Source organism: Dreissena polymorpha, chromosome 9 (genome assembly GCF_020536995.1).
Source record: "Dreissena polymorpha isolate Duluth1 chromosome 9, UMN_Dpol_1.0, whole genome shotgun sequence".
NCBI lineage: Eukaryota > Metazoa > Mollusca > Bivalvia > Myida > Dreissenidae > Dreissena > Dreissena polymorpha.
The window spans coordinates 96,190,307-96,314,135 of record NC_068363.1 but is presented as its reverse complement, the minus strand read 5'-3'; the positions used below and the strand labels follow the sequence as shown (position 1 = coordinate 96,314,135).

The 123,829-nt window shown below is 37.0% G+C and overlaps 3 protein-coding genes across 17 annotated transcripts; 2 read left to right on the top strand and 1 right to left on the bottom strand.

The window, feature by feature from the left end:
• The first annotated feature begins 28,748 nt into the window (after positions 1-28,748).
• Positions 28,749-49,926, top strand: LOC127844863 (LIM/homeobox protein Lhx3-like). The gene is made up of 6 exons (XM_052375394.1): positions 28,749-28,794; positions 37,128-37,302; positions 43,300-43,508; positions 47,288-47,474; positions 47,836-47,975; positions 48,185-49,926. Exons 1-6 carry the CDS (start codon positions 28,767-28,769, stop codon positions 48,523-48,525), a joined length of 1,080 nt encoding a protein of 359 aa, XP_052231354.1. The 5' UTR covers positions 28,749-28,766; the 3' UTR covers positions 48,526-49,926.
• A 2,515-nt stretch (positions 49,927-52,441) lies between these two features.
• On the bottom strand, positions 52,442-114,152 carry LOC127844105 (histidine-rich glycoprotein-like). 15 transcript variants are annotated; one of them, XM_052374110.1, is made up of 7 exons: positions 113,959-114,152; positions 106,352-106,976; positions 105,974-106,074; positions 105,315-105,489; positions 94,170-94,225; positions 91,008-93,850; positions 52,442-54,251 (listed from the first exon to the last, which is right to left on the bottom strand). In XM_052374110.1, the coding sequence occupies exons 3-6, from the start codon at positions 106,059-106,061 to the stop codon at positions 93,480-93,482; spliced, it is 690 nt and encodes a 229-aa protein (XP_052230070.1). In that variant the 5' UTR covers positions 106,062-106,074; positions 106,352-106,976; positions 113,959-114,152; the 3' UTR covers positions 52,442-54,251; positions 91,008-93,479. The 15 variants fall into 15 exon arrangements, with proteins under 15 accessions (XP_052230070.1, XP_052230072.1, XP_052230071.1 ...); XM_052374112.1 differs by lacking the exon at positions 52,442-54,251 and adding an exon at positions 72,508-72,914; XM_052374111.1 differs by lacking the exon at positions 52,442-54,251 and adding an exon at positions 72,963-74,683.
• Positions 114,153-120,180: 6,028 nt separating this feature from the next.
• Positions 120,181-122,101, top strand: LOC127846289 (uncharacterized). Its single transcript, XM_052377457.1, has 3 exons — positions 120,181-120,223; positions 120,553-121,234; positions 121,561-122,101. The coding sequence occupies exons 1-3, from the start codon at positions 120,181-120,183 to the stop codon at positions 122,099-122,101; spliced, it is 1,266 nt and encodes a 421-aa protein (XP_052233417.1).
• Positions 122,102-123,829: the final 1,728 nt, after the last annotated feature.

The following is a 123,829-nucleotide window of genomic DNA, read 5'->3' as shown; positions in this document are numbered from 1 at the left end:
GAGTTTATATACAGGTCCATATGTGCTGATCGGAGTTCGCGGTCAGTAACATATTAGTTATATAAAAAGACGCTAAAGCGTGAACTAGGTGAACTGGAATTTTCTTTACCAGAAAGATGGTCAATGAAGATATCCAGCGATATTATTTTATAGCATGTCAATAATAGATTCTTAATGTGTTTTCAACAATAACATGATAAATATCATTTTTAATTAATTAACAAGAATTATTCCATCATATTTACTAATGTATTATTGCATCATATGACTGATGTATTAAGTGTGAGCGCGATGATTCTCGATACTGTTAAAAATCGAATCAAATACACGTAGCAATGCCCGATAAAACCACTCAAACAGGTTTGTTCGAAGAACGCGCGTATACATATTTAAAATATGTACGGAGACTTCGCGTGTGGCCGTTTGACTTTGGTTTTCTGTTTTGTATCTATAGGTTTATGACCAGCAATATGTAATAATGTAAAATAAGCCGTTTGATGCAGCTAAAAACTGCACATAAAAAGATATTAGCTATTCTTGATCTCATTCATTTAAATCTTTACCTTCCATAAACTCCAACCACAATCAACGCCGTATATCTTTTTAAAGATATTTCTTGTTTCTGATTATCTTGTCATTATTCAGTTTGGAAAATTAAACTTATACTGTTTTTGCTACTTGCCTTTTGCGCTTTGCCTATTGTCGGGGACCTATATACATTGTTGTAGGAAACTGCTTTTGTAAATGGCGAATTGCGTTTCGTGATGTGCGATTTGGCAAATAGTGTTTTACACGTTTATTTGGTGTGTGTGTGTTACAGTGTGTATAGTGTCTAGAACAACGAAGTCCCATCTAAACTGAAATCCCCATTTATTATGAAAGAGCGATTTGCAGTTCACACAACGGAAATCAACAAAAAGCATTTCTCATGTCATGACGCAACGACTTGCAATGTGTTGTTTTCATATCGAATGCAGCTACAAGATCGATAATTGAGCAAGCATGTATATTTTGTCTCATTGTTTAACTTACTCATACATAACGAACAAACATTAATGCCGCGTGTGAACTTCCATATAATCTGGTTTATGGGATGTTGCTTTAACATCTAAATAGCATCGTCCCCGTTTAATGACTCTTCTGGTGCAGTGCATGCCTATATCCGCCATTATATGTATCAGCTCCGTCAACTTCTCATTTGATATAACTACTTCGTCTATTCAAAGACCTATAGGTCTTTGGTCTATTTTGACGATACAATTTAAATGTTTAACACATTATATTTAATACACATATGTTATTACTTGAACATCTGATGAAACACATCTACAATAAGTGTCTATATCACATACAATTTCACAGACAATTACTTTGATAAATGTTATCAAGTTAATGGTTATTGCAAAAACTTACCTGACCCATAGAAACCAAGTTCCCTTAAATTGCTTTTGCTTGTAAACTGCAATAATACAGGTATCGATCAATTGTACTTTGACAATCATACAATTATGAATTTTTAGTTAACAAAATAACACATTTCCATCATAGTCACGTTATTGAAGTGGCTTTGTTCGTTAACATATACCGTTACATTTTTATTAAAAACAAAGTATTTGAACAATTCCCTAAGATAGCATATTAAGTTACATCATTTGTGGAACGTCTAACACCATTCACTTGCGGTCCCCTCTATTTAAGTATTATCTGGTCGCCTATTTCACATGTATACCGGTAAGTTGTATTATATAGCATTTAACATATTTAATGTACCGGTATATTTGCTTTGATAACAGTCTGTGATTTGCGATTTAAGAACGCCTGTTTTGTCGAAATGCCTTACTCAGGGTGCAGGATCACGAGACTTTGCGGGGTTCTCTATTTAACGTTAATGGATGTAAAAATACCGGTAGTTGGTGCTTTTTCGAATATCTTTTTTAAACAATCTTTCTTAAGAATTTCAATTAGTGCATAAAAGACAGATTTTTATGCTGCTTGTGGCAATGTGAAATACATCACAATTACTTTATTTAATAAGCATGTGTTCTTGTTAAAAAATTATATGTGTTCTACATTCATTTATACGGCTATGCTTCACGCAACGTGAACTTTCGTCACCGATTTCAGACGTATTCAAGAATGTATTCTTATATCTTTAGATATCGGCACAAACTGCAAGAAAAAACTGTCTTTTATGCAAATTAATTTCAATAACTTGAAATATTTGCAAAAATAAAGTTCTTAACGGTGTGTTTACATTCTGTCCAGCCCGAGTGTAAACCCCTGAAAACCCCGTTGATTCTGCACCATGTTACTGCAGATATACACTGCGTCCGACACTAATTTTTTTTATAATTTTGTGCCAAGCATACTACAAGCATACTACATACTACAACTACTAACCGCCGAAATGACACTTCATGTTTAGGTATGAAGTCTGATAAACAACGGATAACGGTAAATTTGACAGAATGAACGGATAAAGGTAAATAAAAGCGAACAACTCGTGCGCGGAACTGTTTTGAAAACATGTCGATCGATATATCGTATTAATTAGTAACAGATGGGTAATCACTTAACAGTCATATTAAAGTTCGCTTTATATCTCGATTTTACTCCCCGCAAATTTGCTTAGTATAGCTGTAATAAGGTCATCCCCTTAAGAAAATTGGCAGCGAGTTAAGTCGAGATATAGAGCAAACATTTATACGAAGTAAACGCTACTAACTTCCTTCCTGGTATGACTGGAAAGTAAGCGGCTTTAAAAAACAAGTAATAAAAGGTATGAAACGGCGAAAAATAAGTATGTTGGCATGGACGTAGCCATTTTGAATGTCACGTGATATATATATATATATATATATATATATATATATATATATATATATATATATATATATATATATATATATATATATATATATATATATAATCTCTTTATTTTCCGAAGGTAACTCATTAAGACAACACATTGATACAAAGTCATGCAAACAGTTTAACAATGGCAATCTTATTTTCAATGAGGCCTTCAAACAACTGTGGTATGTATAATGCATTTCTACATTTTAATGCAAACATGTAGACTTTGACGGACATGTACAGAGTACTGTAACAGTGTAATAGAAGTGTCATAAAAAGCAAGTATATTATATGACTTCTCTTATGTTATTAATTTCTCTTCAAATATTGAAATGGTCTCAAGGAACAAATATTTATTAACAGAAAGTATTTAAAAATATAAATGTATTGTTGATTACATTTTCCCATATGCATACACTCTAACGCACGCACGCACACACGCGCGCACGCACACACCTAAACACACACACACTTATACAATTACCATATCTTAATTTACACGACCAATAACAATAACAAAAAGTTAACAAAAACAGCCGCGTACATTATTGTACAAAGTCAGAGTTTAAAAACGTGGAATACATTATTCTTGAAATAGTTTACGATTGATAGAAGTGGCTGATATACACAAATATTATAATTACAGAAAACAATATTCATGACCAGTGTTGTTCACAATAGGATATGAAATTACAAAACTGTTATGAAGAATAGCCTGCACCTCCTTGCTATATAAATAGTTTGAAAAAAGCAATATGTATATTTGTTTGCAGAAATTAAATCTACAGTAATCATTACGACACTTATGGAGGAGTATTTGACTTTTGAATAAGACGAAAACAGAAAAATGTTACTACGCGTGAGACTCATTTTGCGCCTCAAAGAGGAAATATTTCTTAAGCCTATGTTTGAAAGTGGTGAGAGTGAGAGATTGGCGAATACTAACCGGTATGTGGTTCCATATTTCCATACCAGAGTAACTAAACGACTTTTTTAAAAGGTTTGAGTGAGGTGTTTTATGCGTCAAATCATTGTTTGATATCGATCTTAAATTGTAATTATTGTTTTTCACCAGTTTTATCAAGTCGTCAATATATGTGGGCGTTAAATTATGAAGAGATTTGTAAATAATTATACCTGTGAAATATTTACATCTGTTTTCAAAAGAAAGCCATTGTATTTTTTGTGATAAATCATAATCATTTATATTTAAGTCATTACGTAATATTACTCTTAAAAACCTTCTTTGCAGTTTTGATATTCTGTTTATGTCTCTAGTATTTGCATTTTGCCATGTGACACATCCATAATCAATAATTGGTGTTACATACGCATTATAGAGCATAATTTTCATCTCAGGTGTTAGAAAATATTGTATACGCCTGAACAGTGATAATTTCGAAACAAGTTTTGAACAAGTTATATCAACATGGGCTTTCCAATTTAAATGTTTATCAATATGGATACCTAGAAGTTTTTGGGTTGCAACATGTTTTATTTTTGAATTATTTACAAACAAATTTAGATCTTCATCTTTTGATTAAGTATTTCGAAATTTTGTTAGCCTTATCTCCCATATATAATTAAGAAGCATACCGGGTAGCCTATTTGAGTGAATATAGGTTCCGACGATCAAAACACAACTACACATTAACACTTCTTTGACACATGGGCATATGATGTACACGTATACATTAAACGTTGTATACAGATAAAAGAGCAAAATAATGGTAATGCACATTCTAAAGTAAGCAGGATTTTTTAAACAGTAGGTGCTTCCATTATAGGTATGATTATTTGTTGCAATGACATACGCCAGTCGTTTTGGCGTATGTAAAAAGTAGGGGCGTCGATGTGTTGCAATATTCTTTGGAATTTGGAAATCAATTGTTATGTTGTTTTCAATGTGTAGATGCATAAATTTATGTAAACACATTTATTTAATTGAACATTTAATTATGATTTAATATTTTTTTATACAAGTACTCATCGTTATACAACATCGATCTGTCTATCTTGAATTTTCTTGGTAGACTCGCGCAACATGTATGCATGGTCGCGCTACGAAACATAACACTATGCATTTATTATTGTATATACAATTTGATTTGTCTCCCTTACAATGCATATCGAACGGCATCACAGGCAATAGATGCTTTAGCTTGGCTTAAATATATGTTTTGGTCGATCGTGTATTGAGGTGGCATGCTCAACCAGAAATTGTGCCAGTGCTAGAGTGTCTGTGGTGAACTTTGGTGTATATTAAGAAAAAACAACAGCATGTTTCAGAACATTTATAATTACAATTTACTATACTAATTGTACATATTATATAAATTATTGTACAGTAGATAAACATATTTTAAAATCATAGCATGATTGAATTAACAATCAAATACATGTCATACATACAAAACTATCATATTCCATGACAAAACTAATGAATCTTTAACAACTGTTTTCATTTAGCATTTTGTTAACGCTATTTTATTCACTTCTTTACATTAAAAATTGTTTTTAACCAAGTACGCATTCATAATAAAAATATCAAGCAACACCAAATTTCAACTAAGTATGCTTATAATTGCATTGTCAGGCTTCGTAAGGTGTATTCGTAAGAGCAAAAATCAAAAACGGCATTGTCAATACGGTAACATGCAAGGGCCTGTGAGACATCGACAAGGACTCTCCCATCCTTCTAAATTGGATCAATTTATTTCCAAAATTAGGGATGTCTAGTATATTTATGTCTATATTTTGAATATTTCTTACAGAAATTCCTTTAAGCAAACAGCGCAGACCCTGATGAGACGCCGTATTATGCGTCTGGGTCTATGCTGTTTGCCAAGGCCTTTTTCTAGACGCTCTAGGCATAAATGGGTTAATTATCAGACCAGAGTATTTTGTGAACTTGGAAGTTACTGAATGTATATTGGGGATTTAAACATTTTGTGTTTAATAGAAGAATACATTCTCAATGAACACTTCGTCGGACTTGTTATTACACCGAATTGCGCATCACGGCTAAACATTAGTGTGCTTAAGTTCATACATTTTCAATATCCCTTAAACATTGACATTCTTATTCTAACTCTTTAACTCTTATGTGTATGCAGGGACCTATACAAACAAGTTTGTATAGGTCCCTGGTGTATGGAATATCGCGGAAAAAGATAGCGTATATTGAGTCAGCAACGTATCCTCTCATAAGTAATTTATTTATGAAACAGAGAATTTTGCGCACAGAACCAATCTTTTAACTAACAACAAACCCATGATCCGAGTTTCATTTCGCAAAGACAATGTGAACGAACTTTTCCAACTTAGTGGAATGGCCAATTAAATCCTCATATGGTTGAGCTTTAACTGTCAAACCATGTTCTCTGATCTATACCTGAAAATTACCCGTATTTGATTGTACAGCAGTTTCGGATTTTGAAAAATAACTTTCTAATTAAAGAACGCAGCCTACACGGCCTGTATGAAGCTATGCCTCTTGTAGAGGCGCTCGCTTGGTCAGTGTCGGTTCAGAGTACTTAAAATTAACGCGATTACTGTTCAGTATACTACATCGGGGTGCAGAAAATACTATACTAGACGTAGCCGGAGTATAACTGGGCGCATTTAAGCGTATTTTTCGTACCCGGGGTACATTGTAGTATACTTTAGAGTACCTGGGTTATTTTTAAGCAGTACCCGAGCCGACAACGAGATATTGACCGATAGTGACACATAAATTCGAAATGAAAAGTGACATCCGGGACAAGGGATCGTCCCGAAATAAGTATAAATGCGTTTGATCTCTGCCTGGGATTTCAATTTTCTGACCTTTTTGCTTATTTCTTGTTTGTTTTTTTAAGTAAAAAAATAGATAACTTTTTATATAATCCTTTATGTATTTTGTGAATATGTGAAAGGGCATTTCTATATCATGTTATATAATACAGTTTGTAATAAAATGTTTGCATTTGTTTGACAATTTTCACACGCGACACCATTATATTAGCAATTATTTGCACAAGATCAGCATAGTATTTCAATAATAGCTCTACTTGTACATGACACACATATGTATATGATATATTCGGCAAACATCAGCCCCGTTATTTGTTTATGACACGTTCAAGTGTACTTCCCAAGATGCAAATCCTCACGTGGATGGCCGAACCTTCCACACAACATTAACCCATTTATGCCTAGTGGACTCTCCCATCCTTCTAAATTGGATCAATTTATTTCCAAAATTAGGAATGTCTAGTATATTTATTTCTATATTTAGAATATTTCTTACAGAAATTCCTTTAAGCAAACAGCGCAGACCCTCGTCGCATCATGCGGCGTCTCATCAGGGTCTACGCTGTTTACCAAGGCCTTTTTCTAGACGCTAGGCATAAATGGGTTTATTACACTGAACGCATACACGATTTAATATCATCTGATGATATCATGCGATCTGTATATATTTTTTTTTCCTAACAGTTAATCCAACGCAGATCCATGAAAGTAAAGAACTGTTTCTTTAAACCAATCTTGAATGCTTTATGGCACATATAAACATTTAAAGGCGCCCATAAATAAATTTCAATGTACTTAAGACTGTTATCACTGAACTGAGACGCATTATATGCACACACAATTCACACAATGCAGGCACTAGACAAATATCAAGGGTGTTTACAGTGTTGCTTAGATTAGTTCGTATGTATGCTTTAATTCATTATGACATAATGGTTCCAAGTTAAAGACACGTACCGACTTATATTCTTAAGTTTCAAATATTTTTCGACCTAAAAACTTGTAATTCATTGTGACAGACGATACGGGTGACGTTCGAGTGATTTGCTTCGAATAATTGTGGCATCCGTTTATGCGATAGGGGGTGATCTTAATCCTTTGCATCCTGGGAAATTTGTCGTCTGCTAAAATATCGTCTGCTGAATTTATAAAATTAGCATTTTCTTCGAATTTTTTTTCAAAAAATACTATCAGAATAGCAAACAGTTTGGATCCAGATGTTACGCCACGTTCTGTGGCGTCTCATCTGGATCCAAACTGTTTGCAAAGGCCTTCAAAATTCGGTTCCAGCACTGAAAGAGTTAATTGCCAATAATTGGTTGAGGAGGTACTAACATTGGTAGTTAAGTTGATACTAATCGAGATTAAAGTAAAGTTTTGATATATGGGATGCAAAGGTGGAGAAGTTGGAGTCCTATTGGTTGAGGATTGAGTACAGTAGAGGCCGGAGTATGCTAGAGATTTGATATTTATTGAGGAAGAATTTATATTAAGTTGATATTGTTTATGAACGGAGAGGAAAGAGGTTGGGGTGATACTGGTTGAGGAGAACATGCAGTAAAGGTTACATTTTTTCATAAGGGCATTGTAGTCGGGGTGATTGATGATAATAAGAATGCATGTAATTGTTGGTATAGCATGTTTAAATAGAATTGAAAACTGCATTAAAGCTATAAAACACAACTCGTAGTTAACTGTGTCTTGTAAACCAGACATTTTAATTTTAATCAAGAAAAATACTACCAGAATGTGTGGGTGCTCCGATGCGTTAAGATTTTCACATTCGGTTCAATATGGCGTACAAACATGGTCCCATTATGGGTCATTAAGGGACACGGCTACGGTACTTTATTTCAATTAATCATGCTGAATCTCACTCGTAATGACTCCACGTTTTATCATGATTTATAGGGCGGCTTGATAAACACGCGTTTTATGAGTATTTGATGAGTTCCGGCGCATCCTTGTTTGGGAATGGATTGTTCGGGGAGGAACTATTGAATCGCAATGTTTTTTTTTCTGGAATAACGGCCTCTCAACATTCTTTTCATGTGTTTTGATGAAACCTTTGTAGTGAAGGGATTTTGTCCTGAAATGTTCAAGAATAACACACAGCTTCTTTGTATTTTTTCGTTTCATTTTCCGTTCATCTTATGTTCCTAATCTTAGTACATAATATATTATACTAAATAATAGTTTTTTGACCAAAACACTGCGTAGTGTGTGTACATAATCGTATGGATAAAAACACTACGTAATATGCAATCCCTTTAAATACACATGTAAATATAAATAAGCACCCAGTGTAAGTCGTTGAATGTTTTATACTTCCGACAAAGTAGCTATACCGTGATCCTGTGAAAATTACTAATGTTTATTGTTTTATAATTATTTCCAATGAGACTCATTTGCATAAAAATATTCTCTGCTTCAACTCACAGCGTTCATCAAATGGGAAAAAAGTCATCCGCGGTTGCATAAAATACCACCGGTTCATTTGCGACGCAAATAAACACCTCATATCTTGTCCTGGAAAGCGCTGATGGAATCACAATCAATACCATAACGCCGTGCTGGCAGGTAAAAAAGGACCGTAAAACAGTTCCAAATGGATCATAAATATCCATCGCGCCTGGGCCGGCGGCGGTCACTGTGACACATAATGACGAAAACACGTGCAAGTTTATTCTTTGAAGCCCCGCTTGCATCAGATAAAGAACGGGATCCGGATGACGCGGCAAGTGCAATTGTTCCAGCATTTCACCATGGGAACGGACCGGCGAGCCCAGAAACAGACGTTAACACGAAAAGAAAACACCATGGCATGCCAGTAAATTATCTTAAAACAGTTTAAATGCTATCTATCCTTTCCATTCTCTTTTAAACATTTAAGTTAAAAAAATTACATAGTGATCGGATTTTGAAGTACTAGTAGGTTGCCATACAGCTTGAATCAGTTTGTTTAACTTAATATATTGATAACTTGCATACATTGTCTAAACACACATCCCTAATTAGGTTGTACATGTAAATAGCAAACACAACGCGCTATTGTTGTGTCATGTTTTGTCATTCTTCACTTGTCACTTACTTTAAATAGGACATGCGTTAACTGACCGACTTGCAACATGTCGATTGAGCCGTTTCGCTCCTGAATATTCATTCGAGCCATATTGTTTTTCTTTAATTAATGTTATGTTTTTCTTGTGTAAAAACTTACCTAGAATTATGTAATTGAAATTAAATTGGAATAACAGGTATATCGCCTTTTACTACACTTGGTGATTTTTCTAACGTTACACTTTTAAAACTTACATATCTCAGAAATTAGTTAATATTTTTATTTAAAATTGCACATGTGATCATTTGACTACAATATGTGCAAGCTAACGATAAAAGCATTCATCCGTGACGATCGGACGCTTTAGCAAGTGGGAAAGGTAGCCTGTAAAATGCAAAGTGCGCGATTGCGCTCCCGAATATTCATACGAGCTATATTGTTTTATAAATTAATTGATGTTTTCCTTGTGTAAGAACCCACCTAAAATAATTAAATTGAAATAAAACTAGAATTTAATCGCGTTTCACCATTTCCACGGGCAAAAATATGGAACCACACCTACCCCACGTGCTAAAGCGTCCAATCGTCACGGATGAATGATTTTATCGTGAGCTTGCATAGAACGTAGTCAAATGATCGTATGTAAAATTTTAAATCAATATCTTTACTCATAATTGAGATATTCAAGTTTGAAAATTGATGCTTTAGAAAAGTCCCCAAGTGTATATGCATTATTTGATGTTAATTTAATAATTAAGATTTGCCATTCGACAAAATGTTAAGATTTGATTAGACTTCACACAAGCCAGTATAATGTACGATGTATTACATTATTTGCCCAGACTTAAACGGCAGCCAACCAAGCAACCTCAACAAATGCCACAGTCCGTTACCGAAACGTTTTCCTCCAGTTGCTAACTAAAAGAATAAATCAGCCTGGAAAGCTTTGATGAATTAAATCGTCTTCCTCTGGGACCACTTGTCAAATACCCCCGGCGTATTATGACAGAACGAATATCATATCCTAGCAGATTAAAAGAAGCCAGCCATCTCTACTAGCACGACTGCCGCTACAGTCGAGCTCAGGCAAATCGATAACCGAACGTAACGTGCAGTCTATGTTTTTGCGGCATTAAGGGTAATCGTAAAGTAGTGATACTACTTTTTTAAGAATAAATATTATACGACTAAATTTTCATACTTTAAACAAAGCACACACGTTTTTTTTTAATTAGAAAGAATCTTATGGACTTCATAAAATGCATAAAGTTGCAATAAATCCATCTTTTTCAAATAATTAATATTAAAAATGACTTTATGGTATTTACAGTTTGTAAAAATAATATATTTTCAGATTTTTGTCATGAACATTTATGCGTTTTGAAATAAACTGTTCCAGATGTACTATATTTCTTATATTGAAAGAAATTCAAACGTTGATTATTTAATGATTTTTAGTAAAAATAAATTACTATTGAAATATTGTTTTCATATTAACTGATATACGAGAATGCCTCATCTTAAATAATTTGTCTAAATTTTAACATTCCTTTTTATGGTTTACATTGCCATTTCCCACTATTTCTTATAAGGACTGGAATGATTCTTGACAGTAGTAGTTCGTAGCTTTAGTTGTAAATTTTCCACTCACTTGTTATGTAAGTTACCTGAACTTGAAAAGCATAACCATTCTACTATATATTTTAATTGGAATTTTAAAAATATTTTGGTTTCATGCAATTGTTTAACAAGTGACCTATGTGTTTAAATATCAAATATGTTAAATCAAAATGTTAAAATACATAATTTATTTAAAGCTACAATAGTTTGGCCTTTATCCGTCGATCTCTGAGAAAAAACTGGACTTTTTTCCTCTTAAAAGTTCGATTTATCCATTTACAGAATTTGGGCTCACAAAATGAACATTCGCCAATTATTTTAATGTATTGAAACCACACATAAACCAGATGTAAACCAGATTATGGTCGAAGCATAAGTGCGTTCATACATTATTGCAAATCGTTAATGATGTGTGCCTTGATTGCATCACATATATTTACTTAAAAAAAAAATTCTTAAACTTTCTCAAGTTTGCTCATTATATTTATCCCAAACCTTAACAGGTGCTTTTCGTTTAAAACAACGCGTTATGATTACAAAATATCATTTTATAACGACCGATATTTTCAGTTAAAAAAGTACCTTGAACATATAAGTTTTGGACTATAAATACCTGTACTGCAAATTTCGCCCGTCATATTTTGTCTGCAGTTTGGTTGATCCAAACATCTATCTACAGATCCTTGGTTTATCTGTTTCAAGTTTGGTTTATCATACGTACATGTGATGAGCATATCACTGTCAAGACTATCGAGTGGTAGTGCTCTGTTAATGGCACACACTAGTTAAAACACCGCTTTCTTGCCATTAGCTTACTTATAAAAAATGTCATTAAATATTGTAACGTGTATACCGCCTCACTCTGTCAGGATAACTCGCGTTGGTAGTAAACCGTTCGTACGTATCAGTAATAGCCGTTCGCCATAGCCTCTTTCGAGAAAAGTATATACACGGAAGCCATTCCTGTCGTCATAGTATCGTACTGAGGTTTCCTTGATTATAGTTGACCCCGATCCAGAGTTTTTTTCCTTCGAGTTCATCAACAACGAAGTCAAATAAAAGTTTCAACAATTTAATACTGTGTTTGTTATACATGTATATATATAGATAGTATAATATGCCAAGCGGGTGTCCCTGAATATAAGTGGACACAATGGACGAGGGAGGACCGAGGCTATGTACCGGGATCTTCTTAACTGTAGTTATTACATAATAATGACATTTACTGTACCGAAGTGTTAATATTTTATGTATTGTCCTCGGTGGTAATGAAAAGGTCATAGACCGGACGGACTCGTATGACTTGAAGGAAAGAACAAACACAATATTGTTGATTGAAAACGGGCATTTATTATAAAATGCCATAAAAAAGATAAAAATAGAACAGATTCTTTCCAGAAAGGCATAATGGGTGGTAAAAACACGCCACACACGTATAAACACATACAAAAACATTAATTTGAATGTGATGACGGCGGGAAAAAACGCCCAAAATAAGTATAAAAGAAAAATATTTGATGCGTATAACAGTAAAATTAGAAACAAATGTGTTTTACACACAGGTAAAAACATACATAGTAAGGGAGTTAAAACCTTGTAAGGGAGTCAAAACCTTATGGCGGAGAAGGGGTGGAGGTGGGTTGTTAATTTCGACCATATTGGATGCCACGTTAGTCTAGGAGGATCCAAAAGGCCACACTGAATTTGATTGGTCAAAAGAGCCCATGTGACTCCACACTGAGGTTATACACAAGTAATTAAATATAAGGCTTGAACCAATATAATGTTCAACAATTAAAAAATCGTACAATGACATAAAATCTTTTATGTGTGCATAAAATATTATTTATGTATTGTCCTCGGTGGTAATGAAAAGGTCATAGACCGGACGGACTCGTATGACTTGAAGGAAAGAACAAACACAATATTGTTGATTGAAAACGGGCATTTATTATAAAATGCCATAAAAAAGATAAAAATAGAACAGATTCTTTCCAGAAAGGCATAATGGGTGGTAAAAACACGCCACAAAGGGGACCGGAACGGGAACCCCGCCGCCCAGTATAATATGCCAAGCGGGTGTCCCTGAATATAAGTGGACACAATGGACGAGGGAGGACCGAGGCTATGTACCGGGATCTTCTTAACTGTACTTATTACATAATAATGACATTTACTGTACCGAAGTGTTAATATTAAATAGTAAACGGAGGAACTCTCATTTGTCTGAACATTCAATTGCCCATCTTATGTAATAAGTGTATGTAAATAATATACCGTAGTTATTGCAGTGTCTCAAGGAGGTGTGAACTCCAGAAAGAAGATGTCGAGACTGAATTCTGAGTCCGTACATATAGATTCCGACTCAGTTACCACGTGACAAAATGAACCAATGAAATCCTCGGCTTTTAACAACAAAGTGTGCTCAGGTCCATTCCTTAAATAATATAGCAATCTAAACTCAACACATCATATACAGCTCTTTGGTAAAATGAACAGCTTTAACGATAAGCAGTATTTACAAATAATCAGCTGAACATAAATATTTGTAACATACAATCGCCGAACTTAACAAATGGTAAGGCGTATGAATAGGTGAGCCAGTAAAAACTCCGCCCCCTGAGAAATAACAACTGTTCATATAAATATTAACATTTCTATAATGCAACAAATGACTAGGCTGTATCTCGGCGAAACATCCAAATACTCTCAAAGGATTACTGTTAACTTATGAAAACAATAATGTTAATACTGATCAGACGCCGAGACATAGCTTACAGACGAAAAATAGTTCGCGCCTGAACTTTACATGGCGGTCACTTTCAAAGACGCTGACTAACAATATCTTTTACTGATTAAAAAGTAAACATTTAAAGTTATGACCCATAAAGGGGATGAATATAATTACATTCACAATATTAACTTCTGCAACTATTTAAAGATTAAGTGTGTAGTATAACCTACGCGACATGAAATTGATAATCAAACGAACGGAGTTTAGTGTTTGACAAAACACAGTGACAGACTAACAAATAGCAATATTTGCTAAATAAAGGATATACGATGGTGATTTCTAGTGGATGTAGCTGGCTTCCTCCGTAGACTATCCAGGTATTTTCTGTCGATGTGTTATGAATGTTTATAATGTTTACATTTTCACAATGTCACCTGTTTCCGGGAGTGATACAAATGTCAAGTAAGGAAACTTTCCTTACAATATAATTGTTTTATATGCATACAGAGGGTCCATCAATGCGGTGATCTTTTTGCCAGAGCACGCTGTAGCGAGTCTAACAAAGCGAGAGTCAGAAAAGGCAATAGTTGTAGGAAGCTACTGATCGAGATTAATTGTTACAAATATCGCCGCTAATAGTCGGCGACTTGATACCCAACATTTCTATCTCAAAGGACGTGCGAGCGACTCGAATTAATCGAACGAATTTATTAACAAGCTCAGGGGCCAATTTCATGCAAGTAAAATATTTGAAATTAAATAAACTTGGTCGAACTTGTTTTCTCTAATTCAGCCACCAACCCAGACGTACTTATTCTCTAATTAATTAAAACCTGATTAATTAGACCAGGTCTCTCCCTAATATCTTCCAAATTATTTCGCGAGAGCTAGATCTAGTCTCTGTTGCCTCATTCGTACCAGTGTCAGCGTGGTGTTGGTGTTTGCGTGGTTTTGTGGATTCGTTTGGGAATATGTTTGCTATTTAAACTATAGACGCGCTTAAATGACTGGCATTTTGAAGGCTTTAGAATGTGTATGTATTCTTTTTACGGACGGGTGTTTGGAATTTTATGCTTTATGATTTCGAAAATGTGCTGTATACCAAACGTCTATTATGTTGAGGCCTACTAATATTTCACATAAAATTGCATATGAGGATTCCAACCGGTAAACGCCATGTTTAAAAGATGTGTAAAAAGCATGAATTTGTTGGAAAATCTAAATGGCGGACTTTCTGTTTGTCAATAGCAACCCTGTAGTGATGACTAGACCGCGTCGAAGCAGTCTGGTACGGCCACTACAATTGAGTGCAAGACATCTCGAAACCGTCCGCTCCCGACCGCGTCCGTAGCATTCGTGCGTTGCCACTATAAGTGAGTTCAAGACGACTCGAAAACATTCCCATCATTCCCCGTCAGAAGCAAACAGGCATTGCTCATATCAGTGAGTGCAAGACGGCTTGAACCAAGACCAAACACAAAACCCCAGAAAACCGCGACCGAAGCAGTCAGGCGTCGCCACTGTCAAAAAGTGCTAGACGGTTCGAAACAGAACTTTACCAGAGAGCGTCGAAAGCAGGCAAGCGTTTCCACCATTAGTAAGTGCAAGAAAGGCCGAAGAAAACCCCGTCAGACCGCGTCAGAAGCAGAAGCATTTAGATAGTGACGCATAAAAACGAAGAGTTTTGGAGAGTGAAGCTAAACAATGGTAAGTACACACATACTGCCTCACTGGGTATTTTAGTGTTAGAGGAGCACTGAAACATTGACGGTTGCTTTGGTCCATATGATAAAACAATTCGTGTCAATTGACTGTTGCTATAACCCATATGATATAATATTTAGTGCCAGAGAAGTAATATTTTTAAGCGCTAAAACGTAACAAATTAACGTTTTCACTAACGCAAGCGTGAATATTAATATATGAAATTTAACATGACATATTGAAAATGATGCCATGTGATTGGTTTGCCAATAATTTCTATACCCCTTTATTATTCCTGGATCCGTATGACGATCCAGATTATAATCGAAATGTTATATTTTTATCACTGCTTACTAAGAGACTAACCAACATCGCCCAAAACATAAGCTACTTTAGCAGAGGTTAACATGATAAACTCCAGAATTTCAAGCATGATCTGTCATGTTCTTGTCTGTAAAGTATGCTGACATGGTGGTATCCCACTTAAACAAACAGAGACAGAAGGCAAAAAATAGTGTTCCCGCTTGATCTCCGGAACTTTAACACATACTATTCTCCGGCGCCTTTGTCAACTATCATCCGGGAACAATATATCACAAGTTCCCGTCGGGCCCGCGGTTTGCACACTCGCGCTCTGTATCGTCTTCTGTGAGGGCGTTACAACTGCGCGTCTGTGTCACCCTTCGCGGCGAATTATTGGGTTAAATAGTGCCCCCGGTTAACTAGCACCCGGTCTATTGGCAACTTTACTCAGAATAATGGACAGCTTCCAGCGGGGTTTATTATGCGAGGTGCCAAAGGTCCTCTACACCGTGAAAATACTCGGTGTGATCAAAAGACTCATCCTAGTTACAATTTGGTGAGGGGACAATATGGACACGAATTAGAGTGTTAATGACAGGATTTGTTATCTATGCAGTATTGATGGATGAAACAATGCATTGAAATAGCAAACCGACCCATTTATATAAAAGCTTTGTAAAATAAATGTAGGAATATGTTGATATTAAAACCATACGGTGGAAACATCAGAAAGGTTTTAATTGGTGCAATTAAGAATAAACCAAAAATTATATCAGTTATTCAAGTGTCTGATTGAACGCTTATATTATATTATCATTAGTTTAAACATATTTATTTCTTTTGTCAAGTACAATATATAAAAAAAAATATTGTCATTGAATATATTACGTCATTTTTCCCACGATGTCTCTGCATATATTTTCAAGAGTTCTCAGCTCTTACATGCATGATACACACCCGGATACACAATTCATTTGGGTTAGAATGAATTTGTAATGCATTGGGCACATTAGCATTACTTAAGATAAACAGGCAATGTTAGGAATAAACGAAATAAACTTTCTAGGTGAACCAATACTTTATCCCCTAAATACAACAGTCTTAAATAATATGTTTTCACATAAGCATAAAATAAAAGTATAATACATGTACACTAGGAGACTTTTGTAACGCAACATTTTTTTAAACTTGAATATCTCAGTAATGAGTTAAGATTTTGATTTTGCACATATAATTATTTGACTATATTCTGTACAAGATACCGATAAAATCATTCATCGTAGATAATCGGGCGCGTTTGCACATTGGGTAGGTGTGGTTTCATATTTTTGCACGTGGAAATGGTGAAACGCGATATGATTATAATTTTATTTCAATTTCTTCATTAAAGGTTGGTTGATACACTAGGAAAACATAAAATTAATTTAAAAATCAAAATGTCTCGTATACAAATTCAGGAGCGCAACCGCGCAATCGTCATGTTGCAGGCTACTTTCCCAACTTGCTAAAGCATCCGATCGTCACGGATGAATGCTTTTATCGTTTATTTGCACATACTGTAGTCTAGTGATCAGATACACACTTTGAAATCAAAATATTTCCTCATAACTGAGATATTTAAGTTTGTAAAATGTTGCGTTAGAAAAGTCATCAAGTTTAGTACAACGCTATATAATGCCAACTTAATTTCAATTTCATCATTCTAGGTGAGTTTCTACCCCAAGGAAACATTACATTAATTAAAAAAAATATGGCTCGTATGAATATTCAGGAGCACAATGTTGCAATTCAGTCGGTCATTAAGACTTGTATGTAAATGAGTTTTACTTTTCACATTATTAGTTTACGTTGTACGATTTTGAGAATTTTACTTTTGCAGTGATTTTTTTTATTTGATATGTTTGATATTTTTATATTGATCAATTTCAATTAGATTTACATGAAGTTTTATATATGTGTTGAATTAGTCTGAGTCGAAATTTCAACAAAATCAGTTCTAAAATAAGGGAGCTATATTGATTTGATTACATGTTGCGTTAGAAAGTGTCCAAGTGTATATACATTGATCACTTCTTTTGAAATCATATCATTTATTGCATTTGCACAAATCTTAATATGCACTACAAGTTCACTTTTTGAGATTATGGTATATTCACAAACAACAGAACTTGTTTAAAAGTAGTTCTTCCAAAACGTTTCATATCAATCTTACATACATATATCAGTATCGTTGTGACAAAACGTTTAAAATGCCATTGCATTCAATAAACAGTTAATAATGCCCCCTCCCCCCCATAACCATATTGAAAGCTGTCCATAGACATTCAACAATGGAGTGGCTAACGTCAGATTCTACTGACCATATAATGATCCGCTTTTTAGCCCAGAATAGTATTTTCCTCCTCCTCCTCATCCGCGTCCGCCTCCTCCTCTTCCTTCTCCTCTTCCCTCTCCTCCTCCTTTTCCTGCTCTTCCCCCTCTCCTCCTCCTCCTTTTCCTCCTCCTCCTCCTCCTCCTCATCATCATCATCATCAACAGCAGCAACAGCATGATCATCATCCTTGTTATTCTTACCCAGTTTCTATTCATATGAATAATTAAACAAAGACAAATGAGGAATGGGTGTTTGTGTTTGACATGGTTTTCTGCACATCAGTGCAAAACAATGTTTCTGCTATTCTGTACCACGCTGATCAAACTCCATGGCAACGCTTAGTTGAAAATCTTCAAGGCGTCCGTAAACGTTGTGCCATCCTCCTCCAGCAATTGAACCGAATCGGATTAGGGCCTCTTCAGACATGAACTAGTAACTGAACTAAAATAAACTAAACGACCTTTATTGAAATTATTGCTTCAGTTCGTGTGGTCGATTATTTTGACAAACAAACTTATGAATTGGCGGGAAGGCAGGTTAATTAAACTTTCTGACTACTCATATCTGATCCCCGTCAGATACACATCTCGAATGGCGAATCAATCGATTTCCAATACAAATACATGACAACAAAAAACGAGAGACCCGCGCGCATTTTATCCTTACCCATTACCACATATACTGTATCTAAAGGTTAAAGGTTAAAGGTGCGGTTTATAGTCTGCTTCGATATACATCTTCAGCCGACTTCACAATCAACCCCCCGATCACTGGGATTTAAGTTGTCCGTTAACATATGGCGCACCAGGCAGCCACGGCACATTGGCTTATTTCCCTCACAGGTACCCATTTATACACCTGGGTGGAGAGGAGCAACCGTGGGATTAATTTTTTGCTCAGAAAAATCCAGTGCCTGGGCGGGATTCGAACCAGGAACCTTTCGATCCCTAGCCCAGCATCTTACCACTAGACCACTGTCCCCACAAACAAACTATATAATCTACTATATAACATGCACAATACCAACACCAACAACGTATTTTTTTTCAAAAAGAGAATACTTTCAATTTCTTTTAATGTCTCTTACACTGAATGTAGCTTGTTGAAAACTCTGAGCGCGACTTGCATTTCTGGGATCAGCAACAATGGACAGTATTACATGCAGATAACTTTTGAAGGTTATTAAACGGTTTTTATGTTTACCATTAAAATGCCAAAATGCAAAATGTAAATATGCGTTTAATACATATCAATTTATCTCGCGGCGTTCAAAAAGCTCATTAATTAAAGGGATTTATTCATACATTGGAGAAATGACAAGTGTTCTACTTCTTGCTACGGATTCACAAAATAAAAGAACACTGAAAATCAAGGAGCGAAATGACATAGGTTCATACGGAAAATATCTTTTCGTTAATAAGTAATCGTCGTGAGAGATTGATAAAATTATAAAGCGTTACATACTTTTCTTTTTTTCTTTTTTAAATTGCACCTTTATTTTATACTGGAGCTCGTTGGACAATACGTTTAAATTTATCATTTTAAAGCACGTACTGACAAACATCACATTTATAAATCTTTGAAGAAGTCCCTTTAAATTCCACGCGAATGGCATAAATTAAAATGCTCTACAAAGAAAAAATTCTACGAAATATTAAGAAGCAGTGAAAGACAGTGTTACGCCATGTTAACAACAATCTACTGCACACTATTGAATCAGAACAACAGTCGCTTTTAAGTAAAATAAGCATATAACTGTTTTGACATTTGTTAACTAGACTTCCCACTTGTTTATACTGAATGATTTTGTTTGCCATGGGCAGCATGGGTTATGATTTAAAATATCTGTTTTATGTTTGTTTACATGTAATTTAGTTTTTGTTTCTTTAAATTTTGTTAAGTATATAGATCTGCTTAAAGCTCATTTTTATAGAAATCAATATGTTTGCATGCGCAATCGCAGTGTAATTACGACATCCGAGAAGCCAGGTAACCAGTCAACGGTGTCCTCCTTAATGAGGCCAAACAATCCCAATACTGATAAAACTGTCCGTGTAATATACCGTTCACTTCAAATATAATTTAAATTGTTGAAATTACTCAGGACTATAAGCGTAACATTTTAGTGATATGCGCCGAAGATTGGTAAAGACAAGTGTGCAATCGTTTTCCGCATTCGTTGCAAGAGTTTACGATGCATTTTTATGTTTCTGCTTGTTCTCATGTGTAATTGTGATTTATATAAATAAGTTGTCAATAGTTACTTATCAACCGATTCGAATGTGTTTTGTAGCTCAGTACTTATGTTTTTATTAAAGAGTGGTCGAGCTAAATTATTATGAAATTACCATGTATTGAATGGACTAGTAAAATAGTTATTGGCCAAAAAAAATTTTTAGTTGTACAATCTTGGAATAGATCTAACACTGGCGCTATATTATGACATACTAAAAAATTTATGAAATACGTTCATATGTGTACTTGTTTTGAAAAACACAGAGCGGTATTTGTCATCTCTAATAGCCAATGGATTATTTATAGCCCACTATTATTTAGAGGCGTGAACATTGCATACCCTGGCATATTACCACGGGCTTCATTTCTAAAGCCTTTTATCTTAGTATACGCCGAAAGACGTCAATACATTATTTATGCGAGTTCACGTTTCCTGACTTATCAAAGAGGTTTGACTCTTTTTCCGATATTGACCAAACCGTCTGCGGCTAAATTAGCGAGTAACCAGTTCTATTGACGAAATGATTATCGCTCCTCTGCAATATGGCGGTGCATTTAGCGGGCGAGAGAGGTTAAACGCGAGCATGTCAGGATCCTTGAAGCGACTGACCTGGCCGCTGACCCCTAACCCGACATCATCTGGCCCGCTACTGGCCGTTACCGGGCCGCCGCTCTGGAAGAACATTGGTACCATGTTTCGGGGAGACTCGATACCAACTCCAGTAATGTTGCAGAAGTGTGCTGGCCACATTGACATGCGATGTATTAAATGTAAATCTTAAAAACAAGATAAATCTGTCTGCATGTCTTGTCCATGCCCATGTGAACTCTTGAACAGGTTTATGCAATAATCGCGAACAGTCATAAATAAGTTGTTACAATAATGTTGAGACTTGGTGTCGTAGGGCTCGAAAGCAATTCAACTACCCTGTTAACATCCGCACGGTTAAACAATTCAGATGGCATCAGTAGTAACGAGTATTGGTAATAAAGATGAAGCTTGCAAGTTGAAATAGCCCCGCCCGGTAATTCATGTCTGTAGATACTCGGACTCGAGAGGTTGGATCAAGGGCATGTTTTATAAGGAATATCTCTTGAAATTAATTGTATTGTCCACTCGATGTATTTGACCCAAAAGATTAACTAGACTCAGGGACAAGGGTCCTCGTGTACTCGCCAATTGCTCTGCAGAGCCGCGCTTACTGAGATCGGGTAAATATTTTGTGTATTAGAAGTATTAGAAGTTCTTTCGACGTTTTCAAAGGCAGTTTTTTTAAAAGGTTATTACATTTTATTTTTTTACAAATGCATGTTAATATATTGGACAGAAGCAAGGTTATGTTAAAAATTACCATAAAAAAATGAATATTATGTATATAACTAAGAGTGATTTTTTAGCATTCACTACCTTCATTTCGGACTGACGCTATGGTATTAATAAATGTATGTTTTTTTTTAATTTTGCTATAAAATGATTTGCTGCTGTAAAAATGCATCGAAGTTAATTCATCACAGCTTGTTAAACATGCGCAAATCGATAGCGAACTATCCGACCATGCTATCCAATAACACCAACAGATTGTCACCCATCGTACGTTTCATCACATTCGAGATTTTACGACCTCCTGTACACCTGTTTCAAAATTTCCGAAGCAGTTTCAGTGAATAAGACGCCATAATCTTGTATTCATGGAAACTGAAATTCCTGCCCGAACAATAGCCGATGAATTATACATCAAGTGGCGCCTCTTCACCCTTACGACATTAAAACACATTCAAATACGACATTGTCATTCATGACAGACGATCAGTTTACGGCACATTACCCCACCCTTTTGGTGAAGTGTTTGAGGAATTGTACGGAGCAGTCTTAATACGGTAAATGACGTTATCCGTCTGTTGTCGCAACTGAACCACGCCAGGACTCGCAGTCGCACACCAACTCCAACCCTCAACAATTCTCCCCGTGTGCATATAGATGCAGCGCTTCAACAAATATTGAGAATAGCTCAATTGATACGAATATGAATACAACCAATCCCATAATTCAACGCCTTTGAGTGCAGTCTCGTTTTTATAAAATATCAGAGCGCTGGAAAATTGAAGGAGCCTTTGGGGACAGGAAAACAAAACGATTAAAAAGTCAACGTGGTGAAAACTGGACATATTAATGCAGAAAACTCATTAGATATTCATTTGTGCTGAACAGAGACTGCTCATTAACAGTGGGTGAAGAGTTTTGTTGGGTGTCCGTCTTTCAAATGTAATAAAATAGCAGTCGATGCATGCTATGCAGATATATAAAAAAACACCTTAAATAGAACATTAACTAAGAGTTATTTGTTGTTAACAGAGCTTTACGCCAAATGTCAGTGGTTTAGTTACGTACTCATGGAGTCAATGAGTCGTTTCTTGTATTCAAAATAAAAGTTAAATGCATGCAGTTTTTCAGAAAAGAATAGACCATTCTATACTGACTTTCGGCGAATAGCTACGACTCGCTCCGAGGTTTCAGATTTAAATATATCAAAACTATTTATCTGATGCAAACAATCGCTGACTGAGGCCGCTGATAGCTCAAACGTGCTGTGTATTGTAGTTTCCACGCTTTCATTCTTTAAAAAAAGCCAAATAACTTTCAGCAAAGTGAATGGCTGTCAAGTATAAGGAACAAGAGATATTATTAAATTGTTAGATTTCAAACGTTCATGTTTTCTTTCACATGAAATTTCTGCAAATTACATTCGGAGATAGTTTACAAACAAATTGAGCTGTACCTAACCGCCTTGATATCGGGTGCATTGTCCGTCCTGTCATGAGTCGTTTCTAGCGGACAGCAGGGGCCATATGCGGTGTCCGCACATCAAAGGCACGTCATTTGGTTGCAGAAGACTACTCATGATCGATATGATGTATTCGATCTCATTCCCATATGATTGATTGGTTTTATATGGTATTGTGTTGCCTGTGGACAACAGCGTTTCAATTCCGTGCGTAAGAATAATAAAAATAGATCGTTAAATATACACATTTATGTCCACATACAATGTATACAACATGACAGCCATGTATTAAACATGCAGTGAAACTTAGCAGTACATGTTGTTTCTAATGGCATGTCATTCAATATTATACGTCAAGAATACCACAAAGGCATTTCCGTTAGGCCGACGTACGGGACGTTATATTACATGCATAAATTATATACACGGATACATATAGCTATATGCTTGTACGTTTAAATTATGTATAATTAGATCAGTTTTCCAAACAATATCCGTTAAACTGTTAACACGTTGCCTTGGCTGACTCGTGTCTTTTCTATGATCGTCCGACAAAATTAAGTTACGACTTAATTTTCAATTCACAACAAATATATATTTATGAATTATATGTTGCTAAAAGAAAGCGCATGAGAAAGGTTGAAAGGTCATTTATAAAAAAAACTTCATAAAATGCCTCGTTATTTAAAGTTGTTGTACGTTGTTTAATAAGACAGGTTCTTGGATGTGTTCACAGTGTGCTGTCACTTTCTCTGAACGGCCGGAGGTACCGAGAAGGTAAAGACAAATTACGCGCGTTTTCTTTGTTAAAAGACACATTTTCAAGCTGGACGTTTTTCTAATGTCCGATGTTGGCCGTTTTATTCAGTGTCGATTTTGGCGACAAATCTTGTATTTAAAGCCACACAAATACTAAAACTCAACAAATATTTCGTAAAATAAAGTTAACCCATAATAAATCCGTGTTCCTCGTAGCTATAGCAAAAATTTCAACGCAAGATGTGGTATGGTAGCATTGATTTAACGAGATACAAAATGCTCGTGTTTATTTTTGGTGTCCCACTATATTCCATGTGAATTTCCAGCGACGATATCCGAACATTTACAAGCAAACGCGAGATGAGCTTCGGGCAGCGTCGGAAGCACAACGTAACGGGTAGTTCTCATGAGCTGCCCGAAGCCAATCTCGCATTCGCTCGTAAATGTTCGGAAATCGTCGCGGGATATTCTCATGGAATACATGGTCACACGAAAAATAAAATCAAGCATTTTGTGTCTCGTTAAATCTATTTGCCAGACCTCATCTAGCGTTGAAATTTTGCCTATTGCTAAAAGGAACACTGATTTTTTATGGGTAAACTATATTTACGGATTATTTTACGAAATATTCGTTGATTTTGAGTATTTATGTGGCTTTAAAAACTGATACCTGTCTGTGTTCGTTTTTTCTCGAACGATAGTAGTAAACTTGGATTGTGAACTTGGGTTTGATGGTATTGTATGGCAAAATGATAGAAAGAGCCTAATTTGTTATGTATTGCTTTACATATGTCCCTGTTACAAATGAACATATTCGAACGTGACCAGCCCCGTAGGCCTTTTAAACAAGAATCACTATATGGTTTCATACCCGTACAGTGTATAATGAACTTACACACGCGTATCCCCCCCCCCTCTGGACGCTTAAATGTGTTTTTCACAGATAAGTTTGACGTCCTGCACAAACGTAATTGCCCACGACTGTTATTACAAGAAAATGCCATTTGTTTCCTGAGTGATATTGACTCCATGCTACTTGTTTTCAAATGTGAATATGAAGTAACATACATGTATATTTTAACTTCATGTGTTGAGTTTTACACTGCGAAGATACCCTTGTAAACATCGCATCGTATCGTTCATGTGGACAAGGTGTGACGTAGGACTTGAATTAACAGATAATTAGCATGCAATAACAGTAATATTCAAAGATAACAAACGACGAGGTGCTAGTTCGCTCCTCTCCCATTCTCACCTGCGGCTAGCCTACTAGCACGGGGTCGAACGAATGCGGTGTGAAACCAGAAAGAGGTGGCAAACTATTGGGTACCAGAGCTGGTTGCGCGCTGGCGGTATAAAACTCGCCACTGGCAATTATCAATATACCGGCTGAGCAACTGTGACGAATACTGGAAAGTTAGATGTGCAATCAGTCCTCAAAATGTTTGTTGAGTTAACAGAGCTAACCAAAAGTGGCTGATAAATCATGACTTAATATGATCAATTTTATTGTTTGATAGAAATATGTAATTCCATAATGGTGACCAATTTCAATATAAGTTAATTCTTTTTGAAAAGCTGTTTTGTTTAAACATAGATTTAATAAAACTAAGCACTAAGAAACATAACCGTTTAACCAAAAAGTACTTTCATTGTCAAATACCCCTTCGATTTTATTATTTATAAAAGGCAATACATACACTGCACTGGAACGAATGATAAATACTTGAATTATATATCATAACAAAGTATTACTGAACAGTTGTTATCGCGCTTATTAAAACCTTCATGGAAAAAAATGAGTATTGCTCTTAATGTACAAGCTGTTTTATTTACATACATAGTTTACAGTATATAACTACAAATGATAATATTTGACTACATGACACAGTTTTGTTAGTATCTAAGATGATTTATCGGCACATCGCTACTGCAAGTATTAACATGTTATTTGTACATGTATATGACTAAGCGTCATTCGTGATGAGTTGTGTCTTATTTTGTTTCATGTCACTTTTATTTCGGCAACTGTTTATCATTTTTACTATGACGTTCAGCAAGCCTGCAAAGGACCTATGTGTTATTGTCCACCTATAATATATATATATATACAACTGACTTGTTAATGAACTGTTCAAAACGTTTGCGCTAAAATGTCTTACAAAAGTACCTTATTCTTCACGAAGTGTTACGCTGGAATAGCGTCTACAGCGAAATCCTCTGTTGTGGTTTTGTGCGTCCGATCCTGAGTACTTTGTGTTTGTCCGACTCACCGAGGCCACGTCTGGGATGAAAACGCTGTATGAAGAACTAACGCGCGTTGTACAGTTTCAATGGCACTGGGGTCCATTTCTAAAAGGCCTAAGTGTTGCGGACGTATAGCACTTACTTATCAACACAACCCCGATCATCTCCCGTTTTGACCGTCGATTAATATTTCGATGGCATGTCTTTACTTTTGAAAATTGGCCGTCTGAAATTTCGGGTCTCTGATTTTGGAAGTTTTATGCGTATTTGGAAGTTGTGCTTGTATAGTTGGAAGTTTTCCTCTTATAATTGAAAATTTGCTCGTATAATTGAAAGTTTTGCTCGTGCAATAGAAAGTTTTGACAGTGGGATTTTTTACAGTGCTCGAAACATATTCGGGTATTTCAGAATTGAAATGTTACTATTATTTCTAAGGTTCATTTAAGGTCTGTCGTAACATCAATAAGTGTTTATCTGCATATTAATTTGTAAATGCGTGTATAAATTTAAAGAATTATAATCAAGTTTTTTCTTTAATTTGTTCCAACCTAACACAATGCATGACTGTAATTTTGGAAGTCCCGGAACTGGGGGTAAGTTCCAAACCGGGTTCTATTTGACATTTAATATGCGGGACAATAGGTATTCGTATCGTGTCCTTTTATTCTGATTATAATAATAATAATACATATCTATTGCACTTTGTGTATAGATATTACATATGCAGTGTGTTAATAATTGTGCCACTACTTTAATGATGCAGCCACGCTTGTGTTTTGGACCTTGAACCTTGCATTAAGAAACTGTTAGTATTTAAATAATAATGTTATTTAAACACACACACACACACACACACACACACACACACACACACACACACACACACACACACACACACACACACACACACACACACACACACACACACACACACACACACACACACACACACACACACACACACACACACACACACACACACACACACACACACACACACACACACACACACACACACACACACACACACACACACACACAACAACAACAACAACACGAAACGTTTTTTAAATGTTGAGCAAGCGTTTGTATAGGGTTGACACCTATATATGATTCAATGTTTTCAATCTTTGTTAACTATGTAGACAAGAGATAATAATAACCGTACACATGTACTCGTGTTAAATATGCAACGCGAGAAACAAACAGGTACGAAACTACCGGAAAGGCATTGCAATACCATTCACAGGTAAGCTATATTGTGAAACCTTACTGAACAATATCTATATATTTTGTATATGTACATTGTTCTAGAGCATACATAAAATAAGCATTGAATTCCTGACTTTTTGCACATCTTACTAACTATGTTCATCGTTTGTATATCTCGACCAAAATGCTTTATATGTGAACGGAAATATACATGTTTTAAAGCAATTGTAATTTTAAGAAAAAAAACGGCATTTTAGGCTAACTTCTTTTAAAGCAGAGTTCAGTTCTAGTTCAAGTTCTATATAATCAAGTTCATCCACGGATGTTGCTTGTTTAAAATAGAAAAGACCTAATCGCTCGTCGCTTTTGCATTTTTTTCTACTTCGCCATGTTATTGAACAAAACTAGTTAGTTTTGTGTAGTTCGTATTGTTCTACATTATTAAGCCTGAACTATACCAGCATCAAGTTCTTGAGCGCTGATCACTGATTGGCTGGAATAGTCACCGCCCTTGTATGGCTAGCTACCAAAGGAAGGCATAGCATTGGCTTTTAGACTTCAGCAAATTTTGTCGCTTGGAAACAGAACTGAGGTAAATATCGGGAAATTGACAACGCCCTTTCATCCAAAACGGATGAGGCATTCGATATTGGCTCATGAATATTTATCAGACCACGTGGTAAAGAATGGAGAAAAAACCATCGTCTGCAGAAAATGCTATGGGAGACATCGGTCTATTGAATCCTGTCACAATTTATTAAGAATTAAACTGTGTACGAAATCATCGAGGCACCGTACATTTAATTAGATATCTAGATATTCGTAATTGGAATTTAATTGCTCGATGTAATTAGATCGAAATCAGTAGACCTTTTGCGAAAAAAAAAACAAGAAAAAAATACTACAGTGTAAAATTATAAATATTTCAAAGTGTATACATTACTCGCGGGACATTAGGTGGAATAAGAGCCGAAAGTGCATAAACCCTCGGCGGCTATGAGCGTGAGTCTTGAAGCCGGACGTAACGGATATCGTCCAACGTCGTCTGGAAGTCCCGAAAGCCCACCGTCGTCGCTCGCCGACATGATAAGTCGGAATAAAATGCTTGAAGGTAAGAAATCTGCTAAGAGTGGTCCCTTTCGGGCCTCGTCACTAGGGCGACACACCTGGATTCTGCAAAGGGAACGAGCTACTTATTACAAACTATTCGCATACCAAATTACTTCAGGCACTTAGTTAAAAGAAATATAAATTTATTGAAAATTTTAGCAATGACTTTCATTAATAAATTAATACAAATTCTAGACTTGTAATACCTGTTCATTCTAAGTTGTTGAACAAGGTTACATTCATTTAAGATATATTAATACAGTTTTTTAATTTGAAGGTTTCATTGATTATATATATAATACATGTATAATATATACGTGTCGCTTGTGACACCACAGTGTTACAAGCGACATATATATATGATACAATGCAGAGCTTCTACGCTAGATATCCGGGTATTCTTGTCGAAATTGAGTCTAAAATGAAATCAAATCCCCAACACACTATCACCGTCTGTTAAACCGTGGTCGCGATCATTTTAATCTGAAAAATCAAGTTAGGGGATATTTCGAAGCGACGAAGGGGAAAATATTATGGTATCGAGTTAATTGAATCATTAACCCGTAAATTATGGCTGCACGCGGCCCATTAAAGGCGATCGGTCGGAGTAATGCGCTCGTGCAACGCTCTTCGGCTGTACACGTTTATGTGTTAGGAAGCATTTTTCATTTTGTTATAATGTAAAACAACAGCCTGACTCTAAATCCTTAGAAAACATCACCGTTCAAAAACCAAATTACTGGTATTATTAAATATATTATAAAATGACTTTACTTGGCGGTAACTCGCCATAAACATTCATTAAAAATAAGTTCTTATAACAATAAACAATAACAATTAAGATGTATAAAGTGCATCTTTAACTCATTAAATGTATACGTTTAATATCATCGGTTAATAGACCAATCATATCTCTTTGTGTTGATTAAAAATGTCTGAATGAAACAAGGAATATCTGTAAAAAAAGATATACGGCGTTTATTTAATTGGTTATTGTTGGTTTAAAACAATCATCAATACAATCAATAAGATCAAAGACTTATGGCTTATGTCGGAGAACGTTTTTCTTTTCTAAACAAATCTTAGCCGCATTGTTTCTTTATACATTTGAGGTTTTATAAATGTAATGCGACATTTAGAGTTTCTGTTCTTTAGTCGCATAGTTTCTATCACAATGGTACTCTGCAGCCAAAATCAAAGTTGAGAACAATTTACCGCATAATTGAGGATTCTCGGACATTCCAAGTTGTCAACCCTAAATCTTTTCCACCATTATGTGTGTACCAATTAAATTCTTGTAAACCAAACTATTGTTAAAGGAAGATTTTATAGTTTTATACCTTAATGTCGTGTGTTTGCATTCATGGTAAAATTGAGGTGGAAACAGTGGAATACTGAAAACATAAGCACACAAGTGATAAAATCTCCACTCAGAAAATCAGAAAAATAGAAATATCAAGTCGTAAGTCATTTAAAAAACGGCATAATTAAAATGCCGAATAAAAACACAACTAAAACGCATGGGCAAGTAGGTTCATCGCCTTTTGTCAATAAAGTATGATATCGCCGAGGATCAAACCTATCTTTGAGAAAAAGTCAAATGGATGTAATGCAAGAATGACTTAGTTGACCATTCCAAAATATATTTATTTAAAATGTAAATTTTGTATTACGTAACACGGCATGTATCTTTTTTATTGCTTTTCATCAATCCTTATGTAGATTCTACCAAGTTGTATAAATGCAAACATTTCTTATTTTCTTATTTATATTGATTCATATGGTATAAAATGTTCGCTATGTTTATAAAATAATTATGCATGCTTCTAATAAGGTTACACATCATCATCATCATCATCCTCCTCCTCATCATCATCATCATCATCATTATCACATCATCATTCTTCTTCTTCTTTTTCTTCTTCTTCTTCTTCTTCTTCTTCTTATTCCTCTGCCAGTGCTTCTGCTTCTGTTTCTTTTTATTCTTCTGCTTCTTTTTATTATTTTTGTTTTGATCTGTTTCAAAATTATCAACATCTTCTTCTTCTTCATCTTTTTCTTCTTCTTGGTAATCTCCTTTTCCTTCTTCTTCTTCTTCTTCTTCTTCTTCTTCTTTTTCTTCTTCTTCTTTTTCTTCTACTTCTTCTTCTTTGTCTTTTTTTTGTTTTCTTCTTTGTATTTTTCTTATTATTATTATAATTCAAAAAACTAAAAAAAATGCCACCTTAAAATACATAATGTTTGAACATCTATCAAACTGTAAAAGCAAAATTTAAGTATGCCTTTTACCTCTCATCTTTTACCTCTGAAAAAGCAACATGTATACAGCAATAAATGAAACATGGCTTGTTTCAAAAGTATCACATAAAAAGACATTTGCAAACTCGACCTTAAAGTCACTGCGATACTTTCGAGTTTAAATAGTGTGCGTCAAAGTCATTAACTCAAACTTTTTGTGCAATTAGCTATTACACCAAATTTCATAACGGATGTGCATTTCAGTCGTTCATATTACAGTTCACAACTCATATGAGCACCGGTATAATAATAATAATAATAATAATAATAATAATAATAATAATAATAATAATAATAATAATAGTGATGATGATGATGATGAGGAGGAGGAGGAGGAGGAGGATAATAATTATTTTATTTCATGAAGATCGCTCCTTAAAAAACGATATTGATATTTTTACAATGTGGTGTTGAAAAAAAAACATTAATCAGGCATACTTAAACTATATACGCCATTTAACAATTATTACTATTAACTTATTATAGCATATGATGGGATTTGACGACAGTGGGAATTAGAAATGATAATGCGAATGTTCTATTATCATTTTTAATCGTAATCCAGCAAAGTAATTATTTTTGTTTCAGAAATAATATGCGTTTTGTTTCACTTGGACCTACACTATCGTGATTAAATCTTAGTGTTGTTCCGTGAATTAATCCGCCATAGTTCTATCCACCTAATCTGTGTTTCGAATCTACCTGCAAAACCTCGCGTGCACGGCTCGGGCTTTAACACCATATCGACAGCATCTATCGCGCTGCCATGGCAACCCGTCGCAATCCTCTTATGGCATCAGACTTAAACCCGCGGCTGACGGCAGGCCTGATTGACAGTTCTGACCCAGAGCGCTGCACTATATTGTCTGCTTACTAGGGATGACGTCGCGAATACAGGTGAGACAAGGAACTACAAGAACATGCTGGAGATCACGGTGTGTCACGGGGCCGAGCGCTGCCTAATGGTAACATCAAAGCGACCTGTACACGCGAACATCTGCAGGTACAATAACAGCCACCGGCAACGGAGAAATGCCAGGGCAGATTGCAGTTAATACTTTGCGAAATAGATTCTTAAATTTGACTCCCAAAGTCAAATAAAGATAGAAGAATAATATATATTATCTAATATAGAATATTCCGTTAAAATTACATTAACGCACAACTACAGCAATCGCAATCGAAACAATTGTCAGTCAGATTTAATGAATATATTAAAAATATATTTGTGTTTATATCTCACTCACGTAGATGTAAACATTGAATTCGTCTCAGTCATCATTCAAATAAACAAACGGAGCGAAAGAAAAAAAGATTTGTCATAGTAATGAGTTCAAAGTTTTCGCACTGCTTTCTTTCTATTCTTGTATTCATTGACCGCCAGTTTCCGTGGCTTCACGTCATCTGGAAGCCAAAGAAGTTGATAACGAGCACTTGAAGGACTTCCGTTTGACAAACACGCGTTCCTATAACTTCCGTTGATATCACGTGCTGAAGGCCTTCACGTAACGCACTGGTGGCGGACACTGTGCGTTTCTCTGCTGCGGGTAAACAAGAATCAGCGGGCTAGATTGAACACTGCCATGTAACGACCGATATTCACGTTCCCGCATATACATGATCAAACGCCTGTATGCATTTTCGGCTTTATGCGGCTATACAATGAGAATATACAGAATGACAAGCATAGCCGTACGGTACAGGATGACGAACGCAGAGATAGGCAGTTTTCCAAGTCTATAACTTCCATAAATGAACACAATATTTCGGAAATATCATAACAATTCATCATCCTATTGACTTCGTTTATTGCGTTCAAATGTGTATTTTTGTCGAAAATACGTGGTAGCCGTATATGTGTTCTTATTCTCTGTATAGACGCGCTAGCTCACGTTTATGCTTGACATGCATTACGCCGTTTTCTCGCTACTTTTGGCATCCAGGACAAGGGCGTCACAATCTTTGAAATATGAATGTTTAGTGGGATGCTGATGCCTGTGCGAAACTAGCAGCACGTGTTTCGTCCAGCACGTATGTATAGAAACATTCAGCGCGAAATCGAAAAACGTTAAATATAAAACGAGCATATAACTAGGACCTGACTTTTACAAAATATAAGTCGTATTAATGTTAACTTCTATCGCAGAATACCGCTGATTTTGATCGTCAGAAGACGTTTTTATGGCAACATTTCGAATGTTCCGGAACAATAAAAAATAGCTATCGGACTTCCAGACTGTACGGGGACATAAACATGATTCTAAAGGCAGCTTTTTACTTTCAGTGCAAACATAATGTCACATTTGTTTCGGATGAAGCTATCGATTTTCGCGGACTACTTTCCTCATCGGACTGATTTAATTCCCATCCACACAACATAGATTAATGTTGTCCACAAATCACTATGCTGGAATCTGATTATTCACTTCAGTTGACATTAATATGTATTGATAACGTTGGAATAACATAGCTGTTGGAGATTGTTGAGGTTTCATGTTTATTTTTAAGTATGTAATAGATAGACATGAAGGATTGTACAAAAATGAACTTAAATTGCTCTACTTCATTGAGTTATATTTAATTGAACTGGTACGCGTATAAGACCGAGATCTTTTAACGCTGTCGAAGGGATCTGACCGCACACAATGTGTTGCAAAGATACATGAAGAAGGGAAATGTGCGGCTTTTTGGTGAACTTTCACATTCCGTAATCGCTGATTTTCTAGCTTAATCATTGGCAAGCATCTTTCCATAGTTCGGTTAAAAGTCACGTGCAATGCACGTGCGATAAGTTGGGTATTGGCGGAAGTGAAGATTTTGCGCAAGATCATCAGAGGTCCCTCTCACTCGCGCTATATCAATACAACAAGGCAGGAAAATAGGTTCACAATCCCTGCCACGTGTGTCGCACGCGCCGATCCCGTCCTCACATCTGCTGCGAAACTGTCTTGGAATTCGAAACCGCGCTTGCAGATTTTATTAGCAGTATGATTATAGACTTGTCACTTATTCAACCTCTACCAGGTACCTCCATTATGCGCTTTCAGTAACGCCGCTATGGCTTTATTTTCTTGTGTTAGTTTGTCGCCTAAAATGAGTAGGTGATGGATTTCTCACACGGATTTCGCAACATAGATATAATTTAATTATCGAGCCGCAACTTGAGCGTGGACAGCGGAAGTCTTTACCTTCGACTTGCCGGTATACACTCGTCATAACCGTCACGTCTAACCAAGCATTGTATGGTGTAAACACTCTTGTACCAATTCTTATATCATCATCAATAATATAAAGAAGAAGAACTATAACTATTATAATTATTTTTCCCGAAATGAAATAACACTTATATGACCTTGCAGTGAACACTCTATGTACACACATGGTGTATCACTGTAGAATACAGTTCATGGATACCTTTTCAGTAAATGAGGTATACTAAAAGTCGCAATATAAATAGTATGATATTTATGCGATAAACACAATTTGAATCATTTACCATCGATGTATACATGGCGCAATTTATAAGTGACAATGTTTAGGTCCTGAGACAAACGCCCGCGCAGTTCCAGTTATGTTTTTCCGATATCGATAAATAAAGATGAAACGAACAAAATCATAAAATAATTGTTCGTTTGATCACGGTCGACATGAAATCAACGGACCGTACATGGCGGACAGATGTGAAGTGTGATAGAAAGCTATTTTCACGATGAGGAATATTTATTTGCCTTCATAGCTCAATATTCCATGCGCACGTCGCACTTTTTCAGATATCGTTATAAGTTGTAGAAAGATTCTGCTCCTATCGAGGCGTTGCAGTACATGTGTACATTATGCACGTGCATTTTACTGCAATATTTTCTTTATTTATTTGGAACTATTTTCGAAACATAAAGCTCCGCCCATAATTATTGCAGAATAACCCACACTTGATTTCCTTCTGTGTCTATAGAAAACAGGTCGCGTGTAGTGTTATAATTAAATCTCTTTAACACTAATAACACCATGCTCTACATGAAGAAAATAGCCAAAAGGCAATAACTCTATGAATATTAAATAAAGAATTATCGTCTTTGCACACTGCACTTCCTTCTTAAGCCCTCAACAATTTCCGAGGTATTTGCCCCACAAGAAGATTGAGAGACACACAGACGGACGGACGGACGATGCGATCATATATGCGCCTGAAAATCCTCTTGGACAATAATTCATGTTAGTGATATTCATTTATTCATATCATCCAATAAACGCGTAGTCCAGGATGTTTGTATTTTTTAATGCGTTGCATGCAAAGTAAAGAGTGACTTGACATAAGGCCTCGGCGTTTATTTAATGGATCCAAACCAAACTTGTGGACTGAAATGACATAAGCTAAAATCTCAAGACAATAAAATAAAGACATGGAGCACTTACAAGAAAACGGATAGAAATGCCTTAAAATGATAGACGTTAATAAAATAACATTCTATTGTGATAATTGGAGGCGATAAAATGTATACACGCATATTATATGTCTATTGAAATTACCAGTAATAAAAATGTCAGAAATTAAATGCCGACAAGAATACATTGACGATGTGTCGTTTAATTGATTAGTCAGGTGAGACACGAGAGTGAGGAGATGAACCTTTTATATGTTTACGTCTTAATTGAAACCTGAATCACATATAATCGAAATAATAACAATGGTTAAATGATTTTCATTACATCTTTAACAGTTTTGCGGCATTGCTAATCACGATATATGAGATGTATTAGCATTCTACAGAAGTGGCGATAACAATATTTTCATCCTATTCTTTTCACGCTGAAATAAGGCGAATGCGTATTGAAATTATTTGACCCATAGACTTGTTTTAGTTATCTTCGATGTATATTTGTCTTCTTTTTTACATTCACAATGTGTTGCGTAGATGCGTTTATTCAACTTACCATGATCAGTGTGCAAGGGAGTTTATACACGGGCTGGACAGAATCTTAAGGTATAAGAATAAATCATTGAATACGTCTGAAATCGGTGACAAAATTTCACGTTGCGTTAAGCATAACCATGCAGTACACATGTTGCTTCTTTAAATAAGAACCCAGGCTTAAAGTAATTCTGATGTATTTCAAATTGCCATAAGCAGCATACAAAAGCTGTCCTTTATGCACTGGTTGAAATTCTTAAGAAAAATTGTGTTCAAAAGTTACTTTAAAAAAAGCAAGTGTGTTTACATCCATTTACGTTAAATTGGGAACCCCACAAAGTCACGTGATCCTGCACCCTGATGATCACGGGTATTACAAGTTAAAGTATTGCGGACTTTTATTGCTAATTTGATTACTCTTTTTCGTTCAAAATGTGTGTTGCTGTAGCCAATGCTTCCTCATTGTACGGAAATAACAGATATAATTGAATCAGCACAAAAATACAGACGCGTATTTATTGAATTAAAGTAAACATAACTTATTTTTTGTCGTCTGTTGGAGAAAGGTTCCATAGTAATAGCGTGAGATGAACGCATATTACCTCTGCCATTTTGTTTACGAGCCTCGTTTTGAATGTTATGGTCCCATAGCGTGAGCACGTGGTATCGATAGTGATTGCATCAGATTGTACAGTAAATAAATAGTCTTAATTTTTTAGTTATATAATTTTATTTTAAAACGGAATTTACGCAACAAAAATAAACACACTTATAAGTACCTTAGCGAAAGAAAGACGCGTGGAATCAATAGCACAAACAAACACAAAGTTTTTATTTCTAAAAAAAGTGACGTAAAAGTCATTGAAGGCATTTGTCGGGGTATAACGATTCAATTGTGCTAAATAATTTGTAAATATGTATCTAAGTAAAAATTGTTGGTGATAATAATAATTTAATGTATATTCTTTTCAGTTTTGGGTAGATCACATATTATAATTTTCCATCCCCACAGTTCAGTGGCCTTTGTAAACCATTCCGTGACTAGTATGGGGGCATGATCAGTAAGTACATAATTACATCAGAGACTGCTATGCAAGGTTTCGTACTCCAGCCCATTTCATTTCAGCCGCCATACCGAAGTGCGCAGGATGCGGTGAGCCCATACTGGACCGGTTCATCCTCAAGGTGCTCGACCGCTGCTGGCACGCGCGCTGCCTCAAGTGCGCCGACTGTCACGTGCAGCTCACAGACAAGTGCTTTTCCAAGGGTGACCACGTGTACTGCAAGGACGACTTCTTCCGGTGAGCGATCCTTTTTCATAAAATATTAATAATATGTGAAGGAGTTTTCAGGTTCAAGAATAGAAAAATACGGAAACGGCCTATCACAGCGGAACACGCCGTTCGGTAATCTTCGAAAGAAACGTCAGGGACTTATGTATAGGTCTTGAAAACGCAAAGGGCCCAATCTTTCCGCGGAAAGGGATTTCATTGTAAAAGAAGGATCGTATGCACGTATATTGTTAACATATGTATACAGCCGTTATAGCACTGTGTATGGCACTATCATATGTCGATAGGTCGATTTAACAACCACGTGCTCATAGGTCCATGGCATAATAACATGTCGATTGGTCCATGGTACTAACACGTGTTGATAGGGTCATGGTACTACCGCGTAGTCCGTGGAACTATAGTGTGTCGATAGGTCCATGGTACTACAGTAGGTCCATGGCACTAAAACGCGTCGATAGGTATATGGTACTACCACGTGTCGATAGGTCTATGGTACTACCGCGTGTCGATATGTTCATGGCACTACCGTTTGTCGATAGGTCCATTGTACTACCGTGTGTCGATATGCCCATGGTACTACCGTGTGTCGATAGGTCCAAGGTATTACCGTGAGTCGAAAGGTCCTTGGTACTACCACGCGTCGATAGGTCCATGGTACTACCGTGTGTCGAAAGGTCCATGGTACTACCGTGTGTCGATAGGTCAATTATACTACCGTGTGTCGATAGGTTCATGGTACTACCGTGTGTCGATAGGTCCAAGGTATTACCGTGAGTCGAAAGGTCCTTGGTACTACCACGCGTCGATAGGTCCATGGTACTACCGTGTGTCGAAAGGTCCATGGTACTACCGTGTGTCGATAGGTCAATTATACTACCGTGTGTCGATAGGTTCATGGTACTACCGTGTGTCGATAGGTCCATTATACTACCGCGTGTCGATATGACCTTGGTACTACCACGTGTCGATAGGTCCATGGTACTACCGTTTGTCGATAGGTCAATAGTACTTCGTGTGTCGATAGGTCCATGGTACTACCGTGTGTCGAAAGGTCAAAGGTACTACCGTGTGTCGATAGGTCCATGGTACTACCACGTGTCGATAGGTCCGTAGCACTACAACGTGTCGATAGGTCCATGATACTTTCACGTGTCAATAGTTCCATGATACTACCACTGTCGATAGGTCTATTGTACTACCACGTGTCGATAGGTCCACGGTACTACAGTGTGTCGATAAGGTCCATGATACAACCACGTGTCGATAGGTCCATGGTACTACCAGATGTCGATATTTCCATGTTACTACCACGTGTCGATAGGTCCATGGTACTATCGTTTTTCGATAGATCCATTGTACTACCGTGTGTCAATAGGTCCATGGTACTACCACGTGTCGAGGTCAATGATACTACCACGTGTCGAAATGTCCATGGTACTACCACGTGTCGATAGGTCCATTGTACTACCGTGTGTCGAAAGGTTCATGGTGCTACCACTTGTCAATAGGTACATGGTACTACCGTGTGTCGATAGGTCCATGATACTACCGTGTGTCGATAGTTTCATGGTACTACCGTGTGTCGGTAGGTCCATGGTTCTACAGTGTGTCGATAGGTCCATGGTACTACCGTGTGTCGATAGTTCCATGGTACTACCGTGTGTCGGTAGGTCCATGGTACTACCGTGTGTCGGTAGGTCCATGGTACTACAGTGTGACGATAGGTCAGTGATACTACCACGTGTCGATTTGTCCATGGTACAACGAAAAAACTGACAGATGTCTTTTAAAATAGATCTACACATTACATTATTTATTAACGTGTTTAATGCGTCTTAGTAGAACTCCGGACGGTTTCACATTTCAGCAATGTGAGACGACGTACTGTACTAGTTTTTAATCCAAATTAATTACATTGTTTGTATGATAAAATCGATAAAAATATAATAAATTTTATATTAATAATAAACAGTGCATATTAGCGGTAATATTTTTGTTAAATATAATATGGTAATATACAAGAAAAAAATCATTGGCTTGTTAATGATTTGTGTGGGAAGTAAATATTTGACGATGTGCTCTAATAAGCCTTTGCAATATTATTGTTAAATATTGATTTAACAGTGATTTTATTTTAATTTGGAGGGGGGGGGGGGGCATATGATACATGGATACAAATCTATGGGCACTCGTTACGAATAAACATGTGGACAAAATTATTCAGCCTTGTGTCAAAATCTTTAGTGTTAATCTTTTAAAATGAATTGTGCCTTAAATGAATTCGTTTATTTATTCAACTATTACCATTGTTTATACTTTGTTTTGTTATCTAAATAACAATATTTACTTATTAAAATAGCGATAATTTTAATTTAAAAGCGCTATAACGTTGCTATCAGTGGTTTCTAATTACAGCACATAGCAGCCAGTCAGATACAATATGATCGTTTACTAGTATCTATTCTATTGTCATACCACTCGGTATTTTTCTTTGAGCGGCACGTAATTTGCTCACCATTTTAAAATGAGGCCGATAATAGACTTTAGTTGCGAATTTTCTAGACAAAACATAATAATGTGTAGATGTTGATGACACTGCATGCAGCTAAAATAACTCCCGTGGACGTATCTATAACAACTATATGTACGAATTATAAGCCTAGAATTCTTCACGTCTGTTGTTTGTTGTTGTTGTCGTGTTATCAGTTGATCAGTGTAACAGAAAACATGTTGCCAATAAACACCAGATGAGAAACGACCGTATTGCGTGACTGGCGCCTGAAAAAGAGTGAGTAGTGCGCATATGGCCGTCATGAATCAAGCGTTTGTTGTTGCCACAATACAGCGTAACTCAATAACGGCCGTTTGAATTCTAAATATTGTAATTTAAATAATAACAATTTTCCTCGACCTTTAAAAAAAGATATAATGATGTATATTACCAAACATATTGAGTAAAATATCTGTTTATATAAAAATGGAATAAGAAACACACTATTCTTAGTTTTTAATCCATAAATAGTTTTCTATACACACGGAAACACAAGTACATCGTTATGCAATCGTGATACAGCGGCTATCTCATTCTATACATAGATGGTGACGTCACTACGTTATTGTCACCTCTATACTTAGACGCATCACGCACCTCCATTTGGAGGCATTTATGACTACGACACAAAGAAGTCCGCGGATGAATGAAGAATTTGCTTTATAAGTAAACATTCATGTTATGATTTAAAAGTTAAGTATTATTTTGTTCAGTCTTACGGTCTTATGTTAGTATCACTTATAATTTTCGTTAGTTTTCAACGATTTCGCTCTTTATTCATTTTTTTAAAACAGTACTTTCACTTTCGTTTGTATAACAACATGTATCCTTTATTGACGAAAGTTTGCAATGAAATAGCGTTTTCAAAACCGCTTAAAAAAGTTTTAGAAGATGTGTCTGATGCATGTTTTGAAAAGACACAACGTCATACCTATATTGCCGACTAGTATGGGAACAATTTGATATTTCAAGTGGCTCCATTTGCATGCAAGAGAAGTTCAAATTGACTTGTTCAGTTTGTTAAATTTTGACACCCTTATTATATATTTTTTTATAAGTGCCTGATAGATTTCTTGCTTTAAATAATTGAAATCATTGAAAAATTTAGTAAAAGCACCGCATTGATGTTCTATGATGGTTATTTTTAGTGGAATAGTATGTTACAATAAAACAATTATAACTATTGTATTAATGAATTTCGATTAGGTGTCATTTTTAAATGGGTTAGTAATTCATTATATGAGATTGGCACATTATATAGTTGAAAAATAAATAACACTTTAATGATTTACGATAGTGAAATAAAGTAGCATAGAATATGTTGCAGGTCATAAAATGTAAAACTGGAGTTCAAACTCAGAAGAAGCTTTACAAATATTTTACACTGACAACACTGTTGATTTTCCCAAAAAAAAATCCTTCCTGCCCTAGTTTTTTTGGGAAAATTTAAATATTATAAATATCATTGAGTTAAATTATTAAAATATCAATATGTTTTGATTACATTAGCTTATAATAGTATTATTTTATTAATAATGAAATACTTTGCAAGGAAAGTCCAATTCTGTTTTAATTAGTATTAAAGACCGGTGTGACACAATGGCGGCTATCTCGGATTCCTCCGTAAGATAGGCCTCGTGGCTAACGCAATCGTGATACATCGGCTATCTCGGATTCCTCCGTAAGATATTATGAAATAAATCGTCTGCTGATCCAGAGTGATCGTTGACTCCACAAATGGGTTTGGTTACACAACACTAACAAACAACGAAAAGGTCGACAGAAGGTACGCCTTGATTCAGTTGAAGTGGTGATTTCCTCAGTTTGGACTTAATACTGTTATTACCCATTTAATCTGATTACATTATAAATAATTGAAAAATCATACATATTATCCTATGGTATTTTATCGAATGGAAAAAACACACACAATCTAAAGATGGTAATCTTGTTCTATCTATTGTAATCGTATTTGGTGCATGTTAGTTAAATACCTCTAAAATATGTATTGTGTTGGTTACTAGTTGTGTTTATGATGTGTTGTCCCCACTGCTGTCCCGCAAAGCGCCTTGTCAGTCACATTTCCGTGACATTTCATTGTCGAAAAGAGATACACATTACTGACAGTAAAGCGTGAAAATCGAGCCCCGGTGACCAATGATGTTATGAATATTTCACCATGCCATTGTGGTATGAACCATTAGTGAGGAATCCCCAGAGACGGGAGGAGCCGCGCTATGGCACAGAAAAATGAGTGCATTCCCAGCAGAAATGTCACTGAACATAGGCGGCCTGCTGTCTCTATTTTCGCACGAACTGTTAATTTAGGGTGTAAAAAGAAAAGAACAAATGACAATAAGGTTTTGACAACTTGGTATATGCCAACTGATACTCTGATTGTCGCTAAATATATATAATAACTATATATGAACATTCGAATTATTGTGGTTTTTGTAGTTCGTAGCGCTTACAATTTTGCTTGTAAAGCCGCGTATGCCTGTCTCGATAGGCCTATTTTCGTCAACAAACGCATGTTCCGGTGCACCGCATAAAGCAATCGTTTCGTACGCGACAAAACTAAGCATTCTTAACACATGAACTTACCCTAATGATTTTGTTGTTATTGTTGTTTGATGATGATGATGATGATGATGATGATGATGATGATGATGATGATGATGATGATGATGATGATGATGATGACAATGTGACAAAGGAACAGGGGGTGGAGGAGTGTTTGCTTTTGATACTGATTCTGCTGCCGCTATTTCTGCGACCGACACTCACAATTTAGTTTAATATTGATCAATCACGACGTAAGGTCTTTTATTTACGGATAGTGTATATCCAAAGTGAACGTCTCGGGCGTAAGGTAACAACTCACAGTGAACGCTTTTATTGTCTTATTTGGCTGTTCATTTAATTTGTTTTGATTTATTGTTTAGAAAATAAAAGAAGAAACATGTGCCTGTATAGACAATACCGACAGACAAACGGCCAGAGATACGGTCGAACACCGAGACAGATTATTAGCTATACATTCCTATTATGAATGTAATATGTTGTTGTAATAATATTCAATCGTTGTTATACTTAACATCGTTTATGTGTTACATTTGTCAGTGCCGCATAAACATGATTCCCTGTATGAGTTGAAAAACACCACAAGGGCACGTTATCTCACCATGCCGCACCGTAGATGCGTTTGACAAAAGCTTAGCTTTTTTATTTGTTCATGCTGAACTATGAAAATATTTATGCGCTTTTAGCAGTTAGTTCTTTTAAGTGTTAAGTGTTTTGGCAAGATAGCACAACAGTTGCGCCCAATTTGTCTGTACAAACATTGCTGAACGATAGCGCTGTCGTTAATACTCACAAACAATCGAGCGATTTCAAATAAAAAGATGGGATCGGCGAAAAAATGTATATATTTTTTCATTTGCTCGTTTCAGTCACTTTGGTACAAAGTGTGCGGGGTGCGACAAGGGCATCCCGCCCACAGAAGTGGTGCGGCGCGCGCAGGATCATGTGTATCACCTGGAGTGTTTCGCGTGCCTCATGTGCAGCCGGCAGCTCAACACCGGCGACGAGTTCTACTTGATGGAGGACCGGAAGTTAGTCTGCAAGACCGACTACGAGGCCGCCAAGGCGCGAGGTGAGGGTGAGTCTATTTATAGAACTATTTAGAACACGGAGCAAATATGCAACTACAACGTGCTAGGTTACGTTTTGCAAAGTGACAACACTGATCCGACTGCCTTTCAAAATAAGCGTTCCTGTATAGACCAGCTGATTATTATTGTTTACAATAGGGATTTTAAGCTCATTCGCACTGACTGGTTGGCAACAGCACTGATTACAGTGACCTGAAATATATGCATACAGGCGTACGTTTAGTCAATAAATTGATGTTAAGAAATAAACAACATAACCCCTTAATAAGATTTCATTACCAATAGTGTATATAAGTAAATTCAATTTCATTCTTCGTTCAATTGAGTCATATGAAGGTTGTGTCCGGGTGCGCTTGCGGACTCTGATCAGGTTTTTTTCGTAAATCTCAGCGATGTCTCTTATCGACAGTGTTTCCGCCTAGACATGCATAACAACACATACCCCTTACACAGCAGATATTTTCAATGTCAAGTCAAGTCAAGTAAATTTTATTTACAAAGACGGATACACAAACAGGTAACATAAGCTCTAATGAGCTTTTTTAAACCGACTTTCGGGTACATGTAAATTCATACACATAAAGCATGTTAAGATCACTGATAAGATAATGTTAAGACAAACAAACTAAAAAATGCATGTATTATCACATACACTTTTATATATATATGTTAGTATAATGCTATTGTAGTACATCAAAGAGGTAAGGTACTAGGTAGGATATAGATACATTAAACATATAAAACCTGACATACAAACACTATACAAGTATTACAGAGTTAAAACTTGTGATGTAGCTGCTGATCTTGACTAAATGTCTAAAACCGCCATAAAAGAAAGAGAGTAAAAACACTGAAAGACGAATTGGACACAACAGTGCGACAAGTAAAAAATTAAGTAAGAGATCGACTATCGTCACAAATTAGATTTGTGAGGAACTAAGCAGCAGGTACCTCACATGACAGAGTATACATATAATTAAATTAATGCACTTTAAGCAAGGATAGCACATTGTTAAAACCGGACATTCAAAATAGACACAGACTAGTACAAGTATGACTTAGCGCATACGATAGACTAGTATTTAGCACATATAATCAAGCACATGTAAAGCATTTAAAGCATTGCAGACTAATAAAGCTATTATGAGCATGCAACTAATCGTTCTAGACTTTGCTAAGCTATCTATGAACTATAAACTAGAGCAGCAGAGAACAATATAACATAGGAAAGCTGGCAACATAACATGGCTAAATAACGAAATGACAGAAATCCAGGTATATCGCTGCCAAGGCTATTGAAAATACAATTATGTGACATCGCACGAGGAACAAGAGCAGTTTTGTCCATGCCAAGTATTTACTAGAGATCGGAAATGGTTAAAAGAGGATGCTTTCCTGAAGTTTTCCGGAAGGTCATTCCATAGTTTGGCAGCAGCATACCTAAAAGATTTCTTACCATTTGTTTCTGTCCTTGGTAGCGGTATCTCAACAGTATTAGAGTGCCTAAAATTATAATTAACATTTTTTAGATGCAGTAAATCATGTAGATACTTTGGGGACATATTATTAAGAATTTTGTATGTTTCTAAGGCAATAGATTTTAACCTTCTAACTTTCAGTGAGGTAAGACCAGATTTTTCAAGTAATTCATCATAGCTGCTACAGAAATCATCATATATGAATCTCAGAGCTCTTTCCTGTGTTTTCTCTATCTTTCTAGTATTAGATTCGTTGGTAAAGTGCCAAGTCAGAGGACAATAGTTAAAGTTTGACATAACAAAAGAGTAATATATAGTGAGTCTGCTTAATCTATTCAGATGTCTACCAAACTGTTTCAATACATTTAACTGTCTAGAAGCTTTCTTACAAATACTTGATACATGAGAATTGAAAATTAACATAAAATCTAGATTAACACCAAGTAATTTCACTTCATCATCACATGTTATTTCTATATTATTAAATTTAAAGTTAATTTTCTGCTAGTGGGTTTTCTTCCCAAGAGCTATTGCCTGAAATTTCTCTGGGTTTGCCTGCATATGATTTTTTGAGAACCAGTCTATACGAAAGAGTATTGTCATCTGCATAGTTGTATAATTGGCTTTTGTTAATAAAATAAAATATGTCATTAATGAATATGTTGAAAAGAATAGGTCCAAGTATGGAACCTTGTGGAACACCTTTTATGATACCTTGATAGTTACTACATATATTTCCTATCTTAACACATTGTTTCCTATTAGGTAAATAACTTTCAATAAGATTCAAAGACTGATCAGAAATACCATAGAGTTTCATTTTTAATAACAATAAATCATGAGGCAAACAGTCAAAGGCTGTGACAATGTTATTTTTTATGAAATAGTTAAGAAAAAATATGTTCAATGCCGAACAATATAGTTTTGGTTCACGACCCGTGTTCGATAGTGCGCATGCGTTGCCTCATGTACGTTCCATTCATAACGATTTTGATTTAAAAGATCTTAATTTTAAAAATGGAATACTGCAAATATTAACATCCTATATGCCCCTTTCAATGTGCATGTACAGAATTATCTTTTTTAAACTTTGATGTTGAATATATTAGTATGCTGTTTAGAAAAAAGTAAACACCAGAATATTGAGTCTTTATTTCTCCAAAAACTAAGATTTTTTTCATAGACATTATCATCATCAGCAGCAGTTCTACGCAACAGCAGCAACAGCAACAGTAATAATATCAACAGAAGCCGCAGCAAATCCACCACTATTTCATTATAACCATTATTATTATTATCACCTACACCAATATACAATACAACAAGTCACATACAGTATATTCCAAACTCGACGAGACACTGTCCCCCGATATCTGGCTAATTGAAAACAATCCATTCTGTGAGGAGTGGAATCTGTATATCCATGCCACCTGGGTCAGATTGAAATCGCCCATAATGATGCAAAACAGCTTGATTAAAACTCATAAAGTTGAGTAATAAATGTCATACTTAAGCTATCGACTCCACCTTATGGCGGCCATTTGATATATGGGATTTTTACACGGCGCCGCTATTCGCGGACACCAGACCTTCTCTTTGTTGATTAGATGTTATTAACAACGCATTTGTACTTCGCCAGCGTAAGTTAATAGGAATAACTTTAAATGCAGCAATTTCAATGACCTTAACCAATAGATTTATAAAACACACACACTAATTCCTGATTTCTATAATTGATGATTACTAATCTCTCGCAAATGCAATTTTCTTCCAATGAGCCCGTATTGTCAACCACATATGCGTGCTCTTTTGTTTTCTAAAGTTTCGTGCTTTCTATGAAATGTTTCAATTTGGGGGACTTTGATGTTTCAAATTACAGTAAATAATGAATTTAATAATAATAATAATAAACATAATAATAAACACTTATAATAAAATACTACTACTACTACTACTACTACTACTACTACTACTACTACTACTACTACTACTACTACTACTACTACTTCTACTACTACCTACCTACTACTACTACTACTACTACTATGAAATAATAAAATACAAAAAAATAAGACTAATGATAATAATGATACAAATAATAATAATAATAATAATAATAATAAGACTAACATTAAGTCTAAAAGAAATAATAATAATAATAATAATAAAACAATAAAAAATATAGAAATAATAATAATAATAATAATAATAATAATAATAATAATAATAAAATCATACTAATCATAATAATCATAATAATAATAATCATACCGATGGCCGGCTTTCAGAGGGTTTCGGCGACTACAGCCTGGACGACGCGAGCAAGCGTCCACGCACCACGATCACCGCTAAGCAGCTGGAGGCCCTCAAGCGCGCCTACAACGAGAGCCCTAAGCCGGCGCGCCACGTCCGCGAGCAGCTCAGCTCCGAGACGGGCCTTGACATGCGCGTCGTACAGGTCTGGTTCCAAAACAGGTGCGTACTGGCCGTCATTACATATTACATTTATATGTATTTAGTTCAAGTTATTGTAATGTGGTAACATGGCGTTATATAAGCAGCCTCTAATGGACAGACATATACAATTCACTAAGTTTCACTGTTCTGTTTCATGATAAATTATTTGTTAGAAAATATGCGATAATTGAATATTCCGACTCCTTCTATGCTAGTGCACACCACTTTTGCATTTTAAACATTTTCAATGACTATTTGTTTGCTCATTTATTGCATCATGATATACTAATATTTCGTACTTTGTGTAATACATAGCTATATGCAATCTAACGGTGCATTTCACGTCTTTCTCATGTCCGCACCTTGTTCCCGGTTGCAGGCGTGCCAAGGAGAAGCGGCTGAAGAAGGACGCCGGGCGACAGCGCTGGAGCCCCTACCTGCGGCAGCTCAAGAAGAACGGCGACCTCGACAGCTCCCTCAGTGACGACCGCTCAGAAGACGGAATGACTGATTACCATGGTAACAAACAGTGGCCTTAGGAGGTCTTTTTGCTACTTTCTTGAACGAAGTGTTCAATTTTATAAATCATTGTATTAATGGCAGTGCATTTCTAAAAATATAATTCCCATGTTAAAGAATGTTAAACATCTTATGATGACGAAGTCACTAAACACAAGTTGTTTTCGTACTCCTGCTTTATTAAACTGACCTGGATGAATGTACTTCAGTTGACATGGAAGAGATGGATCCCGGCTCGGTGCACAGCGGCCGCCTCTCCAGCGACCTCTTCTCCGGCTCCCTGGAGCACGACTCGGGTCTCGCCGGCCATCACGGCCCGCCCGGCACCCCACCCATGGAGGCCTGGGGGCCGTACGGGGGAATGATAGGAGCCACGGGCTTCCTGGGCCGCAGATCACCAAATATGAACGGACAATTAATGCAACTGGAAGGCATGGCACAGATGATGGGAGGCCCAATTGGGGGCCGCATGCTCCCATCGGAAATAGGTGACAACGGTCGAGGTTATCCAGACTTCGGACAAAATTCAAGTCATGTTGAAGTGTTTTGACTTTTAGCGAACCGCTAATTCTAAAGCAAGAACGACATACATTTTAAAATGTAAAACAGCTTTACAATAAAAGGGGTTACTACTGCAAACGGTACGACAGCCAATGTTTTGTTAACCGGAAATACCGGATGTTTTGATTTAATACGAAACGAGGTAGATGACAAAACGCGTGACTTAAACAAAGAACAGGAAACATTATTTGCTGCTCCAACCTACTGCATTATATCGATGAATATACTAGCATGTAAAGTATGGGTTCCTGTAGCAATTAGTTGTGTTATAAACCATCTGTAAGAAGGGTGTGTTGATGTGTGTGCGTGCGTGTGTCGTACACACGCGGGGCTATTGTGTGTGCTGTTTGACCCAATAGTTGTTGTGGCTCAAAACGAACAACTATCTAGTCATTTGGTTTACACTATTAAATCATTTTTCATTCTGTTTTAATATATAAATTTATTAAACATATAAAAATCTGAGAGCAGCTGCTCATGCTCATATAATTGTTTGTGAAAGTAACGTCGGATATGGGTTGTTTTGTGACATAAGCATCGGTATGGAGCATCACCCCGCTGACATTATGGCTCCCGACCCTACACCATGCCCACATCCGGGCTCCGGACCCTACACCTTGCCCACATCCGGGCTCCGGACAATCCATCCACCTTACATTCGGGCCCCGGACCTTCATTCCGTTGTGCCCTATGTGCAATAAATATCCATCCTGTAGGCAGCGACTGCGACGTTGAAGATTGACATTGAACATAATCGACTACACCAACAATATTACTTACATTATTATCGTATAAAATAGTCAAGCATACCCAGTGCTCCAGCTAGGATTTGAAAAGGGTAGAGGGGGGGGGGTGTGTGGCTATTTTGTCAAAAGGGCACTTTCGACGCGCAGTATTTTGTCAAAAGGGCACTTTCGAGCGCGCGGGCGTATCTGGCATGCTTCCTCTTGCATATTAATTTATATGTTATTGATAATTGTAAGAATATATTTTTCCCATTATATACTGCCATAAATTGATAACAATGTAATAAGAGATTTATAAACTATCATGTCAGAAACAAACATTTTTTAAAGGGCATGGCGGGGCTTCAGAAGGGCCGGGCGGGGCCTCGGATGGGCAGGGCAGGGCCTTCCAAGTAGGCCTAGCTGGAGCACTGATACCGCACTACTACTACAAGTCTTAACTTACATGTATTTATCTAAAACGTATTAACCATTAACACATTAAGTCGGCGACATTTTAACTATTGTTCATGTTTTCTTTTTCTCTCGCTGTATATAATTCGTCATTGACATCTGCTTTTGCTCGCATAATATCACTTCTTCTTATTATACATAAAATACTGTTTAGAGTATTGTTTTGTTTAACATGTAGTGTTGTTCTATGATTAATTGGATTATATATATATATATATATATATATATACATATATATTATTAATGTAATTTTGTTTCTATATAAATAGCATTAATTGCGTGAGTATATGTTACATAAACAATGCTATACATACAATATCGTTTTGAAATATTGTGCAAATAAATTGTTGACTCTAAAGCGACCCCATGTAGTTCTGGTTCTTAACCGCATGAGAAGTAAACTTTCATAAGACAGACAGACATAATTCGCAGACACCAGACTTGCCCCCCCCCCCCCCCCCCCCCCCCTTCTCGTACAGCCATAGATCACCAAGCACATTCGTACATACACACTATGGCAAATACTCATGGTCTTTGTTAATTTACATGATTGGAAACCAGGCGCTACTTTAGAGTCAAGCTATCTGAGCGATAGGATGAATGCTGTATTCCCCGACCCTGAGCGTCTTGCAGTAAACAATGTGTGTGCTTTCTTGAGTCTTATCAATTCTCTAGACCATGACCAGCTTCAATATCAGTTTCTTGAGAATGCGTTTTGTGAAACCGATCGCATCGATTTGCCTTCAGGGATGACAAGAAAATCAATACATTAGCGTTTTACTGGTTTGCTTGCTTTACTGGTGCTATTACAATAATTGGCTTGTTTCCGTTGCGGAAAGAACGCCACGTGAGTTCAACACAAAAGACTTTTATTCCGGAGTCAGTTTCTGCCACTAAACTGTCGGTATCATTCAAGCGCTTGATATAACGTATCCGGTTAGGAATAAAACCTTTCCAGGAATCATTTCCGATATCATCATGTCGTTTCCTTCCCGCGGACGCAACGCTGTCATCAAGTCACAATCATACATCCATCTAGATGCCATTAAGTAATCCGTTACCATTATGACCCTCGGGATAGAAAATTAAATCGTTTTCAGTTTGATGTGCTATGAAAGAAAGGTGACTTAGGCGGTGAGACTAATTAAAACTTTGCGTGCAACATGGCGATATCTGCATACGACACCGACCAATGTGCGTTTTATGTGCCGCCAATCGATGCAGGAGTGTTTTACTTGGAGATGTAATAGATATTATCTTCCTTACATCTCTGTAGCAGTATGCCTAAGGCTGGTGTATTAAATTTCACATTGGAAACTGAAAGTATTCATGAAATTAGAAAGCCTCGACCTCATCGTTGATGGCAAAGTACCTAAGGCTGACTATACTATTATAGGGATGATATACATTGGATCACCCTCTATGGCTAACGTTGACTATACGAGTCGCGTTCTGAGAAAACTGGGCATAATGCATGTGCGTAAAGTGTCATCCCAGATTAGCCTTTGCAGTCCGTACAGGCTAATCAGGGACGACACTTTCCGCATAAACTTGATTTTCGGTAAGGAGGGACTTCCTTGAAACTAAAAATACCATTAAAGCGCAAAGTGTCGTCCCTGATTAGCCTGTGCGGGTTGCACAGGCTAATCTGGGACAATAATCTGGGAAGACACTTTACGCACATGCATTATGCACAGTTTTTTTCAGAACACGACTCGTACTATTATAGGGATGATATAAATTGGATCACCCTCTATGGCATGTTATAAAATATAGGTCCTACATGTATATTACATATATTTTAGACGTTTATTATATTACATGTATATGAACTGTATTTTATATGATATCATAATATATGTTATTTGGTATTTATAATATTATTTATGGTATGACGAAAATACATACATGTTATATGATAAAAGGTGCTTCCTAATTTACGGGCAAAAGCTTAGATATTTTATTACCATGTATCGTTATACATATATGGAAATTATTGTGTACAAAACATTACAAGACTTTCAATAAAAAAGTAATGCATCCAAATAATTAAATTATATTTTTTTCTTAATGATAGAAGTGTTTTATATCAGCCAAGCTTAATTAAGATCTTATATCTTATAATTGCGTGCTTTTCTAGCATATGTAATTCAAAGCTGGTTCAGTGGCTTCACGCCAATGGATATGGTGTCCGCTTAGCGACTGTGGGATATTGGTATTGATCTGATCCCTTAACTTAAGTGTGAGTGTTCTTTAGATGACCCTTAAGATGCCAAGTACTGGTCCTACCCAGGAAACAGGTTGTTTCATTAAATGTCTCAATTCAATTAAATCTTGCTAAATTCGTTGATTCTAGCATAAACTGATCAAACATAAAAGAATGTGATTTGTCAAATCAATTTTGATTATCAATGTATAATTATGTGGAACTGAAGGACAGCGTACTTGTTTTACAATTGAAGTATGTCATAAATACAGGCATCTGAAAGGATTTTACTTTCCTTTGGCAAAGTAGTGTCGCTTAGTTAAAATTATGTTGCCACTAAAAAACTAGCCATTGTGTAGCAATTAATAAATAACACTCTAAACTGCATACAATTAGTTTGTTAGCAAACAAACAAAATGTTATATCATCCATATTTTTTATTTATACACTTTATTAACACATAAAACAAACATAGATGAATCAGTAATCATATGAGCTTATTTAATTGTGAATGATTGTCTTTCTATGCTTAGCTTCTAGCAGAAGCATGTAAAAGATGTTAATTATAATATAATATATTTAGTACATATATATGGTATATGGTAATGTTTGGAGATTAAAAAACACTTAAATCACTTATTTGCATGTATAAAATAGCAACAACATAAATAAATAAACAAAGTGATGTTACCTATTGAAAAACTGTGAAATCAATGGCTTATGTATCATAAACCATTTTTAAAATGCATGCATAAAAATAAGTATAATAAAGCACAGTATTCAGTTTGTTTAAAACAATATCTTAGAAAATTGTATTACCTTTTAAAATATACAAAATTCTGGCTTTGAACAAATGTATCATGGAGCAACAAGTAACAGCCAATTTATTAAGTACACAATACACAGGAAATCATCTTTATGCATTAAATAAACAAGCTTGTATATACTGTTTAGAATTACATTGTCTCACTAAAAATGATCACAACACAGTGGTCTAGGTAGTAAGTCCTTTTACATACTTAGTTTTTTTCGGCATAGCTGTTTAACGTCACTTTTGACCTTAGATGACCTTCATTCATGATAGATCCGAAATGAATAAACCCGAAATGTTCATTGGCTAATAATACAAAAATCACCGTTAACTTTGGTAGTCTGGTTCCCAGATTAAAACATTGGATGCATATCATTTGAAATGAAAATAAAATATGAATATATTGTAAATTACATGAAAATTACAATAAATTAAAAACTGTCACGATACAAAACATCCTCTTAACATTACATCGAAACGTTTCTCCTTAGTTTACGAAGCAGTATAGCATTAATCACATGTCTGTACAATTAAAAGAATCTTTTGTTTACATTGCGTAGCGGCCACACTAAACACTACAAAAACAGGCTAGATTGCACTTTACCGGTACGCACTTGTTTACCACTATCGACAAAGCGGGGGTTTGGGGCGGTAGCCCGCGATACTAAGGAAATATATAGGTGTTGGAAATATATCTGTTTTGATTTATTATACTAGTAATCCATATTTGCGTTTATTAGTGTAGATATGTTTCTTTGTACTTTATTTTGTTCATTTTTTATATAAAGTTCTGTTTTTCTGCATAAATTCATATCACTATGATGCTTGCAATATTGAGTCTTTTATGTTTACATTCTACTATAAACATCCGTACACATTATAACACATTATCTTTTATTTCATTCCAACATTATGTTCATAGTTTTTCAGTGGCGAATATGTTTTCTTTCCCTATTGAAACTAATGTATTACTCGTTAAATTATGAAAACCTAAATCATTACAATACTTATTGACAATAAAACATACAATTTCACCTCTTCTTGTTCTTCATTTTTATTTGTTAAGACATTAATATATATTATCTTATTATCACTCACTACCTTCATTAAAATACATGGTCGCTTCATTCAATCTCCTTTCACTGGTCGCAAACATTACAACATCAACGCCGTATATCTTTTTAAAGATATTTCTTGTTATTACTAGTTTAACATTTATTTGCATGCACTTTTAATTTTACAACACTTTGACAATGTTTGAACATCTGATCTTCATAACAACGTAGCTGATTTTTGTATACAGACATGCATATATAGAATCTTCACAGTTCTATAAAAGTTCACACATGTTCCATCCAAAAAAAAACAACCACAAGATCACCATTGGTTCTATCTTTCTTCCTTGGAAACTTTGATAGTGCAGGAATCACTCCTTTGTTGATTTCTGGTTTGATCTATGGAATGGCGTGTGTGATGCCCAGCACTTGGCAGAACAGCTTCTAAAAATGGAAAACCATTAACAAACATACAATTTGATAAATAAAAAAAAACCAGACATTTTGTAAATGTCTTTTGTGTTGATTTTGACAAAAGGGCAAGGTTGTGGTACAAAAATGATGTTTGCAAGCATGGCTTCTTACTCCTAATTTTCTGCAAATTAACTAATGTGTGATCTTAAATTTACAACACAATCCTAATTATATTCGAGGGAGATCACAACATTATTAGATTATGTGTTTTGAGGTCTAATCTTTATATAGTGATGTGCAACCATATGCAATCATAAATGTGACCTGGGAAAGTGCAGACGAAGTAAAAAGAAGTTGAAAAAAACACTAAAAGTTAAATCGGAATTACGTTAAATTTGTTGAATAATCGTGTTCTTGGTATCAAATATCAAAATATTGCGCATGATCACATGTAAAACTGCTTTTTGAGAGCGAATGGAAAATGCGTCACAAATTCTGACAAGTACCGGTAAACAGTAGGGTGGCGTTATTGAAATAGGTCACAATATACTAAATAGATTCCCTTTATAGTTCAATGCAAAAGCGACAACTTTGAGCGAAAATAAATGCAACATTTTGCATATAGAGACCCCCATAACCATACCTTTTCTTAAAGGCCATTCTAAGCGGAATCGATTTATGCAATAAAAAAGATATGTCATGTTCAAACCAAAAAAGAACTTGACGCTAATCAAAATCGACTGTTTTTGCAACTTTTTTTTCGGCCGTTTCTTAGTGGAATGTAACCTTTTTCAGTGCAAGGCTTTACTAAAGTCTCCAAGTTTATCATATTTCAGGGTTTCGGTCGTGAACACCTATTTATGCCCTACCATTATCTCCGAAAGATAAAACCCGAACAATAGTTTAAGATGTAAAACATGCCTTCGAGTCAACTATGATATTTTTTAGAGAGTACAGCCCTTCATGAAACGAGTATTTAGTATATTGTAACCTATAAGACAACATTCACTGTTAACATCGCGAAAAATAAGCACCTCTCGATACTTATAAACCTATTTTCTATGTGCATGCCAAATTTCAGACCGATCTTTCACGTAGAAATGCTTGAAAATGCATTTTATTATAACGCCTGATAAGCCATCTGGCTTTCGCGGTCGGAGCTTTGATTTATAACGGGCGTTCAGGAGTAAAACGATTACCCTAAATAATATCAATCGGTCAAATACTGGAATATTGTTACAAGCTATGTAGAAAAAGAAGTAAACAACTATTAAAACGTGTTCATGAGTTCTTTCAGCACAAATGGTTGCGATTTGAGATGCTCAAGACGAGCTTTTGTACGTTTCTTTTCTTATTTTCCTCTGAAAACGCATTTTTGTCTTAAAAACACACAATGCTCCTTAAATTCATGAAACAAACGCATTTATTCCGTGACATTGGCAAAAACGCGTAATATCCCACCCCAAAAAGGATGATTTTCTGTAAAAACAGCTCCTTTGTGACTAGGCCAGGTTTGCGTTTAGGTCACAATATACTAAATAGTTTCCCTATATAGTTCAATGTAAAAGCGACAACTTTGAGCGAAAATAAATGCAACATTTTGCACATAGAGACCCCCATAACCATACCTTTTCTTAAAGGCCATTCTAAGCGGAATCGATTTATGCAATAAAAAAGATATGTCATGTTCAAACCAAAAAAGAACTTGACGCTAATCAAAATCGACTGTTTTTGCAACTTTTTTTTCGGCCGTTTCTTAGTGGAATGTAACCTTTTTCAGTGCAAGGCTTTACTAAAGTCTCCAAGTTTATCATATTTCAGGGTTTCGGTCGTGAACACCTATTTATGTCCTACCATTATCTCCGAAAGATAAAACCCGAACAATAGTTTAAGATGTAAAACATGCCTTCGAGTCAACTATGATATTTTTTAGAGAGTACAGCCCTTCATGAAACGAGTTTTTAGTATATTGTAACCAATACCGCGAGAATACTGCGAGAATACAGATGCCGATAATAATGTTTTGAAAAAAAATTAATCAAGCGTTTGTGATTTGTCAGGATTAATAATAACAATAAGATATCGAAAATATCAAAGCAAATAAATTCGAAAGAAATCGGGATTCAGGCAATACATTTGAGACGGGTTATGTTTACGAAAATTGTGTTTGGAAAAAAGTGTCACTATTTGTAGTGAACCAATCTATGGCTTTTACCAACTGAAGGCCGGGAAAAAGGCAGCAGGAAGCGTAAACAAACGGAGGCAGAACATTTATATGTAGCGGAGAAAAACATAAAATGCGAGAATATTTTGTGCGATTTGCTACACAATTATGATCTCATTTGTATATTTTTTTCTTAGGTATGTATTAACATGTGATATATCATATGTCAAAGTGTTTTTGATTAGTTCAAGGTCATAAATAGCATCGCGAAAATATATGTTGCGTGGCAATTTTTTTTAGATGCATACCCTATGCCTATTTTTTGTATAAATTTCCATATGTATGAATCGGTCAACGCCCGCTACGCGGGCTTTTGCCCGTATAATTCTTCGTTGCATGTAACATTGGGAATCATATGACTGGCCACAAACACAGTTCTGTTATGCGTTTTTTTATAAAATAAAATGTTTTCTATATTTTATATTTATACAGACAGTTAATGACGATATAATATACACATTAACATTTTAGCTTAACGCTGTCGAATGGTAAAGTGTTGTCTACGCGTTGTCAAATCGGCGGAGTGCTTACTGCACACAGACTGTCAGACTGGGCTGGTGATTACGCACTGTCAGTTCTGATTGGTGACTTACCACTGCCGAGCCGGACAATTTACTACGCACTGTCAGATTGGACTGGTGACTACGCACTGTCAGTTCGGATTGTTGACTTACCACTGCCGAGCCGGACAATTTACTACGCACTGTCAGATTGGACTGGTGACTACGCACTGTCAGTTCGGATTGTTGACTTACCACTGCCGAGCCGGACAATTTACTACGCACTGCAAGACTGGACTGATGACCACGCATTGTCATTGCGGAGTCTCGCTACATGTATAAGGCGGGCACAGATCAGAAAGGAAACCCTCATTCAATTAATTCATGGCAAACAGAAGAGAAATTCTTGTAAAGAAGATGAAAATCTAAGCCAATTGGAATTATATGTCGCCCGAATGTTTACATTGCTGGAATTAATGTTTGTCTTATCGGCTTCAGTGCAGGAATTCATAAAAGCGCTTCTTTATTTCATGGGAAATGTTGTGCAGGATTGAAATATTACCAGATGACAAGGATGTTACTTGTTATAGTTTCCAGGAAGAGGGTTTTACGTTATACTTGTTAATGTCTCAAATAAAAACTTTTTTATGTTAGATTTGCGACGTTCTTATTGTTTTCTCGTGTTTTGACTTGTTTTCCCAATGATCCGTTATGACAGTTCATTATAAATTAATACGAATCTCTTTATTAATGTTAACACGGAGTAACACACATACCGTGTTTATTGAGCCGCCTAGCTCAGTTGGTAGAGGTTGAACTACCAATTCGAGTATATCTGGTTCGATTTACGACCCAGCCAGTTAAAAGCCCATGAACCCTCAAAATTAACGAAAACTTCATACAATATTTTACAATAATACAGTAATCACATAAAAAATCAATTGTCATAGCAATAACCAACATTTCAACGCTAGATGTGGTCTGATAACATGGATTTAACAAGATACAATATTCTCTTTTTGTTTTTTGCGAGGCAATATATTCAACACAGTTTCATGTACTAAGTTAGTGTTCGTGTGTCGTATGAAAAGAGATCGTTGCGGGAAATTAAAATGGAATATATTGTGCCACAAAAAATTTATAAAAACAAACATTTTGTTCAGCGTTAAATATTGCCACCATATCACATCTAGCGATTTTGCTATTGCTATTATGAACACTGAATTAAATGGGTTAACTTTATTTTCCGAAAAAAAATTGCGAAATGTTCGTTGATTTTGAGTATTTATGTTACTTTAAAGTGTCCTTTTCACAGATTTTGGCATATTTTGAAGTTTGTCATTAAATGCTTTATATTGATAAATTTAAACATTAGATCTTAAAAGCTCCAGTAAAAAAATAAAGAATAAAATTAAAAAAGGAAAAACAAGTAGCCGGCACCAGGGCTCGAACCAGTGACCCCCGGAGTCCTGGAGCTAGTCTGAAGTAAAAACGCATTAGCCCTCTCGACTATTCCGCCAGATTTACAGATATTAAGTATTTTATACATTATATAAGCAATATTCGTAGTTTCGTAAATTTAAACGACAACAACAGAACTCTCCAAATTATTCAATCGTTTCGCGTTGCAACGCTTTATAATTTTTAGGTTTTCGAATCGTCAAAATATACATATAATGGCTATATTGGGCTATGGTAAATGTTCAGTAATACTGTTACTTCACAAATATCATAATTAAAACGAAAATTTGCGAATCTGAAACAGTTTTTTTCAATTTTGTCAATTTACCAAACCGTGAAAAGATCCCTTTAAGTTGTGTTGCGATTGGTTATGAAATCCTACAATTCGCCCCACCCCCGCCTCCGATTTACGTTGGGCATTTGTCAAGTTTCTATACCCAGCTATCCCAGAAAACAGGTTAATAGACCGACTTAATATAATGGCGGACCCCTCTCCCTAAAAAAAAAACAACAAATAAACATCCCCCTTTTGATAAACTATACACAATTAAACATCTTGGCTTTTGGTGTTTTTTTTTTGTTTTGTTTTTTACGACGCGGTTTTCAACAAAAAGTCACCATAACAATATGGAAACGCAAATCGGCATTAATTGACAATATGAATACATTAAAATATGTAAAAAAGCTTCCGAAAGAATTGCGATGGAAGAATGTTCTTTTTTCGCACACAGCGGCAACTCAGCACGCATGGAGATTGATGGGGAAGGGGGATGCCCAATTATGCTTGACGGTTGAAAAAAACATCCCTTAAAAATGAATAAATTCATAAACATTGATCCGCTGTATCGCGGTTCGCGGGATCCACGGATCTTGATCATAATATAACTTGTCAGGTCATTGGCGATCTCAAACACGTTATTTAACTTACTTTTTGTTTGTTTTTGCAACATGTGTTACATCCATATGTTACATTTTTCCTGCAAGTATTTTAAGGTTCGTGTAATTGAAGTTTAAAATTCAAACCCATAGGACATTCGAAAATATGAATTTTCAATTTATGTTAAAATACTGTACCCAGAAATAAACAGTTCTATGCAAATTACTTCATGTATAACGTAGTGTCATCCTCGTTTAGAGCTTTACTATTTGATTGCTGAATACAGACTCGTAGCCCAGAAACGTTGAGATCCTTATTTTTGGTAAGAAAATGTTTATTGTATACACCACCATGTGGAAAGCATGTATTTCGCTACCATAGGGTGATAACGCCAAGGGCTACATGAACAATGAAGTAACGTTGGTAATGTTGGATGCAAGTAAAGTCGGATTATTATTCGTTGCACTGCTTAAGTGTGAATGTGGTATTTAATAAAGGCGCAAAAACTGGACCAAACTGGATTTAGTTGTCAAGCAACCAATCTTACAAATGTCTTGTGTAAGCGGCTTTTCACAAACAGCTGATTATAGGTCACAATATACTAAAAGTTTTCCTTAACAAATTGAAATCAAAAGAAATAAAGTCAAACTTTTGCGCATAAAGACCCTCATAACCAAACATTTTCTTAAACACGATCTCGGAATAGAATAAGCACAAATTCGGATTAAAATTGATAAATCATCACTACCACGTATTATTGCAGCATTTATTGTTTATTCGTTAAATTACTTGATATTTAAACAATCAAGAAACACAATCAAACAGTTTCACATTTGTTTTAATACCATATATTGGAAATATGTGAAAAAATACCTTAAAGTACCAAACACTTAACGTTGGGAAACAATGGTGAACTAGGCTTTATTGTACACTCCGATGCGCAGCCATTTACCCCAAGCGCCCATCTTGCATTTATATCGTCGCTATAATGCTTTTTATCATTTACTCTATTAAGTTGATTGAGTAAAATTTATTCCGTAAAGAGCGCAATAATTTTCTATTGAAGCCCATCTCTTAATTTCCCCTGGCGCCTGTCATCAAGCGGAGCGGCGCTCCGTCTACTTCAGACCGATTCTCATGACAGAGAAATGTAGCGGAAGAACCGTGTACGCAATATATTTCCGACTCATGAAATTCGCAAACACTCAACGAATAGCCATCACTTGATAAGTTATAACCGAGAATCAGAGGCAATTTTACGATTGACACACGACTGTCAAAGAGACTAATCATGGCTTGAAAGTATCTTGACGTGCGTGTATGAACGACCAACGATACGTTCGCGCTTGGAATAGATATATCATATGTATCTGTAACATATTTTACGTAATAGTTATTTAGCACATGCTGTATATGCCATTTTTTTTCCATAAATACAATCTCAATACAATTGTAATAATACAATTATGACGAATCCGATGGAGCGGTAGTTTTTTCCGAACGAGCATTTATTTCAGTTATAGCCAAAGGCGAAGCAATAGTGTTTTGATATGTTGAATACCAATGTCAAGTGAACTAAACAAAGCAAATGTTTTATCTGTAGACATATCGTCTATGGCGAATGCCTGAACCACCCAAGAATGCGTGCAGACTTTCTATAATATCATAAAAAGACCGTTAAACTATTATCATTTGTCGGTATACACTGTGAAGTTAAGGACCACTTCCACTTTAGCGGTCCCCACAAATAAAACACGTATTCTACGTAACTAAGCACTAAGTGCGCGCATATAACGAGAGTTGAGGGTTAACGGACGGGGCTATTTCGACAAAATCGATCGCAAAACGCTAAAATAATCCCAAAATGTGAGTTACGTTCAAAGAGCTTTTTCGTTTTCGTGCCGAGCATGATAAACCTGATCTATAATCAACACTAATCTATTATTCTATTTATCCCACTTTTTATTCAGTAAACCTTTTTTGTTTATACAAAATTAGTTTAACTGGATAATTTCGCTGGATTTATGACGTCATTTTGTCGAAAAAAAGAGGTCATTTCGTGCAGTGGTTTATAGCAGAAATTTAGTCAACGGGGCTTTAATCAACCGAATTCGCTATAAAAGTGGGATAAATATCTGTATCACTCTCAAACACTAGCATTAACATCATAGAATAAAAAGTAAAAATCTAAAACAATTAAGTCATTGTTTGATCATTTTCATTTTTTTTCATAATAAATTATAATTGTATGCATATATGTTGAAAGCAGTTTATGAAATATTAAGTCTGTTTTTCGCATGTTATGTTTATACATACGAATGGCTAAACAATGAAGGTGCGGGTTTTCACAGGGTTGTTTGTATGTGCAAATGTATGTTTTGATTCGTTCCGGACAGCTATTTTGTAAAGCATGAGAAGATGTCACATGAGATGACTTTCAACTATTTCTGTAACTGTAGGTATGATGAGACTATGTGTCATTCTGAAAGTACCCCTACATTCAACGTTACACTAAAATAAACATAGAAGTTGAAGCCATACGTCTAGTGTAATTTATAATTGTGTCCAGCAAAACAGGATTTTCAAATAACTTGATGGTCAAATACACTATCGTGAGAATGATTGAGTCCTCCTTGAAAATATCTACAAACCACTTAGTTAATGTTTCAAGTCCTATATTACAATTCAAACGCCATAAATTTTTGAACTATATATTGACATGTATTTTAAACTGTAATTTCGTTTGATGTCGATAAGAAATGCTTTTCATAATGTATAGTTTCAAAAGCCCTTGATTAAAATTAAGTGATTGTACTTAAAGTGTACGACAGGACGTTAACGTTAATATACTCACTGGATTTATTCTAAAGGCATCACAAGCAATCGCGTATACAAAAGCTATACAATTAACATACAGCATCGTTATCGTTTGTTTATTACTTATCATTAAGATCTCTTTATACTTTTACAATTATTTTTGAGCACTCTTGACACTGTATGAAGTAATAATATGAATTATTATATTGAAAATCAGTCAGAAATACAGACGACGTACTATTGGGTAGTTACCGTTACACCACTTGCGAGGAACTTATTTACGTCACGGTATAGCCAATGTGGTATGTCTGTACTGAACATTATACAAATGTGAGCAATCATCAAACAACTGATAAGAACAGAATCATTGAATAAAGAATAGAGACAACAGTTACTAACTCCATGAATTATATGCTAGATGTATCATCCTTGTGAACCACACTATATTAGTAGGGTGATTAAGCTTTTAAAGATTGAGTGAGATCGAAACAGCCGTAAACAATATGTTGAAAAGGCAAGCATCGGGACTTGCCGGTACGTAGGTAAAGACGGACGGACAAATGCGACGCTGAAAGCCTCCCGATTCATGAAGGGAGGGGGAATCAACACATTTACCCCGTAAACACAATGCGCACAAAGACATGTTTGTAAGTGAATTTAAAAAGCTAATAGTTTATTAAAAAACAATATTAAATCACCAAATAGAAAGCAGTCCACAAAATGGTTTCTAAGCCATCATAGAAACAACCTTCATAATTGCATTGGGAAAGGAAAATATATCATGTTTGTCTACAAACACTGAATTATTGCACTGCCAGTTCAAAAACAGAATGTCTTGGATGAGATCCGTTTACAAAATTAAACTTTGATGTTAATGAAGTTATGAATAAAATACTTCAAGCATATCTACTGCTTGCGAGGCCTGTAAATTCTGGTTTAAATGAAACACTAAGGTGTTGATAATAAAATTAGTTTTCTATGTTTAATTAAACGAGATGGAATCTATCTCAAATATAATAACATATTTTTCTTTATTTACCGAAATCTGTTTGAGAAGTGCTTTATATTTTTATCAGTTTTATTATAAAGTGTGTTTTCAAAGTTGAGTTAACATTCAAACGTAATCGATTTGCTTTAAAACTATTTACGAGATGGAAATGAACATTTGCGTTTTACCGGTATTTAAAATAATCTATTTGCTTCAAACAGTATTATTACTTAATATCGCTTTGTGACACGTATATTTTCCACTGTAAATTGAAACACCTTTTCTACCATTATTTTATCGTTGATTAACAACACACAAGGATACTTTTACGACATTTTTGCTCAATCAGATTGCACTTTAGACACCAATCCGTTGTTTAAATTACAATTTCATGCTCTCATAACATTCTTCCTTGGTACCATACCACTTTGCACGTATTAGAAAAATGTATTGAGGTGTTCTCGAAAATTTGTAAGTTGACTTGTGTTCCATCTAAGGTATTGCTAGAAAGATCTCGCATCCGTGCATACGATTTCAGAAATACAAATAATGTCCATTGCTAAGTGTTAATTTGCTTCTAACCATTGTCTTCAGTACTAGACATATTTTTAGTCACTGGGGTGTTTGAATGCCTTACCTCAACTCATCAACGCGTATTTTTTTTTTATAAACATGACGAGTTTTTTTTGTATTTAAGACTGAGAATGCAATCTTCACATTGACATAGTTATGATAGTTATCCAATTTTTAGGAAGCATGTCGGCAGCTTTTGGATGATATGCTTTGTTGGAACTCATCAAGATAACTTATAATACGAGAAAGTGGAATACATTATGTGAACATTAGGTGCCGAAATTTAGCTTACATAATCTACGCTTCCATATTCCGTCTCCCAATTACTGTGTACATACACTCGAGGTGAAACATTAAACGTATACCTAATCGATCGTGAACATAATGACATATTTCATGAATTGAAAAATAACTGGATGAACAAGAGCTTAATATTCAGACGGTTTACTTTTACTGTAAATTATAACAAAGTTTTGGCTCACGTAGCTCATACAATCACAAACCTTGCAGAGAGAAAATAAGGATGAATTTAAATGACGTGCGTTGTCAATTTTGAATCATTCTGGCGCACATGCGGTGCAATATTATCACATAAGCGATTCTCGTTGTGTTTAATTATTCACTTTAGTCCGATCCGGCTGCCCATTAACGCTTCACTTTCCCGCCAAAATGTTTAAATATTTAATGAGGTTATGGTGTAACTTTATGTTGTGGAGAATCGTCGGTATTGAAAAACAGGGTCGAAGACAACCATGTCGGATATTGTATATTGTTACGTAGCATATTAACATCGCCACAAATAACTCTAGCAAACTCGAATAGAAGGTGAATTTTTAATGAAATGGTTTCAATAGCACAGTAAGTCGCATAACAAAAGTCTAAGTAAGGCGCCATTAGAAAGGGAAGGAGAATACCTGAAACAACATGTCTCTGTTCACGTATCTGTTCGTCCGATGTTCTCAAAACTTCATAAACGTGTCTTTTTGTTTGTGAATCTGTCGTTTCATATTGACAACTTATTGTCACATAAATAACGTTATCCGATTGTCAGGCAAAGAATGTATAGTCGATGAAAATGCGCAAAAGAAATCTTGACACGTGCATGACTCGTGATGATTTAATGTAGCGGACACACGGTATATCATGGGATACGTTCGATTGTGTTAATACTTGATTACATAAGGTACAACGTACATGAACAAGTACACATTTACTGATTATCACGCAGTTGCGATAGTATATCACGCGAACGACTCGAATATATGTACAGGTACTTATATGCATTAAAGTAAATTTTGTAGTTACAATTTGTTTAATTTTCATAAAAATTGTCGCTGATGATTACCGGAAATATGTGAACAGATGCGCGCCGTGAACGCCTGAATGGCCTCCCGTGCCGGGAAATGTTTACTCGCCGCGGATAGTTGCATGCAATCAGAAGTCCAGAACATAAATCATGACGGCGGCCATCAATCAACGTGTTACCATAACAGTAATAGCCATAGGGCAATCACTTTGCAATAAGAATTGTTCACGTCTATGAGGTATTTAAATATGTTTCATGTGACCTATTCCGTTTTGTTTGGAATCATTTTTATGTAGATAGATATTTTATATCACATTATGAAAACTATTTAAACTTCTGTGGATCGTTTCATGGAGCTGTACACAGAATGATAAAAGAATGGTACTAGTATTTTTATAACATCATTAAAACTGATTATCCAACATACACATGTGTGTGTCAAACCCGAGGGGTCAGGTTTGCGATTGGTTTTCACCATCTTAGTTTACAATCTGAATTTTCTAGAATATCACTTGTGTTGTGTTTTATGTACAAAGCGTTCCGTTAAGACCGGAATATTTTGCGACTCCACATTACATTTTATTGCCAGCGAAGTCTACAGCGAACTAATACCCATCGATTTCAGAAGACTTTTGGCAATAATGGGTCGATTTGAGAGCTTTGCTGTCACGCGAGCGCGTGTAAGAATTCCAGGTAAAAGTCGCACAAATATTCATCTGCTGGATAGAATTTACACACGCGCTCTACAGTCATTAATAATGCTAGAACGTCTATTGTTCGTATGCCAGTTTATTGTTTGATCTTATGGGTTAATTATACTCATTTTATAACATTTTATATGTAGAAGGCGTTCGAAAAATTCAAATAACAATCTATTGATCACAATCAATCTCACAAAACAACGAGGGACACTAAGCGACTAAAAAACGGTACTTTTACATAAAAAACGTGAACAAGTCCTTTTAAAGAAAGTTGAAATTAATTATTTTAATATTCACTTAAACTTAAAAACAACAACAACAGTTCTTATGTACATCAACCGTATGCTATTTATATATTTTTTAAATTGTACGTGAACTAGGTCTGATATAAAGCCCTTTCCGTTGAAACGACGCATGTATGGTAGTATGCCATTGTAATTTGCTGATGGCCTCTGACTTGTGGACACCCTCGCCACACCGCAATGACGGTACGAGCAAACATTCAGAACTCCTAAATTAGAATTTGCGGATGGAACACAAGATGTGTTAATTAAATTACTCGCCGAAAAGAATTTGTTTAATTCAATTACGCTGAAGGTTTCGTTCATTGAGGAACACCATAGCGTGCTTAATCCATTTCTGCTGATTGGATTTCCGAGAATATTTTCGCTCAGAATGTGTAGTTCCAACAATTTTCCAAGCAAGCAACATTGCAATAAGTAGATTAGAGTTTTCTTGCTAAAAGACGTGCCAGATGATTAGTTTTCTCGAGATAAAAAATCGAACGAATCTTTACTGAAAGTTTAATTGTAAAGCACATTCCCAATATAATTTTAAATTATAATCGAACCAAAGATTACGTATGTAAATGGAATCTTCGGGTAAAACACGTTATATTATCGTCAGTCCGTCAGCTCGCTCCAACATTGTTTTTTTTTAATGCAAATAATCTTCGGGGGGGGGGGGGGGGGGGTGGGGGTGGGGGAGGTTGCATCTTCAATGTGACAACGTTTCTTTGACTCAGTCTAACGTACGGTGTCCCGTTAGAGCCACCTCTTGAAGGTACAATCAATTAAACTTTAATGTTTCTATATTCATTAAGAATTTATTTCAGCTACTTATGTATTTCCATATTAAGGAATACAAAATAAGGCAAAATATAAACATGGGCCTCGAAAGCGCCTTTTTCCTATTGCTAAATCGTTTAATTGTGAATTTATTGCTTTGTGCGATTTTATTTCGTTTGTCCAGGAATAAACATATTATATTTGTTTTATTGAATTTTTATTTTTATTTTTGTCACGCGCCTTAATTGAAATCGACTCATGCATGCGCGCAAAAATATAACGGACAACAAAGGTGTGTTATAAAGCAATACAGATATTGGAAATGCGGCTGCTCAAAATTTCACATCGATAGTGTAAAACTTTTCTGAGAAAATCGAATTTTCGTTAAAGGTCTAGTCCGAAGTGCCTCTGATTGTGTTTTACTAAGTAAGTTCCTTTTTGAAATCTGGCCCAGTTGCGCTTGCGTTGAACAATCCTTCATACACAACATTAAAAAAACAAACAATAGTTGAAACCTCGCTCGGTGATTGTGCCACATGCTTTACGCAGACAGTCTGACTATGTACGCACGTGTAACGGCATGTGGTCAGGCCCGACCACTGGCTGATGTCTGCCGCTACTACTACTGCTACTACTACTATTACCAACTACTACTACTACTTCTACTATTACTACTACTACTACTACTACTACTCCTTCTTCTACTACTACTACTTCTTCTACTATTATTACTACTACTACTACTTCTACTTCTTCTACTACTACTACTACTACTGCTACTATTACTACTACTACTACTACTACTACTACTACTTCTTCTTCTTCTACTACTACTACTACTACTACTACTACTACTACTACTACTACTACTACTACTACTACTACTAATAATAATAATAATGATAATAACGGTAGGTTTTGTGTTCGGTTGCGATCTGTTAAGGAATTGTCAATTAAAGGTGATTCGATTGCGACTCGATCTGACCTCACGATCAGGTTACCTGTATTACTTATTTTACGTTTTAGTACGAGGATAAACGTTTTCATATTGAATAAGAATTATTTTGTTATATTACGATACGGTTGCGGCTTCGATCACAGGTGGTTAGCGTGTGGCTATGATATTAATTAGTGAAAACATCATTTTGAATGATAAATAATCATATTATAACGAAAAATTAACTTTTCTGAAAAAAAATATTTCACTATCAAATATATATATATATTTGATAGTGAAATATTTTTTTTCAGAAAAGTTAATTTTTCGTTATAATATGATTATTTATCATTCAAAATGATGTTTTCACTAATTAATATCATAGCCACACGCTAACCACCTGTGGCTTCGATGTCTGCGACGGTCTATGGTGTTCACGATTTGAGCTACGGCTATCCCGATTGATATAAACACAGCCGCATTAATTAATTGTTTCATCATATCGCAATATCCCATAATATAACGTGGAGCTTTTTTGACTGATAACACCTGCAATCAACACGATATCGAAGTACATGTACAAGTCGATACGATATGTTGCGTGCGGTAACGATGCAATACCATTCGATTCAATGTTTCCGATAGATTGATTGCAGTTTGTCGCCTTAAAAGAAGACATTTTTGGGATAAGCATGATAAGTTCACATTCAAAATCACGATGGCAATGAGGTCGCGAACCGCGAATGTTGGGGCCGATAGTACTGCTCTATCGAAACCCTCGCAATGTACATACTAATGAAAGGTAGTCAATGCGTTCATAATACTTATTGTAATATGAAATAACAACACTATCGACAATCTACGGAATCCGGATAATGCCATCTCTAAACTCGCACTTCTTTCATCAAGGGCGACACTAGACACACGAAGCGATACTTGATATTTTTCTTGACAGTCGCGGCGACGCACGATATTTTTCTAGACAGTCACGGCGACGCACGATATATTTAACACGATATATCGCCTTTGTGTAGGTAGCCCAAAAGGCGATATATCGTGTGAAATATATCGTGCGTCGTCGCGACTGTCAAGAAAACTATCGTGCGTCGCCGCGACTGTAAAAAAATATATCGTGCGTCGCCGCGACTGTCAATAAAAATATCGTGCGTCGCCGCGACTTTCAAGAAAAATATCAAGTATCGCTTCGTGTGTCTAGTGTCGCCCTTGATGAAAGACGTGCAAGATTATAGATGGCACTATCTGGATTCCGTAACAATCATCATTTGGTCTAAATTACTGCAGGGATTTGATTCGATCCAAGTTTGTCTTTGCTCTGTATGACTGACGTAAGGGAAATCATTATGGCCGACGTCGTGCTGAATTTACTGAGAGTTACTTACCCTAAATAGAGGACATGTCCGGGACATGCATGTGTTCGAGCAAGTTATTGACTAATGCGAACGCTTGTGTCAAATATTGATTTCTTCTATAGATTGCTGGCCATTTTGAGGTTTCTAAGACAGTAAGTTAACACTTTGGCATGGAAATGTAACGGTGTAAAGTGAACAGGATTTAGCTACTTCATATTTCCTACATAATTTTAGCAGTTTGTTTTAAGTGACGAAATGAGTGTAGATATTTAATTAAGAGACAAAACAAATTCATAATACAAGTGATCGACTTTAAATAACATAATGAAATATGTCGGAGTGATGTAGATTTAGTTTTATTAGTCGGTGTTTTTAATACGGCCTCGTTAGTGTGGGAATTTATAGTACAGATTTAACAAAATGGTGGAATGGCGGAGTAATATTTAAATGCAACAAGATATGTGTTTGTCAGAAACACAATGCCCCCTACTGCGCTGCTTTGAATTACATTTTTTATATACCTTTAAAAATATTACTTCCCGTGTGAAAATGATCTGTACCTGCCAAATGATATAAAATATAAATTATCTCCCTTTAAAGCTTGTTATTTCCTTTAAATTTGTTTTTTGACCTTTGACCTTGAAGGATGACCTTGACGTTGACCTTTCACCACTCAAAATGTGCAGCTACATGAGATACACATGCATGACAAATATCAAGTTGCTATCTTCAATATTGCAAAAGTTATTGCAAAAGTTTAACCAAGGTTAAAGTTTGTGACAGACAGACAGACAAACACATACAATGACAGACACATACAATGACAGACAGACAAGCCAAAAACAATATACCCCCGATCACTCTATCTAGGAGGGCATAAAAATATAACAATGGCGTTGTAATAGTTAAATAGTAAATACGTTACAATACATATTCTCAAAGCTGTTGTGTGTTCTGTAGCATGTAAAATAAGTTAATGTTGACGTCTAACACGGTATTATATTTTAAAAACTTTTTTATGTCCCCCCACTATAGTAGTGGGGGACATATTGTTTTTGCCCTGTCTGTTGGTTGGTCTGTTGGTTGGTCTGTTGGTTGGTTGGTTGGTTTGCGCCAACTTTAACATTTTGCAATAATTTTGCTATATTGAATATAGCAACTTGATATTTGGCATGCAAGTGTATCTCATGGAGCTGCACATTTTGAGTGGTGAAAGGTCAAGGTCAAGGTCATCCTTCAAGGTCAGAGGTCAAATATATGTGGCCAAAATCGCTAATTTTATGAATACTTTTGCAATATTGAAGATAGCAACTTGATATTTGGCATGCATGTGTATCTCATGGAGCTGCACATTTTGAGTGGTGAAAGGTCAAGGTCAAGGTCATCCTTCAAGGTCAGAGGTCAAATATATGTGGTCCAAATCGCTTATTTTATAAATACTTTTGAAATATTGAAGATAGCAACTTGATATTTGGCATGCATGTGTATCTCATGAAGCTGCACAATTTGAGTGATGAAAGGTCAAGGTCATCCTTCAAGGTCAGAGGTCAAATATATGTGGCCCAAATCGCTTATTTTATGAATACTTTTGCAATATTGAAGATAGCAACTTGATATTTGGCATGCATGTGTATCTCATGGAGCTGCACATTTTGAGTGGTGAAAGGTCAAGGTCATCCTTCAAGGTCAAGTATATGGGTCAAAATTGCTCATGTAATGTCACTTCTGCAATACTGAAGCTAGCAATTTTATATTTGAAATGCATGTGTATCTCATGGAGCTGCACATTTTGAGTGGTGAAGGGTCAAGGTAAAGGTCATCCTTCAAGGTCAAACGTCATATAGGGGGACATTGTGTTTCACAAACGCATCTTGTTTACTATGTATTTAATAATTTCAAAATATACTCCACGTCAATATATAAGCTCAGTTAAATATGTATTGTATTCTCTTTTCCAACAGGCCAGATTTCAACGAAAGGTTATGACTTCTGGATTCATTCCGTTATTAGCGATATAAATACAATATAGCCAATTCATCGTGTTTGGTAAGCATACAATTTAGTTATAAGAGTATTGTGTAGTATTTGTGTGTGGTAACTTTTTAAAATTAAAAATTTTACGTTTATTACTTATAAATAATCATCAAATTTAGTTATTGATAAATGTCATAATATTATTACAGTGTCGCTAAAGCCCAAGTCCCATACACAGGTGAGAAACAATGTATATCAGACTAGTGTTCTTTCAGTAAGAGTTAACCTCGCAGTCGACGTATTGCCGTAAAATCTTTTATAATAAGTTACTAGTATTAGATCATAATCTAGTATGAACATATGCCCGTTTGAGTACACCAATTTGAAAATGAATATTAAAGTGCCTGTAGACGTATTCTTTTATTATAATCATTCAGGATTACACTTGCACTGCACATAACGAATGCACAGATGAACATGCCGTTAAGTCCCTATGTATCACACATACTTTGTGGAAATTTAACGCGAGATACACTGATTGCCACAAGTGAACATCAAAAAACTAAATGGCTGACGCCAACAGTAAATGTGCTTCATAAAACAAAGCGTTTTAAACATATTAAACACCAACCATTTACCTTAATATTTGGTAATATAGCCTATCGATTTTATTACACTCTGTATTCTCCTTGGTAAGCTCCAATACAAGTTTCTGATATATTCAACGGGAATGTTTATCCAGATGTCCCGAATGGCTGCCTGAAGCTTATTTTAAGTGTCTATGATATCAGGTTGATTCTTTAGTTGTCTTTTAAGCCTATGCCATTTAAGTTATGCTCCGGTCAAAAATTTACTTTGAAATTAAATAAAGGGCGATAATTCAATAACTAAGGTTGATAGAGTTATGAATCTTAGTTACTGCACTTCTCCTACTTGCCATCTGTTTATATTTCAAGTTTCAAGTAAATCCCTTCAGTAGATTTAGAGTTATGCTCAGGACAAAAATTTACTTTAAAATTAAATAAAGGGAGATAATTAAAAAATTAAGGTAGATAGAGTTATGGTTCTTAGTCACTGCACTTGTCCTACTTGCCATCTGTTTATATGTCAAGTTTCAAGTAAATCCCTTCAGTACATTTAGAGTTTTGCTCCGGATAAGAATTTAGTTTGAAATTATATAAAGGGAGGTAATTAAAAAACTAAGGTAGATAGAGTTATGGTTCTTGGTCACTGCACTTCTCCTAGTTGCCATCTGTTTATATTCCAAGTTTAAAGTAAATCCATTTAACAGATTTGGAGTTATGCTCTGGACAATGTTTAGGATGGAAGGATGGACGCACAGACGCACAGATTGACGGGACCAATTACTGTATCCCCTCCAATTTTTTTTCGGCAGGAATAAAAAAATGCTGTTTCCATATGGCAAAAAGTAACATTTTTCCCAAAAATCTGACCCGAATTTCCCCCAAAATATGCCAAACTTTTCCAATAAACTCAATACTTAGTTTATTTAGTTTTTATACAGCAATTAAATTCCTTAGCACTATATAATATAAATTTTAGAAAGCAGTCAAACAAGCACTTGTAAACAATTGTTATACTGCTATTTATAGTCATATGAATACTGTTGAATTTTTCCCAATTTCATGGTCTTACGTGCTTTTTCCCCAATTTGAAAAGTCACAGGCTGTAAAATATCAAGTGAAAAAAAAATCACTGGATGTCTCGTCATTTATGTAGAAACACAGATTATTTTCAATACATGTTCTTGTTGATTTGGTTGAATTTAAGGATAAAGTAAAGCAAATACAATCAGTGGTACCAAAATGCATATCCTCTGGAGCCCCCGCTGGGATTTGCACCCAGACCTCTTTCCTCTGGCTTGGAAAGTATTCTATCTTGAAATACAAAGGCATATTAGAGGAAAATGAGCAATTCTAAGACTGTTAACCTTCAAACATATTTAATCTGAGGTATTATATAAAAACTTTCTTTATGATAATTTTTTACAGGATCTTTATTCCAATTAACACACATCAGTGAATCTGCAATACATTACCGCTTAAGTTCGTTTTTTTATTATTTTGAATTGTTCATGTATTTTCTAATATTGTATTTATCCTTATAAAATGATACTGCCTAAACACATGTGTTAAATACTTGTAATAAGATCAACAAGATAGTACAATTTTGTTTTCCTCTGTTAACATCTTTAGAAATATGCAACCATTTTAAAGGACTACTCCTCATGTTTTGTTTTTTGAATAATGTCAATTTTCTTTGAAGACAAAAATTTCCCTTTCAAAATACTGAAACAGCAATATAATTAGGAATCTTGTTGGAAAAAAATATATAGTTTTCCAATCTCAGTCTGTGAACAGTTCTGATTAAAAATATCCATTGGCTAGTATCGAACCTGTTTAGTACAAGTATAACCTAATAAAATAATTGAAGAGAATAATGTCCTGTTCTTGTACATCAGATAGACTATCAATGAAGGAATCAAAGGTTTGCTAAATTCACACGTGGTGGTAATGTTGCTACTCATCTGTGTAATTTAGGTAATGCTAATCTGAAACTAAAGTGTTGAGAAAAAACTGTAACCACTAACGCTCAGGTACTACATTAAAGTACCCTGGGTACCTTTTAGTAAACTACAAAGTACCAGAGACCCGGACAATGGAAAATATGCTAACAAGTACCCAAGAGCATGGCCGGTTGCCTTTAAGCGGATTTTTTTGCTATCCATGATATATTGTAGTATATTTAAGAGTACTCTGGGAACTTAAGTAGTACCTGAGACAACAACAACAAACTGAGACAACCAAGATTGGTCATTGTCAGCTGGAAAATATACTAAAAAGTACCCCGGAGTATGGCCAGTTGCCTTAAGGGTATTTTTCTTACCCGGGTACATTGTATTATACTTAAGAGTACCCAAGGTAGTACCTGAACAAACAACAATAACTGCATGGTGTTGGAGTCCTTTTGCGATGGCTGCAGGGTGATGGAAGCTTATTATGATAACTGCATGATGATGGAGTTCTATTTTGATGACTGCATGGTGATGAAGTTCCATTGTGATGACTGCAAAATGATGGAGTCCAGTTGTGATGACTGCATGTTGATGGAGTCCTGTTGTGATGACTGCATGTTGATGGAGTCCTGTTGTGATGACTGCATAGTGATGAAGTCCTGTTGTGATGACAGCATGGTGATGGAGTCCAGTTCAGATGACAGCATGGTAATGAAATCCAGTTGTTATGAATGCATTGTGATTTTATCTTTTTTCTGATGACTGCATTGTGATTCAATCCTTATTTGATGAATGCATATCAACAAATCATAGTATGATGACTACATTGTGATGGAGTCCTGTTGTGTTGACTGCATGGTGATCGAGTCCTGTTGTGATGACTGCATAGTAATAGATTCCTATTATGATAACTGCATTGTTTAGAAGTCCTGTTTTTAAGGAACTGCGTAGTGATGGAGTCCTGCATGGTGATGGAGACACGTTGTGATGACTGCATGGTGATTGAATCCTTTGGAGACACGGCTCCAGGGTGATGGAGGCCTATTATGATGACTTCATGAGGATGGAGTCCTATTGTGATGACTGCAAGGTAATGGAGTCCAGTTGTGATGATGGCATGTTGATGGAGTCCTGTAATGATGACTTCATCGTGATGGAGTGCTATTTTGATGACTGCATGGTGATGGAGTCTTGTTGTGATTACTGCATGGTGATGGAGTCCTGTTGTGATAACTGCATGGTGATGGAATCCTATGGAGACGGCTCCAGGGTGACGGAGGCCTATTATGATGACTTCATGAGGATGGAGTCCTATTGTGATCACTGCATGGTGATTCAGTCCTATTGTGATGACTGCAAGATAATGGAGTCCTGTTGTGATGATGGCATGTTGATGGAGTCCTGTAATGATGACTTAATCGTGATGGAGTGCTATTTTGATGACAGCATGGTGATGGAGTCTTGTTGTGGTGACTGCATGGTGATGGAGTCTTGTTGTGGTGACTGCATGGTTACGGAGTCCTGTTGTGGTGACTGCATGGTAATGGATTCCTGTTCAGGTGACTGCATATGGTGATGGAGTACTGTTTTGATGACTGGATGGTTAATGAGTTCTATTGTGATGAATGCATGGTAATGTAGTCCTGTTGTGGTGACTGCATGGTGATTGATTCCAGTTGTGATGACTTCATGGGAATCGAGTCCGCTTGTGAGGACAGCATGGCAACAAATTCCTTGTATTATTACGGCATGGTGATGGATTTATATTGTAATTATTGCCTGGTAATGAAGTCTTATTGTGATGTCTGCGTTGCCATGGAGTACTTTTGAGATGACTGCATGGTGATGAAGTCCTGTTTTGATGACTGCATAATGATGGATTCCTGTTGTGATGACTGCATGGTGATTGAGTCATGTTGAGATGACTGCATAATGATTGAGTCCTGTTGTGATGACTGCGCATTGATGCAGTGTTGTTGTGATGACTGCATGGTGAGGAAGTTATGGAGTGGTGACAAGCATGGTGATGGAACCCTGTTGTGATGACTGCATGGTGAGGAAGTCCTGTTGTGATGACAAGCATGGTGATGGAGTCCTGTCGTGATGACTGCATGTTGAGGAAGTCCTGTAGTGATGACTGCATGGTGATGAAGTCCTGTAGTGGTTACAAGCATGGTGATTGAGTCCTGTTGTTAGGACTGCATGGTGATGGGGTCCAGTTGTGATAACTGTATTGTGATTGAGTCCTGTTGGGATAACTGCCTAATGATGGAGTTCAGTTGTGATGACTGCATTGTGATGGAGACCCTATTACAATTACTGCATGGTGATGAAGCCCTGTTGTTGTGACTGCATGGCGATGAAGTCCTGTTGTGATGACTGCATGGTGATTGGGTCCTATTGTGATGACTGCCTTGTGATGGAGTCCTATTGTGATGACTGCATGGTGATAAAGTCCTATTGTGATGACTGCATGGTGATTGGGTCCTATTGTGAAGACTGCCTTGTGATGGAGTCCTATTGTGATGACTGCATGGTGATGGAGCCCTGTTGTGATGACTGCATGGCGATGAAGCCCTTTTGAGGTGGCTGCATGGTAATACAAGCCTATTATGTTGACTTCATGATGATAAAGTACTAATTGTCAAGACTGCATGGTGATAAAAGTCCTGCTGAGATGACTTCATTGTGATGGAGCTCTTTTGTAATGATTGCCTGTTGTGAGGAGTGCATGGTGATGAAGTCCTGCTCTGATGACTGCATGTATCAAGGTTCTTTTATGCTTACAGAAGGGTGATTAAGTTATATTCGGAATACTGCATGGTGATGGAGTCCTGTTTTGAGCATTGCATGAAAAAGAAGTCCTGTTGAGATGACTGCATGGTGATGGAGTCCTGTTTTGATGAATGCGTGGTAATGGAGTCCTGTTGTGGTGACTGCATGGTGATGGAGTCCTGTTTTGATGAATGCGTGGTAATGGAGTCCTGTTGTGATGACTGCATGGTGATGGAGTCCTTGTGGTGACAGCATGGTGATGGAGTCCTGTTTTGATGAATGCATGGTGATGGAGTCCTGTTGTGGTGACTGCATGGTGATGGAGTCCTGTTGTGATGACTGCATGGTGATGGAGTCCTGTTATGATGGCCGCATGGTGATGTAGTCCTGTTGTGGTGACAGCATGGTGATGGAGTCCTGTTGTGGTGACTGCATTGTGATGGAGTCCTGTTGTGATGACTGCATGGTGATGGAGTCCTTGTGGTGACAACATGGTGATGGAGTCCTGTTTTGATGAATGCATGGTGATGGAGTCCTGTTGTGATGACTGCATGGTGATGGAGTCCTGTTGTGGTGACTGCATGGTGATGAAGTCCTGTTATGATGGCCGCATGGTGATGTAGTCCTGTTTTGATGAATGTGTTGGTATGGAGTCCTGTTGTGAAGACTGTATGGTGATGAAGTCCTGTTGTGGTGACTGCATTGTGATGGAGTCCTATTGTGATGACTGCATGGTAATGGAGTCCTGTTGTGGTGACTGCATTGCGATGGAGTCCTGTTGTGGTGACTGCATTGTGATGGAGTCCTGTTGTGATGACTGCATTGTGATGGAGTCCTATTGTGATGACTGCATTGTGATGGAGTCCTGTTGTGATGACTGCATTGTGATGGAGTCCTATTGTGATAACTGCATGGTGATGGAGTCCTGTTGTGGTGACTGCATGGTGATGAAGTCATGTTGTGATGACTGCATGGTGATGGAGTCCTGTTGTGATCACTGCATGGTGATGAAGTCCTGTTGTGGTGACTGCATTGTGATGGCGTCCTGTTGTGGTGACTGCATGGTGATGAAGTCCTGTTGTGATGACAGCATGGTGATGAAGTCCTGTTGTGATGACTGCATGGTGATGAAGTCCTGTTGTGACAACTGCATGGTGATGAAGTCCTGTTGTGGTGACTGCATTGTGATGGAGTCCTATTGTGATGACTGCATGGTGATGGAGTCCTGTTGTGGTGACTGCATTGTGATGGAGTCCTGTTGTGGTGACTGCATTGTGATGGAGTCCTGTTGTGGTGACTGCATTGTGATGGAGTCCTGTTGTGATGACTGCATTGTGATGGAGTCCTGTTGTGATGACTGCATGGTGATGGAGTCCTGTTGTGGTGACTGCATTGTGATGGAGTCCTGTTGTGGTGACTGCATTGTGATGGAGTCCTGTTGTGATGACTGCATTGTGATGGAGTCCTATTGTGATGACTGCATGGTGATGGAGACCTGCTGTGGTGACTGCATTGTTATGGAGTCCTGTTGTGGTGACTGCATGGTGATGAAGTCCTGTTGTGATGACTGCATGGTGATGGAGTCCTGTTGTGGTGACTGCATGGTGATGAAGTCCTGTTGTGATGACTGCATGGTGATGGACTCCTGTTGTGGTGACTGCATTGTGATGGAGTCCAGTTGTGGTGACTGCATTGTGATGGAGTCCTGTTGTGATGACTGCATTGTGATGGAGTCCTATTGTGATGACTGCATGGTGATGGAGACCTGTTGTGGTGACTGCATTGTGATGGAGTCCTGTTGTGGTGACTGCATGGTGATGAAGTCCTGTTGTGATGACTGCATGGTGAGGAAGTCCTGTTGTGATGACAAGCATGGTGATGGAGTCCTGTTGTGATGACTGCATGTTGAGGAAGTCCTGTAGTGATGACTGCATGGTGATGAAGTCCTGTAGTGGTTACAAGCATGGTGATTGAGTCCTGTTGTTAGGACTGCATGGTGATGGGGTCCAGTTGTGATAACTGTATTGTGATTGAGTCCTGTTGGGATAACTGCCTAATGATGGAGTTCAGTTGTGATGACTGCATTGTGATGGAGACCCTATTACAATTACTACATGGTGATGAAGCCCTGTTGTTGTGACTGCATGGCGATGAAGTCCTGTTGTGATGACTGCATGGTGATTGGGTCCTATTGTGATGACTGCCTTGTGATGGAGTCCTATTGTGATGACTGCATGGTGATAAAGTCCTATTGTGATGACTGCATTGTGATTGGGTCCTATTGTGATGACTGCCTTGTGATGGAGTCCTATTGTGATGACTGCATGGTGATGGAGCCCTGTTGTGATGACTGCATGGCGATGAAGCCCTTTTGAGGTGGCTGCATGGTAATACAAGCCTATTATGTTGACTTCATGATGATAAAGTACTAATTGTCAAGACTGCATGGTGATAAAAGTCCTGCTGAGATGACTTCATTGTGATGGAGCTCTTTTGTAATGATTGCCTGTTGTGAGGAGTGCATGGTGATGAAGTCCTGCTCTTATGACTGCATGGTGTCAAGGTTCTTTTATGCTTACAGAAGGGTGATTAAGTTATATTCGGAATACTGCATGGTGATGGAGTCCTGTTTTGAGCATTGCATGAAAAAGAAGTCCTGTTGAGATGACTGCATGGTGATGGAGTCCTGTTTTGATGAATGCGTGGTAATGGAGTCCTGTTGTGGTGACTGCATGGTGATGGAGTCCTGTTTTGATGAATGCGTGGTAATGGAGTCCTGTTGTGATGACTGCTGGTGATGGAGTCCTTGTGGTGACAGCATGGTGATGGAGTCCTGTTTTGATGAATGCATGGTGATGGAGTCCTGTTGTGGTGACTGCATGGTGATGGAGTCCTGTTGTGATGACTGCATGGTGATGGAGTCCTGTTATGATGGCCGCATGGTGATGTAGTCCTGTTGTGGTGACAGCATGGTGATGGAGTCCTGTTGTGGTGACTGCATTGTGATGGAGTCCTGTTGTGATGACTGCATGGTGATGGAGTCCTTGTGGTGACAGCATGGTGATGGAGTCCTGTTTTGATGAATGCATGGTGATGGAGTCCTGTTGTGATGACTGCATGGTGATGGAGTCCTGTTGTGGTGACTGCATGGTGATGAAGTCCTGTTATGATGGCCGCATGGTGATGTAGTCCTGTTTTGATGAATGTGTTGGTATGGAGTCCTGTTGTGAAGACTGTATGGTGATGAAGTCCTGTTGTGGTGACTGCATTGTGATGAAGTCCTATTGTGATGACTGCATGGTAATGGAGTCCTGTTGCGGTGACTGCATTGTGATGGAGTCCTGTTGTGGTGACTGCATTGTGATGGAGTTCTGTTGTGATGACTGCATTGTGATGGAGTCCTATTGTGATGACTGCATTGTGATGGAGTCCTGTTGTGATGACTGCATTGTGATGGAGTCCTATTGTGATAACTGCATGGTGATGGAGTCCTGTTGTGGTGACTGCATGGTGATGAAGTCATGTTGTGATGACTGCATGGTGATGGAGTCCTGTTGTGATCACTGCATGGTGATGAAGTCCTGTTGTGGTGACTGCATTGTGATGGAGTCCTGTTGTGGTGACTGCATGGTGATGAAGTCCTGTTGTGATGACAGCATGGTGATGAAGTCCTGTTGTGATGACTGCATGGTGATGAAGTCCTGTTGTGACAACTGCATGGTGATGAAGTCCTGTTGTGGTGACTGCATTGTGATGGAGTCCTATTGTGATGACTGCATGGTGATGGAGTCCTGTTGTGGTGACTGCATTGTGATGGAGTCCTGTTGTGGTGACTGCATTGTGATGGAGTCCTGTTGTGGTGACTGCATTGTGATGGAGTCCTGTTGTGATGACTGCATTGTGATGGAGTCCTGTTGTGATGACTGCATGGTGATGGAGTCCTGTTGTGGTGACTGCATTGTGATGGAGTCCTGTTGTGGTGACTGCATTGTGATGGAGTCCTGTTGTGATGACTGCATTGTGATGGAGTCCTATTGTGATGACTGCATGGTGATGGAGACCTGCTGTGGTGACTGCATTGTTATGGAGTCCTGTTGTGGTGACTGCATGGTGATGAAGTCCTGTTGTGATGACTGCATGGTGATGGAGTCCTGTTGTGGTGACTGCATGGTGATGAAGTCCTGTTGTGATGACTGCATGGTGATGGACTCCTGTTGTGGTGACTGCATTGTGATGGAGTCCAGTTGTGGTGACTGCATTGTGATGGAGTCCTGTTGTGATGACTGCATTGTGATGGAGTCCTATTGTGATAACTGCATGGTGATGGAGTCCTGTTGTGGTGACTGCATGGTGATGAAGTCATGTTGTGATGACTGCATGGTGATGGAGTCCTGTTGTGATCACTGCATGGTGATGAAGTCCTGTTGTGGTGACTGCATTGTGATGGAGTCCTGTTGTGGTGACTGCATGGTGATGAAGTCCTGTTGTGATGACAGCATGGTGATGAAGTCCTGTTGTGATGACTGCATGGTGATGAAGTCCTGTTGTGACAACTGCATGGTGATGAAGTCCTGTTGTGGTGACTGCATTGTGATGGAGTCCTATTGTGATGACTGCATGGTGATGGAGTCCTGTTGTGGTGACTGCATTGTGATGGAGTCCTGTTGTGGTGACTGCATTGTGATGGAGTCCTGTTGTGGTGACTGCATTGTGATGGAGTCCTGTTGTGATGACTGCATTGTGATGGAGTCCTGTTGTGATGACGGCATGGTGATGGAGTCCTGTTGTGGTGACTGCATTGTGATGGAGTCCTGTTGTGGTGACTGCATTGTGATGGAGTCCTGTTGTGATGACTGCATTGTGATGGAGTCCTATTGTGATGACTGCATGGTGATGGAGACCTGCTGTGGTGACTGCATTGTTATGGAGTCCTGTTGTGGTGACTGCATGGTGATGAAGTCCTGTTGTGATGACTGCATGGTGATGGAGTCCTGTTGTGGTGACTGCATGGTGATGAAGTCCTGTTGTGATGACTGCATGGTTATGGACTCCTGTTGTGGTGACTGCATTGTGATGGAGTCCAGTTGTGGTGACTGCATTGTGATGGAGTCCTGTTGTGATGACTGCATTGTGATGGAGTCCTATTGTGATGACTGCATGGTGATGGAGACCTGTTGTGGTGACTGCATTGTGATGGAGTCCTGTTGTGGTGACTGCATGGTGATGAAGTCCTGTTGTGATGACTGCATGGTGATGGAGTCCTGTTGTGGTGACTGCATGGTGATGAAGTCTTGTTGTGATGACTGCATGGTGATGGAGTCCTGTTGTTATCACTGCATGGTGATGAAGTCCTGTTGTGGTGACTGCATTGTGATGGAGTCCTGTTGTGATGACTGCATTGTGATGAAGTCCTATTGTGATGACTGCATGGTGATGGAGACCTGTTGTGGTGACTGCATTGTGATGGAGTCCTATTGTGGTGACTGCATGGTGATGAAGTCCTGTTGTGATGACTGCATGGTGATGGAGTCCTGTTGTGGTGACTGCATGGTGATGAAGTCCTGTTGTGATGACTGCATGGTGATGGAGTCCTGTTGTGATCACTGCATGATGATGAAGTCCTGTTGTGGTGACTGCATTGTGATGGATTCCTGTTTTGATGACTGCATGATGATGAAGTTCTGTTGTGATGACTGCATGGTGATGGAGTCCTGTTGTGATGACTGCATGGTGATAGAGTCCTGTTATGATGGCTGCATGGTGATTAATTTCAGTTGTGATGACTGCATGGTGATTAATTTCAGTTGTGATGACTGCATGGTGATGGAGTCCTGCTCCTGTAGAAAGAACAGCATGGCAACAATGTCTTTGTATTATCACTGCATGATGAAGGAGTCCTATTGTAATTATTGCCTGGTGATGGAGTCATAGTGTGATGACTGCATGGTGATGGAGTCCTATTGTGATAAATGCATGGTAATCGAGTATTTTTGTGATAACTACATGGTAACGGAGCCTGTTGTGATTACTGCATGGTGATTGATCCTGTTGTAATTATTGCATGATGATGGAGTCCAGTTGTAATGACTGCATGGTGATGGAGTCCTTTTATCATTACTTCATGGTGACACAGCCTGTTGTGATGACTGTATGGTGATGGTGTCCTATTGTGAATACTGCATGGAAATGAAGTTCTGTTGAGAAGATTGCATATGATAAAATAATATTGTGATGACTGCATGGTAATGAAGTAAAGTTGCGACGAATTCATGATGGATAATGTCCTGTTGGTATAGCTGCAATTGGATGCAGTCCTATAATGATCACCGCATGGTGATGGAGTCCTGTTGTGATGACTGCATGGTGATGAAGTCCATTTATGATGACTGCATGGTGATAAAAGTCCATTTGTGATGACTGTATGGTGATGGAGTCCTAATGTGATTACTGCATTGTAATTGTGACGTATTGTGATGGAGTCATGATTTAATACTGCATTGTAAATGAGGCCTAATATAATTTCAAAGTGATGTAGGCCAGTTGTGATGATTGCATGGTGATGGCGACCTATTGTAATAACTAAATAATGATGAAGTCCTTTTATGAGGACTGCATGATGTAGGAGTCCTATTGTTGTGACTGCGTGGTGATTGAGTCCTGATATGATTACTGCATGGTGATGGACTGTTGTGAGGACAGCATGGCAACCAATTCCTGTTGTGTTGATTGCCAAGTAATGGAGTTCTTTTGTGATTACTGCATATTGATGGAGTCATTTTGTGATGACTGTATGGCAATAAAGTTCTGTTGTGGTGACTGCATGGTAATCAAGTTCTTTTGTGATTACTGCATGGTGATGGAGTCCTGTTGTAATGACTAAATTGTGATAGAGTTTATATGAGATAACTGGTGATAGATTCCTATTATGTATGGTCATCTGACTTTATGTTGATGGAGTCATGTTGTAATGATTGCATGGTCATCTGGTCATCTAACTTTATGGTGATGGAGTCCTGTTGTGATGACTGCATGGTGATAGAATCTTGTTATGATGACTGCATGTCTATGGAGTTCTGGTGTGTTTACTACAAGGTGATGGAGTCCTATTGTGATGACTGCATGGTGATATAGTCCTGTTGTGTTGACTGCGTGATAATAGAGTCATATTAAATGAGTGCATGGTGATGGAGTCCTATTGCGATGAGTGCAAGGTGATGAAGTCATATAGTGATAACTGCATGGTTATTAAGTCCTATTGTGATGTCTGCATGGTTATATTCCAGTTGTGTTTACTGCATGAAGATAGAGTCATATTGGGTGACTGCATGGTGATGGAGACCTGATGTGATTACTGCATGGTAATGGAGTCCCATTGTGATGACTGGGTGGTAGTAGAGTCCTGTTGTGATAACTGCATGGTGACAAAGTCCTATTAAGATGACTGCATGGTGACGGAGTCCTATTGTGATGACTACATGTGATTGAGTCCTATTGGGATGACTGCATGGTGATGGATACCTTTTGTGATGACTTCATGATGATGGAGTCCTGTTGAGATGACATAATGGTGATAGAGTCAAATAATTATTACTGCATGGTGATTGAGTCCTATTGTGATGACTCCATGTTGATGGAGTCCTGCTGAGATGACTTAATGGTGATGGAGTCCTGTTGTGATGACTGCTTGGTGATGTAGTACTCTTGTGAGAACTGCAAGGTGATGGAGTCCAATAGTGATAACTGCATGGTGATGTAGTTCTATTCTGATGTCTGCATGGTGATGAAGCCTTATTTGGATGACTGCATACTGATGGAGTTCTGTTGTTATGGCCTCATGGTGATGGATTCCTGTTGTAATTACTGCATAGTGATGGAGATCTTTTGTGAGGACAAAATGGTGACAAATTCCTGTTGTGTTGACTGCCTTGTGATGGAGTGCTTTTCTGATTACTGCGGAGTGATGGGAGTCCTTTTGTGATGAGTTCATGGCCATTAAAGTCTGTTATGTAGACTGCATAGAAAAGGAGTTCTTTCGTGATAACTACAAGATGATGGAGTGCTGTAGTTATGACTAAATGGTGATAAGAGATGACTGCATGGTCATAGAGTCAAATTGATATTACTGTATGGGGATAGAGTCCTTTTGTGATGACTGCATGGTTATGGATCCTGTTGTAATTACTGCATGGTGATGGACATCTTTTGTGAGGACAACATGGCAACAAATTTTTGGTGTGTTGACTGCCTTGTTATGGAGAGCTTTTCTGATTACTGCAGAGTGATGTGAGTTGTGATGACTTCATGGCCATAAAGTGCTGTTGCATTGACTGCATGGAAAAGGAGTTCTTTTGTAATTACTTCATGATGATGGAGAATGTAGTTATGACTTAATGGTGATAGAATTCATTTGTGATAACTACGTGGTGATTCATTCCTGTAAGAATGACTTCATGGTGATAAAATGCATTTGTGATTCATGGTGATGGAGTCGTATTGTGATTACTTCTTGATGATGGAGTCTTATTGTGATGACTGCATGTTAATGGAGTCCTTTTGTGATGACTGCATGGTAATAGAGTCCAGTTGTGACGACTTCATGATGATGGAGCCCTATTGAGATTACTTCATGGTGATGGAGTCCTTTTGTGATGACTTCATGATGATGGAGTCCTATTGTGATGACTGCATGTTGATGGAGTCCTTTTGTGATGACTTCATGGTCATAGAGTCCAGTTGTGACGACTTCATGATGATGGAGCCCTATTGTGATTACTTCATGGTGATTGAGTCCTGTTGTGATGACTGCATGGTGATGGAATATTCTTATGACAGCATGGTGAAGGAGTCATATTGTGGTCACTGCAAGGTGATGTAGTCCTCTTGTGATGACGGCATGGTGATGGAGTCCCCTTGTGATTACTTCTTGGTTATGTAGTACTGTTGTGATTACTTCAATGTAATGGAGTCCTATTGTGATAACTGCATGGCATTATCGGTCTGTGGTGATGACTGTATGATGATAAAGTCCATTTGTGGTGACAGCATGGCAATTAAGTCCAGTTGTGATGACTTTATGGTGGTGGAGTCCACTGCATAATGATGGAGTCCTATTGTGATGAATTCATGGTCATGGAGCCACATTTTGATGACTGCATGGTGATGGAGCCCTATTTTGATGACTGCATGGTGATGGAGTTATGTTGTTATGACTGCATGGTGATGGATTCCTATTATGCTGACTGCATGGTGATAAAGCCCTATTTTGATGACTGCATGGTGATGGAGTTATGTTGTTATGATTGTATGAATTCATGGTGATGGATTCCTATTATGCTGAATGCATGGTGATAAAGCCCTATTTTGATGACTGCATAATGATGAAGTTATTTTGTAATGATTGTATGGGGATGGAGTCCTGTTGTGATTACTTCATGGTGATGGAGTCCTGTTGTAATTACTGCATTGAGGAGATCTGTTGTGAGGACTGCATGGCAACTAGGTCCTGTTGTGTTGACTTTCGGTAAAGGAGTGCTTTTGTAATTACTGCATAGTGATGGGGTCATGTTGTAATGACTTCATGGCCATTAAGTTCTACTGTGTTAACTGCATGCGAATGTTGTTCTTTTGTGATTACAGGATGATGATGGAGTACTGTAGTTATGACTTAATGGTAATACGAGTTCATTTGTGATAACTACATGGTAATTGATTCCCATAAAGATGACCGCATGGTAATAAAGTCCATTTGTGATGACTGCATGGTGAGGGATACCCTTTGTGATGACTTCATGATGAAGGAGTCCTGTTGAGATGATTGCATGGTTACAGGGTCAAATTCATATTACTGCGGGGTGATAAGTCCTATTGCGATGACTTGGTGGCAACAAAATCATGTTGTGATGACTGCATGGTGATGGAGTCCTGTTGTGATGACTCATGTAGATGGAGTCCTATTCTGATGACTGCATGGTGATGGAGTCCTATTTTAATGACTGTATGGTGATGGAGTCCTGTTGTGATGACTGCAAGGTGATACACTTCTGTTGTGATGACTGCATTGTGATACACTTCTGTTGTGATGACTGCATTATGATGGACTCCTATTGTCAAAACTGCATGGTGATGGAATCCTATTGTTTTAATTGCATGGTGATGGAGTCCTTTTGTGATGACTGCAAGGTGATACACTTCTGTTGTGATGACTGCATTGTGATACACTTCTGTTGTGATGACTGCATTATAATGGAGTCCTATTGTCAAAACTGCATGTTGATGGAGTCCTGTTGTTTTGACTGCATTGTGATGGAGTCCTATTGTAATGATTGCATGGTGAGGAAGTCCTGTTGTAAAGACTTCATGGCAAAACAGTCCTGTTGTGTTGATTTCATGGTGATGGAGTCTTATTTTGATGACTGCCTTGTGATAGAGCCCTATTTTGATGACTTCATAATGATAAAGTTCTGTTCTTATGACTGCATGGTGATGGAGATCTTTTGTGAGGACAACATGGCGACAAATTCCTGTTATGTTGACTGCCTTGTAACGGAGTGCTTTTCTGGTTACTGCATAGTGATGCCAGTTCTTTTGTGATGACTTCATGGCCATAAAGTTCTGTTGTGTTGACTGCATGTAAAAGGAGTTCTTTTGTGATTACTGCATGATGATGGAGTACTGTAGTTATGATTAAATGGTGATAGAGTTCAGTTGTGATAACTACATGGTGATTGATACCTATAATACTGACTGCATCGTGATAAAGTCCATTTGTAATGACTGCGTGGTGATTGATACCTTTTGTGATTACTTCATGATGATGGAGTCCTGTTGAGATGATTGCATGGTGATAGGGTCAAATTAATATTACTGTATGGTGATAGTCCTATTGTGATGACCGCATGGTGATGGAATCCTTTTGTGATGACTGCATGGTGATGTAGTCCTGTTGTGACGACGGCATGGTGATGGAGTCTTATTGTGGTCACTGCATGGTGATGGAGTTCTATTTTGATGACTGCATGGTGATTGAGTCATTTTGTGATAACTGCATGGTTATGTAGTCCTGTGGTGATGACTGCATTGTGATGGAGTCATATTGTGGTCACTGCATGGTGAAGGGGTCCTATTGTGATGAGTGCATGGTGATGGAGTCCTATTGTGATGACTGCATGGTGAGGGAGTCCTGTTGTGATGACTGCATTGTGATGTAGTCCTGTTGTGATGACAGCATGGTGAGTCATATTGTGGTCACTCCATGGTGATGGATACCTATTGTGATGACTGCATGGTGATGGAGTCCTCTTGTGATGACTGCTTGGTGATGTAGTACTGTTGTGATGACCACAAGGTGATGGAGTCCTATTGTGATAACTGCATGGTGATGGAGTCCTATTGTGATGACTGCATGGTGATGGATACCTCTTGTGATGACTGCTTGGTGATGTAGTACTGTTGTGACAACTGCAAGGTGATGGAGTCCTATTGTGATGACTGCATGGTGATGGAGTCCTCTTGTGATGACTGCTTGGTGATGTAGTACTGTTGTGATGACTGCAAGGTGATGAAGTCCTATTGTGATAACTGCATGGCAATTAAGTTCTATTGTGATTACTGCATGGTGATGACGTCCAGTTGTGGTGACAGCATGGCAATAAAGTCCTGTTGAGATGACTTCACAGTGATGGAATTCTTATGTGAGGACTGCATGATGATGAAGTCCTATTGTGATTACTGCATGGTGATGGAGTCTAATCTGATTAATGCATGGTGAATTAGCCCTATTTTCTTACTACACGGTGATGGAGTTATGTTGTTATGACTTCATGGTGATAGAGTCCTGTTGTCATTATTGCATGGTGATTGAGTCCTGTTGTGATTACTGCATTGTGATGGAGATCTGTTGTGTTGACTGCCTTGTGCTTTTGTAATTTCTGCATTGTGATGGAGTGCTTTTGTGATGACTGCATAGTGATTAATTTCTGTTGTGTTGACTGCATGAAAATTACGTTCTTTTGTGATTACTGCATGGTGATGGAGTACTGTTGTTATGTCTTGATGATAATAGAGTTCATTTGTGATAACAACATAGTGATTGATTCCTATAATGATGACTGCATGATGATAAAGTCCATGTGTGATGACTGCATGGTGATGGATACTTTTTGTGATGACTTCATGATGATGGTGCCCTGTTGAGATGACTTCATGGTGATAGTCAAATTGTTATTACTGCATAGTGATGGAGTCCTGTTGTGATGACTTCATGGTGATTGAGTCCTGTTGTGAAGGCTGCACTGTGATGTGGTCCTGTTGTGATGACTGCATGGTGTTGGAGTCCTGTTATGATTACTGCATGGTGATCCAGTTCTGTTGTGATGATTGCATGGCATGGAGTCCAGCTGTGATGACTGTATGGTGATGGGAGTCCTGTTATTATGACTGCATGGTGATGGAGTCATATTGTGGTCATTCCAAAGTGATGGAGTCCTTTTGTGATGACTGCACAGTGATGGTGTCCTGTTGTGATGACTGCTTGGTGATGAAGCACTGTTGTGATGACTGTGAGGTGAGGGAGTCCTATGATGATAACTGTATGTTGATAGAGTCATATAGTGATTGCTACATGTCATTAACTTCTAGATGTTGTTAAAGTCCTGTGATGATGACTGCATGGTGAAGAAGTCCAGTTGTGTTGACTGCATGGCAATAAAGTCCAATTATGCTGACTGCATGGTGAGCAAGTCCTATTGAGATGACTGCATGGGAATGGGGATGGAGTCCTGTATTTTTGACTGCATGGGAATGGAGTTCTATTGTGATGACTGCATGGTGATACACTTGAGACTGCATGGTGATGGAGTTCTTTTGTGAGGACTGCATGGTGATGGAGTCCTAATATGCTGGTCAGCAAGTGCTATTGAGATGACTGCATGGTGAAATTAATCCGGTTGTGATGACTGCATGGTGATGGAGTCCTGTTTTGAAGAGAGCATGGCGATGGAGTCCTATTGTTATGACTGCATGGTGATGGAGTCATGTTGTGATAACTGCATGGTGGTGGAGTCATGTTGTGATTACTGCATGGTGATGTAGATCTGTTGTGAGGACTGCATGATGACAGTGTCCTGTTGTGTTGACTGCCTGGTAATGGAATGCCTTTGTGATTACTGCATAGTGATGGAGTCCTTTTGTGATGACTGCATGGCAATCAAGGTCTGTTGTGTTGACTGCAAGAAAATGGTGATGAGGTCCAGTTGTGGTGACTGCATGGGAATAAAGTCCTGTTGTGATGACTACACAGTGATGGAGTCCTTTTGTGATAACTGCATGGTGATGGAGTCCTATTCTGATGACTGCATGGTGATGAAGTCTGGTTGTGATAACTGCATGGTAATGGAGTTCTGTTGGTGATGAAGTCATGTTGTGATGACTGCATGGTGATGAAGTCATGTTGTGATGACTGCATGGTGATGAAGTCATGTTGTGATGACTGCATGGTGATGAAGTCATGTTGTGATGACTGCATGGTGATGATGTCCTTTGCTGATGACTACATGGTGATAAAGTCTAGTTGTGATAACTGCATGGTGTTGGAGTTCCGTTGTGATTTATGCTTGGTGATGACGTCATGTTGTGATAACTGCATGGTGATGAAGTCCTTTTGTTACAATTGCATGGTGATGAATTCCTACTGTGATGACTTCATGGTGATGGAGTCATATTGTGATGACTTCATGGTGATGGAGTCTTTTTGTGACTACTGCATGGTGATGGAGTCATATTGTGATAACTGCATGGTAATTGAGACCTATTGTGATAACTTCATGATGATAAAGATTGATTGAGATGGCTGTTTGTTGATTAAGTATTATATGATGACTGCATTGTGAAGGTGTCCTGTGGTGATGACTGAATGTCGACGGATTCCTGTTGTGATGGCGGCATGATGATGGAGTCTTGTTGTGATGACTGCATGATGAAGGTGTCCTGTTGTGATGACTGAATGGTGACAAAAAAATTCCTGTTGTGATGGCGGCATGGTGATTGAGTTTTGCTGTGATGACAGCATGGTGATGGAGTTCTATTTTGATTACATCATGGTGATTTAGTTCTGTTTTGATGACAACATTGTGATAGATAAGGTTCTTATACTGTTATATTTTATAGGTTTACTGGTATGTTTATTATGTTCAAATCACTTTACAAATCAGATTGGATAAACATAAATAATTGCCCATTTTGCCCTACAGTACTTGCCTGATTTTAAGATTTTTTTTTTGCTAGCAGTGCCAATATTAACCAATTGACCCACAGGCATGGCCAGTTTGAATAGCAAGGGCATGATCTGAATACACTTTGTACAGTACCATTACAGGACGTAACTTATGCAATATAATTAATAAAAATTGTTTAGATATGAATAAGTTGACCCCAAAGATTCAACACAATTCGTATACCGAATGCATTTTGTTAAAACGTAAAATGCCATATGATGTTGTTTGAATAAAAAGTTGAAGAACGCTTCAAGACGGACAAAACACCACCACAAAATTTCAGCCAGAGCATGGTATGCACATGTGAATTTTAAAAAAGTTCGCAATGTTTTGAAATCTCAAACTGGCCAAACATGGTTAATCACAGGCTTAGGAAAAAAAATCTTCACATCTACAAACATGCAACATACTTAACATTGTGGATGTCATCTCAATTGCATATGTTCCTCCCCCCTCTGCTTTTCTAAGGGCTTGGGACCTTCAAGCTTGTCTTGCTACTCACTGCTGGAGCTGGTGTCCTTGTCAAGCTTGGCACCATTAGGAGGCTTTACTGGATGGCCTGGATGAAAGTTAATCAGTACACATGAAGAACTGAAATAGATCTGGACTGGGGAAGAAAATGTGTGCCTTTCATTTTAAATGTTGTAATTTTTTTTAATAAAACAAACATTTTATAGAATTGTAAAGCCTCATTGCCAAATATCAAAATAGTGGCCATCACTGTGAGTCAATTAAGACTAACATTCGTTATTGTGAAAATATTATAGATATACAAACTGTGATCTTCAGAATGATCTTTATGAATAACAAGCAAGCATACACACAAAATTTCATTAGCATACATAAATAAGAACATGTAAATTTACTGCCTTTTTAGGTCTTAGTACCAAAGAGGATACTGTTATCTCAAATTTATACCTTTAATTGAGTATACATTTTTCAAAAACTCTTCAAACAAACTTTAAAGTTACATTTACTTATTACCACCTTTTTGACCTAAGTGATAATGCCAACATTTCAAACAAGAGGGCCATGGTGGCCCTGTATCGCTCCACTGTTTTTTATGCGAAAAAAGCATGCAATGCGCATGGGTTGAAATGTACTCAAGCATGTGACTTTCTCTTTCTATCCCTCGTCCCACTGGGCGCTTAAAGTTGGAAGGGTGAGCATTTTTTATATATGGAAAACGTTACTACGGTGTTAACTAAACAGACTAAAAAGTCCGGGAATTGTCGCACAGGTCCTTTGCTTATAACGTAGGTACATTAATAAAAGATATTGTCGTTCTTTCTATTTCACATATTTTTAGATGCTGAAGATCAAATCTACGCATATTCTACAAGATTATTGAAAGTTCCTTCATTCAATCATGAATCTTTTTCCAAATTCCAAAAAGTGTTTGTAGGTTTCAAAGTTTCTGTTACTTATATAGTTCATGACATATGCAAAATACCTAATGACGTAGATCACCTGAACTTTACTTTATTCTTGAGGCATTAGTGAGTGTAGCAGGATTGTTAACGTGGTGAAGAAATTGTTTATTGTACAAAGAAGATATTTGCCTGAGGAAACATAAAGTTACGAGTTTTTCAGGTTCATGAGGTGCCGAAAGGCAGTAGGAATGATAACATTGTAGAGGTTGTTTGTTAAACAAAGTAAATGTTTATGAGACAAAAAATTGAATTATAATTCATCAAGATGTTGCGATCATGGCAACACTACTTGCATATGGCGTGAGGTTTAAAGAGAAATCATGACAAACAATTAGCTTGACCTAACTTTCCTTTACTTTTTCCATCTGACATTGGTTACCTGTCATGTTTGTTTTTGAAAAATACTAGGATTGCCATATATTGAGATAAGGTATCTGACCTATTCTCTGATAGGTTGCTAGTAATAGACTTAGCGACAGTCATGTGACACAAATGTGACCCCTGGTGCATTGCCAGTTTGTGACCCCTGTGTGCAAATGTGACCCCTGTGTGCAAATGTGTGCCAGTTTTCGACCAATCTGCATGATTTCAACAAACTTTATAGAGGACTACCACCTGATGAAAAATACTGAGCAACAAAGCTCTGGTTGGACGAATGTGAGAGTGCCAATAGTCTATATTAACAAGAAACATGGCAATGACACAAAACCACGTTTTCAATATTTAAATTTAATTAAAAAATTGTTCAATCCCAAACATGGTCTACATGTAAGCTACATATAAATTTTCTGCCTTGTTCTTCCATACAAACTAAAGCAGAAAACTTATTTTTTTATTTTAAGTAACAGTGACTTTGACCTGAATCCAAATGGTCCCAAAGGAAATGCTAATCCCGGTCTGCATGTAAGATACCAGCATACAACATACAAAATATCATAACAATATCTTAATAAAAATCAAGCTAGTAGTTACAGGGGAGATTTGTTTCTTTAAATGTTGTATCTATTGGTGCTCTGGTAACCATAATAGGCACTTGATTGGAACTCATTGAAAATTTCCCACCTGAGCAACATATCTCTGAATTTCTATCAAATTTGGAGGTTTATGAGAAAAAGACGGAAAACAATCTACAGATACATTGATGCAACCACATACAGAAATCACGGTATCCCAATAGCTAACCATGAACATGCTGTGCATGGTTGAACAAAGAAGGAACATGAAACAAACAGTAAACTACTTTACAATACAGTTTTTATAGGATAACTACATAACTACACTACAAAACCTACACTACATCTTTTTTTTTGTATTTTTGTGTTTTTTTTACTTTTTTTGGCGAAGCGTTGCTTCATATATATTTTTTGTACTTTTTTTGGTGAAGCATGTGCTTCATTTTTCTTTTTTTGTAAATAATAAAAACCATACTTATCCTCCACCCATACTTGTTTACTGGAACAAGTGTCTGAACCTTGGGTGGTTCTTGTTAATGTGAATCTTGGCTGCTGGAGCAGCCTCATTCTCATTTTCCTCCAGTGGCCATTTCCTAGCAACCGTACACCTTCCAGAGGGTTGTGGGTAAGAGCTGGGGCCCCATCTGGCAACCGGTGAAGGGCCAGGTATAATCCTCTGGACAGGGGTGGTCCAGGCACTCACAGATGACTGCAGTGCAGGCTGGGTTGGCATGACAACTGGTCTATCAACCACACTAGACTGGAGGCAGTGCTTGGGGGCACACCAATGGACTTGCTGCTTAGCAACCACACTGGACTGCATCAATGGATTAGATGCAGACCCAGGTTTTGTCAAAGGAATCTGACCTAAAACATGCAATTTTCATATTTATGAAAAGAAATATTAAACTTAATGTTTATAAAATGGAAAAATATATGGCAGGCAAACATTAAATATTTAATAAAAGATAGAATAGTTTGTTTAGTATTTTACATAATAAGTGCATAAACAATAGGTGCCCCTGTACACATTTCTGGCTTGCACACTAATAGTGGTTTTCGTTTGCATCAACCTACAGAGTACAGTCATTGTTTAAACACTGATAACCAAATAATTCACATAGATTTCACAATAATTTTTTTTTGTATCTACCATGTAATAGAATACTTAACTATGAATTCTTACTACTACTAGCCTCTCTCTCCCACTGGTCCATCTGCCTCTGCATTGCAGCACTCACACTTAAAGGGGAGAAAGCATTGGATTCACGTCATTGTACATGTGTAAGGGAGATAATCATGAATAATACAGCAGCAGGCACACTGAAAGGGGAGGGAATCATTTGATTCACACCACGTATACCAGAGTGTAAATTATGTTATATACATTAGAACTCACACAGGAAGGGTAGGTAATTATTTCATTTAAAATCATAAACCCATGATTATATTGCAGATCCATTAAAATGGATTCTGGAATTCATCCCAGTCAAGCAAGAAGCATAGCATTTTGGACTAAATTATGGTTCTGATGATGGTAGCCTTCATATATTATTTGATTCATTTGACATATGTAAGGGAGATAATCATGAATAATACAGCATCTGGCACACTGAAAGAGGAGAGAATCATTTGATTCACACCACAGATCGAGGGCTGCCTGCAAGACTGTCTTAACTGCATATTTTTACAAAATTGACTTTTTTGCATTTTTATACCTGTTAGCATGTTTTACATCACTACAAGAAAAAGTTTTGCTTTATTCTGAAAGCAAATAGTGTATATGTCTATAATGCAATATAGTCTTATCTCATTCTGAAAATAAAAATTCCTGCAATACAGTAGTAAGTCAACTTACTGCATTATTGCACAGACATTTTATTGATCTTCATGGTATTTGTTCTTGCAATACAGTCTCAAGTCAACTCAATGTGATGTCATAATGTTGATGACATCATCAGTTTATCTTGAAAAATGGTTTAAAAGGTTTTGTACAACATCTTGATTTATTTTCAAACTCATACATTTCATATTATACTTACAAGATCAGATTTTTGATGCACCTTTTTAAAACCATGCCAAAGTTAAGACTATTATATTATTATTACGTTTTTTTCTTTAATTTAATACTTTTTTATAATACTAGATTATATATGAGATTTAAGCATCACTTAATCTAAAATTATTAATTGTGAAGGTATAAAAGCATTGGTTCTTTTGCACATATAAAAATATAAATTGGTTACACAAGTACGCTGGGAATGTCCCAAACCACCACACGTAAGACACGATATGTCCCGCCATTACTCTCCCCAATTGGAGCCATTTCATCTCGCTTCGATCCCTAAGGAAATTTGAACATTGGTTCCCAATATGGTAACCATTGTTTCGCCTGTTTCCGGCTCCAATTTTGTTAGCATTAGGACCAGGACCAGTCCACGTTCAAAGACCGTCACAAGGATCAACACCCAAACTTCCAAAAGAGTTGGACAATAGCTCCACAGCATCCAGCAGCTGCTCAACCACCTGGGTTAATTTGTCGACCTCCATACCACTGACCACATCTGGAGTGGGTGCCTTTTTCACCTTGTGAACCCACCTCGATTCTTCTTGCTCATCCTCTTGGGGATCCATTGGAGCCGCTGCGCAAGCGGACTGAACATGGCTATATATTTTCATCCTATGGTGCATTGCATCCACCATCGATGTGGGTAACTGCATGCTTGTCGACCTCCTTGTCAAGCAAACCCTGAAAAAACTTCGCCACTGCCTGCTCAGCGGCGTATGTGTAGGGCATATCACGACACAAAGTGGTTGACAGCGTTAGCGCCCGATCTGACCGATCGTCTAGGGACTCGCCTACTTCCTAATGGGCAACATGGAACCCTTCCACAGTGACAGGTAGCTCCCTGGCGCCAAAGCGCTCCTGCAGCCGCTGAATAAGCTCATCGTACGGTACCGTCCCTCTCCGTTCATTGAGCAATGCCTAAAAGTCAACCGCCTTTGTAACCTGTGAGGCACCAGCCCAGACAGTCAGCCTATCGCTTCCAACCAGCCATTAATCTTGGCGTACCGCTCAAGTTTTGCTTTAAATTAGGGATGGCAAAACTATTTTAATAATCGAATAGAATATTCGATTGAATCGTCAGTATTCCAATGACAGAGTTGGCATTCGAGTATTCGCAAGTTTACTATTTCAATCGATTTTGTGCTTTTTAATTAATTACCCGCAAGTTGCTTACTAATTACAACAACAATTACAACTAATTGCCAACCGAAATCAAAAGGGATTAACATGTTTGATAAGACGCTTGTCGTGTCAAGCTCATAACGTGCTATTATCAGCATCAATTGTGCAGTCGCAATATACACACCCAAAGAAAGGGCGTCAACTTGTTTGTCAATTTGCTGCCAATTAGGGCCTTAAAATGACTAGCGAACAATAGTAAAAATGATGTGATCACAGTTTGAACAGTCATTAAATGTTTTAAGTAGTCAAAGTTGACAAATGATTTAAATGTGTGTTTGAACAAAAAATATGCAGTCATCGCTAAAATTATTTGCGATGAATTTTGCATTACCCTTTGAAATGATACTTTTTATACACACAGACATGTTATCGCCATTATTAAATTTATGGAAAATTCAAATGTAAATGATTACAATTCTATGACTTGTTTTCATGCTTTTATTTGTATCCCATTTGAGTGTCGGTCATATATTCAGTTCACAACAATAAGATTACTCTATAGCAAAGATAACAAAAGCAACAACCTTCTAAGTAATCGGCAAATGGTTATAATCAGGGACTAATGCAAACAATTTGAATACGTCCCTGTTATACATTGCAGAAAACAGAAGGTAATACATTCCAACTGTTTAATGCGAATATTCGAATATTCTATTGAATGGATGTGCGAGTATTCGAATACCGATATAGGTATTCCATGATATCGCTACTTTAAATACAAACCAATTGCTCTTCACATCATATAGCCCGAGATTTTGGCAGCCTTGTCAGGACATCCCGGTCCCACTTGGTAAGGGTGTTACTCAGAACAGGAAGATTGTTAGGGACAGGGTGGGGGTGCGTCGCCTCCATGGGAGTTTCACTGGATATCGCCTGCACTTCGTGACCGTCAACCGCGCTCTGGTGGGTACCTGACAAATGGGCCGTGGAAGGGGCCTCTAATGAAACAGAAACAGGACTACATGGACTAGATGGTACTCTCTACCGAGCCTTTCCAAGGGCAAACCTAGCGACTTGAGCGGGATGAGGACGCTTGATGCGACATCAGCAACATCAAACAGTATCGGCATGCCTGTTACCACCACATGGTCCGGCTGCAACAACCGACGCTTGGGGAACAAAGGCTTTACAAACTGCTATCATAGCTGGTCAACTCCTGCTGGCTGTTACCAGTGGGATTCCGATAACTAGACACCTCACAGCTGTTTACTGCGGTGCTATCAAAGCTGGACAACTCCTGCTGGCTGTTACCAGTGGGATTCCGATAACTAGACACCTAACGGCTGTTTACTGTGGTGCTATCATAGCTGGACAACTCCTGCTGGCTGTAACAAGTGGGATTCTGATAACTAGACATCTCACGGTTAGTTACCGCGGTGCTATCATAGCTGGACAACTCCTGTTACTGTAAACGTATAGAAGTTCGTCGGTATGAAATTTCGTGGTTTAATAAAAAACAACAAATTCGTTGACACGTAATTTCGTGGATTTCAAATTCTCGGGGAAGATTGACAGTCATAATAACTTAAATTAAAATCAAATTAAACAACCAGAGTAATAACGTAGAATAATGTGCTAATGTGTGCTGACACCAATGCTTGTGATTAATGTGCACTGAAGCATGAACGTGTTGCCGATAATTGTCGATAAGAGCGAAATCGGTCCCCTAGTAGTAATAATTGAGTAATAAGGTCCCCAAAATACAGGTGTGAAAACCGTTATGTCTCTTTTAACTTTAATTGGCACTAATTGACATATGTGATAAATCTGCTAACTGTTAATTTGACGACGTCACGTAAAAGAGAAGAATCGTTGATGTACAGTTTAAATTCCGTGTTTGATTTAGAAAGTATTATTACCCAAACACTTATCAAGAAAACAACGTATTGTATTACCTAGCATATCGCAATCAAATATCTCAGATAACCGAAAACAGTAGAGAATGTCGGCAATGACATTCCGAAAGGACCGATTTCGGATAAAAAATGTAAAAATAATCGTTGGTACTTGAATTCGTGGTTCAGCGGAACAACGAAATCCACGAAAATTAGTACCACACGAAATTTAATGGTTTTACAGTAGCTGTTACCAGTGGGATTCCGATAAATAGACACCTCACGGTTGGTAACCACGGTACTACCATAGCTGGACAAGTCCTGCTGGCTGTAACCAGGGGGATTCTAATAACCAGACACCTCTCGGTTGGTTGCCTTGGTGCTTCCATAGCTGGACAACTCCTGCTGGCTGTTGCCAGGGGGATTCCAATAACTAGACACCTCACGGTTGGTTACTGCGGTGCTATCATAGCTTGACAACTCCTACTGGCTGTTACCAGTGGGATTCCGATAAATAGACACCTCACTGTTGGTTACTGCGGTGCTATCAACCGGAACCACGTGGCCGGTGGTCAGGATGACCACCACTCGTGTCCATTTTGCTGACGTCCTGTTCAGCGGCCGTCATGGGGCCTACTGCAGCCGTCTCCTGGTTGGCCTTATGGTTGTCTAAAGGTGTATTTGATAATTATCTATTGTAACCCCACCAGTAACTAAAATCTGTCATATTTTAGCATGGAAATATTATACAGAATGATACTTACGTTAATGTATGAATAATACTAACAATTATTCACCAGTGTGTTCTAATGGATAACAATAAACTAGAATACAATCATGAATTTGCATAAGTTCTGTTGATTTTTATCTACAAACCTGTCAACTATACTTGCTGTTAAGTTGCTTATTGACAAGAACAATGTCTTGTTATATAAATGCTACATACATTAGACATTATTATTCTAATTTGAATAATACTTTAAACATTGTTCAGAAATTAGTTTTATTGTTATTTCTTAATTATTGTTTAACTTGATCAGGTATGTCTGACATAGTAAAAAAATATAGGTTTTAGTTCTTACAGAATCTCTGAGAACTACATCAGTTAATAAGTATATAATTTTAAAATGGAGTTATAAATGTTATATTTTCTAACATTAACAAAAAATGAAAAATTATTATACAAAAGATTTGCCTGCTGTCAGTTACTATTGTTATTTTATCAGTTTAAATTCTATCTAATGTGTGCACTGAATTATTGAAATTACTGGAAACTTAGATTTTATAATACAAAATGAAGCAAATCATGATATATTTAAGATATGAAATGTTTTTGCCTATCTATTAAGATAATAAGGTTAATGATAATCAATTTGCAGTATTTTCCATGTTTATGTACTCTTGAATCAGGGAATTTGTATAAAAATATTGACAATACCATTCAACTTTGTTAAATTTATCACACCAAATGCCAAATATATGCAAATATGCATATTTTTAGAGTAACATGTGTTGGAAAAGTAAAAAAATAAAAAAGTTCCCTTTTTAAGAATGTTAATGTTATTTCTAGAACCCTTACTTTTGTATTGCAGAGAAAAAAAAGTATTGCTTACCATTAATATTTCCTGCAATACTGTAGTAACTTGACTTACTACAGTATTGCAGGGAATTCAAAATCCCAAACATGTCCAATTTCAGCGCAAGAGTGTAGTAAGTCAAATAATTCTACAAAGTTATTTTATTTTTTAAGATATCGAGGGCTGCCCGCAAGACTGTCTTAACTGCCTTTTTTGAAATTTTACAGGAGAAGCAAAAAACAGCACATTTTCTCTATTCTTATTGTTAACAACAAAATATTTCACATTTTATTAAAGAATGGAGAAACAAACATATTTCATTTAATCAAGAAAATATATCTTTATAAAAATAATAACTTTGTACATTTAATTGACTTACTACTCTCTTGCGCTGAAATTGGACATGTTCGGGATTTTGAATTCCCTGCAATACTGTTGTAAGTCAACTTACTACAGTATTGCAGGAAATATTAATGGTAAGCAATACTTTTTTTTCTCTGCAATACAAAAGTAAGGGTTATAGAAATAACATTAACATTCTTAAAAAGGGAACTTTTCTATTTTTTTACTTTTTCAACACATGTTACACTAGAAATTTGCATATTTGCATATATTTGGCATTTGGTGTGAACAATTTAACAAAGTTGAATGGTATTGTCAATATTTTTATACACATTCCCTGATCAAAGAGTTCATAAACATGGAAAATACTGCAAATTGATTATCATTAACCTTATTTTCTTTATAGATAGGCAAAACATTACATTTCTTAAATATTTCATGATTTGCTCCATTTTGTATTATAAAATCATAAGTTTCCAGTTATTTCAATAATTCAGTGCACACATAAGATAGAACTTGAACCAATAAAATAACAATCGTAACTGACAGCAGGCAAATTGTTTTGTATAATAATCTTTATGCCCTCAGAAGGAGGGCATATAGTGATCGGACTGTCTGTCTGTCCGTCTGTCGTCACACTTTGTGTTTAGGTTTTGAAAAATGCTCATAACTTCTATGTCGCTTCAGATAGCAATTTCATATTTGGCATGTATGTGTATAATGGACAAGGCCTTTCCATATGCACACAAATTTTGACCCCTGGGACCTTGACCTTGAACTTAGGGTCTGCGTTTAGGTTTCGAAATCTGTGTGTAGGTTTTGAAAAAACTTCTATCAAGCGTTTATAAGGGGCATAAGTCATCCTATGGTGACAGCTCTTGTTCATTTTATGTTAATGTCAGAAAATGTAACATTTATTTCTCCATTTTAATGTTATATAATTATTAATTGATAAAGTTTTCAGTAAGAACTACCTCTATTTTTTGCTGTGTCAGACATACCTTATCAAGTTAAACAATAATTAAGAAATAACAATAAAACAAATTTCTGAACAAAGTTTAAAGTATCATTCAAATTAGAATAATAATGTCTAATGTATGTAGCATTTATAAACCAAGACATTGTTCTTGTCCATTTTAACAACTTAACAGCAAGTATAGTTGACAGGTCTGTTGATACAAATACTAGTAAACAGCACTTATGCAAATTCATTATGGCATTCTAGTTTATTGTTGTGCATTAGAACATACTGGTGAATAAAAATAAGTATTATTCATACATGAACGTCAGTATCATTCTGTATAATATTGCCATGCTAAAATATGACCTATTTGAGTTACTGGTGGGATAACAATACAATAATTATCAATTACACCTTTAGACAACCATAAGGCCGACCAGGAGGCGGCTGCAGTAGGTCCCAGTGCAGCCGCTGATAAGGACGTCAGCAAAATGGACACGAGTGATGAGGTCATCCCGACCGCCGGCCATGTGTGTCCGGTTTATAGCACCACGGTAACCAACCTTGAGGTTTCTAGTTATCGGAATCCCACTGGTAACAGCCAGCAGGAGTTGTCCAGCTATGATAGCACCGCTGTAACCAACCGTGAGGTGTCTAGTTATCGGAATCCCACTGGTAACAGCCAGCAGGAGTGGTCCAGCTATGGAAGCACCGATGTAACCAACAGTGAGGTGTCTATTTATTGGAATCCCACTGGTAACAGCCAGCAGGAGTTGTCAAGCTATGATAGAAGCGCTGTTACCAACTGTGAGGTGTCTAATTATCGGAATCCCACTGGTAACAGCCAGCAGGAGTTGTCCAGCCATGATAGCACCCCAGTAACCAACAGTGAGGTGTCTAGTTATCCGAATCTCACTGGTAACAGCCAGCATGAGTTGTTCAGCTATGATAGCACCGCGGTAACCAACCGTAAGGTGTCTATTTATTGGAATCCCACTGGTAACAGCCAGCAGGAGTTGTCCAGCCATGATAGCACCGCAGTAACCAACAGTGAGGTGTCTAGTTATCAGAATCCCACTGGTAACAGCCAGCAGGAGTTGTCCAGCCATGATAGCACCGCAGTAACCAACAGTGAGGTGTCTAGTTATCAGAATCCCACTGGTAACAGCCAGCAGGAGTTGTCCAGCTATGATAGCACCGCGGTAAACAGCTGTGAGGTGTCTAATTATCAGAGTCCCACTGGTAACAGCCAGCAGGAGTTGTCCAGCTATAATAGCACTGCGGTAAAAAGCCGTGAGGTGTCTAGTGATCTGAATCCTACTGGTAACAGCCAGCAGGAGTTGTCCAGCTAAATTAGCATCGCGGTAACAAGTAGTGAGGTGTCTTTTTTTATCTGAATTCCGCTGGTAGCAGCCAGCAGGAGTTTTCCAGCTATGATATTACCACGGTAATCAACCTTAAGGTGCCTAGTTATCGGTATCCCACTGGTAACAGCCAGCAGGAGTTGTCCAGCCATGATAACACCGCTGTAACCAACAGTGAGGTGTCTATTTATTGGAATCCCTCTGGTAACAGCCAGCAGGAGTTGTCCAGGTATGATAGAAGCGCTGTAACCAACTGTTAGGTGTCTAGTTATCGGAATCCCACTGGTAACAGCCAGCAGGAGTTGCCCAGCCATGATAGCACCGCAGTAACCAACAGTGAGGTGTCTAGTTATCAGAATCCCACTGGTAACAGTCAGCAGGAGTTGTCCAGCTATTATAGAATCGAGGTAAACAGCCGTGAGGTGTATCGGTATCCCAATGGTTAAATCCAGCAGGAGTTGTCCAACTATGATAGCAGTTTGCAAAGCCTTTGTTCCCCAAGCGTCTGTTGTTGCAGCTGGACCATGTGGTGTTGACAGGCATGCTGATACCGTTTGATGTTGCATCAAGGATCTTCGTCCCGCTCAAGTCGCTAGGTTTGCCCCTGGAAAGGCCCCGGTAGAGAGCTACTATCTAATCCATGTAGTGACCTGTTTCTGTTTCCTTACTTAGAGGCCCCTTTAACAGCCCATTTGTCAGGTACGCATCAGAGCGCAGTTGACTGTCACGAAGTGCAGGCGATATCCAGAGAAACTCCCATGGAGGTGACGCACCCACACCCTGTCCCCAACAATCTTCCTGTTCTGAGTAACCCCCGGTCCCAAGTAATCCCCCGACCCACCAGGATCGGGATGTTCTGACCAGGCTGCTATATGATGGGAGGAGAAATTGGTTTGTATTTAAAGGCAAATTGGAGCAGTACGCAAAGATTAATGGCTGGTTGGAAGTGGTACCATGGAGCTACCCGCCACTGTGCAGAGGCGTTTCAATGTTGCCCATCAGGAAGTAGGCTAGTCCCTAGACCATTGGTCAGAGCGGGCACTGACACTGGCAACCACAGCGTTTTGTGATCTGCCCTTCGCATACTCCGCTGAGCAGCCAGTGACAGAAGTTTTGTCAAGGTTTGCTTGACAAGGAGGTCGGCAAGCATGTAAGCCTGCAGTCACCCACATTGATGGGTGGATGCAATGCACAGGATAAAAATATATAGCCATGTTCAGTCCACTTTCGCTGCAGCTCCAAGGGATTCCCAAGAGGATTTGCAAGAAGAATCGAGGTGGGTTCATGAGGTGAAATAGGCACCCACTCCAGATGGGTTCAGTGGGCCGTCGGTCGACAAATTGACCCAGGTGGTTGAGCAGCTGCTGGATGCTGTGGGGCGATTGTCCAACTCTTTTGGAAGTTCAGGCGTTGATCCCTGTGTCCGACAACTGGGTAAGCTGCTCCGAAATGAAGAAGGCTACGCTGAGTACCCTGTGGAAGGCCCCTACTAAGGGAACTGGTGGTACAACGAACGACACCAGGATAGGTATCCCGTTGGTGCGGGTGGCGGCGGTCCACGTGGATACCGGAAACAGACCGCCCATGAACGTGGTCATGGTCCCAATGCTTACGAAATTGGAGCAGGAAACAGGTGAAACAATGGTTACCATACTGGGTATCGAGGTTCAAATTTCCATCCTGAGGGATCACAGTGAGGCAGATATAGTTCTAAATGGGGAAAGTTTACTAGGTGGGACATATCGCGCATTACGTGTGGTGGTATGGGACATTTCCAGCGTACCCGTTTGACCAATTAATATTTTTATATGTGCAAAAGAAAACCAATGCTTTTTTACATGCACAATGAATAATTTACAGATTAAGTAATGCTTAAATCTCATTATCTACTATTATATAAAAGTATTAACTGGGATGCTTAAATTAAAGAAACAACAACTTGATAATTTAATAGTCTTACCTTTGGTATGGTTTTAAAAAGGTGCATCAAAAATATGATCTTGTTGGTAAAATATGAGATGTATGAGTTTGAAAATAACTCAAGATTTTGTACAAAACCATTTTTCAAGATAAATTGATGATGCCATCAACATTATGACATCACATTGAGTTGACTGAGACTGTATTGCAGGAACAAATACCATGAAGATCAATAAAATGTCTGTGCAATAATGTAGTAAGTTGACTTACTACTGTATTGCAGGAATTTTTATTTGCAGAATGAGATAAGACTATATTGCAATAGACATATACACTATTTGCTTTAAGAATAAAGCAAAACTTTATTTTGCAGTGATGTAAAACATGCTAACAGGTATAAAAATGCAATAAAGTCAATTTTGTAAAAATATGCAGTTAAGACAGTCTTGCGGGCAGCCCTCGATATATGTTTTTGATTATATGAAATATGTTTGTTTCTTCATTCTGTAATAAAATGTGAAGTATTTTGTTGTTAACAATAAGAATGGAGAAAATGTGATGTTTTTTGCTTCTCCTGTAAAATTTCAAAAAAGACAGTTAAGACAGTCTTGCGGGCAGCCCTCGAGATACCAGGTGGTAATTTATGTTATATTAAACAGCGGGCACACTTACAGGGAAGAAACATTATTTGATTCATTTGGCATATATAAGGTAGATAGATATGAAATGAAATATTAAACAGCGGCACACTTACAGGGAAGAAATATTATTTGATTCATTTGACATATATAAGGGAGATAATCATGAATAATACAGAGGCAGGCACACTGAAAGGGGAGGGAATCATTTGATTCACACCATGTATACCAGGGGGTTAATTCTGTAAAATATATTAGAACTCACACAGGAAGGGTAGGTTATTATTTGATTTACAACCATAAACCCATGATTATATTGCAGATGCATTTAAACCTGTATCCTGGAATTCATCACAGTAAAACAAGAAGCATATCTTATTGGAGTAAATGATGGTTCTGATAATGGTTGCCTGCATAAAATAAGTAACCTTAAAGACCACTTACTAGCATCCCCAAAGCTCTGGCAGTCCAGCTGGGACATGGTTCTCCAACTGTGAAGGTTTCACTTGACCACAGAAACTTGGTTTGGGAGTGGCCACTGGACTGGACAGTCTGTCAGCTGTAACCATGGAAACAGGCTGGGGCTTCTTGATGAGGCTCAGGGTTACCTGTTCAAGACCTGGCAAAGTATGACAAATTATGAGGTTTAACCTTCAAAATTGTAAATCTCTGGGAAAAAGTCAAACTGAAAACTATCAATTGATAGTGCGGAAAATAAAAACATTCTGAGATAAAGTTCCTGAATAATCAGTGTCACATATGAGTTGACAACATTAAAACTATTGAGATGGCCTGGCATGAAAGGCAGTTGTGGAGTTTTTCTTGACTTAGCTCTTAAATAGTCAAGTTCAAGCCTGTAAAAGTCTTCATTGGATGACAAAATCTTAGTATTCAGTGGTATGAAGTTAACAATAGGATTAACATGGGGAGTTTAGCGCAAAGTCAAGTGAGTTCTAATAATTGAAGTGAATCGATGAATGTATACTAACGTTGAACTTGAAAGATAAACACTGCCAAGAGGATTTTTGTATTTGTACAAAGAGGGCTTAACACTATTCAAGTCCAATAACATCATGAACAACTTATACCACAGTGACAGCTACCTTTGTCACTGTTTCCCCTGAGTTTTGGGGTCACAGGAACAAAGTCCTCAGGTTTCTCTGAAGCCCAGGACTCAAGTTGTCTTTCCATATCATCACTCACACTAAGAAGGGAACAAAGGGAGACAGAAGATAAAAAGAGTGAATACAAGAATGTTAAATGAATAGAAATATTAGTAGCAGAATAATGAAATGTTCAGAGAAAAGACATGGTACATCTTACAATGGTAATGAACATAGCTATTAAAAAAACAGACATCATAATAGAGTTTGGAGCTCCAATAATGTATTCTGCAAGTGCTAAATGTTTCTTAAAAACAGACAACAAGTGTATATACTAGAGTGAATATGTAAGTTCTCAATATAAAAACAGAAACTTACTGAGTTCCCCACAGATCTGGTGTCTCTTTGGGCTCATGGCCCCCTGCCTCCACAGCTGGTTCAGCCACACTGCAGTCACTTTCATAATCTAGAGATGATTCACTTCCTGTGCTGTACAGGACAGTGCTACTGCTTGAGGAAAATCTTACTCAGTGATGTGTTACCCCCAGTGCCACAGCTGATTGCTAGAGATTATCCACTGCCAGAGCTGGTTGCCAGGGAGGTATCACTTTCACTGATGTGCTCAACCAGCACAATGAAGTCTCCCCTGAATCTCTTGGGTGGAGGAGATTGATCCTTGGACCTTAAGGCTTGGGATCTCTCTCTGTATCTACAAGACTCACTAGACCTCTCAGATCTGTCTGCCTGCTGAAGGGGTGCCGGGTCAGCTAACCTGTATCTCTCTATTGGACTGGCTCTATCTGCAGGCCTACCACTGTAAGTGGCGGAATAACCAGGCCCTGGTCTTGGCTCAGACCTGACAGGCTGAAGATCAGCCTTGTACTGGTCAGAGCGGGACCTTAGGCTCGGCAGGACCCACTTAAAGGGGTTAGATCTGTAGCTAGAGGGAGCAGTCCAGTTTGGGACAGGTCTCCAGACAGGCTGTCTTGGCCTGTACGGGTAACTGAAACAATTAAATACCAATTGAAATAGGTCAACAAAAGGAAACAAACTATATATAGAGACTTCATAAAGACTTATAACATATACAAACGTATAACCTTCACAGACAAAAGTTTCTATATCAAATAAAATGCATTTTGAAACCAGCTATCATATTGTATAACCAATTTGTTTAATCAGTTATTGGTCCCTTAACAACAAAATATTATTATTATTTTATTTTCATAAGACTATACATATTAAGATGCATGTATCATTACAAACTATTAAATAACAGGTTTATTTAAAAAATACATTTCTTATTTACAATATGGTCTCCTTATTTAAAACAGAAACAAAAAAAACATTTATATAAAATAAAGCTTTTGGAACTACACCAGTATACAAATTGTTTTGTTTACAGATTTATGTCTATGTACATTCGTGTACAAAAACGAATATCTTTTTGAAAAAACATGTTAACACAACACGCCTCAAAATGAGGGCTACTTTATAAGATAAATACAATTGGCTAAAACAAAGTATGCCTTCAATTAAGGTTAGCAATCCTTTAATTTCAATAGAAGATCTCGAATTTGGAATATCCTTAATAAACTTAAGTAAAAAAAACTCATAAAAAACTCTAAGTCTAAGTGCTATTAACACTACATGTTCAATATTGTCACTAATTAAGTTTTACTCTTTCTATTTTCTATACTCTTAGCGGTATTCTCACGGCTCAGCTATGATTGTGGTACTTCATTTATGCCCCTTTGCTTTTGTTTATAAACAAATCCGCTATTTGTTCATGCGCTGCTCACCTAGGCGACCTTGGTTCAATACCCATTCGTGGCAGCATGTGAGTTTGGTTGGTGGTCAACATACGGGACAGGAGGGGTTTCCTTCAGGTACTCCAGATACCCTGCATATTACAAGACCACAACAACATTGCGATATTTTAGAAAAAAAACAAACAGCTAGACATTGCTGCTATAATTCAAAATTGGTCCCCTTTTCGGGAGTCCAGTAAGTTGTTTAGGTAGGAATGCTGGGACACAATCCTGGTCCTTATATAATGCAGCCTCAGGTGTTGATGGACCTCATAAACTTCAAAATACACACACATACTAATTAACCAGGGATGCAAGGGGTTACAAAAAACATTCACCCTTTTGCCATAACGGATAATTTTGTGGTAAATTGAAAAATCTTTAGTAATAAAAAAGTATAAGTATACGTTAAACTTGTCATACCGCTCGTACATGTACTCTTAATAGAAACGAACCTAATTTGATATTGCTTGCGTTGATAACACATCAGTTTTGTAATACAAATGTATTATGACATTTTTTTTATAATTTTGTAGATAATTATATGCTATATTTTTTATTTATTTTTCCTGCGTAAAAGCATATAAGTCTAAAGTTATAAGAACTATACACAATTTTATTTTTACGTGTCATTAATTTATTTTTGGTCAAGCCGCCCTATAGCTAGCAATAATTTTGTTTCTTTGTTCATTCTGTTTTATATTTTTTTAAATAAAATTAACTTGTTTAAAAATAATTCTTAAACTAGTAAAACACTATCTCACAGTTCAAACAAATCAGCAAACATACATGTATATGCAAATCATGCACAAAAAACAGTGTTCATTTGTTTAAGAAAATGACTTGTCCACAGCTTGTGGCTGATTTGGTTCCGCAGCTTGGTAACAAGGCGACCTGTTTTCGAGAACACTCGCTCTGATTGCACGGTTGGTGATGGCACAGACAAAAGCCCCCTAACCAAATGCACCAATTGTTAAGAAAGGTTGTTTATTTTCACACCACCATGCCAACAGATGGCCAACGCATTGACAATTAAAGTGTACGTTTGTTAACTTACCATACCACCCAACTTTTAGGCAATTGCACAAATACTTAATTTAATCATTAATGATTTATACTAAATGAATTTATTTTTCAATAAGTTTTTAATTGATGTTAATAAATTAAATGAGTTTGATAAATTATTTTCTTAAATAAAACTTACCTCAGACGGTAGTGGTGGCATCGTTGGTGACGTTAACTACTAATATTAATGTTAATTTCTGATAAAACTAATACAATGTTTTTAACTAAGAATTAAAGTCTAGACACAATTGTTGCTTATAAACATGTTATTTTCACGAGAAATCAGTGTTGAGTATTGTTTACCAAAACATCATATCAATCTGTACAATTTCTCTGCTGATTTTTGTCGCGACCTTGACCTTTCACCACTCAAAATGTGCAGCTCCGTGAGATACACATGCATGCCAAATATCAAGTTGCTATCTTCAATATTGAAAAAGTTATGGCAAATGTTAAAGTTTGGCGCAAACAAACAAACCAACAGACAGGGCAAAAACAATATGTCCCCAACTATAGTGATGGGGGACATAAAAATCACGTTCACCTTTTCCCGAAAATGTTACTGGTTAACTGGTTAGAGTAGGCTATCCGGTTAACCTTTTGAATCCCTATTATATACAAATCTGTTTAAGCTGCAAGAAAACATCTCTCTATCTGCCACTATCAATTTAGTATCTGTAATTAAATGTAGAAAATGATGGGAAACATCATTTAAAGCCCAAATCTACTAAAATTTAATAAATGAAATTTCTCATTTTAATTCTTCACTTTTTGGGGGTTTCATAGTATGTCTGATTGCTGGTGCTAGGGCCAGACATTATTAATATTGTTAAAATTCTTGGGGTTGCACAACACATATTTAGTTTGATTATTTTGCAGTCAGACTACACAATACTTGACGTTTTAGTGTTAAATTGATTCTTCAAGGAAACAATTTGACAATGCTTGAAAATAACTGTTATATTTACTTTTGTGCCTTAAATACCCTTTTTATGCCCCACTTCGAAGAAGAGGGGGTATATTGCTTTGCTCATGTCGGTCTGTCGGTCCGTCGGTCTGTCGGTCGGTCTGTCTGTCGGTCCGTCCACCAGGTGGTTGTCAGACGATAACTCAAGAACGCTTGGGCCTAGGATCATGAAACTTCATAGGTACATTGATCATGACTCGTAGATGGCCCCTATTGATTTTGTGGTCACTAGGTCAAAGGTCAAGGTCACGGTGACCCGAAATAGTAAAATGGTTTTTGAATGATAACTCAAGAACACATACGCCTAGGATCATGAAACTTCATGGGTAGATTGATCATGACTTGCAGATGACCCCTATTGATTTTGAGGTCACTAGTTTACAATGATATAGATTTTATTGATTTTTGCTTTTGATGGTATGTCAGATATTTCTGTATCCATTCAATATTTTACTATCGTTTAGCGATTTACGTCGTAATGTGATGATAAATAAGAATGACAGCTCAGTGGTTGCTAGGTGCGCTTCTCACTTCTGCAACCAGGGATCAATCCCCTTTCCGGTGCATGTGAGTTTGGTAGGTGGTCACCGTACCGCACAGATGGGTTTTCTCCGGGTACTCCGGCCTCCCCCAACAGCGCAAAGACCACATAAAAATTGAATATCTTTAAGAAAATACTAAATAGCAAAATAATATATTGCAGCTTTATTTAAAAGATTGTCCCAACTTTCAAGAGTCTAGTAAGCAAATTAGGTAGGGGTACTGGGACACACTCCAGGTCTTCACATAATAAGGCCCAGAACAACCTCATAAACTTTTTAATACACACACACATTGTTTTTGTTGTGACTACAGTTACAAAATTAGTTTGGTTCTTTTTGGCATTTACACAAGATATGAACATGATGTTAAGATGCAAATGATACAGACTTCCTTCATATTTAAAATAGAAGAGTTGGTGCTGGTGCCTTTTTGTTAAGAAGTGTAAAATTAATTGTACAAAGGATTCTCTGTTGGGTGTTAATTAAGTTTTAAATTATTGAGGGGACAACAACAGACAAAGGTGCTCAGTTGCATGTTCATTTAGGAGAAAGGGTTTTGAAAATCTCTACAGAGGCTGCCTCGTGTACATTGGGAGGTAGTCAATTCCACTGAATGACTGTACCCGGGTAAAATGAAAATTTATATGAATCTTTTGAGGTTTGGATGTGTTTACATTGTTTATCGGACATTCATTATGTTTTATTTTGTGTGCATATATGTATAAAAAAATATTTTAACTTTTTAAGCGCTAATGTTGAAGAGTTTGTTGTTGTCTTTCCTTTTGTACAGAATTTTGGGTCGTTATCGGCTTTGCAGCATACGATTTATTTTTTTGGAACATTACCACACCCACTTGTTGAAACAAAAAAGAGCTAAAATTATTTAACAATCGACGAAATAATTCCTAAAAAGCTAATAGTTTTGAAAAGGATTTACTCACGAAGCTCTGGACACATTTCCGTACCTAAACACTTGTCCGTAACCCATTATTTTCGATAAATCTTAACAGCCGGTAAATGTGCGCTTTAACAATAGTTGCAGCTCGTTGCTACTGAAGCTGTTGCTATGTCACGTGATCATTATATGATGCCAACGAATCATTTTGAGTGTTACTTTAGGCGACCAATCAGAATGCACCTTACAAAAACATTTAGGCGACGCAACAATGCGGCTCGTAATGGGCAACAACTAATTTCCGGCGCGCGAACAGGTTTAATTAAAAAAAATAAGAAGAAAAGACGTAACAACAGGGTAGTTATGTATACAAAGGTGGCCTGTGTATCTCACTGACAATGTGTGTCATGATCGTTGTTATTGTTGTTTGCAAAAAAGGACGAATATTATCACCCGGTGAGCCCTTTATAGTTTTCCTTTTAATGAACATACAGTTGACTCCACGGAATTCGTGCTTGATAAACAAATTAAAATATTAAATGAAGCTTGATATACATATAGCATAGCCACATGTTCGGAAAAGGGCAATGGCTACATGATGTTGTTACAATTTGAAAGGTCAGGTAATCAAATGTGCTAAAAAGTCGAGTAGCAAAATGTTGGATAAAACATAATGTTTTCGGCAATTAATTATTCTTTTTAGACTTTTAACAAATTAAATATTCTTTGGAAGCTATGTATCAGGATTTTTGTCATATTTTACTCATGCAAAAATACTATGTATTATGAGACATTGACACAGTGACGTCACGTGAGTAAACAAAACAGTTGTGGAAGGTTTTCCGTTAATAACTTTTTTATTCCGACTTCACGCCGGGTATGCGAATACTTCGTTGACGGATGGCACTTCACTAACAGAGAACAACAAACGCCACGTGCAAGAGGTAAGTTCCTCTGTTTTATTTAAAGTTATATCCTAAAGATTAGTTTTTAAGACAAGACACATGGTCGAGTTGATAAATGGTGTATCCTTTTGTATTGGGAATACACAATTTCACGGAAGAATGGTACAGTTTTGCCCAAAAAATAGAAAATTCGATCGGAAAACAGCATAAACTGGATGAACAGTAAACATTTTAACAAAATAAAACTACTTAGAATTATTGCAAGAAATTGTTTGCTATTCCAGCATGTAGAGTAATCACTGTGCTTCAAATACTGAAATTTTGATAGTATTCAATGAAATATAAACAAAGATAGTGCATGTTGTAATAGGTGGCATACATAAAGTTGCAGGCACTTTGTTTACCGATAAAGGGCACTTCAGATTACGGAGACTTTCAACAAAGCGGGCACTCTAATAACTGAGTTTTATCTTCTACCTTAAATGCATTTATTTATATAATGGCTATTCATACGAAACATTTTGAAAATATATCTTTCAAAAATCACATTACTATTAAATTATACTATGTTTATTATAATTGCAATTTTCAAATGAGATAATATTTATTATTAAATAAATGTGTACATAACACACACAAACAAACACACACACACACATACATGTTTATATATACATATATATAAGCCTAGCTCTGTAAAAAGGGGGTTTAATGCATGGGCGTAAAGTATCGTTCCAGATTAGCCTGTGCAATACACACAGGCTTATCAGGGACGACACTTTGCGCCGTTATTGTACTTTTCTTTTAGAGGAAGACTCTTCTTGACGAAAATCCAGTTAAGGCGGAAAGTGTTGTCGCTGATTATATTAAAAACAAAGACGGATATGCATAACTTTTTACACCACTGTCGTGTGATTAAATCGACCCCGCTCATTCTTTTATTGCTATTTTCGTTTACTGGCATTGAGCCAAAAAGTTCCAATAGAATTTCGGACCTGCATCGCTGCTGATATTATTCTCTGAGAGGCAGTTTAAGCAGAGTGATTATTCATGACATGCTATCTAATATATAAGTAAATAGCCTTAGTACCTTCATTTGGACATAAAGATAAATGCTTTAGATCAACCGTTTAGAACGTAATTTTAAATATATGGTCATAAAGATTTTACTCATTAGACATATCCAATTTGTTTAACATTTATCTTTCACATTTATACCAAATCATAATCATATTTCAAAGGGATAAGAACATGCTTCGGTAATTCGTTTTTTATTTGCGTACTAAGTACATACATTTTTATTTACTGCCTGCTTACTTTAACAGTATTCAACAGCGAATTCGGCATTTTTGATTAACAAAAAAACGAGTGTGTTATATCTGGAAAAAAGTGTCTAGATGTCGGGAAACGAAGTGCCATTGTTTTTTAGAAGATCGGTAAACGAAGTGCAGATTAAAAATGTGCAAGCGAATCTTAAAACATTTGAATTTTCTCAAATACATTAGTAAAGTAAAATGTAACATGTTGTAACATTACTGGATATATTGATCTTTTATTTCGAATAGTAAGCACGTTCTTGATTTATTTCCAAGTATGTTTATTTTGTTTAAATATGTACTGATCATTCAATTCATGCTGATAATCGATGGAATTTTATCGTTTTTTTTTAACAATTCACCGTTTTTCCGCGAATTGCTTTCTTCGCAATACGAAGTGCTATACCATTAATCACCCAAACAATGTTCTGTGTCTAAAAACCAAATAAACAGAACATAAATACAAAAAAGCTGAAGAACTAACCTCTCGCGCGTGGCGTTTGTTGTTCTCTGTTAGTGAAGTGCCATCCGTCAACGAAGTATTCGCATACCCGGCGTGGACTTGTACGATCATGTAACATACAATATGAGGAAATGACAAGCATCATACAGACGAATGAGCGTATGTATGCAACTGAAACCAAACGACAGTTTGGCCCTATTTATACTCGTAGTAAAGTGACGTCATACGCATGTTTCAATGAATGACGTCACATGACTAAGCAAATCTTCAATGAATGACATATGATTTAGCACAATTTCAACGAATGACGTCATATCATAGTAAACATTCAAGATGGCGGAAAAGAGAAAATACCGTGAAATACTTGCGAGTTAAATGTAATTTATGACAAAGGTAATCATTATAATATGATGAATTAATAAATAATATGCAAAAAAACTTGTCAATATATCATTATATTGATTATACTAGTATAACCTTTAATAATTATAGAATAAACAATGATTTACTCATGACATTGACTTTCGTACTATGTGTACATCGTAACTGACTATTTAAAGGTAATGATAGGCATTGACATAGGTCATAGCAATATAAACAGAAAGTGGAAAGTAAAAACGCCAACAATTCAGTCAGTTGCAAATAACCTCATTTAAATACATTAGCCTCCGCACAAGCATGTCCTCTGACACTAGTAATCTAAAATTTTCTTACGTTTATTTTCTAATTCATGTTATTACTAAATCGATTATTGCCATAACTATCTTTCCTGGACTGAACAATGAAATAAATAAAGTAAACTTAATGGGAAATACTCGTGTTTAATTAACATTTTTTATAACTATGCGTTATATGCGCGTAATCAACTGCAATTTACAAACAAAAAATGCAATAGGATATTTATAATAAATGTATCGTGTTACCATAACCCCACCCGCTTATACTTATGAATAATAAATCATTTTATTCAATATCTGATGCAAAATAAATGACGATGTCGAAAATATTTGATAGATAGTGTACTTACGAAACTATTTTAACATCAGTTTTGATAAATGTCTTTCCGTAACTCATTTTTGTGACGAATACAATGCTCTGTTAAAATTGCGTTGCATACAGTTTTGCAGCTTGTTGCTACTGAACACGTTGCTTTGTCACATGACCGTCTTATCCCACATCTACCAATCAAATAAACTGTTACATTTTCACGACCAACTATTATTGGAAAGAATGTGTAAGTTGCGGCATACGTAATGCGAATTACCACGGCGCGAATATTTGAAAGTCATCAATCCAGATTTTGCTGATTTTTTTTTTTAATACGAGGTGATGGTTCTTTTATAAATGGTCCAATTGAACATTATAATGTGAATGTATCCACATGAATTCTCCGTCAACTGATTTTATGCAAATACCAGCTTCATTGAAATCAGCATCACCAATTATCTACAGTACAGGGTTAAAATTTGAACAGCAGTTTAAACCCAGATCAAATAAATTTACATGCACTAGTATACAAACATCATTCGTATTTTATTAATCTTCTCATTGCAGTCTTCTTTTTTCAGTCTGCACACACTGATTCTCATTTTTCCCTTAATGTTAAAGCTTCGTTTCAATAAAAAAAACACTGAGAAAAACACCTTTAAGCACAGGACGAGATGTGTGTGCAGTGTTTATCCTCATATTTATGTTATAGACAAAATAAACAACATGTTTCTTTTTTTCGCAATTTTTTGCTGGACTGGCAACCATCTTTAGAATTTTGGTTGCCTTGCTAAAGAATAACAAGCCTAGAATCATGTACATGTGGTGTTATGTGTATCTAGTACATTTATACCTGATGTCTACAGAAGAAATTATTGAATGAGACTAGAAAATCTATAACTAATACATCTTGTTAATTTCTGTATTAAAGCATTTAAACTTAGAGCCGAAAATATATAGATAAGTTTTTTCACCAGAATTGGAATTTTGTATATATTATCTAACCGCATTATTTTTCTCAATCAATTACGGATTTTTACATCCATCTACCTTTGTTAAAAATTAATAAAAAGCCTTCTCTTACATATTACATTCTCACAAAAATCATATATTAGTAAAAGTGCATAAACACAATTGTTGTTGTTTTGACGTATGGGTATTTATGTGTATTGATTATTGCTATATTGTTATTGTTACGATGAGCTGTATATGCTTAAGTCGTAAATAAGCTGTCTGTTCTGTTCTAATACTTTATTTATTTTCTTTAAATTATTGAGCAACAATTTTGACGACATGATAGACTTTTAATGCATCATGTCTTGTTGTGAGCCGGAATTAAATCATTTCCTATGCCTAATTAAACCACAGTCGCCAATTTGTATTCTATGTTAAATTGGATTGAGTTGTTCAAGCTTTTAAAACGCGTGTTGCCCTGCTTTTCAGCCCAAATGTAACCAACTTTTGAAATGGAGTTTCCTGGGCTTAAATCTACTGGCGCCAGGCTTACAGGCAACCACTACACCTGTAATTCATGATCTGACAGTGTTTTGAGCTCATTCAATTTGCAAGTCGGAAGACTTTAAAGGGACCTTTTCACGTTTTGTTAAATTGACAAAATTAAACAATTTTATAATTTGGAGAGTTCTGTTGTTGGCGTTATATTTTTTCATACTACGAGGATTGCTTATATAAAGTATAAAATACATCTATCATATGAGCACGGATGGCCGAGTGGGCTAAACGATAGACTTTTATTCCAGGGGTCAGTGGTTCGAGCCCAGTTGAGGGTAACTTTTTTTGTTCCTTTAATTGTATTCTTGTTTTTTTTTTATTGGAGCTTTTAAGATCCAATGTTTAAATTTAATGACAAACTGTGAAAATGTCCATTTTAGATGTTTATTAAAAATGTCACAAGGTAAAAATTTACAACTCATTGGTTGTTTATTTGATTTAAAAAGTGATTTTGTTTATTTGCCTTGTCAGCGAGGTTACTTTGAAGTTATTATCACTTTTTTTTCAAATCATTTATAGAAAAGATAATTAAAGCTTCATTTTGGAAAAAACAGGGCTTAATGCATATGCATTAATTGTCATCCCAGTACCAGAGACTCTCTTAAAACGAAAAACACCATAAAAGCAGAAAATGTCGTCCTTGATTAGCTTGTGCGCATTGCACAGGCTAATCAGTGTGCACAGGCTAATCTGGGACACCGTTTATTTGACATGCATTAAGCCCCGTTTTCCCTGAAAGCAGCCAATATGTACAGATTTTAATGACAAACGGGGCAATGTCGTAGCACAAGCTGTTAAACACTATTCATTACATACACACACTCTCTGTCTGCAGTGTACCAGTGGTGAAGTATAAACAGGCAGATGCGGTGGTTATCGTTCTTAGCGTAGTTAAGAGCAGACCGATTTGCAACGCATATTACTAACATTAGTTGTTCACAAGCGAACAACTAAAAATAGCAGATATAATATATAATCGTGTTCGGGAAAAGGATTCAGATGAAACGGAAGACACATTAAATTATCATATAAAATTGCTAGTGCTTTAAAAAAGGAAACATCTAAACTTAAACAATACATTTTTAGAATGGCACATGTAATATTTGGTCGATTTCAATATAGTATCAGGATAGACTGAAGCATATTTGCTACAATTTGTTACAAATGTGACAACTCAAACTTTTGAATGCAACTTTATTATACACAGAAGTACACTCGTCATGATCTTTTAACAGTTTGAGTCGGACACAAATCTTGGTGAACAGGAACATAATTATCTGCCATGAAAAATAGGCAAAATTAAAAGGATACCAAAAACGAAATCTGAAACAAGAGAGTTGACAATCGCCAATCATTTGATTATCCATAAATGGAGTGATCTAAAAAAGAATCTAACATTTGTAAAAAAAATAAATAAATAAATAATTGATTTCCCCCATATGAATAATTAAAAAAACAACATCAAATAATAAAACGTGACTTAGTTTCTATGAATATAGCTGCATGCAATTAAAAAAATACAGCGAGATTATGCGTGTTTTAAAGTAATATATAATAATCATTAAATTAAGACAAATGAAAGGTTATTTGTGTATTTAGAATTAACATGTTAACCTACCCATCAACTGAACCAGTAAACATGACTGTTTGATCAAGTGAGATAAAACAAGAAATATCTTTTAAAAAATATATTCGGCGTACATCTTGACCAAACTGCGAGATGCGCAGGCTGGGCTATAACAACGCTGGCCGCATCTGGAATAAGACCCACTTTCGCATCGTTTACAAAATGGCATAACTATGAAATAAATATGTAGAACTACATTATTTCACACAAACCATTATACAAACATCCGTTTTCTTTTCCGACTTGATACATTTACTGCTATCAATTGAATATTGTACAGACAAATAACAATTCAAACGATCCGAATCGCGCGAATCTAATTCGATGCACATTAAAACTGTTACTCTTCTCGTCACGTTTGCGCGATATTTGTATTTTCGGCTTTTACGCATACAAAGGATAAAGTCCAACAAGCAATTCAAACACTATTTCTGAAGTTTAAAACATATTAGACTCGCGTATTTGCATTGTTTATCAAAGAATCGGTCATTTTGTTTTGTTCTTCGCACTGGTTTTCGCGCTTGCGACAAAAGCACTCGATTTTGTCAATAACAATTTTGGCGAACGCAATACGTTTTATTTTCTAACAACGTGTTTTCCACTCAGAATGGAAATAGAAAAATGATTAATATTCAAAATCTTAAAAAAATAAGTTACAAATTGTAAGAATTAACAAAAATCTATATAACGCTATCTTAGAAATGTTCAGAATACCGCCCTGGATCGTACAAAGGTGAAAAGCTGGGTTTAACAGCTGCGCCGAGAGAAAAATCATTAATTTCGCTCATAAACTTAATATGACTCTTTAATCATGATTATCACTATTAAAAGTGGCTTCCATTCTTTGGTCCTTTAATTCTGAGCATTTAGGTCCTGAAGTATTGAGTGCATAACTTTTTTTTTTCAGAAATTATTTATTTAATTAAGCAATTAAAACAAGTAACCAACGGGTAGCATTATACTGCATACTAATTCAGTACACGCTATTAACCTTTATACAATGAAGACATGAATATGATGTTATTACTGTAAACATGTCAAGCACAATGCAAGCACCTCTTCTTAGTTTAACTGAAAATATAAATCTGATAACAAGAGCACATAATTAATTCATTTGAAGATAAATATATTAGAAATGAATTTTATTATAAATATTATGAAATCTATAACTTAATTTAACAGTAAGTTAGAAACTCTTAACATGTAACACATAACATATAATAACAAGTACACTGTAATACATAACATGCACACTGTTATACATAAACGTTTAATATTTTGCAGTTCCTGAATTTAAGCATGTTTACAAATATAGAAGTGATGGAAGCTATTCCCAACAATAAGGCTTAGTTATTGACTGGTCATGAACTCGTCTGGTCAACATCTCAGGCATGAAAACTTGTCGTGTAGAAATTTTGAACATTTCCAACCCACACAACAAAGTCAGCCGATGAAAACCCTGTTTTAAACATTTGCCCTTGAACAACAATATTCATGGTTTCTATTCAACTGGACCGCACCGCTGTCAGTTTTTCGAGACAACGTGGCTGCTTTTCAACAGCTTCATTTACACTTAAGCCGCCACGAGACATTGTGCATTTCACTTCATGACAGCCGGAGCTTGCGTCATAAATTATCTTGTCTTCTGAATCACCCTGCCATGTTTATTGCTTATGTTATAACAGCCATTTTTTAACAACCACATTTTCTCACATGATGCAGTTTTTTTTTACACAGTCTTTCACCGCAAAATCTTTATTTTGCCTCTCATATTCTATTTCTTTGGAAGTGAAGTTGGAGTACAGCATCTGCTTCAACACAAATCAGGGTTCTTATTGCACTTAATTATTTTATGCAGATAATTACACTTCCGTACGCTGTTCCACATTACATAATAACTTTGTGTCTTGGTTCTTCTTTCCAATACGTTTATTCTGTCAAGGTCAACGTGATCTTTATTCTGTATTGTGATACTGCTGACTGATACATCGTGGTTAAATTAGTAATGAATGTCCAGTATATTAACAAAGTAACGTTTTTAACAAGCTTTTGTCAAATAAATCTCTGCGGCTCTCACTGTTCCTGTCAACTGAATCGATGAAATTGTTCATCTAACTATGGAAGCTTTCATCAAGCAGAACATCGATCTCCTCATTATTGGTCTCCGATTGGTCTTTGTGAAATAAGAAGAATCCAGAAGCGGGCATGAACAGTTCTAAGTCACTGTACAGATTTCCAATTGCTTCAAAATCAAAACATCTATCAGCGGGGGCACGAGGATCATACTTTGTAAAAATTGGGGATTGATCGTGAATTTTCTCATGAGATAATTTACGCATTTTCAGTTCAGCGAGTGGATCAGAGTCAAAATTCAGATCACGTGGAGCATTCCAGCTGCAGAGCCTTAATGTGCAAGTTACAACTTCGGGCGCCATCGGCCTGTCATTCCGTGTGAAGTCCTCCATACAGAACAACAGTCGTCCTCACAGAACAACAGTCCTCCTCACAGAATAACAGTCCTCCAAACATAAAAAAGTCCTCCTCACAAAACAACAGTCCTCCTCACAGAACAACAGTCCTCCAAACAGAACAACAGTCCTCAACACAGAACAACACAACAGTCCTCCTCACAGAACAACAGTCCTTTTCACAGAACAACACAACAGTCCTCCTCACAGAACAACAGTCCTCCACACAGAACAACAGTCCTCCACATAGAACAACAGTCCTCCACACAAAACAACAGTCCCACACACAGAACAACAGTCCTCCTCACCGAACAACAGTCCTCCTAAAGGAACAACAGTCCTCCACACAAAACAACAGTCCTCCACACAGAACAACAGTCCTCCTCACAGAACAACAGTCCTCCACACAGAACAACAGTCCTCCACACAGAACAACAGTCCTCCTCACAGAACAACAGTCCTCCTCACAGAACAACAGTCCTCTTCACAGAACAACAGTCCTCCACACAGAACAACAGTCCTCCTCACAGAACAACAGTCCTCCTCACAGAACAACAGTCCTCTTCACAGAACAACAGTCCTCTTCACAGAACAACAGTCCTCCTCACAGAACAACAGTCCTCTTCACAGAACAACAGTTCAACACACAGAACAACAGTCCTCCACACAGAAGAACAGTCATCCACATAGAACAACAATCCATGTGAAGTCCTCCACACAGAACAGCAGTCCTCCTCACAGAATAACAGTCCTCCTCACAGAACAACAGTCCTCGTCACAAAACAACAGTTCCCCACATAGAACAACAGTCCTCCTCACAAAACAACAGTCATCTACATAGAACAACAGTTCTCCTCACAGAACAACAGTCCTCCTCACAGAACAACAGTCATCCACACAGAACAACAGTTCTCCTCACAGAACAACAGTCCTCCTCACAGAACAACAGTCCTCCACATAGAACAACAGTCCTCGTCACAAAACAACTGTCCCCCACATTGAATAACAGTCCTCCTCACAAAACAACAGTCATCCACATAGAACAACAGTCCTCCTCACAGAACAACAGTCCTCCACACAGAACAACAGTCCTCCTCACAGAACAACAGTCTTCCTCACAGAAAAACAGTCCTCCACACAGAACAACAGTCCTCCACACAGTACAACAGTCCTCCTCACAGAACAACAGTCCTACTCACAGAACAACAGTCCTCCTCACAGAACAACAGTCCCACACACAGAACAACAGTCCTCCACACAGAACAACAGTCATCCACATAGAAAAACAATCCGTGTGAAGTCCTCCACACAGTACAACAGTCCTCCACACAGAACAAACGTCCTCCTCAAAGAAAAAAGTCCTCCACACAGAACAACAGTCCTCCACATAGAACAACAGTCCTCCTCACAGAACAACAGTCCTCCACACAGAACAACAGTCCTCCACACAGAACAAAAGAACTCCTCAAAGAAAAAAGTCCTCCACACAGAACAACAGTCCTCTACACAGAACTACAGTCCTCCTGCCCATCTAGGACCGAGTCTTAAATTCATCATAAGAGAAATCTAGCGAAACTTAGATACATTTTAAAGAGAGCGCTTGTATACTTCTAAGACTAGATAAATGTACACTACAAACTACGCAAATCAGCAAAATATTCATTTTGTAATTGACAATATTCCACAGTATTGGCCAGCTCTCTTGTAAACAAGAAAACCTTTTCTGAAATCAACGTGTAATGGCATCAATTTGTTATGAAAAGACAAGTTTCAAGAAACACATGTTACTGTTAGTTACATTAATGCCACACACCTTATTTGGCATAGTTAATTTAAGTACAATTAAGAAACATATTTTATCTATGCCAATTAGAATATATCTGGTGGTTACAAGGTAGAAATCCGTCTTTTTGCGCTTTAAAACTTAAAAATAATCGCATTTGTCGAAATGAATGGACGTATACGTCTAGAAATCCTACTTTCGGTTTTAAAAGCGGTACCGTTTGAAAAAAAAATTACTTGCTAACAACGCTATAGTTTTAATGACTATTTTGCACACTTTCAAATTGCATCTATATGTATTGATTAACATGTATTTCATTTCAAAGTCAGAGACAATTTGTGTGGCTTTAATATATATCTTATTGCGAACTTCCTGTGTAATTCTTGTGTTTTTTATCGTACCGAGTCCTCGTAATCAAGCGTGTCTTGGTATCGATGGTTTTGTTTACATTTAAGGCGTGTTGCCAATCTCTTGCACGACGGTTACATTACATTCACCTCTGTGTTGGGCTCAGAACGGACTATTGTTATGAAAGCGTCTCATTCATGTCATGATCATACCAAGCGTTCATCATTGAGGTTACAGTATACTAAACAATCTCTTGCACGACGGTTACATTGTATTCACTGCATTAAAGAAAACCATCTCATACCATGATATCTTATATCAGTCTTAATTCATTATTATAAAATTGATATGTTTTTTTGTTGTTTAGAAACCAACATACATACACACGTCGAAGCAATTCCTAACGTCACTCAATAAACATTATGTTCAATTATTTACGTATGTAAAGTGCGTGGAATGATTCCATCTGCGTAAATGGGCAATAAAATAGTTCCAAAGAGTTGCATTAAAACTCGCAAGTATTTGCACGATTTATCGTACATTTAAAAGTCATATTTCTTAATTTAATGCATGCGATCTTAAATATCCAATCAAATATACATTGAATGCGTTTGTTCGGTTTTAGCTATTTTATAGACAAAATGGCGTGCTGAGCCTTTCGCAGAGTTGTATGTGAGAGCAAGGAACGACAACTCTGCGTGGAGATTGGGGTGTTGCGGCAGTTTATTTAACCGAGAATATATTTATAGCAACACCGATTATGCTATTATCACAACTCAATATTTTTGTTATCAGTAATGACCGAGTTGGTTCACAATTCAATTGTCAGTTGTTCGATCCCAGGTGGGGTTAACTTTTTTTTTTTTTTAATTTCTTTTATTTCATTCTTGTTTTATACTGGAGCTTTTTAGTCATGTCGTTTAAATTTATCAATTTAAAGCATTTAATCACAAACTTCAAAACAAGCCGAAATCTGTGAACAAGTACAGCAAGTTATTAATGATTAAGGTCGAGTTTGATACTGTATGGTATAATGTGTGTGATTAAATATTGTTTTTTATTAATGTCTTTTGGTAAGCTGTTGTGATCCCAGTTAAGATTGTAAACAATTTCTAATGTTTATGCATATTTCTTACAATCTATGTACCGGTACTTGGGTTTTGCCTA

What these genes read in the sequence shown, in the direction of transcription:
- LOC127844105 (XM_052374099.1), bottom strand. An exon ending in CAATGCAGTCACCACAGCAG is followed by an intron (nt 78,093 to 81,228) that starts GTCTCCATCACC and finishes TCACCACAACAG; the next exon opens with GTCTCCATCACCATGCAGTC.
- LOC127846289 (XM_052377457.1), top strand. Translation starts at nt 120,181, where the DNA reads ATGGAAGCTTTCATCAAGCAGAACATCGATCTCCTCATTATTG. An exon ending in CATCGATCTCCTCATTATTG is followed by an intron (nt 120,224 to 120,552) that starts GTCTCCGATTGG and finishes TCGTCCTCACAG; the next exon opens with AACAACAGTCCTCCTCACAG. An exon ending in CACATAGAACAACAATCCAT is followed by an intron (nt 121,235 to 121,560) that starts GTGAAGTCCTCC and finishes ACAAAACAACAG; the next exon opens with TCATCCACATAGAACAACAG.
- LOC127844863 (XM_052375394.1), top strand. Translation starts at nt 28,767, where the DNA reads ATGATAAGTCGGAATAAAATGCTTGAAG. An exon ending in TCGGAATAAAATGCTTGAAG is followed by an intron (nt 28,795 to 37,127) that starts GTAAGAAATCTG and finishes ATTTCATTTCAG; the next exon opens with CCGCCATACCGAAGTGCGCA. An exon ending in CAGGTCTGGTTCCAAAACAG is followed by an intron (nt 47,475 to 47,835) that starts GTGCGTACTGGC and finishes TCCCGGTTGCAG; the next exon opens with GCGTGCCAAGGAGAAGCGGC.